Source organism: Pseudophryne corroboree, chromosome 6 (genome assembly GCF_028390025.1).
Source record: "Pseudophryne corroboree isolate aPseCor3 chromosome 6, aPseCor3.hap2, whole genome shotgun sequence".
NCBI lineage: Eukaryota > Metazoa > Chordata > Amphibia > Anura > Myobatrachidae > Pseudophryne > Pseudophryne corroboree.
This window is the reverse complement of record NC_086449.1, coordinates 325,453,289-325,597,467: the sequence shown is the minus strand read 5'-3', so window position 1 is coordinate 325,597,467 and position 144,179 is coordinate 325,453,289. Positions and strand designations below refer to the sequence as shown.

The window sequence follows — 144,179 nt, the reverse complement described above, 5'->3', positions numbered from 1 at the left end:
CGTCCTCTCCTCTCCACTCCACTCCACTGAAACTGCCCTCACGAAAGTCTACAATGACCTCCTTCCTGCTAAATCCAAGGGCCACTACTTTTGGCGTATTTTCCTTCACCTCTCTGCTGCTTTTGACACTGTGGACCATCCTTCTGCAAATCCCTCACGCCATTGATCTGTGTGATACTGCCCTCTCCTGGCTGCTCTCCTACCTCTCATGACTCCACCTCCCTTCCACTTCCACTAGTAGGTGTCCCCCAAGGTTCTGTTCTTGGTCCTATTTAGGTGAGCTTATTAGCTCTTTTTACTTAAAATAACATCTGTATGCTGATGATACTCAAATCTAACTTTCCTCCCCTGACCTCTCCCAGCTCTCCTTCATTCATATCTCCAACTGTCTCTTTGCTATCTTTTTTTAGATGTACCATCATCATCAACCATCATCATCACCTACCATTTCTTCCATGTTTAAGAATGTCAGGGAAACAATAATGGGGGTAATTCCAAGTTGATCGCAGCAGGATTTTTGTTAGCAATTGGGCAAAACCATGTGCACTGCAGGTGGGGCAGATATAACATGTGCAGAAAGAGTTAGATTTGGGTGGGGTGTGTTCAATCTGCAATCTAATTTGCAGTGTAAAAATAAAGCAGCCAGTATTTACCCTGTACAGAAATAAAATAACCCACCCAAATCTAACTCTTTCTGCACATGTTATATCTGCCTCCCCTGCAGTGCACATGGTTTTGCCCAATTGCTATCAAAAATCCTGCTGCGATCAACTTGGAATTACCCCCATTTTCTGAAATATATTCATCACTTAGAGCAGCAGTCCCCAAACAGGGTGCAGCAGAGCACCTGCAGGGGTGCCTGGGGTTGGTGGTCTAATGCCAAATAAAAAGATTTTTGGTCAATGACCAGCAAAACCAGTGATAGAGACTGGCAATCATAAAATATCTGGCCAAAGAGAAGCACAACCCGGTCCACTACCAGATAACTGACTTAAGGATGACCAGTAAACACAATTTACTACATTTAATCAATTTTGCTGAGTTTCTCAAAAAGAAACTTTTGGCCTAGAGGTGCTGTGTAAAAATTGTTGATATTCTAGAGTGCCGTGATTCAATTTTGGAAATGACTGACTGAGAGGATATGATCTATATAACTTGTGATATCTGTACAAGGTATGTTGTATATACTCTGTTTTAAATATTGCGATTTAGTTTATAACTTTATGATGGTTAGACTATGTCCTAAGAATAACTGATTAAATAGGCCAGGAAAACAGGACATCAGGACATCAATAATACACTCCATCTCATGATCCCTTTGCAAAAAATAAGTGAAAAAAAAAATAGGATTTTTTTCAGGTAATGGGTCAATAGGTCGACATGCACAAGGGAACAGGGTCAAAAGATCGATAAAGAAATGGTCAACAGATGAAAAGATCAACATGAGTTTTTCAGGTTGTTTGTGTCAAATTTTACCTTACAGCCCAAGTAACCCCAATTAGTGCACCGCTTCGCTCGCCATGCTTCGGGCAAGGTGCCTCACTCCATGAACGCTGCGCTTGGCACAGGTTACTATTCCCAATCGTAGTCCACGTGTTTGAAAAAGTTGAACCCCCCCAAAAAAACAACAACTAATGTCGACCATATGATGTGTCGACTATTTGAACCTGTTCACCTTTTGACCATATGCATGTCTACCATTTAGTGTCGACTTTTCAGTTGTAGGCCTATCATAAGGGTACCAGTTTTTCACTAGTCCAATTAACAAGGGATAGTATTGGTGATATACACTCATCAGCCATAACATTATACCACCTGGCTAATATTGTGTAGGTCCCCATTGTGCCACCAAAACAGTTCTGACCATCGAAGCATAGACTCCACAAGATCACTGTAGGTGCCCTGTGTTATCTAGCACCAATACGTTAGCAGCAGATGCTTTAAGTTGCGTGGTGGGACCTCCGTGGCTTGGGCTTGTTTTCCAGCATATCAAACAGAAGCTTGAGTAGATTGAGATCATTGCAATCTGGAGGACAAGTCAACACCTTGAACGCTTTGTCATGTTCCTTAAACCATTCCTAAACAATGTTTGCAGTGTGGCATGGCACATCATCCAGCAGAAAGAGGCCACTGCCATCAGAGAATACAATTGCCATGAATGGTTATACTTGGTCTGTAACAATGTTTAGGTAGGTGGTCAAAGTAAATGAATGCAATGGTGGGTCAAAGTAAATGAATGCAATGACCCAAGGTTTCCCAGCAGAACATTGCTCAGAGCATCACGCTTTCCTCCGCTGGCCTGCCATTTTCCCATAATGCATCCTGGTGCCATCTCTTCCCCAGGTAAACATAACACATGTACACGGATGTCTACATGATGTAAAAGAAAATGTGACTCATCAGACCAGGCCACCTTCTTCCACTACTCCATGGTCTGACACAAACATGCCCATTGTAGATGCTTTTGGCAGTGGACAGAGGTCAGCATGGGGACTGAGATTGGTCTGCGGCTATATGTAATATGTACTGTGTGTTCCGACACCTTACCATCATAACTTTTTCAGCAATTTGTGCTACAGTAGCTCTTCTGAGGGATAGGACGAAACAGGTTAGACTTCACTCCCAATGTGCAATATGAGCCATTGGTCCACATGTCCCTGTTGCCAGTTCACCGGTTGTCTTTCCTTGGATTCTTTTGGTAGGTAATAACCACTGCATGCTGTTTTGGAGATCCTCTGACCCATTCATCTAGCCATCACAATATGGCCCTAGTCATAGTCACTCAAATCCTTACGCTTGCCTATTTTTTTCTTCTTCCAACACACAAAACTGACTGGTTACGTACTGCCTAATATATCCGACCCCTTGGCAGGTACCATTGTAATAAGAGTTATTTACTTCACCTGTCAATGCTTTTAATTTATTGGCTGATGGGTGCATAAGCCTAGTTACACAGAGGATTTACAATGATCATTAATTATTTTGGAACACAGTGTAGCTAAAGCAATCACAATCTCTTCTACTTTGGACACTTACACCACCATCTATCTCCTCATTTCAGTTTTGGTTTGTCCAATTTGGAATATAGTAGGTGTAGATGACATTACGATACCTCAGTGCTTAACACGTAATCAGCCAATGTAAGTTTGCTGAGGTCTTTATATGGGGCCTAATTCAGATATGTTCGCTCGCTAACTATTTTTTGCTGCGCTGCGACCAGATAGACGCCGCCTATAGGGGAATGTATTTTAACTTTGCAAGTGTGCGAACGCGTGTGCAGCCGCCCTGTACAAAAACAGCTTGTGCAGTTTCTGAGTAGCTCTGACCTTACTCAGCCGCTACGATCACTTCAGCCTATTCGAGCCCGGAATTGACGTCAGACACCCACCCTGCAAACGCTTTAACACGCCTGCGTTTTTCCAGCCAGTCCCAGAAAACGGTCAGTTGCCACCCACAAACGCCCTCTTCCTGTCAATCTCCTTGCGAATGGCTGAGCGAATGGTTTTTTCACTAGAACCAGTACACAACAATGATCCGCTTTTTAACTGTACGGCACGCCTGCGCATTGCGGTGCATACGCATGCGCAGTAGTTACCTGATCGCTGTTAGTGACAAACGCTAGCGAGCAAACAGATCTGAATTAGGCCCATGGTACAGAGAGATCACTTGCTAGCGCATTGAAGTGGGAGATGTTTAATGTATCTATTAGGTTGCAGCGTTTGTATCAAATGCTCCACACCACAAAGTGAATCCGGCACCAATATTCTATAGTTCAATGATATGTTCTATTATAATCCTCTCTCTATGTGGATTCAGCATGATTTCCCAGTGCTTGGGATCCCGGCGATCAGAAGACAGATGCCGGGATCCCGAAGGGTGAAATGCTAACGGGTGAGTAGGGGGTGTTCTCACCTCTTTCCTACTCCCTAACCCTCGCTTCCCACAGCCTAACCCTAACTTCCCTGTGGTGGTGCCTAAACCTAACTACCCCCCGCAGCCAAAAACCCTGAGGCTAAAGTCACCCCCCAGCCCTAAACCTGACGCTGGCACTATAGTTTCAGTACATTCGGAAAGTATTCGCAGTGCTTCATTTTTTTCCACAATTTGTTATGTTACAGCCTTATTCCAAAATGGAATAAATTAATTTTTTCCCTCAAAATTCTACACACAATAACCCATAATGACAACGTGAAAAAAAGTTTGTTTGTTTTTTTTTTTAGAGATTTTTGCTAATTTATTAGAAATAAAAAATGAAGAAATCACAGGTACTTAAATATTCACAGCCTTTGCTCAATACTTTGTTTATGCACCTTTGGCAGCAATTACAGTCTCAAGTCTTTTTGAATATGATGCCATAAGCTTGGCACACCTATCTTTGGGCAGTTTCGCCCATTCCTCTTTGCAGCACCTCTAAAGCTCCATCAGGTTGGATGCGAAGCGTCGGTGCACAGCCATTTTCAGATCTCTCCAGAGATGTTCAATCAGAGTTAAGTCTAGGCTCTGGCTGGGCCACTCAAGGACATTCACAGAGTTGTCCTGAAGCCACTCCTTTCATATCTTGGCTGTGTGCTTAGGGTTGTTGTTCTGCTGAAAGATGAACCATCACCCCAGTCTGAGGTCAAGAGCGCTCTGGAGCAAGTTTTCATCCAGGATGTCTCTGTACATTGCTGTGTTCATCTTTCCCTCTATCCTGACTAGTCTCCCAGTTCCTGCCGCTGAAAAACATCCACACAGCATGATGCTGCCACCACCATGCTTCACTGTAGGGATGGTATTGGCCTGGTGATGAGCATTGCCTGGTTTCCTCCAAACACCTGGCATTCACGCCAAAGAGTTCAATCTTTGTCTCATCAAACCAGAGAATTTTATTTCTCATGGTCTAAGAGTCTTTCAGGTGCATTTTGGAAAAAAATGCCAGATGGGCTGCCGTGTGCTTTTTACTAAAGAGTGGCTCCGTCTGGCCACTCTACCATACAGGCCTGATTGGTGGATTGCTGCAGAGATGCTTGTCCTTCTGGAAGGTTCTCCTCTCTCCACAGAGGAATGGTGTAGCTCTGACAGAGTGACCATCGGGTTCTTGGTAACCTCCATGATTAGGGCCCTTCTCCCCCAATTGCTCAGTTTAGACGGCCGGCCAGCTCTAGGAAGAGTCCTGGTGGTTCCGAACTTCTTCCATTTACGGGTGATGGAGGCCACTGTGGTCATTGGGACCTTCAAAGCAGCAGACATTTTTCTGTACCCTTCCCCAGATTTGTGCCTCGAGACAATCCTGTCTCGGAGGTCTACAGACAATTCCTTTGACTTCATGCTTGGTTTGTGCTCAGAAATGCACTGTCAAGGTTGGGACCTTATATAGACAGGTGTGTGCCTTTCCAAATCATGTCCAATCAACTGAATTTACCACAGGTGAACTCCAATTAAGCTGTAGGAACACCTCAAGGATGATCAGTGGAAACAGGATGCACCCGAGTTCAATTTTGATCTTCATGGAAAAGGCTGTGAATACCTATGTACATGTGATTTATTAGTTTTTTTTATTTTTAATGAATTTGTAAAAATCTCAAAAAAACTTTTTTGACATTGTCATTATGGGGTATTGTGTGTAGAATTTTGATGGAAAAAATAGGATTTTAATACCTACCGGTAAATCCTTTTCTCTTAGTCCGTAGAGGATGCTGGGGACTCCAAAAGGACCATGGGGTCTATACCAAAGCTCCAGACCGGGCGGGAGAGTGCGGATGACTCTGCAGCACCGATAGAGCAAACATGAGGTCCTCATCAGCCAGGGTATCAAACTTGTAGAATTTTGCAAAAGTGTTCGAACCCGACCAAGTAGCTGCTCAGCAAAGCTGTAACGCCGAGACACCCCGGGCAGCCGCCCAAGACGAGCCCACCTTCCTAGTAAAATGGTCTTTTACCGATTTCGGTAACGGCAAACCAGTCGTAGAATGAGCATGCTGAATCGTATTACAAATCCAGTGTGCAATAGTCTGCTTAGAAGCAGGAGCCCCAATCTTGTTGGAAGCATACAGAACAAACAGCGCCTCAGTTTTCCTGATACGAGCCGTTCTGGCTACATAAATTTTCAAAGCTCTGACCACATCGAGAGACTTTGAATCACCCAAGGCTTCAGAAGCCACAGGAACTACAATAGGTTGGTACATGTCAAATGAAGAAACCACCTTTGGGAGGAATTGTTGACGAGTCCTCAACTCCGCTCTATCCACATGGAAAACCAAATAGGGGCTTTTGTGAGACAAAGCCACCAATTCCGACACCCGCCTCGCGGACGCCAAGGCCAATAGCATGACCACTTTCCAAGTGAGAAATTTCAGCTCAACCTTTTGTAAAGGTTCAAACCAATGTGACGTAAGGAACTGTAACACCACGTTAAGGTCCCATGGTGCCTTTGGGGGCACAAATGGAGGTTGGATGTGCAGCACGCCTTTCACGAAAGTCTGTACTTCTGGAAGCGAGGCCAATTCCTTTTGAAAGAAAATTGATAAGGCCGAAATCTGCACTTTAATAGATCCTAACTTTAGGCCCGCCTCCACACTAGCTTGCAAAAAATGGAGAAACCGACCCAGCTGAAATTCTTCCGTAAGGGCCTTCTTGGATTTGCACCAAGACACATATTTCCTCAAAATACGGTGGTAATGCTTCGCCGTTACCTCCTTTCTAGCTTTCAGTAGAGTGGGGATGACCTCTCCGGGAATACCCTTCCGAGCTAAGATTTGGCGTTCAACCGCCATGCCGTCAAACGCAACCACGGTAAGTCCTGGAACACGCACGGCCCCTGCTGTAACAGATCCTCTCTTAGAGGAAGAGGCCAGGGATCTCCTGTGAGTAATTCCTGAAGATCCGGATACCAGGCCCTCCGTGGCCAATCTGGAACAACGAGTATCGCCTGAACCCCTGTTCTTCTTATGATCCTTATCACCTTTGGGATGAGTGGAAATGGAGGGAACACATAGACTGACTGAAACACCCACGGTGTCACCAGTGCGTCCACTGCTATCGCTTGAGGGTCCTTTGACCTGGAACAATACGTCTGAAGCTTCTTGTTGAGGCGAGACGACATCATGTCTATTTGAGGAAGTCCCCAACGACTCGTCACTTCTGCAAAGACCTCTTGATGAAGACCCCACTCTCCTGGATGGAGGTCGTGTCTGCTGAGGAAGTGTGCTTCCCAGTTGTCCACGCCTGGAATGAAGACCGCTGACAGAGCGCTTGCATATTTTTCCGCCCAGCGAAGAATCCTTGTGGCCTCCGCCATCGCCGCTATGCTCCTTGTTCCGCCTTGGCGGTTTATGTGCGCCACTGCTGTTATGTTGTCCGACTGAATCAGGACGAGTAGGCCGCGAAGCAGATGTTCCGCTTGTACCAGGCCGTTGTAAATGGCCCTTAATTCCTGAATGTTTATGTGTAGACAAGCTTCTTGGCTCGACCATTTTCCCTGGAAATTTTCCCCCTGTGTGACCGCTCCCCAACCTCGGAGACTCGCATCCGTGGTCACCAGGATCCAATCTTGGATCCCGAACCTGCGACCCTCTAGGAGGTGAGAACTTTGGAGCCACCACAGGAGAGAAATCCTGGCTCTGGGAGATAGGCATATCTTCCGGTGCATGTGTAGATGGGACCCGGACCACTTGTCCAACAGGTCCCACTGAAAAACTCTGGCATGAAACCTGCTAAACGGGATGGCCTCGTAAGCCGCCACCATCTTCCCCAGCACTCGAGTGCATTGATGAATCGACACTCTTGCCGGTTTCAGAATTCCCTTGACCATGTTCTGGATTTCCAGAGCTTTTTCGAACAGGAAAAAAATTCTCTGTAGTTCCGTGTCCAGAATCATACCCAAGAACGACAGCTGTGTTGTCGGAATCAACTGTGCCATGTTGTTGCAGAAACGTCAGGGAGAGCGCAACGTTTTTCAGCAACTGCTCCTTTGATCTCACCTTTATCAGGAGATCGTCCAAGTACGGGATAATTGTGACCCCTTGCTTGCGCAGGAGCACCATCATTTCCGCCATTACTTTGGTGAAAATCCTCGGGCCGTGGAAAGACCAAACGGCAACATCGGAGACTGGTAATGACAATCCTGAACAGCGAACCTCAGGTACGCCTAATGAGGAGGATATATGGAGACATGCAGGTAAGCATCCTTTATGTCGACTGACACCATAAAATCCTCCGCTTCCAGACTGGAGATCACTGCTCGGAGAGATTCCATCTTGAAGTTGAACCTTTTTAAAAACAGATTGAGGGATTTTAAGTTCAGAATCGGTTGGACCGAGCCATCCGGCTTCGGGACCACGAACAGGCTTGAATAAAACCCTTTCCCCCGTTGTGACGGGGGTACTGCGACAATGACTTGCTGCTGACACAGCTTGTGTATTGCAGCACACACTACCTCCCTTTCCGGAAGAGAAGCTGGCAAGGCCGATTTGAAAAATCGGTGTGGGGGCACGTCTTGAAACTCCAGTTTGTATCCTTGGGTCACAATTTCCAGCACCCAAGGATCTAGGCCCGAGTGAACCCAGACCTGACTGAAGAGCTGAAGACGCGCCCCCACCGGTGCGGACTCCCGCATGGCAGCCCCAGCGTCATGCGGTGGACTTAGCAGAAGCCGGGAGGACTTCTGCTCCTAGGAGCTTGCCACAGCCGGCGACCTTTTTCCCCTCCCCTTGCCTCTAGCAGCAAGGAAGGAGGACCCTCGTCCTTTCTTGAATTTATTAGACCGAAAGGACTGCATCTGATAGTGAGGCGTTTTCTTCTGCTGTGTAGGGACAAAAGGCAGAAATTAAGACTTACCCGCGGTAGCTGTAGAAACCAGGTCCGCGAGGCCTTCACCAAACAAAACTCCACCTTTATAGGGCAGAGCCTCCATAGCCTTTTTAGAATTAGCATCACCATTCCATTGATGAGTCCACAACGCCCTCCTAGCCGAGATTGCTATGGCATTGGCCCTTGATCCCAAGAGGCCAATATCTCTCGCAGCCTCCCTTAGATAGACTGCAGCATCCTTGATATGACCCAGCGTCAAAAGCACGCTATCCCTATCCAGGGTGTCTATGTCAGATGACAAGTTATCTGCCCATTTTCCAATCGCGCTACTCACCCATGCCGATGCTACGACCGGCCTAAGCAGCATACCCGTAGTGACATAAATAGATTTCAAAGAAGTTTCCTGTTTACGATCTGCAGGATCTTTAAGGGCTGCTGTGTCAGGGGACGGTAGCGTCACCTTCTTGGACAATCGCGCTAGAGCTTTGTTCACCATGGGAGATGACTCCCACCCTAACCTATCCTCAGAGGGAATCGGGTATGCCATAGAAATTCTCCTGGGAATCAGCCACTTTTTATCAGGAGCTTCTCAAGCCTGTCAGAATTCGTTTGGATCTTCCAGTGTGAAAACATATTAGCAGGGACTGAGGTTCACGGAATAATAACTAGTTTATTAAAGCAACGTACAACTGTAAACAATAAATATAAAAGCAGGAATAACTAGAGAACACAAAGGGAAAACTGAGGGGACATGGGATGCCAGGAAACTGTGAGTACATGAGAATGATGTAGACTGTGGTAGAGTATGCACGTACCAGGGTTGCAGGATTGCACTGTAACTGGAACACAGGATGACACTGATGATTCGTAAACTTGTGAACGGTGACTAAAGGTGCTGATGAGTTAAGGAACTTGTAAATGATGATTGAAGACACTGGTGATTTGCAGACTTGTAAATGGTGACTGAAGATGCTGATGAGTTAAGGAACTTGTAAATGATGATTGAAGACACTGGTGATTTGCAGACTTGTAAATGGTGACTGAAGATGCTGATGAGTTAAGAAACTTAAGAATAATGGTTAAAGACACTGGTGGTTTACAGAGTAGTAAATGGTGACTGGAGACGCTGATGATTCCAGGAACTTGAGAATGATAACTAAAGACACTGGTGGTTTGCAGAGTAGTAAACGGTGACTGGAGACACTGATGATTCTAGGAACTTGAAAATAACAATTAAAGACACTGATGGTTTGCAGAGTAGTAAACGGTGACTGAAGACGCTGATGATTCCAGGAACTTTAAAATAACAATTAAAGACACTGGTGGTTTGCAGAGTAGTACACGGTGACTGGACACTGATGATTCTAGGAACTTGAAAATAACAATTAAAGACACTGATGGTTTGCAGAGTAGTACACGGTGACTGAAGACGCTGATGATTCCAGGAACTTGAAAATAACAATTAAAGTCCAGAAGCTGCTTGAGAATGCTGGAAGCTGTGCAGCAGTTAATGCTGGAAGCACCGGAGACACTGGGGTAGACTGCGGAGAAACTCGCCGGGAACAAGAGCACTGGCAGTTCTTTGGTCTATTTAGCAGCAGAGATCAGCATGACCAGGACCAGGAGCTGTAACAATCTTGACTTGATGAACTGGCACCAGGGAGCCTGTGTGGCTGGCCTAAGTAGTGAGTACAGGTGCTGCTCACAGCTGTGGTAGTAGCTACTAATCAAGATGCAGATACAGAGCAGAACTCTGAACACCAGAGCAGAGAGCGCCACCCCAGGCATGGAGTAGAAACTACATGGGATTGTGACAGTACCCCCTCCCTAAGGAGCGGATTCCAGACGCTCAACACATGTCAGAGTCTGAATCAAAAGGTAGAGGGCATATCACGGTATCCTCATGCTGCAAAGGAAGTCCAACAGAGGCTTTCAACTTAGATTTTCCCTTTTTCTTCTTTCTCCTTTTTGTGGATTTCCCAGTAGGAACAATAGACTGGAGCTGAAGAAAACCAACAGGTAAGCTGATTGCTGGAGTCTCAAAGCTGGCAACAGGATTCTCGGATGAATCAAGATAGATAGGAACCTTGGATGACCCCGGCTGGGCAGGAACCTCATTTGGGACTGAAGACTGGTAAGACCATGAATTGAATTTCTTAATTACCATTTCACTGAAGGCCACAAGATTAAGAAGAACTGGGTCATTGGTCTCAATTAGTGGACTAGCCCAAGCCGCGGCTTCTCCTCTGAAGGTCAGGAATAAAAGTTTAACTATGTTGGATGGAGTAATTCCGAGGGAAAGATCTGTCTCCATCATAGAAACATATCGATTAACTAGTGCGTAGTATTGCGTTAAATCTCCATCAAAGTAATCCAAAGATGGAGCGTTGGATGAATTCTGTGAAGTGGAAACTTGATTTTCCGGAAACACTGGAGATGGATCATCAGGACACTGATGAGGGGACAGACTTTCAGAAGACTGGTCAGAAATATATGATGATCCTAACTGAACTTGGATTAGAGGCTTGGATGGTACTTTTTGGATTTGGTCCTTCCTGGAAGTCCTGGGGGACTGGGCTGTACCCAAATCGTGAGCCAACAAGTTAGTAGTAGAATTGGAACCCAGGACTACAACAGTGCCTATGTGTCTAGATATATGGCCTGTGTTGTGAGAAACGAGAGTGCTAGATTCTTCTTCTGAAATTGACATAATGCTCAAAGCCCCCTCGTCACGGGGCTGAACTAAGGCAGAAGCCCCCTCGTCACGAGGCTGAACTACGGCAGAAGCCCCCTCTTCACGGGGCTGAACTGAGGCAGAAGCCCCCTCTTCACGGGGCTGAACTGAGGCAGGAGCCCCCTCTTCACGGGGCTGGGCTGAGGCAAGAGCCCCCTCTTCACGGGGCTGGGCTGAGGCAAGAGCCCCCTCTTCACGGGGCTGGGCTGAGGCAAGAGCCCCCTCTTCACGGGGCTGGGCTGAGGCAAGAGCCCCCTCTTCACGGGGCTGGGCTGAGGCAAGAGCCCCCTCTTCACGGGGCTGGGCTGAGGCAAGAGCCCCCTCTTCACGGGGCTGGGCTGAAGCAAGAGCCCCCTCTTCACGGGGCTGGGCTGAGGCAAGAGCCCCCTCTTCACGGGGCTGGGCAGCGCTCTGAAGGCTCTCTGGCTGGGCAGCGCTCTGAAGGCTCTCTGGCTGGGCAGCGCTCTGAAGGCTCTCTGGCTGGGCAGCGCTCTGAAGGCTCTCTGGCTGGGCAGCGCTCTGAAGGCTCTCTGGCTGGGCAGCGCTCTGAAGGCTCTCTGGCTGGGCAGCGCTCTGAAGGCTCTCTGGCTGGGCAGCGCTCTGAAGGCCCTCTGGCTGGGCAGCACTCTGTAGACCCTCTGGCTGGGCAGCACTCTGTAGACCCTCTGGCTGGGCAGCACTCTGTAGACCCTCTGGCTGGGCAGCACTCTGTAGACCCTCTGGCTGGGCAGCCCTCTGTAGACCCTCTGGCTGGGCAGCCCTCTGTAGACCCTCTGGCTCTGGACCCTCGGATCCCCTTCCTGGGGCTGGACCCTCTGAAGAACCCCCTCCTGGGGCTGGACCCTCTGAAGAACCCCCTCCTGGGGCTGGACGCGCTGAACCCTTCACTGGGGCTGGACGCTCTGAAGAACCCCCTCTTGGGGCTGGACATTCTGAAAAACCCCTCACTGGGGCTGGACGCTCTGAACCCCTCACTGGGGCTGGACGCTCTGAAGAACCCCCTCTTGGGGCTGGACGCTCTGAAGAACCCCCTCTTGGGGCTGGACGCTCTGAAGAACCCCCTCTTGGGGCTGGACGCTCTGAAGAACCCCCTCTTGGGGCTGGACACTCTGAAGAACCCCTTCTTGGGGCAAGATACTCTGAAGAACCCCTTCTTGGGGCAAGATGCTCTGAAGAACCCCTTCTTGGGGCTGGACACTCTGAAGAACCCCCTCCTGGGGCGACAGGCTTGGAAACTCTAGGTGGAAGACGAGTTTTGTGACAGATGGTATTTAAAGATTGGAGATACACTCTGCCCTCATTTCTTGGTTTTCGAATGGGACAGGTTAAAATAAAATGTCCTTGACCCCCACAATACAGGCAAAGTTTATAGTCTCTTCGATACTGGCGTTCTGTTTCAGAGAGGCTAGGTCGAGGGAAACTTTGGAACTTGCCTCTTGTCTGAGGAGGAGAGGTGCCCCTATCATGCCTAGTCCATGGGTCAGAAGAAAACTCCTTTTCTGGAGCTATTTTACTGGGGTCCACCAGTCTCCCCAGGAATTCAGGAAGAACGCATAGAATACCGGACACTAAAGTCTGTAGCTGGTCTAACTGCTCCTTTAAAACCCCCAGTTGTAACAAATCTAAAGAAGGTGATGTCACGGGAGCTGAGGGGTTAACGAGCTGTGAGAAAACTCCCTCAGGCAGACTGCAATTATTTCCCCTGTTGTTTGTTTTTGGCCAGTTCATACTGTCAGAATTCGTTTGGATCTTCCAGTGTGAAAACATATTAGCAGGGACTGAGGTTCACGGAATAATAACTAGTTTATTAAAGCAACGTACAACTGTAAACAATAAATATAAAGCAGGAATAACTAGAGAACACAAAGGGAAAACTGAGGGGACATGGGATGCCAGGAAACTGTGAGTACATGAGAATGATGTAGACTGTGGTAGAGTATGCACGTACCAGGGTTGCAGGATTGCACTGTAACTGGAACACAGGATGACACTGATGATTCGTAAACTTGTGAACGGTGACTAAAGGTGCTGATGAGTTAAGGAACTTGTGAATGATGATTTAAGACACTGGTGATTTGCAGACTTGTAAATGATGACTGAAGATGCTAATGAGTTAAGGAACTTGTAAATGATGATTGAAGACACTGGTGATTTGCAGACTTGTAAATGGTGACTGAAGATGCTGATGAGTTAAGGAACTTGTAAATGATGATTGAAGACACTGGTGATTTGCAGACTTGTAAATGGTGACTGAAGATGCTGATGAGTTAAGGAACTTGTAAATGATGATTGAAGACACTGGTGATTTGCAGACTTGTAAATGGTGACTGAAGATGCTGATGAGTTAAGAAACTTAAGAATAATGGTTAAAGACACTGGTGGTTTACAGAGTAGTAAATGGTGACTGGAGACGCTGATGATTCCAGGAACTTGAGAATGATAACTAAAGACACTGGTGATTTGCAAAGTAGTAAACGGTGACTGAGGACGCTGATGATTCCAGGAACTTGAGAATAATAATTAAAGACACTGGTGGTTTGCAGAGTAGTAAACGGTGACTGGAGACACTGATGATTCTAGGAACTTGAAAATAACAATTAAAGACACTGATGGTTTGCAGAGTAGTAAACGGTGACTGAAGACGCTGATGATTCCAGGAACTTGAAAATAACAATTAAAGACACTGATGGTTTGCAGAGTAGCAAACGGTGACTGGAGACACTGATGATTCTAGGAACTTGAGAATAACAATTAAAGACACTGATGGTTTGCAGAGTAGTACACGGTGACTGAAGACGCTGATGATTCCAGGAACTTTAAAATAACAATTAAAGACACTGGTGGTTTGCAGAGTAGTACACGGTGACTGGACACTGATGATTCTAGGAACTTGAAAATAACAATTAAAGACACTGATGGTTTGCAGAGTAGTACACGGTGACTGAAGACGCTGATGATTCCAGGAACTTGAAAATAACAATTAAAGTCCAGAAGCTGCTTGAGAATGCTGGAAGCTGTGCAGCAGTTAATGCTGGAAGCACCGGAGACACTGGGGTAGACTGCGGAGAAACTCGCCGGGAACAAGAGCACTGGCAGTTCTTTGGTCTATTTAGCAGCAGAGATCAGCATGACCAGGACCAGGAGCTGTAACAATCTTGACTCGATGAACTGGCACCAGGGAGCCTGTGTGGCTGGCCTAAGTAGTGAGTACAGGTGCTGCTCACAGCTGTGGTAGTAGCTACTAATCAAGATGCAGATACAGAGCAGAACTCTGAACACCAGAGCAGAGAGCGCCACCCCAGGCATGGAGTAGAAACTACATGGGATTGTGACAAAGCCTTTTCAAAAAGAGCGTTAAGTTCATGAGAGGGAGGAAACGTTACTTCAGGTTTCTTTCCTTTAAACATACAGACCCTCGTCTCAGGGACAGCGGGGTCCTCAGGGATATGTAACACATCCTTTATAGCCATAATCATGTACTGAATGCTCTTAGCCAGTTTGGGATTCAACTTGGCATCATTATAGTCGACACTGGAGTCCGAATCCGTGTCGGTATCTGTATCTGCTATCTGGGTAAACGTACGTTTCTGTGACCCTGAAGTCTGAGTTTGTGACCAAACATCTTCCATGGATTGTCTCCATGCTTGGTTCTGAGACTCAGATTTGTCTAATCTCTTATGCAACAAAGCCACACTTGCATTTAAAACATTACACATATCCACCCAATCAGCAGTCGGCGGTGCCGACGGAGTCACTCCCACATTCTGTTCTGCCCCCGCACCAGCCTCCTCCTGGGAAGAGCATCCAGCCTCAGACATGTCGACACACATGTACCGACACCCACAATCACACTGAGCTATAGGGGACAGACCCATGGTAAGGCCCTTCAGAGGGACAGAAAGGGATTTTGCCAGCTCACTTAGTGCCTCACCCGGTCTGAAAGAATTTACAAAACCCCAGACCTAGCAGCGCTTTTATATGTAAATCAATACAACACCAAATATGCTGCGCCCCCCCACCCCCCCCTGCTTTTGCACCCTGTCACCTGAGACAGAAGTGAAGGGCCAGGACCAGCGTCTCTGCAGCTTGCTGTGAAGAGAAAATGGCGCTGATTAGAGCTGGAGGACGAAGCCCTGCCCCCTACATGGCGCGCTTGTGTCCCGTTTTTATTTATACTGGCGGGGGTCTGTATACAGTGCCTATGCACTGTATACTGTCATGCCAGTGCCCAAAATGAGGTTTAGTTGCTGCCCAGGGCGCCCCCCCTGCGCCCTGCACCCTTATAGTGCCGTTGGTGTGTGGGAGCAATGGCGCGCAGCGCGACCGCTGCGTGGTACCTCCAGAAATCAGAAGTCTTCTGCCGCCTCTGAAGTCTTCTTGCTTCTGCTACTCACACGGCTTCTCTCTTCAGGCTCTGTGAGGGGGACGGTGGCGCAGCTCCGGGAACGAGCAGCTAGGCGCACCAAGTGATTAGACCCTCTGGAGCTAATGGTGTCCGGTAGCCTAAGAAGCAAAGCCTTTAAACTCACAGAAGTAGGTCTGCTTCTCTCCCCTCAGTCCCACGAAGCAGGGAGCCTGTTGCCAGCAGTGCTCCCTGAAAATAATAAACCTAACAAAGTCTTTTTTCTGAGAAACTCTGTAGAGCTCCTCAGTGTGTGACCAGTCTCTCTGGGCACAGAATCTGAGGCCTGGAGGAGGGGCATAGAGGGAGGAGCCAGTTCACACCCATTTAAAGTCTTAAAGTGCCCATGTCTCCTGCGGATCCCGTCTATACCCCATGGTCCTTTTGGAGTCCCCAGCATCCTCTAGGACGAATGAGAAAATGAATTTATTCCATTTTGGAATAAGGCTGTAACTTAACAAAACGTGGAAAAAGTGAAGCGCTGTGAATACTTTCCAGATGTACTGTACATAGGCCGGGCTGCAGACTGTCTGGATTCCCACATCAGTATCCTGACCAATTCGGGATTCCGGCGCTAGGATTGTGGCGAGATACCACCAGCGGGCAAATTAACCACATACCCTCTATGTCGCTTCTAATTTCTCACTGAGAGATACCCACATGGAAATTCATATAGCTGTTATGAGGTGCTACCCACTACTTAGGAACAATCAACATCACAATCTCAAGAAAGACTAAGTAGTTTCAAGGGTGCACTGGGACTAATAGTAAATATATTAAAAGAAAAACTTTATTTATATGCCGAAAATGTTTCACAATTTAATTATGTCTGTTAAAATGGTGAAATATAAAAGATAGTGAAATAAAGAGATAAAAATTTGTGTAATTTAAAATCTATCATACCGATGCCGGAATCCCAACACCCGGTGAAATGCTGGCGGTCGAAATCCTGACTACCACCCGGAATCTCCACTTGGGTGGTGGTCCATGCCACCACCCGAGGGGGTATAGATTAAAGTCGCCACCGACCCCAATGCGCGGTGAGCGCGAGCCCGCGAGGGGACACTCGCCAAGGTTATTCCAGCTGTCGGGATGCCAACAGCCAGGATGTCATACTGATTCCGTCAGTGCTATGGGATATTGAATTATATTAGTGCTTCCTATTACTGCACTTTATCTACAGGTTCCCTAGTAAAATTCTCTCCTTTCTAAAAAAAAAACCCCCAAACAAACAACAAAACACCCTATTTCACTATAATTACTATTATCAGAAAAAAAATCAAGCATCTACATGTGTGGGATAAAAATAAACTGCTCCAAGTCAGTTGGATATATATATAACATTTATTTTATATGGCATGCAGTTAATTTCCCAAAAGATGGGATCCCGGCGTTTGAAGTACCGACGCCGGAATCCCGATAGCAGGGAAAATGGCAGGGGTCAAAATCGCGACAGCCACCCAGTATGCCCTCTAGGGTGGTGGTCCATGCCATCAACCAAGGGAGAATATAATAGTGTGGCAAGCTAAGCTCGCTACCGAGTCCGAAGCGTGGAGAGCACAGCGAGCCCACGAGGGGACACACTGCGCTCGAGGTTGGGATTTCTACTGTCGGGATTTCATACTGAATCCTTTGATACATGGTATTGAATTAGATGGTTTAAGACAAATGGAACATCCCACACGAGAGAGGAAGCTCCAGGAGTGGACATTTGCAACAAAACAACGTACTGTATATGAATAAATGAGACATTGAGACAATATTTATCTAAATCATAAGAACGACACAAGACAACGATTGAATTTTGATAGAGTTTATAGTACACAAATTTTCATCTCTTTATTTCACTATTTTATATTTCACCATATTATGACATAATAAAATTGTGAAATATTTTAATGCATATCAATAAAGTATTACTTTTAACATATTTACTATTAGTCGCAGTGCGCCCTTAAAACTTTTTCTTAAGATTGTGATATGCAAGAGTACGTATATAAAATATAAAGCATGTATTGATTCAGTATACTGTATGTAATCACTGGAAAGCTGGCATGTCACAGACCCTGTAGATGTGCAAAATCTTGGACCTAATTATTTATGACTATTTCTTTAAAAAAAAATTATATATATATATATATATATACATACATACACACACACACACACACACACACACACATATATATACACACACACACACACACATATATATACATATGTACGTACGTACGTATGTACATACATACATACACACACAAACGTGTACACAAGAAAAAGCCAACTGCGCTTAAAAAAATTAATATACAATGTTGTTTAAAAATACAAATTTCAGATATTTAATAAATAAAAACATACAAAATAAATCAATAACAACATCCGTACGATAAATGAATGACTGAAAGACCCTTATAGCCAATCTCTAGACCACATTGTCTTTCTTAGGGCAAGTCTGTATGCAATTGCCGGCAACAGCAATATGTGCTGGTAGATATGAAAGTTCTCCCTGCAGGAAGATATTGTTATAACATCCAGTCTGGATATCGATAGTTACCAAATCCCTTGTGGTGTTAGCCGGGTATTCCACCTAGCGAGGGTCCAGAGTGTCCTCTTTATCCAACACAATGGTCATGGTGGTTCTCCCTTTATTAATGTCCACAGTGAAGGGGACTGGAATTTCCCAAGGTTTTGAACGACTGTAAAGTGTCCTGGATTATTTCAGCAATACCCTGGTCAGAGAATAGGCTCTGGCTCATGTGTGTAATGTTCTCTATTTCCTTATAATTTCCTGCCAGGCCATTTCCTGTAGACCACTGCTTCCACTCACAGCCATTAGACTGCGCCTCATATCAGTCATACTGTCCGAACATGTGGCAGAGCTGGCGGAAACCCGGTCACACATTGCGGTGCGTAGTGCAGATAGATTTCTGCGTCTAAAGGGCACATCAGCAGCTGAAGTTCATTGCCAACTTGTCGAGGTGTACGGTGATAACGTCATGTCACAGAAACAGATTTGGTGCACTGTTTTTGATTGAGTTGTTACGTCACTACCCTTGGGTCCACATCCTTCCTACAGCCCTGACTTGGCATAGAGTGATTTCCACATCTTTGGACCAGTGAAGAAGCACCGGGGTTGTAGGTGGTTCGCAACAGATGGTGAAGTTCAACAAGCGGTCATGTCCTGGCTTTAGGTGCTTGACACGGATTTCTTCTAGGTCAGGATAGATGCCTTGAAGCACCATTTTAACAAATGCTTAGACAAGTATGGGGGCAATATAGAAAAATAATCTGTACCAAGGCCAGACTACTGCTCATACGTATATGTATAAGTTGAATGAAATTCTGCAATAAGAAATTTACGTGTGTGTGTGTGTGTGTGTGTGTGTGTGTGTGTGTGTGTGTGTGTGTGTGTGTGTGTGTGTGTGTGTGTGTGTGTGTGTGTATTTATTTATTGGGCCCAAATCTTCCACAAATGCCCAATTTAGTTTTTCAAAGAGCAAAAAATTTAAAAAGTATGGTGGCACCTAGCAGAATGACAGGATCAGATTTGTCAAGAACATGTACCGATCTGCTATACCTACAAAGGGGTGCTTCCCCTGTTCTAGATGCATCTGTTGTAAGTTTATGGAATGTTAAACTTGATACAGGCTGATTATACAAATTGGGAAATTTGGTTAGCTGCAATACGGAAGATGCTATATACAGAATTACCTGTGGCTGTGGTCTATCATATATCGGGAAGACAAAAAGGCTAACAAAAATTAGAATCAAGGAACTCATGAGGAATGTAAAGAATAAACTACCCTCGCATAGCCTACTTAGACATTATGCTGATAAACATAATTCAACTATCCATCATTATTGAATATTGATACTAATATAAGAGAGAATGACAGTAGAAATAGAGATTTAAAGAGGAAGACTCTACAGGAATGAGACAATATCTATATCTTCATTCAAGCCCTTTGGGATCATAGTGTCTAAAGCAGGCATGTCCAAACTGCGGCCCTCCAGCTGTTGAGAAACTACACATCCCAGCATGCCCTGACACAGCTTTAGCATTCTCTGACAGCAAAACTGTCAGGGCATGCTGGGATATGTAGTTTCACAACAGCTGGAGGGCTGCAGTTTGGACATGCCTGGTCTAAAGTATATATCCAATAGGTCTCCCATTTGGACAGTTTGAGATCCCTACTACTCCCTCTGGGATCTATAGGTACATGTTCCAATATGGCGAATGAAAAGTTGTCTCTATTGATAATTGAATTATGTTTATCAGCATAATGTCTAAGTAGGCTATGCGAGGGTAGTTTATTCTTTACATTCTACTGTCATTCTCTCTTATATTAGTATCAATATTCAATAATGATGGATAGATATTGAATGTTTATATACAGAATGACACTTTAATTTATCCAAAATGTGGATTAGATCAATATTGGCTGGGAAGTTATATGTATCTAATTTGTATTACCATCTGTAAATAGGAGACCATGTTAATATGAAAATAGCGTTATTTTATAAGAAATCATATAAACTACAAGAGTAGAGAGCACAATAGAGTCACCTACTTATGGTGGGATTATATACACACAAATATATGTGAACCTATAATAGTATATTGGGTGTAGTTTGGTGAGTGTTAGTCTAAATAAGTGTACATATTGTTGTGCACATATATAGCGTTAGTATAGAAGTATAGACAACTTAGAGATATCTGTGTACATATTGTTGTGCGCACATATATAGCGTTAGTATAGAAGTATAGACAACTTAGATATATCTGTGTACATATTGTTGTGCGCACATATATAGCGTTAGTATAGAAGTATAGACAACTTAGAGATATATCTGTGTACATATTGTTGTGTGCACATTTATATAGTGGGAGAAGGTCAATTTGGTGCCGCACAGGACCTTTCTAAGGAATTTTTCTTTGTAATGGGCTCTTATGAAATTTGTCCCTTGTGAACCAACAGTGCATATACATAAGACATGCCTGTATCGGTCTTTAAGGAGTTACTGTTGTTGGTGGTGCACCCAGAGTCAATAGTACGTATCACAGTTACAAAGGAGAAAGAGAGACTCTGTGTTGGGGCACGCTTGAAAAACTAAAACTTAACTTTTAATTATAGTATGATAAAATTCTGGTACACAATTCAACACACATATAATATATAATATTCAAGGAGAAAGTCAATGATTCTTCACTTGCGAAGTAATAATTTTGGAGTGGCAGTTCTCCAAGTAATATTACTATTTAAGGTGACAGTGACACCTGAGATGAAAATATTAAGAATTTAATTTCAGTATAACAGAAAATTCTTCCAATACCTATTGTAATGGTATGTCCTGGTAACGATTAATCTGCTATTTCTAAATTTTCTGATCAATAAATGCAGTATGCAAAAGAGCTCTAGATGAGTATATGATCAGAAAGAAAGATTCAATGAGAAGAAGGGAATATAGATATGAAAATGGTAACAGTCAAAGGTTGCTCCAACACCTCTGCTTTTCACATGAATACAGAGGTATTTATTACTGCACCTAATATTCCCTGAAAGTCTCCCAACCAGGTACTAATCAGGCTATTCACTGCTTAGCTTCCAAGATCAGGCGAGATTGGGCGTAGCCAGTGAGATGTGGCAGTAATATCACATAGATTGTGAATGAGAGAGTGTATGGTTATTGGCATATACCAGATAGAGTACTTCTGCTGTCCATTATTGCGCACAGTTTCCCTGTTACTTTTAGCATTGCAGGGGAGTTATATGACTGGCGTCAGGATGAGAGAGTACTGAAAAAGTAAGATATAGGAAACGTATAGGTTCAGAGCCCGTCTTCTGCTGTTCGCTGTCATATAACTTAATATAGCGGACAGTGGATGAGAGAGGCGGGTTATCTGGGCCTATTGAGTAATGGTGTGAAATTACACAGATATCTTAAGGTTTTTGTTATGATAGTGCATAATTCAATTACATATTCTTAATCCTAATAGTAGTGGGCAAAGGGATTAATATTTCCGCTATGGCGATGCCCCTAGAGTACTACAAAAAAAGGCCGATGCCAGCTGTTGGGGATATCTCAAAGCCCACGTAATAGTATGAATTATATCTCACTAATTAGGGTATAGGAGTGAGAGAGAAAAGAGACATCAAAAAGCGTTGAATGTCTTAACACTGTAAATAGTGGGTAGCAGATTAAACAAAAAATATTAAACAATTAATGACAAAACCTTTACACTGTAAATAGTGGGTAGCAGATTAAACAAAAAATAATATTAAACAATTAATGACAAAACATTTTTTTGTCAAATATACGATACCAGGAGGTGAGTGGGCTGAACCGTGCACTGTTCAGCACCACTTGTCACAGACGGCTGTTTCACCTGAAGGTGGCTTGTTCACTGTGAGACTTTCAGGGAATATTAGGTGCAGTAATAAATACCTCTGTATTCATGTGAAAAGCAGAGGTATTGGAGCAACCTTTGACTGTTACCATTTTCATATCTATATTCCCTTCTTCTCATTGAATCTTTCTTTCTGATCATATACTCATCTAGAGCTCTTTTGCATACTGCATTTATTGATCAGAAAATTTAGAAATAGCAGATTAATCGTTACCAGGACATACCATTACAATAGGTATTGGAAGAATTTTCTGTTATACTGAAATTAAATTCTTAATATTTTCATCTCAGGTGTCACTGTCACCTTAAATAGTAATATTACTTGGAGAACTGCCACTCCAAAATTATTACTTCGCAAGTGAAGAATCATTGACTTTCTCCTTGAATATTATATATTATATGTGTGTTGAATTGTGTACCAGAATTTTATCATACCACATTTATATAGTGTTAGTATTGAAATAATACAAGTTTAGTCTAAAGATATGAATTATATCAAATTAATGTAGTTTGAGTATGGATTAATACACACATGAATAGATATAGTACTATGAATTATTATAAGGACTATAAATGAGTACACAAATAATAGGTCCCATATATGGTACCTTCGAATATTACCCTTGAATAGAGAAAGTTTCCCTTTTATATACAGAAACACACATAAGCACTCGTATTAAAATGATATTGATTAATTGTAAGTTAGTACAGGTTGAGTAGCCCATATCCAAATATTCCGAAATACGGAATATTCCGAAATACGGACTTTTTTGCGTGAGAGTGAGATAGTGAAACCTTTGTTTTCTGATGGCTCAATGTACACAAACTTTGTTTAATACAGTTATTAAAAATATTGTATTAAATGACCTTCAGGCTGTGTATATAAGGTGTATATGAAACATAAATGAATTGTGCAAATGTACACACACTTTGTTCAATGCACAAACTTACAAAAAATATTGGCTAAAATTACCTTCCGGCTGTGTGTATAAGGTGTATATGTAACATAAATGCATTCTGTGCTTAGATTTAGGTCCAATCACCATGATATCTCATTATGGTATGCAATTATTCCAAAATACGGAAAAATCCGATATCCAAAATACCTCTGGTCCCAAGCATTTTAAGGGATACTCAACCTGTACTATGTAATTATATATTAGGTCCCCAGGTTACATATAATTTTTGAGGGATCATTCCTGGTGATCTATGTAAATATCCCTCTCTGTAGGATACTACACATGATGACAGTAGCGCTAGTGTGGACCGCAACCGGAAATGCAGCTCGTGTAACACATGACGCACTTCCAGTAAAATACATCCGCCGGAAGTACAGAGCGTGGAACGCACGCCGCACATATGGTGGAACGCATAAGTGTTCTTATGATAAAAAAGCATGTCCTACGAGTGGTTTAAGGGATAGAGTATTTATTATATAATATATGAGCACTGAATTCATGTCTCTGTGGAAGCACACTAGCTGGAATGTATAGTAATAGAGTTTAAATTAGTTAATCAAAAAAAGTTTAGACAGGAAGTGATGTAATTCCCAGAGAGGTATTTATAGCCGTTCCCTCACATTCTCATTCATGGCTGTGAGGAGGATCCTGACATACTGAGAAGTAATTCTGTTATTAGCATGGTCTCTTATATTTAATTTGAGAATGTCCTATTGTAAAATTCCTTCATTATCCTTGTTTTGCTGTATTGTTTACAAAAACTTATGGTGATAAATTATGGTTTATTATATCATATCTTTGTTACTTATTTAACACCGGTGGGTAAAGACCATTATATACAACCCATTTGATTGATATTCTATATGGATACAATCTATACTGAAATTGGATAAACTTTCCCATTAAAAACTATAGATTTGGGTATAAATTATGAGTTAATTCTGGGGTGTAATTTTTGCTTCTACTGTATTTTTATTACTATAGACTGATTATAATGATATTATATCCCTCATTTTATAGGGACTGTCACAGCACTTCACTTTGTTCTATACAGTGATATTTTCTGGTGAAGCCAAATTGGTATGTACACCTGATTTGTTGATTTAACACCTTTTGTATATATCTGTTCCTCACTATAGGTGCCTACTAAAAGAGGCCTTTATTGTCATTAAACAATTCAGTTCATGATATTCTTGTTATGGCTTAGGATATAAATTGTATCTAATGGCTATATAATTTATGACCAAATGGTAGCCCTATGTAAATTTTGAGGTTTGTCCTCTCGTCTCTTCCGCCTCCTTTTATTTCTTATTTTTTATGTATATGTAAACGAATATACGATATGATGGTAATTTTCCAGATATCTATATTGTTGAACATTGATAATATTCTCCATATTGTCTGGATGTTACACACTGAAAATTTAAACCAGCGATGATCGCTCACGTTATGAAAATTGGGTATGTATGTCGGCAATCGACATTTGTAAGATCCTAAACTATCGGGTTTAAAAATGTACTTCTCTCTTCTAAAACCACCTAGATATTAACCCCTGATGAAGTCCTAAGGACGAAACGCATTGGGTTCCAATTACATTGCTCATCAGGACATACATCTGAACAACTCTGTTGAATATTGGATGTTCTATCTGTATAATAGACACCACCAGAGAAAAATTTGTCAGACGTTTTTAAAATTTACAATTGTTCGTGCAACTGATGTATGCGATCCTGTAACAGATCTTTTATGTATTAGCATTTTAGACGTATATAACAATGTTTAAAAACTCATTGTCTATATTATGATAATAAAATAATGTTTATATTTATTTGCGATAATTGATTAAGGTGGTATAGCTCCCTTGAGAACATATATATATATATATATATATATATATACACACACACACACACACATACAGATCCCTGCACTCTCACGCAGCTCTGCCAACAACATACATACATATATACATACATACATATACACACACGTACTGCATAATGCTTTATAAGCAGTGTACATAGCGCCTTATTCAGGTCTGTTAGCAAACCAAAAAAGTTTGCATTGTGCAAAATCATGCTGCACTGCAGGTGGGGCAGATGTAACGAGTAGAGTGTTAGATTTGGGTGGTATGTGTTCAAACTGAAATCTAACTTGCAGTGTAGAAATTAAGCAGCCAGTATTTACCAAGCACAGAAATAACATAACCCACCCAAATCTAAATCTCTCTACACTGCAACATGGTTTTGCCCAATTGCTAACTTTTTTGGTTTGCTAACAATCCTGAATAATCCCCATAATTATGACAATTACCATCCTATGTTAATTCCTGTGGAACTACAAATTAGGAGTAGTCCTCCAAGGATAACAAGTCTCAACACAGTGGAATGGTGATGTTATATGGCTGTATGCAGCTCCCAACATGCAGATGTCCTGGTACAACCAAAGCCGGCTGGCACACAGTATAATTCAGGTAAACTCTCAGATCTGCAGATCAATCCCTTATGGGTTGGCTGCGCAGATTAGACAACAATGAACTACTGCAGTATAGTGTTGTCTTCCCGATAGGCTGTTTCAGCTGGATGCCGCGCCCCCTGCTCAATTTAAAAACTACAAAATGTGCCCTGCCCTTATGCTGGAACAGCCTGCCCACTGCTGCGTACACCCCAACCGTAAAGTAGTAAGGACGTGTATGAGACCACACCCCATTTCCAGTTATGCATGCACATAAGTGCCCTATTTCACCTTCAGCACCATGTCCACTGTTCACTCGAGTGAACATTAGAAGTCGACTGATAGTTAATGTATTTAATTTTGAATAGGGACAACTTTCTCAAAAATCTTGAGACAGTTCTCCCATTTGGAGTTGTGTATACCATTGCAATGTGTAAGGCAATTCTGTTGTCATTTTGGCTTATATCTATTGTTCTGTCTAACACTTCCTGCACACAATGGACCAAAATCCAGATTTCATAAACTGGTTACATATCCATTATCTTCACCACTTTCCACCTTCTTCACCAAGGACTTCATTTGGATGTCAAACTTAACTGTGCTAACAAAGGTACTGCTCCATCAGATAGGTACCTAGAATACACCCGATTCAATCACACAAATACTCTGTTATGCAACCTATGTATTGCTTATAGGGAGCTGATAATATCCTCTCAATATATTGAGGACCTGGTTTTCTACAGTCAGGTTTACTGGATGTCTAATGTGGTTCTTCACCTTTTCCGTGTTGTAAACGGCTACTGTAACATGTGATTGGCTACTTTGTGTTGTCTTTTTTAACCATTGCTTTGGAGTGTAATTGTTGCTGTTTTTAAAGGCATTGTTTTAATTTTTATTAACGGTGTTTATACCATAATTCACATATAGTGGTTTACACAGTTACCCATTTAACCTATACAGTACTGACAGTTTTTTTCCGTCATTTTTTTATTTTTTTATTACTGTGACTATTTCTCTGCATTTCCGTTTTTGGTTCCTTCTTTGCAATTTTAACAATTCCAATATCCATGCAAGATAGCGAAAACTTGTAAAATATCTGAGCAGGAAAACATGTACTTGTGCCCATGCTTTTGCCATTTTAGAAAGTTGGACTTATACCAAGTCGTAATGTAATAGTTTGCAAACTCCAAGTTGTTTTTTTTTTTTTTTTATGATTGCTACTTTAAAACATCAGGCAGACTCACATGGAACCGGTCCATGTGTGCATACACTTACCCCAAACCATTCATGGTTAAGACTCTGTTTATACTCTTTTGCTTAAGCTTAACCAACCTCTTAGAGAGGCATGTGAACTGTGCTGGGAGATTCTTGAGCCTAGCACCATATTTGAAAAGTCGCCAAAATGTGCACACATATACACGGTTGAGTCACATTATTAAGACCACCTCTTACATTTGATGTTGGCAGCCCATGCAGTATTTCACGTCGTGTGCTGGCTTGGTGGGCACACATATCACTTGTCGCTGTCATGGGTAAAAGGGGCGATTTATCAGAGTTGCAAAAAGGGATGATTATCAGCTTTCGGCCCAAGGGTGGCAATATTTCTGAAAGAGCGCAGTTTGTGAACTGTTCGCATGCTGCTGTGGTGAAGATGTATTGTGACTGGACTAATGGCACCATTGCCAATAACAGACGTGGAAACTGCGGAGCACCACGGGTCATTGATGTGAGAGGTGAACATCGGGTACGAAGGTGCGTGAGAGCAGACAGACATGCTACAATGGAGCAGCTCACCATCAAAATGAACCTGGGGGCTACCAGACGTGTGTCTAAAATGACAGTTTATCCCACCTAGCTGCTGTTGGTGCTGCACACAGCGGTTACTCTGGTTATTAACTGGTGGTCATAATAATGTGCCTCGACTGTGTGTAGAAATATTCACATTTTTGTAACTTGGTATTGAATCAGCTTACATTCTTTATTTATGGCTCTGGTCAAAGGGAACAAATATGTTCCTTTAAATACTAATAATTTGCAGGGACAGAGTTCTATGACATTTCTCTGAAGATAAATGCAGTTTATGGGGGTTTTAGTATAAGATGTGTGAGTGGTGCCACTGCCCAGTTGCAACGCCAAGGGGGCAGCAGCATTGCCACCCTGCTGACATCTGTAGTTGGCTTGCAGGGTGCCTTTACCCAGCATCCTCTTGGTGATGTCACATGAGTGGTGGCAGAGAGCTGACGCAGACCGCATTATCGCACTGCTACACCGCTGGCATTCTATGCTAAAACTAGTTTTAAGACCTCTGTTTACCATGTGACAAAATTGAAAAAAGAAACAAAGGTTCAATGGTTTTAGTGCGGTTTCTGGTGGTGAGCTTGTTGGGTGGGCATGAGGAGCAGATTGGTAAACTTGGCCATAATGTGGAGTACATAGATTTGCAAGGCCAATTCTGAAACACCTAGCCATTACCTCTGGCCAGATCATCTGTATCTCACAGGTTTACATCAGCAGCATCAGATGCAGTCTCAGGCTGAAGCTGCCTTCTGTCTTATTTGACATCTGCTGTTGGAATGTGTGTAGATCAGATTTGGGGAGTGTTTTGTTCTAAGCATGGAATACATTTGCAGCATGTAAATGTATTCCATGCTTAGAACTGTTATTGTATATAACTACATTAATATAGTTTATTCTCCACGTGACACTTTTACCTATAATAGGTTTTTACATAAATGCCCACGAGGGTGTACAATTCTAGAAATGTTTCCAATGTCTATAGAATCTTTATGAAAACTACTAGTCCGGCAGTTTGCATATGGCACAGACGTGAGGCATGAGTAGCTGCCACTTCTCCCCTGCACTAGTTATAAAAATGTACAACAACTTTCTTCATATCTACTTCCAAGTGAAATATTATAATTTCCCCTTTTAATCATGATCCCCACAGCACTGCGTAGTATGTTCATACATATAAATAAAAGCTAATGATAAAGTTTCATAAAACAATGGTATGCAATAATGAGCATGAACACAGCTGCATTTATGTTTTAACTGTTTTGGTTGATGGACACTGCATGATGATATAATACAACCTCAGACTTGTTAAGAAAGGTGGGCTGCACGAGTCTGCCAGTATAGCAGCCATACAAATAACTTGTGTTCATTGTAAGAAAGACTGCAATGAAGAATTCTCTGAAATATGAGTAAAGCAAACTTAAAGTTTACTGTTAATATTAGGAGGTCTAATGACCAAAGTCAAATTAAGGTGGGGTTATAGAGGGACAGCAGTTAGGTGACCTAGGTCTAGATTGCCTAGTGGATGATGTCGCACATCCCCATGCACAAAATAAAGCAGATTTGTGCCCCATTTTCTGCACTGACCAACCACTCCTCCTGACACATCAGAGGATCCCATTTCAATTACACTAGTGCTGCGGGGAATCGGCAAGTGGCGAGTGGAACTGAAGCACTATAGCAGACCTGGCCAACCTGTGGCTCTCCAGCTGTTGTGAAACTACAAGTCCCAGCATGCCATGCCACAGTTTTGCTATTAGGGAATACTAAAAATGTGGCAGGGTATGCTGGGACTTGTAGTTTCACAACAGCTGGAGAGCCACAGGTTAGCCAGGCCTGCACTATAGTTTAGGTAAGTTAATGCTAAAATTAGAATACGTGCCAAGAATAATTGTGTTCATGAGGGTGAAGAGGTCAATGCTTTTAATTGGGCTAATTAAAATGAAACTGTTCTTTTCAGGAAATTGAGGACAATAATTAGAGGTTTAATGTATAGGAATGCAATTGTATGATGAGAGTTAAGTAACAGTGGGGATGAGTTAATGATTGTAAATGGCTTAATTATGTTGAATGGGATGGTTTTGATGACCTTACCCAGTAAATTATTTAAGAAGGGGTTTTAAGATGAGGGGATAATTTTTATGTGGTGGTCACAAAAATGCTATATTATGGTAATCACTGATGTTTAATGTATTATATGCCAGTTAGTGATATGTTCTGTGCATTGTATGCTCTCTATAGTTGTCATATGTGATAACAGTGCTCTCTGTAGTATAGTGCAGTCACTAGTATGCCATTAAGAAAAGGAAAGGTTAATGCTCTGTGTTTTGCAGATATTAATATGCTGTACTATATGGCCATCACTAAGATGCTCTCTGTCCTGTATAGTGCTCTCTGAACTGCATGGCAGTCATGAAGATGCTATTTGTATTGTATTTTGGTACATGCAAATATTACTTTTATGATACAACTAACCTTACTGCCTTTTTACACTTGCAGACAAACAGTGGCAGTTGCTCAATGCCTTTTTACACTTACTAGCTACTTTTACAGCTCCCTCTCCTTTTGCATGATGAGACTATTCTCTTAATCTTAGACCTTAGGGCAGTTGTTACCAAACTCAATCCTCAAGGCACCCTAACAGTCCAAGTTTTAAGGATATCCACGCTTCAGCACAGGTGGATTAATTAGTACCTCAATCAATTTGATTTAACCATCTGTGCTCAAGCATGGATATCCTTACAAGCTGGACTGTTAGTGTGCCTTGACGATCACGTTTTGGAACCACCGCTTTAGTGAACATGGCTTCCTGTAATGTTAATACAGCTCTGCCCATGCCTGTACATAAGGTTATACCAGTGTCACATAGTAGATCATTTTCCAGAGGTGCATTTACTATTTAACATGTTACGTGAAAGTAGTATTCTTTTAGACCAAGACTTTAAATTTGAATAGGTATTTAACATATTGTGAAGTTCTGAATATAAGATGTGCAACATAGTGGTAAGAATGCCAAGGTCCAGGGCAGCATTGCAAAATAGGAGGCTAGTACTACAATATTAAGATCATTTGCAATGTCCCCTAATTGGTAACATTTACACACTTTAGTAGTAGAACACAGGAGATCCCCTTCTTTTGGAAGCATTCAGTGTTTCACTGGGACAGGTGATGGGATAGGCAGGCAGAGCAGCAGCCTATGAGAGATGCACCAAAGTGTCACACTATATGCATAACTAAACCATGTGTGCATAATGCATGTAACTTGTGCAGAGTAACTTCCACAGAAATATTGCTGTAATAGCATACCTAAAAGCTCATCCAACGCATCACCCAAGTTTTACTGCTTTAAGGTATCCCTGGGACAAATACACTAGTGTCATCCCATCACCACTGTAAGGTCACAACCTAGAATTACCATGCTGGTTTTTTTTCCCCTTATGCTCAGAATTTTTAAGGCCCCATACAATGTGCATGCAATAGAAAGAAGTGACACAACAACCGTTTGGCATTTAAGATAACTATTTTCTCTTATGCAGCTTCAACTACATTCTGAATATATGGTTGTGATCACAGACTGCAAGTGCTTAAAGTTGCTGCTTTTGCACAAAATTGCAGAGATAGTCAAACAACAAATCAGATTCATAAAACTGAAAAAAAGGCCAAAAACATCAGTCCATCGCATGATCATGCGTGCTTGTCCTCCCATGCCCAGGAAAAAGTGCAAGAATTCCCAACAGCTACTCTGACACAAACAAAAAGGAAAAAGAAAAAAAGCTAAAAAGTAACTACACGTCCTGTCTAAATCATTCCTCATCTGAAGAACTCTGGTCAAGTGTGTACACCATGAAGAGAACTTCGGGTCGTGCCGGTACACAAGGGTGCCCAGGACGTACAATCTCAAATCCCAGGAAGCTGAACGTCTTGAGAAGTGGACCTATAAAAAAAAGGAGAAGGAACAGAGAAACGTAAGAAATACAATTTCTATTTTAAGCACAATAATCCTAACTCTTGCCATGCAAATATCTATACAATTGGTAATGAATAGGATTGCATTAAAATAGTTTTTATTGAAACCCCCCCAAAACGGATTTATTTGATTTAAATCGGTTTTTATTGATTTAAATCAGATTTTTTTGTGATGTAAATTGTCCTTTTTTATTTTTATTTTTTAAAGTAAACGGTTTAATTTTAGATGTCCTTGCCTTAGTAATACATTAACAATTTTTGAACTGAGAACAGTAACGAAATAAACACAGTAATAGAATAAATACACACTTAACAGTTGCATCAAGTAGTACAATTAGGCTCTGTTTTTCACTCAATCAGTAGTTTGAGTCTAAGTTAAACATGTACATTCTTTGTCCACGTCCAACAGAAAAGGCTCTGTGGCATACAACCAGCTTAGCTGCTTTTTCATTTCCCAATCTGTTGTGTGTTTTGGATTGTACAAAATCGTACACTGAAAAAATCCTTTCAATTCTTGCACTTGATGAAACTGCGGTGAACATCTGCTTCAGAAGATTTAATACAGAAGTGTCTAACTGAAGTTGAGCTGTGTAGGACATCCACCAGGCTAGAGATACTTGGTGTTAAGTGTCCACTTCAAATATGTATGGTGCAAATGGTTTTATGGATGCGCGAAAATTGATGATGACCGGCATAATTTGACAATTATTGACATGATCAAACTCAAGCAGTCTCAATTTCTGCAGGACTAAGCTTTCTTCCTCCTGTACCTAGGACCAAGTAGATTAGCCAGCAAGTGGGCGTCTGTGAGTGCAATTTTAGCTCTTGCCTTTGCTATCTTTATTACAATGATGTGGTGTCCAATCTCTTCAAGATCATCTAACAGCTTCTTCCACACTTGTACGACCTCACTGACTGTGCAGTTGGGTCTTTGCACGATCCAGGACTACAGCACCAGAATTTGGTCAAGCCAAATAATCTTCAGCACTCAGCTTAATACCAAAGTTATTTACTTTGTTAATAATGTCTTGTGGGATATCATCTATGTTTTCATCACATACTCTAACAAGAATGGGACAGTTTTTCAGAAAGGACTGAAAAACTGGCCCATAGTATTCCAGCGTACGTCACTTAGTAGTATATACACTTGATAGAATCTCCTATACACCATCCATTATTCTCCCCAACTGAGCTAAACAAAAAAAACAAAAAACAAAAAAAAAGACTGCCCCCACCTACACGTCTATGGGGTATATGCAATAGCGGGCGAATTCGCGGCAATTATCGCCGTTTTTTCAATTCGACCAAATTCGCCAGGTGAATTCCGGAATTCACCATATGCAATGAAAAACGGATTCGCCAGAGTCGCGGGCGAAAATCGGCCGATTTGGCGGATTTTGCCGCGATTTTAAAAAAAACACGGGAAAAAACCCGAAAAAAAAATGGCGTGGGGTCCCCCCTCCAAAGCATAACCAGCCTCGGGCTCATCGAGCTGGTCCTGGTTCTAAAAATGCAGGGGAAAAATCGGCCAGGGATCCCCCGTATTTTTAAAACCAGCACCGGGCTCTGCGCCTGATGCTGGTGCCAAAAATACGGGGGACAAAAAGAGTAGGGGTCCCCCGTATTTTTAACACCAGCATCGGGCTCCACTAGCTGGACAGATAATGCCACAGCCGGGGGTCACTTTTATGCCGTGCCCTGCGGCCGTGGCATCAAATATCCAACTAGTCACCCCTGGCCGGGGTACCCTGGGGGAGTGGGGACCCCTTCAATCAAGGGGTCCCCCCCCCCCCCCCCCAGCCACCCAAGGGCCAGGGGTGAAGCCCGAGGCTGTCCCCCCCCCATCCAAATGGGCTGCGGATGGGGGGGCTGATAGCCTTTGTGATAAAAAAAAAAGATATTGTTTTTTCCATTAGTACTACAAGTCCCAGCAAGCCTCCCCCGCAAGCTGGTACTTGGAGAACCACAAGTACCAGCATGCGGGAGAAAAACGGGCCCGCTGGTACCTGTAGTACTACTGGGAAAAAAATACCCAAATAAAAACAGGACACACACACCTTGATAGTAAAACTTTATTTCATACGCCAACACACACATACTTACCTGTGTTGACACGCCGACTGCAACGATCTCCGACGATCCGAGGGTACCTGTCAAAAAATTATACTCACCTTCCAGCGTCCAGAGGTCCAGGTCCAGAGGTAAATCCACGTACTTTGTAAAAAAACAAACCGAACACGATCCACCGGACTAATGAAAGGGGTCCAATGTTTTCACATTAGACTCCTTTCCCCGAATGCCGGGACATCACGTGACTCCTGTCACTGATGTCCCTTCAGCCAATCAGGAAGCGCTACTGCCGTGGCGCTCACCTGATTGGCTGGACGCCGTCTGTACTCTGACAGCGCCTCGCAAAGCCGCTCCATTACTTTCAATGGTGGGAACTTTGCGGCTAGCGGTGGGGTCACCCGCCGGTCAGCCGCTGACCGGCGGGTGACCTCACCGCTAGCCGCTAAGTTCCCACCATTGAATATAATGGAGGGAGCTGTGCGATGCGCTGTCACAGCGATCAGCCAATCAGGTGAGCGCAACGAAGTTGCGCTTCCTGATTGGCTTAGAGACCTGTCAGTGACAGCTGTCACTGACAGGTCTCAATCGTGGAAAGGTGTCCCATGTGTCAGCATGGGACCCCTTTCAGTCCGTTCTGGAGCGGGTATTTGCGTTTTCTTTTTTTGCCAAGTACGTGGATTTATCTCTGGACCCTGAGGTGAGTATATTGAACTTTGCTTTTCAGGTATCCGTGGATTCTACATGGAGAAGAGGACCGATGTCGGCGTGTGAACATAGGTAAGTATGTGTGTGTCGGTAGTGTGAAATAAAGTTTTACTGTCGACGGTGTGTGTCCTGTTTTTATTTGGGTATTTTTTCCCAGTAGTACTACAGGTACCAGCGGGCCCGCTTTTCTCCCGCATGCTGGTACTTGTGGTTCTCCAAGTACCAGCTTGCGGGGGAGGCTTGCTGGGACTTTTAGTACTAATGGAAAAAACAATATCTTTTTTTTTATCACAAAGGCTATCAGCCCCCCCATCCGCAGCCCATTGGATGGGGGGGGACAGCCTTGGGCTTCACCCCTGGCCCTTGGGTGGCTGGGGGGGGGGGACCCCTTGATTGAAGGGGTCCCCACTCCCCCAGGGTACCCCGGCCAGGGGTGACTAGTTGGATATTTGATGCCACGGCCGCAGGGCACGGCATAAAAGTGACCCCCGGCTGTGGCATTATCTGTCCAGCTAGTGGAGCCCGATGCTGGTGTTAAAAATACGGGGGACCCCTACTCTTTTTGTCCCCCGTATTTTTGGCACCAGCACCAGGCGCAGAGCCCGGTGCTGGTTTTAAAAATACGGGGGATCCCCTGTCAATTTTTTCCCCGCATTTTTAGAACCAGGACCAGCTCAATGAGCCCGAGGCTGGTTATGCTTTGGAGGGGGGACCCCACGCCATTTTTTTTTCTGATTTTACCGTTCCAGCAATAAAAAAAAATAAAAAAAATAATAATAATATTTTAAAAAATATATAAATAATATTTGTGCCTCCCCCCCAAAAAAAAAAAGTACCTAATCCCTTCTAATATAGATAGATCTGCTATTCCCCAAAAAAAAAAACACCAAAAAAAACATGTTTAAAATTTTTTTATTTGTTTTCACCCTCCAAAGTGTGGCGGATTGAAAATGACGAATTTGCGGTCTAAAAGCACTGCTGTCGAATTTCCAAACTTGAATTGAATATGCTTTGGTCGAATTGCAGCACTTGTATCATTGCAGAAAAGTCGAATTTGCAAAAAGTCGAATTTCAAAAAGTCGAATTTTGAAAGTCCGTTTTTTGGTCGGAAAGCACTGCATTGCATAGGCGAATTTTTTTTTTTGGTCGAAAATGACCCGAAATTCGCCAATTTCGGGAATTCGACCACAATTGCATATACCCCTATCTCTTTCTAAGCAAAAGTTGCAGTTTAACATTTTGAATTAATTTGTGATTTAATGATTTGGATTTAAATCGTGCAACCCTGATGAAGAGGGCTATAGGCCAAATGTAATAGCCTGGTGATGCCTTTAGCAACAACAACAAAAAAATGATGCTTTCAAACTTGCTCATTATGCACTTGCCACAACTTGCAGGTTATTACATTTGGCTCTATGCTCATCCTACAATTTGTTAGCACAAAACATTAGGTTCTTTTATTAATAATTCCAGTTATGTACGGTCACTGTAGAGCAATGCACTGGGATGCTATGCTGGAAACCATGGTAATGTCAAACAACTTAATGTGTCCCAAGTCACCATGTATTAAAAGTCAACCTTTAATGGTACAATGAAACTAAACATTAAGTTACCTTATGATGACTTTATTGTGCATAAATGTGCACTGCCATTTTATACTGGTGATATTTACATGTATGAAAAAATTTAACTGGTAACACCTAATGACATTAAGGCTCAGATACACAGCATCATATGAAAGCGTTCCTCGGTCATCAGTGATGATGCAGATTTCTGAGCACAATGGCAGGTTTTGACCCCTAAATGACCAGATAAACCAAGCTTATGCGTCGTGTGTTTAATTACACGTGAGATTTACTTTCAGAGGTAAGCCACCAATCCTGTGGTTATTTATAAAGCCTGTGTCAATTATTTGCTATGCCCGTATCCAGGTTATGCCATGCAAAGGGATTGGCAGATTACCGAGGTTTACATAGATCTAGTCAATTTTAGGCAGCAAATTAAGTATAACAGTCACTGAAAAACAACATTTGCATATAACTTTCAAAATACATTTGGAAGGTCTGCTTATAACTAGATTATTTTAAATATGCAACAATATGCAAGACTTTTGATTTCCCAAGAGAAACAGAATGTGTGCTTTCTGATCTACAGTGCAAAGTTGTTCTCAGTCTGTGCTCTGATCCTACCATAAGTAAATGTATTAAGCAGTAAGAACAGAGTTGTGCTAACCAAGCTCCTTACTCATAAACTGGCCCCAGGTTTTCTGCTGCTACTGTGCATCGGTCTATTAATCCGACCACTACTGCACCAGTGGCCCCAGGACAAGCCCAGAATGTAATGTCTAATTATCCATTATCAGATATCCTGGTAAATGTAGACTAAAGTTTACCACTGTAAGTCTGGGCACATAGGGGGTCATTCTGACTTGATAGCTTGCTACAGTTTTTCGCAGCGCAGCAATCAGGTCAGACCTGCGCATGCGCTGCAGTGCGCCGGCGCATGGTTGACAGCCGACAGCTGTCGTTGCCTAGCGATCACCTCTGCCTGATTGACAGGCAGAGGCGGTCACTGGGCGGGAGGGGGTGGCACGGCAGCGTTTGGCTGCCGTTTTGTGGGTGCGGTCCGGCCAACGCAGGCGTGGCCGGACCGTGCGAGGGGTGGGCCGCAGCGACTGCATGAAGACACACGCAGCCACTGCGACCGTGGCAGTGACGAGTAGCTCCTGGCCAGCACACAAAAGCTGCGCTGGCCGGGAGCTACTCCTGACGTGCAAAAGCATTGCCGCTGTGAAATGCTTTTGCACTTCTGCGACAGGGCAGGGACTGATATGCAGGACGGGCTAGCCCTGTGCTGGGCGTCCCCCCAGCATGTCTGTGTTCCTGATCGTAGCTGTGCTAAATTTAGCACAGCTACGATCAAGTCGGAATCACCCCCATAGTCATCTTGTGACCACAATAACATACTCCATTAATCCCTGAAGTAATCCAGTCTCTTCCATTTTAGCCAAAAATATGGGCAGGAGGATAGCAGAGTATGTGGCCAATAATACACAGCACAAAACCACAAGAGGGACAGCATAACATACAATATTAACTCATCACTTAGCAGGTCCCAAATCTAAAATTGAAGACTTTCATAAAACAGTTGTTTATTTTGTTTTTTTACCAGAGGGAATGACCTACAGATGATAGGAGAATGGGTGCACTGAAGACATTTTACATGCCAAGAGAATCTGGCATCTGTTATTCCCACTAATCTGTAACCAAAGGGAGCTCACCAGCCAGCATTCCGTTTTCCTTCTACAAGTGAAAGTCCAGCGGTGACCACATTTGTTAAAGTGGTAATTGGGGTTAACAGTTTGTAAAGCACAAAGATTCTGTGCCAATTTTACTGTGGGGGAAGAAAATGATTAGACATTTGAAAATGAATGCTGGAACTGTGCAGAGCAAGTATTATTCCAATCATGAATGATTAACCGACAATATGTTTAGATGTGTCTGAAGATTTTGCACAATGAAAAAGGACAATGAAGACTTCCAACTTTACCTCTTTGTATGTTCAATAAAATGGATTTTATATTACGCTTCAGCTACAAAAAGAGAACTCCCTTCACTTATCAAAGTACATATGACCTGTTAGAGATATTCAATTCAAGTTTGCCGCTCCTTTATTACTTTCCCAAACTGGACAGCAGCTCCCTTACGGGGCCACCAATTAAACATACAGGCTAATGCAGAGTTGAATGCAAGTTGGCCACATGTAGAGTTGTAAGACCGCACTGTCCCCACTCATTCACTTGCTGAAACAGCTGTCATCGCTATCAGAGCACATTAGCAAAAGCTCTATCCCTAGTGGAAGCTCAATCTGAAATCATTAGATCTCTGCATATACACAAGTCGGCACAGGCCGCAATTCTGCCAACAATATACCCTTACTCAACTTAGCTCAGTTGAGTAAGGGTATATTGAATACACGCGTCATCACAGAGATTCCAGCAGGCCTGGTTGTTGGGGAAGAGGAGGCGGCTACACCCACTCATTCAGTATGCAACTATGGTGTGCATAATTGAGTGTACGATCACATACAGAGACCCTGGCTGGGTAATCCATATACTCTCCCTTCCTCTCGGCACCTACGTGTACACAGCTAATCTCTGCATGTTTATTTTATGCACGCGGCTCAATTCCAGGTTTAGCCACTTGTGGTAGAAAGTGAATCACATATTGGTAGGTAAATATTTGTGTGTTTGATCATTTAGACTATAAGGTCCACAGATTATTCTATAAAGAGCACTGTTACTGTACAGCACTTTCCACTGTTCTAATAAAAGAAAGTGTAAGTCTACACCACATACCTCTGTCTTCCCGACTCTTTCTGAAGCAGATAAAGACATATCTCACTTTCATCTTTTCTTCTGCAAACTCAAGTAGAGACAGCAACCTGCGGACAACAGATATTCTTCAGATATGGATCAACTATATTTCTTAATACAAGATAAATTAAAGGGCCAAGATGGAGAAATTGACTACTGCCCATTTATAACTCCTGTATTACATGTAAATGTAATTAGTGGTTCAGTTTTAAAACTGCATAATGTGCTTGGTACCTCATCCACTTCGTAACTGGTATGTAACATGCTCCATAACAAATAAAAAAATAATGTCTTTATTTTGTCAGTAACGAAGTAGCATTTACAAACATGAGAAATAAACAATAACAACAAGAGAAAGCAAGAACCAAAAATGATACAAATAAACGGTGTTGAATCTTATATGTAACAGCATCACTTTAATAGTACATTGTGTGTGCAATATCTAATTTTTATAGCGTTATGGCAATGACTAGCCACATACCCCTCTTTGCTCCCATCAGCTAAGATGCCCTCGGGAATTTCCACGAAGAGGCTCTGGTTTGACAGCATAGCCTTCCATGAGGACTGTTTCACCTCGGTAACCTTATACTGGAAGTAGACGAGGTGGGGCTTCCCATCATTCCTCGGGAGATCCTGAGAAACTGTAAGCTTCTCGTCCTACATTGGGGTGAAACAATATAGATGAAAAAAATAAGGAGCAGTAATAGTGCAGGAAAATGTGTTTTAAATAAAGACCCACACGCCCCTTCGACAACTGTTATGACAAATCCCAAATGGTTTAGTAAATGTACATTTCAATATCTAAGAGTACCAAGTTTAAAGAACATATCACAAACTTTCTGTGAAACCTTTTAAATGCATTTTATTTTCTTATTCTCCTGGAATGTCTTGGGGACTCACAAATTTCAGGGAGTTAACCATGGAAAGCAAGGAACCCTCCTTGGATCTCACCCAGTTCCCTAGGAACGTGGGTTTGATGACTAAGAGGTGTATTCAATAAGTGTCGGATCCATTCCGACATGCATTTGTCGGAATGGATCAGACAAGGGCTATTTAATGGACGGCCAAATCAGACTGTCGGATTTGGCCGTACCCGGGGTCCTGTCCTGCCACTGCTGTCAGCGGCTGCCGGGTGCGCTGAAAGCGGCGACGGGGGGGGGGGGGGGGGGGAGCAGACAGCGGAGGCCGGAGGCGACAGCTGCGGGGGGAGCTGGATGGCGGCGGGAGAGCTGCCAGCGTGTGCAGCAGCGGGGGTGATTGCTGCAGCGGCGCTGCAGGGAGAGAGGTGCCTGGCCGGGGGATGGCCAGGCAAGGTACCTCTCATCCCCGTAGCCCGCCGCACCACTCCCCATCTCATCACCTCAATCAGACTTGTTTTCAAAGTTGGATTGAGTTTGTTGGAAAGGGGTCCAAAACCTGTCGGATTTGGCCCCATTTCCGTCAGAAGCACACGGATCGGTGGCTATTTCGCCGATCCACGCGTTTTCCGACAAGTCGGGAGCGCCTGACTTGTCGGGGGGGAAATAAATGCACATTTTGAATAGGTCGGAACCCCTTCCGACCGAAATCTGTCGGAAGCTGATGTCTTTCCAACAAGAAGGCAGCTTCCCACAGCTATTGAATACACCGCAAAGTATTACTAATCCACAAAAGGCTGTGAAAGGACACTAACCAGAAAAAACAATGTGTCCCATAACACAGTTGGGACATGAGAGAATAGGGAATGAACCACTTAACTGGCATGGTCAGATCTCATGCGACTGCGCCATCCCACCCTGTCCCCCCGTTTTTGAAGAGATCCATTCTGCAGATGTGCATAATATAATGTTTCAATATTTTAAAAAATACTTTTTAAACTTTATTAAATAAAATAAATTTTAAAAAACAAATGTTATTAACAGGTTTTGAAGGGAAAAATCATCAGTTAAGTAATTAAGGAAGGAGAAAAAAAAAATAGTATACATTCAAAATCCAATCGACTTATATTAAAAAAGAGCCATGAGGGAAGAAACTCCTATGTGCCAGTGACTGTACCTCTGTGTGTGGCCGATTGACTGCCAAAATGTGTGTCCCCTCAGGGGTATTATACTTGGCCCGCCTAAACAAACATTCTGCCCTATATGGCTGCAACATTTCATACAGCTTTGGCGTGGATCTCCAAAAGCAAAGTCAGTCTATGTAATAACCAAATACTGGTATAAATATATTCCAGATTTCTATCAGACAGTCAGGTAAAACAATACAAGATCATTAATGAAACAAACAATAAAAATTTCATAAAAGTTGGTAAATTTATTCATATTTTGTTATTTTACAGGGGGTGATTCAATTAAGTTACAAGAAAGTTGCTCCCAGAAGCTATTCAATTACTTCCCGTGAAAATGTCCAGGGTTACCAGTGTTGAACTGCAGCTCCCCGACATAAGTGCCGTGCATGATGCAGCTCTCAAGTCGTGACTAGCTCCGAAACCCTACTTAACGCAGATTTCTGCTCGCTCCTCAGTGCTTTCAGAAATGAATGATAAGCGCAGCCTCTGGGTTGGAATTGCTACTTCCTGTTACCGACAGCCACATACTGCATATTGCCGGCCATAAAGAAGGCAATGTATGGCTACTCTACCTGAAGAGGGCAGACCCTGCCCACAACACCAACCGGGTGAACTGTGCTTTTGGACAGCGTTTCCTGGTGTCCTATGCAGCAGTGGACACAATGAGAAAAGTGTATTAACTCCACCTGCTGCTCAATCTGACAGCAGCATAAAGACTCTTACAATGCAACAGGAGCCACCAGCAGGTGTTTCCATTCACCTGGATGACTGAACTGGGATCAGATCATCTCCTCCTTTCCTTCTGTCAACAGACATAGGTTTGCTCTTTATGTTCTCTCCCTCTACCTCCGTCTCCCCATTTCTGCCCCCCCACCTTTTCCATCATTACTTTGCATGTTTGTATATATACAGTATGCACAGTTCTCTTCTCTTTTGTATGTCTCTCAATGCTCTTTCATTCATGCCTGCCCCCCACCCGTCTTCAATTTATGCATTTGTTTCTTTTTTATTCCCACTGTGTGTATATTTGTCATCTATCCTTCTCTCGGCCCATCTGTATCACAGGGACTCTCCCAGCACTACCATAATGCTCTCCTGATATCAGGCACTGCGATAGTGCCAGATCATTTTAACAACAACCCCCCCCTCCCCCCCTCCAGAAATCCTGCGTTTGCCCCTAAATACAATCTTGAGATTAAACATTTCTACTTCAAGAGAACGGTTGAGTGGACAATCTACATACTAAAGTATAACATATACACCTCATGGTTGGATGGAATGACTGAATTGTAACCTGTGTGACCGAATTAAGAATAAAGAAAAATAAAATAAATAAAAAGGATCACAGCCACTGCACCTTTGTGCACAGTTATGGAATCATTACAAAGGTTTGTTTATGTATGAACAAATATTTATTTGATCATTTGAAATCAATACTCTGTTACAAATAACCTGCAGTAACGGGTAGGAAAGCAGAAGTAATTATAGAACACAAGTATCAGTAATCAAATATCATTACTATTTTTAATAATTGAGAGACACAAGGCTAAATTTAACCCAGAAATACTAGAATCCTAATGTGCACGGCATGTAAACCTGAGAAGGGATAAACAGGAAATATCAGCAGTGAGTAATGTAACTATCAAGGGCTTACAAGCAAAACTAAAACTACTCATTAATAAAAACCAGCGTTAGATTACCGACCAAACAAGTAGAGAATATTATAAACCTATATGTAAAAACATTTATAGTTAAAAAGGTGGAAAAAATTAAAGATTGAACAGAAGCATAGAATATAGCCTTAATTCGCTCCTTTATCCCTCTCAATTCTACAAAAATACTTGTTCATTCCCTCATCATCATCTTTCTCCTTGATTACTGCAACATTCTTCTCTGACCGTCGCCTTAACCCCCTCTCTCTTCTCCAATTTCTTCTTAATGCTGCTGTTAGACTGACCTGCCACTCCGACTCTGCCTTCCCTCTATGCCAATCCCTTCCACTGGTTCCCTATCCCCTATGGCAGGGCTGGCCAAACCAGTCCTCGAGATCTACCAACACTTCACATTTTCCAGACCACCTAGCTGGTGCACAGGTGCAGTCATTACTAATTAGGATGTGCTGCATTCATTCCTAACTGACAATTCTACAGATCTCCAAGAGGCCTGGAAAACATGTACTGTTGGTAGATCTCGAGGACCGGTTTGGCCAGCCCTGCCCTATGGGATCCATTTAACCCACAACCTACAAAGCTCTTTCACTTGCCTCTCTGAGGTTGGAGATATAAGGGAGAGAAACCTCCTCCCTTTCTTATCAGCCAACAACCACCACCTCTCCCCTACTACCCTCACTCAGGCCTTCAAGATTTCTCTTGTACTGTACCTACCTTATGGCACACTCTCACATTCTGTTAAGGGCCCCATACACTAGGACCGATATATAAGATGAAATTGCGCATTTTGGAGGCGTTTCCGATCCGCGTTCCCGTGAGCATCGGATCCTCCAGATTGACTGTGCTGCACATTCAATCTGGTCCGACCCCGCAGGCATGGCTGGGATCGGCCAGGATCGCCGAAGATACATATTTACCCTGTCTGTATCTTTCTATATAAACTGTGCTGCAGAAATTTGTAGTGCCTTATAAATAAATGTGAATAGTAACAACAATTTTGGTGGCCTGCTATCCATCATGTTGTGCTACATGCTTATATACTTTTTTGTATTTAAATCCCTTTTGTGAACTTCTTAAACTTTTAAAATAGGATTTTAATACCTACTGGTAAATCCTTTTCTCCTAGTCCGTAGAGGATGCTGGGGACTCCGTAAGGACCATGGGGTATAGACGGGATCCACAGGAGACATGGGCACACTAAGACTTTGAATGGGTGTGAGCTGGCTCCTCCCTCTATGCCCCTCCTCCAGACCTCAGTTATAGGAACTGTGCCAAGGGAGACGGACATTTCGCGGAAAAGGATTTTTGTTAAACTAAGGGTGAGACACATACCAGCTCACACCACAACACACCGTACAACTGGATTACCAGGAATACAAGATAACAGTATGAACGAAAGACAGCAACAAGCTGAACATAACCGACACACAACCTTCATGTAACCGAAAACAACAACTAACAATACAACTGCAAGTAACAGTCCGCACTGGGATGGGCGCCCAGCATTCTCTACGGACTAGGAGAAAAGGATTTACCGGTAGGTATTAAAATCCTATTTTCTCTTACGTTTTAGAGGATGCTGGGGACTCCAAAAGGACCATGGGGTCTATACCAAAGCTCCAGACTGGGCGGGAGAGTGCGGACGACTCTGCAGCACCGATTGAGCAAACATGAGGTCCTCATCAGCCAGGGTATCAAACTTGTAGAACTTAGCAAAAGTGTTTGAACCCGACCACGTAGCTGCTCGGCAAAGTTGAAGTGCCGAGACCCCTCGGGCAGCCGCCCAAGATGAGCCCACCTTCCTGGTAGAATGGGCCTTCACTGACTTCGGCAACGGCAATCCAGCCGTAGAATGAGCGTGCTGAATCGTATTACAAATCCAGCGTGCAATAGTCTGCTTGGAAGCAGGATTTCCAATCTTGTTGGAAGCATACAGGACAAACAGTGCCTCCGTTTTCCTAACAAGAGCTGTTCTGGTGACAAATTTTCAAAGCTCTTACGACATCGAGAGATTTTGGCACCGTCACGGCATCCGTAGCCACTGGCACCACAATAGATTGATTTATGTGAAACGAAGAAACCACCTTCGGCAGAAATTGTTGACGAGTCCTCAATTCCACTCTATCCACATGGAAAATCAAATATGGGCTCTTGTGAGACAAAGCCGCCAATTCAGACACCCGTCTGGTGGACGCCAAGGCCAAAAGCATGACCACTTTCCAAGTGAGAAATTTCAACTCAACCTTTCGCAAAGGTTCAAACCAGTGAGACATAAGAAATTGTAACCCACGTCAAGATCCCACAGTGCCACGGGTGGCACAAAGGGAGGATGGATATGCAGCACTCCCTTCACGAAAGTCTGAACTTCAGGAAGGGCGGCCAATTCTTTTTGAAAGAAAATAGATAAAGCCGAAATCTGCACTTTGATGGAACCCAATTTCAGGCCTGCATCCACGCCTGACTGCAAAAAATGGAGGAAACGACCCAGCTGAAACTCCTCCGTAGGAGCTTTCTTGGCTTCACACCACGACACATTTTCTCCAAATACGGTGATAATGCTTCGCCGTGACCTCCTTTCTAGCCTTAAGGAGAGTGGGGATGACTTCCCCGGGAATACCCTTTCGAGCTAGGATTTGGCGTTCAACCTCCACGCCGTCAAACGCTGCCGCAGTAAGTCTTGAAATACGCATGGCCCCTTCAGTAACAGGTCCTCTCTGAGAGGAATCGGCCAAGGATCTTCTACAAGCAATTCCTGAAGATCCGGATACCAGGCCCTCCGTGGCCAATCTGGAACGACGAGTACTGCCGGAACCCTTGTTCGTCTTATGATCCTCAACACTTTTGGAATGAGAGGAAGTGGAGGGAACACATATACCGACTGAAACACCCACGGAGTTACCAGGGCGTCCACTGCACTGGCTTGGGGGTCCCTTGACCTGGAACAATACCTCGGAAGCTTCTTGTTGAGGCGAGACGCCATCATGTCTATTTCAGGAATTCCCCAACGCCTTGTCACTTCTGCAAATACCTCTTGATGAAGAGCCCACTCTCCTGGATGGAGATAGCGTCTGCTGAGGAAGTCTGCTTCCCAGTTGTCCACGCCTGGAAAGGAAGACTGCTGACAGAGCGATCACGTGCTTTTCCGCCCAGCGGAGAACTCGTGGCCTCCGCCATCGCCGCTCTTTGTTCCGCCCTGGCGGTTTACATACGCCACCGCTGTTACGTTGTCCGACTGAATCAGGACAGGTAGACTTCGAAGAAGGCGTTCAGCTTGCAGAAGGCCGTTGTAAATGGCTCTTAACTACAGAACGTTTATGTGGAGACAAGTTTCCTGGCTTGATCATTTTCCCTGGAAACTTCTTCCTTGTGTGACTGCTCCCCAGCCTCGGAGACTTGCATCCGTGGTCAGCAGGACCCAATCCTGGATCCCGAACTTGCATCCCTCTAGAAGGTGAGGACTTTGCAGCCACCACAGGAGAGAAATTCTGGTCCTGGAAGATAGATACTTATTTTCCGGTGCATGAGCAGGTGAGACCCGGACCATATGTCCAGCAGGTCCCACTGAAATACCCAGGCATAAAACCTGCCAAACGGAATGGCTTCGTAAGCCGCAACCAACTTCCCTAGCACTCGAGTGCATTGACGAATCGACACTCTTGCCGGTTTCAGAATCTCCTTGACCATGCATTGGATTTCCAGAGCTTTTTCCGCTGGAAGAAACACTCTGCAGTTCCGTGTCCAGGATCATGCCCAAGAAAGGCAGCCGAGTTGTCGGAATCAACTGAGACTTTGGCAAATTTAGAATCCAACCATGATGTTGCAGAACAGTCAGGGAGAGTTCCATATTTCTTAGCAACTGCTCCTTCGATCTCGCCTTTATCAGGAGATCGTCCAAGTACGGGATAATTGTGACACCCTGCTTGCGTAGGAGTACCATCATTTCCGCTATCACTTTGGGCTTTCACGGCCCCGAGGGTCTTCACCAAATGGCAACGTCTGAAATTGGTAATGATAATCCTGCACCGCAAATCTCAGGAAAGCTGGATGTGGAGGATATATCGGGACGTGTAAGTAGGCATCTTTTATGTCGACTGACGCAATAAAATCACCCCCTTCTAGACTGGAGATCACTGCTCGAAGAGATTCCATCTTGAACTTGAAAGTTTTCAAATACAGATTGAGGGATTTTAGGTTCAGGATCGGTCTGACCGAGCCGTCCGGCTTTGGTACGACAAAGAGGCTCGAATAAAACCCTTCTCCCCGTTGGGACGGGGGTACCGGGACAATGACACTCTGTTGACACAGCTTTTGTATCGCAGCACTCACTACTTCCCTTTCGGGGATAGAAACTGGCAAGGCTGATTCGAAAAACCAGTGGGGGTGGGGGGGTGCACCTCCTGAAACACCAGTTTGTACCCTTGGGACACTATGTCTAACACCCAAGGATCTAGGCCCGAGTGAAACCAGACCTGACTGAAGAGTCAGAGACGCGCCCCCACCGGCATGGACTCCCGTAGGGAAGACCCAGCGTCATGCGATGGACTTGGCAGAGGCCGGGGAGGACTTTTGGTCCTGGGAGCCTGACACAGGCGATCTTTTTCCCCTTCCTCTACCTTTTGAAGCGAGGAAGGACGAGCCTCTTCCTTTTTTGTATTTATTAGGCCGAAAGGACTGCATCTGATAATGGGGTGCCTTTTTCTGTTGTGCTGGAACATAAGGAAGAAAAGATGACTTACCCCGCAGTAGCGGTAGACACCAGGTCAGCGAGGCAGTCACCAAACAAGAGACTACCTTTATATGAAAGAGCTACCATAGCTTTCTTGGAGTCGGCATCAGCATTCCATTGATGAATCCACAGCGCTCTCCTGGCCGAGACTGCCATGGCATTGGCCCTTGATCCCAAGAGGCCAATATCCCTCACCACATCCTTTAGGTAAGCTGCAGCGTCCCTGATATAACCGAGAGTCAAAAGAATGTTATCCCTATCCAGGGTATCCATGTCCGATGCCAAATTATCAGCCCACTTAGCATTAGCACTACTCACCCATGCCGACGCCACGGCAGGTCTGAGGAGTGCACCCGTAGTGACATAAATGGCCTTTAATGTCGTTTCCTGCTTCCGATCCGCAGGATCCTTGAGGGCAGCAGTGTCGGGAGACGGAAGCTTCACCTTCTTGGACAGCCGTGACAGAGCTTTGTCCACATTGGGAGATGACTCCCACTTTTCCCTGTCGTCAGAGGGGAAAGGATATGCCATAAAAATTCTCTTGGGAATCTGCCACCTTTTATCAGGCGATTCCCAAGCCTTTTCACAAAGAGCGTTCAGTTCATGAGAGGGGGGAAACGTCACCTCAGGCTTCTTCCCTTATACAAACAAACCCTTGTATCAGGAACAGCAGGCACTTCAGAAATATGTAAAACATCTTTAATAGCCACAATCATGTACTGAATGCTCTTAACCAATTTTGGATGTAAACTGGCCTCACTATAGTCGACACTGGAGTCAGAGTCTGTGTCGGTATCCGTATCAGCTATTTGGGTAAATGAACGCTTTTGTGACCCTGAGGGGACCTGTACCTGGGACAAGGCATCCTCCATGGATTTTCTCCATGTTTGTGTCTGAGAATCAGATTTATCCAGCCTTTTAGACAATAACGCCACATTTGCATTTAATGTAGTCAACATATTCACTCAATCAGCAGTCGGCGGTGCCGACAGAGTCACTCCCAAATCCTTCTCTGCGCCCCCAGTAACTTCCTCCGGGGAGGAGCACTCAGCCTCAGACATGTCGACACACCGTACCGACACGCGCACACTCACACTGGCTATAGGGGACAGACCCACAGGGAAGCCTGTTAGAGAAACAGAGGGAGTTACCAGCTCACACCCCAGCGCCCATATAATACTGAGAAAGAATATATGATGTCCGCCTGTTATAATAGCACCAAATTACTGTGCCCCCCCCATTTTGCTCCCTTTACTTGATCAGGAGAGTGGAGGTCCGGGCCAGCGTCTCTGCAAGTCTGTGAAGAGAGAAAATGGCGCTGGTAAGCTGTGAGGGCTAAGCCACGCCCCCTCCCGGCACGCTGTAGTCCCACTCTATTTTGAATATTTATACTGGCGTGGGCTCATATTTTGTGCCTAGGCACTTATAATATAACTTTTTTAGCCAGTCTGACCTTCAGTAACATGCTGCCCAGGGCGCCCCCCCTGCGCCCTGCACTCTGTAAGTGCCGTTGGAAGTATGTGTAGGAGCATGGCGCGCAGCGCGACCGCTGCGCTGTACCTCGTTACTGAAGTCTTCTGCCGTCACTGAAGTCTTCTGTTCTTCTATATACTCACCCGGCTTCTTTCTTCTGGCTGCTGTGAGGGGGTTGACGGCGCGGCTTCGGGAACAAGCAGCTAGGCGGACCAAGTGATCGAACCCTCTGGAGCTAATGGTGTCCAGTATCCTAAGAAGCAGAGCCTTTAACTCAGAAGAAGTAGGTCTGACTTCTCTCCCCTCACTCCCACGAAGCAGGGAGCCTGTAGCCAGCAGGTCTCCCTGAAAATAAAAAACCTAACAAAGTCTTTTCAGAGAAACTCAGGAGAGCTCCCCTAGTGTGTGTCCAGTCTCTCTGGGCACAGAATCTAACGGAGGTCTGGAGGAGGGGCATAGAGGGAGGAGCCAGTTCACACCCATTCAAAGTCTTATAGTGTGCCCATGTCTCCTGCGGATCCCGTCTATACCCCATGGTCCTTTTGGAGTCCCCAGCATCCTCTAGGAGTAAGAGAAAAAGGCACTAATAATGGGAACAGACATTGTGAACTACAGCGTAAAATTAAAAAAATTCCAGTTTATTTCTGAAACAGCCTGAAGTCAGGAAGTGTGCATGGACAAGAAGGCAACTGTAATGTCAGAAACATGTTTATCTCTGGGGCTTGTTGTGTAACATTCCAACTGAAGAAGCTATATTAAAAACAAGGTCTATATCTATTTCCAGACCTGCAGGGAGGCAAGTTAAAGCAGGCTTACGCAACCTTTATCTCTGCGGCCTATAGGGACACTACAAGCTACAGCCAAAGGAAAGGTTTTTGCTGGTGTCCTACAAGTGACTCACAATAGGAGATGCATATTACTGTTCCAATAACAGATTTACTAATCACGGGGAAATTGAGGGCAGAGAAATCAGTATAGTGCATGGTATTACATCGCAGCACATTTTCCCAAACTGATTACTATACATTTCAGGTTAGCAGAAAAGGAAAGAAAAAGTTCCTTTTTTTTTTGTTTGTTGGGGGCATGCTTGAAAATATGGCTCAAAATTACTTTAGCTATTAGTAATGGTTCACAGTACACAGTAAAGTTCTTTCCTTTTCTACTCTCAGGGGTGCACCTCCACTACATACAATTCTATCTCTCGGCAGAGGTTATATCATTTAAATTGTAGATTGTATTTACTGATTACTATACTAAATTTTGGATATCCTATACTTACCATGCATGGGTTTCTCCGCACTGTCCCCCTTCTTCCCCCTGTATTTTCCATTTCTTTTTCAAAGACATAGTCATAATATTTTAAATTTTGGGTTACAGGTTACACAAAAGCTCAAAGGTGAGTCTCAAACTGGAGTAGAACAATGAAGCAATACATTTTTAAGAACTTTCCTCTTCCAGTCTCATAGCATAATTTTCAGCTAATGGACAATATGTAACAGAAGTCTTGTTAAGGTGTAATATAAAAAGCAAAGCGTTTGGTCACATTTCAGTAAAGGATGCTCTTAGTTTCATTTTGGCATTTATTTCAACCTTATATTGCTATTGTGCTAGATATAATAAGAATTTACTTACCGATAATTCTATTTCTCGGAGTCCGTAGTGGATGCTGGGGTTCCTGAAAGGACCATGGGGAATAGCGGCTCCGCAGGAGACAGGGCACAAAAAGTAAAGCTTTAGGATCAGGTGGTGTGCACTGGCTCCTCCCCCTATGACCCTCCTCCAAGCCCCAGTTAGGATACTGTGCCCGGACGAGCGTACACAATAAGGAAGGATTTATGAATCCCGGGTAAGACTCATACCAGCCACACCAATCACACTGTACAACCTGTGATCTGAACCCAGTTAACAGTATGATAACAGCGGAGCCTCTGAAAGATGGCTCACAACAATAATAACCCGATTTTTGTAACTATGTACAAGTATTGCAGATAATCCGCACTTGGGATGGGCGCCCAGCATCCACTACGGACTCCGAGAAATAGAATTATCGGTAAGTAAATTCTTATTTTCTCTATCGTCCTAGTGGATGCTGGGGTTCCTGAAAGGACCATGAGGATTATACCAAAGCTCCCAAACGGGCGGGAGAGTGCGGATGACTCTGCAGCACCGAATGAGAGAACTCCAGGTCCTCCTTAGCCAGGTTATCAAATTTGTAGGATTTTACAAACGTGTTTGTCCCTGACTAAATAGCCGCTCGGCAAAGTTGTAAAGCCGAGACCCCTCGGGCAGCCGCCCAAGATGAGCCCACCTTCCTTGTGGAATGGGCATTTACATATTTTGGCTGTGGCAGGCCTGCCACAGAATGTGCAAGCTGAATTGTATTACACATCCCACTAGCAAAAGTCTGCTTAGAAGCAAGAGCACCCAGTTTGTTGGGTGCATACAGGATAACAGCAAGTCAGTTTTCCTGACTCCAGCCGTCCTGGAACCTATATTTTCAGGGCCCTGACCACATCTAGCAACTTGGAGTCCTCCAAGTCCCTAGTAGGCGCAAGACACCACAATAAGCTGGTTCAGGTGAAACACTGACACCACCTTAGGGGGAGAACTGGGGACGAGTCCGCAGCTCTGCCCTGTCCGAATGGACAAACAGATATGGGCTTTTTTGAGAAAAAAACCACCAATTTGACACTCGCCTGGTCCAGGCCAGGTCCAAGAGCATGTTCACTTTTCATGTGAGATGCTTCAAATCCACAGATTTGACTGGTTTTAAACCAATGTGTTTTGAGGAATCCCAGAACTACGTTGAGAATCCCACAGTGCCACTGGAGGCACAAAAGGGGGTTGTATATGCAATACTCCCTTGACAAACTTCTGGACTACAGGAACTGAAGCCAATTCTTTCTGGAAGAAAAATCGACAGGGCCGAAATTTGAACCTTAATGGACCCCAATTTGAGGCCCATAGACACTCCTGTTTGCAGGAAATGCAGGAATCGACCGAGTTGAAATTTCTTCGTGGGGCCTTCCTGGCCTCACACCACGCAACATATTTTCGCCACATGTGGTGATAATGTTGTGCGGTCACCTCCTTTCTGGCTTTGACCAGGGTAGGAATGACCTCTTCCTGAATGCCTTTTCCCTTAGGATCCGGCGTTCCACCGCCATGCCGTCAAACGCAGCTGCGGTAAGTCTTGGAACAGACCTGGTACTTGCTGAAACAAGTCCCTTCTTAGCGGCAGAGGCCATAAGTCCTCTGTGAGCATCTCTTGAAGTTCCGGGTACCAAGTCCTTCTTGGCCAATCCGGAGCCATGAGTATAGTTCTTACTCCTCTACGTCTTATAATTCTCAGTACCTTAGGTATGAAAAGCAGAGGATGGAACACATACACCGACTGGTACACCCACGGTGTTACCAGAACGTCCACAGCTATTGCCTGAGGGTCTCTTAACCTGGCGCAATACCTGTCCCGTTTTTTGTTCAGACGGGACGCCATCATGTCCACCTTTGGTAATTCCCAACGGTTTACAATCATGTGGAAAACTTCCCCATGAAGTTCCCACTCTGCCGGGTGGAGGTCGTGCCTACTGAGGAAGTCTGCTTCCCAGTTTCCATTCCCGGAATGAAACACTGCTGACAGTGCTATCACATGATTTTCCGCCCAGCGAAAAGTCCTTGCAGTTTTTGCCACTGCCCTCCTGCTTCTTGTGCCGCCCTGTCTATTTACGTGGGCGACTGCCGTGATGTTTTATCCCACTGGATCAATACCGGCTGACCTTGAAGCAGAGGTCTTGCTAAGCTTAGAGCATTATAAATTTACCCTTAGCTATATTTATGTGGAGAAAAGTCTCCAGACTTGATCACACTCCCTGGAAATTTTTTCCTTGTGTGACTGCTCCCCAGCCTCTCGGGCTGGCCTCCGTGGTCACCAACATCCAAAACTGAATGCCGAATCTGCGGCCCTCTAGAAGATGAGCACTCTGTAACCACCACAGGAGAGACACCCTTGTCCTTGGATATAGGGTTATCCGCTGATGCATCTGAAAATGCGATCCGGACCATTTGTCCAGCAGATCCCACTGAAAAGTTCTTGCATGAAATCTGCCGACTGGAATTGCTTCGAAGGAAGTCACCATTTTTTTACCATGGCCCTTGTGCAATGATGCACTGATTTTAGGAGGTTCCTGACTAGCTCAGATAACTCCCTGGCTTTCTCTTCCGGGAGAAACACCTTTTTCTGGACTGTGTCCAGAATCATCCCTAAGCACAGGAGACTTGTTGTCGGGATCAGCTGCGATTTTGGAATATTTAGAATCCACCCCTGCTGTTGTAACAGTATCCGAGATAGTGCTACTCCGACCTCCAACTGTTCCCTGGACTTTGCCCTTATCAGGAGATCGTCCAAGTAAGGGATAATTAAGACGCCTTTTCTTCGAAGAAGAACCATCATTTCGGCCATTACCTTGGTAAAGACCCGGGGTGCCGTGGACAATCCAAACGGCAGCGTCTGAAACTGATAGTGACAGTTCTGTACCACGAACCTGAGGTACCCTTAGTGATAAGGGCAAATTTTGGACATGGAGGTAAGCATCCCTGATGTCTCGGGACACCATATAGTCCCCTTCTTCCCGGTTCGTTATCACTGCTCTGAGTGACTCCATCTTGATTTGAACTTTTGTAAGTGTTCAAATTTTTTTAGATTTAGAATAGGTCTCACCTAGCCTTCTGGCTTCAGTACCACAATATAGTGTGGAATAATACCCCTTTTCTTGTTGTAGGAGGGGTAATTTAATTATCACCTGCTGGGAATACAGCTCGTGAATTGTTTCCCATACTGCCTCCTTGTCGGAGGGAGACCTTGGTAAAGCAGACTTCAGGAGCCTGCGCAGGGGAAACGTCTCGACATTCCAATCTGTACCCCTGGGATACTACTTGTAGGATCCAGGGGTCCTGTACGGTCTCAGCGTCATGCTGAGAGCTTGTCAGAAGCGGTGGAACGCTTCTGTTCCTGGGAATGGGCTGCCTGCTGCAGTCTTCTTCCCTTTCCTCTATCCCTGGGCAGATATGACTCTTATAGGGACGAAAGGACTGAAGCTGAAAAGACGGTGTCTTTTTCTGCAGAGATGTGACTTAGGGTAAAAACGGTGGATTTTCCAGCAGTTGCCGTGGCCACCAGGTCCGATGGACCGACCCCAAATAACTCCTCTTCCTTTATACGGCAATACACCTTTGTGCCGTTTGGAATCTGCATCACCTGACCACTGTCGTGTCCATAAACATCTTCTGGCAGATATGGACATCGCACTTACTCTTGATGCCAGAGTGCAAATATCCCTCTGTGCATCTCGCATATATAGAAATGCATCCTTTAAATGCTCTATAGTCAATAAAACACTGTCCCTGTCAAGGGTATCAATATTTTTAGTCAGGGAATCCGACCAAGCCACCCCAGCTCTGCACATCCAGGCTGAGGCGATCGCTGGTCGCAGTATAACACCAGTATGTGTGTATATACTTTTTATGATATTTTCCAGCCTCCTGTCAGCTGGCTCCTTGAGGACGGCCCTATCTATAGACGGTACCGCCACTTGTTCTGATAAGCGTGTGAGCGCCTTATCCACCCTAAGGGGTGTTTCCCAACGCGCCCTAACTTCTGGCGGGAAAGGGTATACCGCCCATATTTTCTATCGGGGGGAACCCACGCATCATCACACACTTCATTTAATTTATCCGATTCAGGAAAAACTACGGTAGTTTTTTCACATCCCACATAATACCCTCTTTTGTGGTACTTGTAGTATCAGAAATATGTAACACCTCCTTCATTGCCCTTAACGTGTGGCCCTAATAAGGAATACGTTTGTTTATTCACCGTCGACACTGGATTCAGTGTCCCTGTCTGTGTCTGTGTCGACCGACTAAAGTAAACGGGCGTTTTAAAACCCCTGACGGTGTTTTTGAGACGTCTGGACCGGTACTAATTGTTTGTCGGCCGTCTCATGTCGTCAACCGACCTTGCCGCGTGTTGACATTATCACGTAATTCCCCAAATAAGCCATCCATTCCGGTGTCGACTCCCTAGAGAGTGACATCACCATTACAGGCAATTGCTCCGCCTCCTCACCAACATCGTCCTCATACATGTCGACACACACGTACCGACACACAGCACACACACAGGGAATGCTCTGATAGAGGACAGGACCTACTAGCCCTTTGGAGAGACAGAGGGAGAGTTTGCCAGCACACACCAAAAACGCTATAATTATATAGGGACAACCTTATATAAGTGTTTTCCCTTATAGCATCTTTTTTATATATTTCTAACGCCAAATTAGTGCCCCCCCTCTCTGTTTTAACCCTGTTTCTGTAGTGCAGTGCAGGGGAGAGCCTGGGAGCCTTCCCTCCAGCCTTTCTGTGAGGGAAAATGGCGCTGTGTGCTGAGGAGATAGGCCCCGCCCCTTTTTCGGCGGCCTCGTCTCCCGCTCTTAACGGATTCTGGCAGGGGTTAAATATCTCCATATAGCCCCCGGAGGCTATATGTGAGGTATTTTTAGCCAAAAATAGGTTTTCATTGCCTCCCAGGGCGCCCCCCCTTCCAGCGCCCTGCACCCTCAGTGACTGCCGTGTGAAGTGTGCTGAGAGGAAATGGCGCACAGCTGCAGTGCTGTGCGCTACCTTAAGAAGACTGAGGAGTCTTCATGCCGCCGATTCTGGACCTTCTTCTTGTTTCAGCATCTGCAAGGGGGCCGGCGGCGAGGCTCCGGTGACCATCCAGGCTGTACCTGTGATCGTCCCTCTGGAGCTAATGTCCAGTAGCCAAAGAAGCCAATCCATCCTGCACGCAGGTGAGTTCACTTCTTCTCCCCTAAGTCCCTCGTTGCAGTGATCCTGTTGCCAGCAGGACTCACTGTAAAATAAAAAACCTAAGCTAAACTTTTCTAAGCAGCTCTTTAGGAGAGCCACCTAGATTGCACCCTTCTCGGCCGGGCACAAAAATCTAACTGGGGCTTGGAGGAGGGTCATAGGGGGAGGAGCCAGTGCACACCACCTGATCCTAAAGCTTTACTTTTTGTGCCCTGTCTCCTGCGGAGCCGCTATTCCCCATGGTCCTTTCAGGAACCCCAGCATCCACTAGGACGATAGAGAAATTCAGATACCTATAACAAGTATAAGCACTAACAGCAACTGAACTTTGTTGTTGTTGACTGGTCTATTTTTAAACTTTTACCACTGCCACATATTTCGGGTGCATTTCAACACAGGGGGCTCACGTGCACCTCCTGGTGGGCCCCCTCCTCTGTACAGCGCTGTAGACTCCAGCATTGTGCTCCGGAAACATTGCGCCACCATGATCTGGAGTCCAATTTGGCTACCGCACATGTGCGGTGGCCATTTTGGCTGCGATTTCTGCCGCAATCGCAGCGTCCGACACTGGACTCCGGAAGGGTAAGTATTATAATGGGTGCAATATGCGCGGTGTGGGACCCCCCTGGACCCAGGGGCCCGTGTACACCGCACACATTGCACCCATTATAGAAATGCCAATGCACATATTATACATTTGTTTTCCTTCTCCATAACAGTCCTTACAATTGTTTAGCTCTTTACTATTTAGGTAGAGCAAGGTAGCTTAAAAGAAAAAACCTCCTTGGATAGTGTATTAAAGGAGCACCTCCACTTCCCTGGGTCAAGTGTTAGTTTCAAAACGGAGTGGCTGAGGGGCACTTAGAGGGTGCCATGTGTTGGTGGTGCAGGACCAGATTAAAATAATGTTAATGTGATTGGCAGCCCTGTCCAGCATCATATAACTGGATCTAAGCATCATGGGTAAGTGCAATTTACTTAATTTAATATTGTTTTCTTCATTTCTGAATAAGAAATATTGGCCTGGGGGTGCTGTGAGAACAATGCTGATAATCTAGGGATGCAGGGATTCAAAAAAAAAGTTTGGGAACCACTAAAATATAGTATAGAAAACACCTAAGTGGGAAACGTAATGTTTTACTTCAGTAATCCATGGCAGCCCTTATAAAGAGATGTTAACAGGCAATACAGAAAACCCCAAAACTAAGACACACATACAGATGTGTCTACACTTGTCCTTAAGTATCGCTTAATTACATCTGTTGCAGACGTTTGAGCTGTTTATGGCCACTGGCCAAGTGGCTTTTAGAATCTGATACTTTAGATACATTTTTCCTGCATCCTTATGAGATTACCCATTTTAAAATTTCTGTTTAGAAGGACCATGACATTTCAGAGATCCTACAATTATTCTACATTAAGAGTTCTCAGCCTTAGATAACTACATGTGATGGCCATCACAAGATGTGATTGCAGCAGCTTTTCTCCTTTTCATTCACTGGCAGTATGTAAAAGATTACCAAAAACTAGTATCCTGATTGATAGGAATAGATGATACAACCTTTGGCGGGGAAGCAAATATTGGCTTTCAGGACCAATTCATCTTTAAATATTTTTCAAAATGTTAAGCAGCGTAGTAACTAGCTCTCTAAGCTTCCTGGCAGAGGTAACTGCTACTATGAAAACTACTTCTAATGCAGTCCATCTCAGAAGAACTATTCGTGCCTGAAGCAGCAGCAGCGATACCACCTCCTACCACTGAATCTGGTCCCATGTCACTTGTTACACATTCCACTAAAGGTACCATTTCAAATGATTCGTTCTGCATGTGATTAAACTATTTTTCATCCTGCAGGTTAACAATTTTCTTTTGATACCATACAGTTAGTGCAGACACTTGTACCTTCAAGGAAGACACACGTAGATGTGTCTACTTGTGTTTATCCATTTATCCATTCCTGCCTGAAGGAATGCTAGAACTCTTGGAACTCTGAAAAACCTTGGGTCATAATTTCTGGTAGTGCACCATTGAATATAAGCATGCCATATCCGGTAATAAATGGTTTGCTTTGAAGCAGGTGCACCAAGCTTGTTGGAAGCATACAGGATAAACAAAGAGTCTGTTTTCCTGACTCTAGCCGTTCTGGCTACATAAACCTTCAAAGCTCTGACCACATCAAGCAACTCGGAATCCTCCAAGTCAGTAGTAGCCACAGGCACCACAATAGGTTGGTTTATATGAAAAGATGAAACCACTTTTGGCAGGAATTGTGGACGACTCCGCAACTCTGCTCTATCCGCATGGAAAACCAGATAGGGGCTTTTATGTGACAAAGCCGCTAATTCTGACACACGCCTAGCCGAAGCCAATGCTAGTAGCATGACCACCTTCCACGTGAGATATTTCAATTCCACCGTTTTGAGTGGTTCAAACCAGTGGGATTTTAGGAAACTCAACACCACGTTAAGATCCCAAGGTGCCACCGGGGGCACAAAAGGGGGATGAATATGCAGCACTCCCTTCACAAACGTCTGAACTTCAGGTAGAGAAGCCAGCTCTTTTTGAAAGAAAATGGATAGGGCCGAAATCTGGACCTTAATGGAACCCAATTTTAGGCCCAAAGTCACTCCTGACTGTAGGAAGTGAAGGAAACGGCCCAGCTGGAATTCCTCCGTAGGGGCATTCCTGGCCTCACACAAAGCAACATATTTTCGCCATATACGGTGATAATGTTGAGCTGTCACGTCCTTCCTAGCCTTTATCAGCGTAGGAATGACCTCATCCGGAATGCTTTTTTCCGCTAGGATCCGGCGTTCAACCGCCATGCCGTCAAACGCAGCCGCGGTAAGTCTTGGAACAGACAGGGCCCTTGTTGCAACAAGTCCTGTCTTAGAGGAAGAGGCCACGGGTCCCCTGTGAGCATTTCTTGCAGATCTGGATACCAAGTCCTTCTTGGTCAATCCGGAACAATGAGTATTGTGCTCACTCCTCTTTTTCTTATGATTCTCAACACCTTGGGTATGAGAGGAAGAGGAGGAAATACATAGACCGATTGGAACACCCACGGTGTCACCAGGGCGTCTACAGCTATCGCCTGAGGGTCTCTTGACCTGGCGCAATACCTCTGTAGTTTCTTTTTTGTATATTCTGTTTTTATTCAAGAAAATTAAAAAATTACATCACGTTTAAGTTCAGAAAGCTGTTATAAATGTGGTTAGGATTAAGTACATTCCAATCTTATGGCATCAAAAATAAGATTTTACTTACCGATAAATCTATTTCTCGTAGTCCGTAGTGGATGCTGGGACTCCGTCAGGACCATGGGGATTAGCGGCTCCGCAGGAGACAGGGCACAAAAATAAAAGCTTTAGGACTAGGTGGTGTGCACTGGCTCCTCCCCCTATGACCCTCCTCCAAGCCTCAGTTAGGATACTGTGCCCGGACGAGCGTACACAATAAGGAAGGATTTTGAATCCCGGGTAAGACTCATACCAGCCACACCAATCACACCGTACAACCTGTGATCTGAACCCAGTTAACAGTATGACAAACGTAGGAGCCTCTGAACAGACGGCTCACAACAATAACAACCCGATTTTTTTGTAACAATAACTATGTACAAGTATTGCAGACAATCCGCACTTGGGATGGGCGCCCAGCATCCACTACGGACTACGAGAAATAGATTTATCGGTAAGTAAAATCTTATTTTCTCTGACGTCCTAGTGGATGCTGGGACTCCGTCAGGACCATGGGGATTATACCAAAGCTCCCAAACGGGCGGGAGAGTGCGGATGACTCTGCAGCACCGAATGAGAGAACTCCAGGTCCTCTTTAGCCAGGGTATCAAATTTGTAGAATTTTACAAACGTGTTCTCCCCCGACCACGTAGCTGCTCGGCAGAGTTGTAATGCCGAGACCCCTCGGGCAGCCGCCCAAGATGAGCCCACCTTCCTTGTGGAATGGGCCTTGATAGATTTAGGCTGTGGCAGGCCTGCCACAGAATGTGCAAGTTGAATTGTGCTACAAATCCAACGAGCAATCGTCTGCTTAGAAGCAGGAGCACCCAGCTTGTTGGGTGCATACAGTATAAACAGCGAGTCAGATTTTCTGACTCCAGCCGTCCTTGAAATATATATTTTCAATGCCCTGACAACGTCCAGCAACTTGGAATCCTCCAAATCGCTAGTAGCCGCAGGCACCACAATAGGCTGGTTCAGGTGAAACGCTGAAACCACCTTAGGCAGAAACTGAGGACGCGTCCGCAGTTCTGCCCTGTCCGAATGGAAAATCAGATATGGGCTTTTATACGATAAAGCCGCCAATTCTGACACTCTCCTGGCTGAAGCCAGGGCCAGTAGCATGGTTACTTTCCATGTAAGATATTTCAAATCCACCGATTTGAGTGGCTCAAACCAATGGGATTTGAGAAAATCCAAAACTACATTAAGATCCCACGGAGCCACTGGGGGCACAACCGGGGGCTGTATATGTAGTACTCCTTTTACAAAAGTCTGGACTTCAGGAACTGAAGCCAATTCTTTCTGGAAGAAAATCGACAGGGCCGAAATTTGAACCTTAATGGACCCTAATTTGAGGCCCATAGACAATCCTGTTTGCAGGAAATGTAGGAATCGACCCAGTTGAAATTCCTCCGTCGGGGCCTTCCTGGCCTCACACCACGCAACATATTTTCTCCAAATGCGGTGATAATGTTGTGCAGTCACCTCCTTCCTGGCTTTTACCAGGGTAGGGATGACCTCTTCCGGAATGCCTTTTTCCCTTAGAATTCGGCGTTCAACCGCCATGCCGTCAAACGCAGCCGCGGTAAGTCTTGGAATAGACACGGTCCCTGCTGAAGCAGGTCCCGTCTTAGAGGTAGAGGCCACGGATCTTCCGTGAGCATCTCCTGAAGTTCCGGGTACCAAGTTCTTCTTGGCCAATCCGGAGCCACGAGTATCGTTCTTACTCCCCTTTGCCGTATAATTCTCAGTACTTTTGGTATGAGAGGCAGAGGAGGAAACACATACACTGACTGGAACACCCACGGTGTTACCAGAGCGTCCACAGCTATTGCCTGAGGGTCTCTTGACCTGGCGCAATACCTGTCCAGTTTTTTGTTGAGGCGGGACGCCATCATATCCACCTTTGGTTTTTCCCAACGGTTCACAATCATGTGGAAGACTTCTGGATGAAGTCCCCACTCTCCCGGGTGTAGATCGTGTCTGCTGAGGAAGTCCGCTTCCCAGTTGTCCACTCCCGGAATGAACACTGCTGACAGTGCTATCACATGATCTTCCGCCCAGCGAAGAATCCTTGCAGCTTCTGCCATTGCCCTCCTGCTTCTTGTGCCGCCCTGTCTGTTTACGTGGGCGACTGCCGTGATGTTGTCCGACTGGATCAACACCGGCTGACCCTGAAGCAGGGGTTTTGCCAGGCTTAGAGCATTGTAAATCGCTCTTAGCTCCAGTATATTTATGTGAAGAGACATCTCCAGGCTTGACCACACTCCCTGGAAGTTTCTTCCCTGTGTGACCGCTCCCCAGCCTCTCAGACTGGCATCCGTGGTCACCAGGACCCAGTCCTGTATGCCGAATCTGCGGCCCTCTAACAGATGAGCACTCTGCAACCACCACAGAAGAGACACCCTTGTCCGTGGAGACAAAGTTATCCGCTGATGCATCTGCAGATGCGATCCGGACCATTTGTCCAGCAGATCCCACTGAAAAGTTCATGCGTGGAATCTGCCGAATGGAATCGCTTCGTAAGAAGCCACCATTTTTCCCAGGACTCTTGTGCATTGATGCACAGACACTTTTCCTGGTTTTAGGAGGTTCCTGACAAGTTCGGATAACTCCCTGGCTTTCTCCTCCGGAAGAAACACCTTTTTCTGAACCGTGTCCAGAATCATTCCCAGGAACAGCAGACGTGTCGTCGGGGTCAATTGAGATTTTGGAAAATTCAGAATCCACCCGTGCTGTTGCAGCACTACTTGGGTTAGTGCTACTACGTCCTCCAGCTGTTCTCTGGACCTTGCCCTTATCAGGAGATCGTCCAAGTAAGGGATAATTAATACGCCTTTTCTTCGCAGAAGAAACATCATTTCGGCCATTACCTTGGTAAAGACCCGAGGTGCCGTGGACAATCCAAACGGCAGCGTCTGAAACTGATAATGACAGTTTTGCACCACGAACCTGAGGTACCCTTGATGTGAAGGGCAAATTGGGACATGCAGGTAAGCATCCTTGATGTCCAGGGACACCATAAAGTCCCCTTCTTCCAGATTCGCTATCACTGCTCTGAGTGACTCCATCTTGAACTTGAATTTTTGTATGTACAGGTTCAAAGATTTCAGATTTAGAATAGGTCTTACCGAGCCGTCCGGCTTCGGTACCACAAATAGTGTGGAATAATACCCCTTTCCCTGTTGTAGGAGGGGTACCTTGACTATCACCTGCTGAGAATACAGCTTGTGAATGGCTTCCAATACCGTCGCCCTGTCTGAGGGAGACGTTGGCAGAGCAGACTTTAGGAACAGGCGAGGGGGAGACTTCTCGAATTCCAACCTGTAACCCTGAGATACTACCTGCAGGATCCAGGGGTCCACCTGTGAGTGAGCCCACTGTGCGCTGAAATTCTTGAGTCGACCCCCCACCGCCCCCGAGTCCGCTTGTAAAGCCCCAATGTCATGCTGAGGGCTTTGCAGAAGCCGGGGAGGGCTTCTGCTCCTGGGAGGGAGCTGCTTGGTGCACTCTCTTACCCTTTCCTTTGCCTCGGGGCAGATATGACTGTCCTTTTGCCCGCTTGTTCTTATAGGAACGAAAGGACTGCGGCTGAAAAGACGGTGTCTTTTTCTGTTGGGAGGGGACCTGAGGTAAAAAGGTGGATTTCCCAGCTGTTGCCGTGGCCACCAAATCCGATAGACCGACCCCAAATAATTCCTCCCCTTTATACGGCAATACTTCCATATGCCGTTTGGAATCCGCATCACCTGACCACTGTCGCGTCCATAAACTTCTTCTGGCAGATATGGACATCGCACTTACTCTCGATGCCAGAGTGCAAATATCCCTCTGAGCATCTCGCATATAAAGAAAAGCATCCTTTAATTGCTCTATAGTCAATAAAATACTGTCCCTATCCAGGGTATCAATATTTTCAGTCAGGGAATCCGACCAAACCACCCCAGCACTGCACATCCATGCTGAGGCGATGGCTGGTCGCAGTATAACACCAGTATGAGTGTATATACTTTTCAGGGTAGTTTCCAGCCTCCTATCAGCTGGATCCTTGAGGGCGGCCGTTTCAGGAGACGGTAACGCCACTTGTTTTGATAAGCGTGTGAGTGCCTTATCCACCCTAGGGGGTGTTTCCCAGCGCGCCCTAACCTCTGGCGGGAAAGGATATAATGCCAATAACTTCTTTGAAATTAGCAGTTTTCTATCGGGGTTAACCCACGCTTCATCACACACTTCATTCAATTCCTCTGATTCAGGAAAAACTACAGGTAGTTTTTTCAGACCCCACATAATACCCCTTTTTGTGGTACTTGCAGTATCAGAGATATGCAAAGCCTCCTTCATTGCCGTGATCATATAACGTGTGGCCCTACTGGAAAATAATTGTTTCTTCACCGTCGACACTAGATTCGGTGTCCGTGTCTGGGTCTGTGTCGACCGACTGAGGTAAAGGGCGTTTTACAGCCCCTGACGGTGTCTGAGACGCCTGGACAGGTACTAACTGGTTTGCCGGCCGTCTCATGTCGTCAACTGATTTTTGTAACGTGCTGACATTATCACGTAATTCCATAAACAAAGCCATCCATTCCGGTGTCGACTCCCTAGGGGGTGACATCACCATTACCGGCAATTGCTCCGCCTCCACACCAACATCGTCCTCATACATGTCGACACACACGTACCGACACACAGCAGACACACAGGGAATGCTCTTATCGAAGACAGGACCCCACTAGCCCTTTGGGGAGACAGAGGGAGAGTTTGCCAGCACACACCCAAGCGCTATAAATATATAGGAACAACCCTACAGAAGTGTTGTTTCCTTTATAGCAGCTTAATATATCAATATCGCCAAAAAAGTGCCCCCCCTCTCTGTTTTTTTACCCTGTTTCTGTAGTGCAGTGCAGGGGAGAGTCCTGGGAGCCTTCCTCGCAGCGGAGCTGTGCAGGAAAATGGCGCTGTGTGCTGAGGAGATAGGCCCCGCCCCCTATTTCGGCGGGCTCTTCTCCCGGTGTTTGTGAGACCTGGCAGGGGTTAAATACATCCATATAGCCCCAGGGGCTATATGTGATGTATTTTTAGCCAGAACAAGGTATTATCATTGCTGCCCAGGGCGCCCCCCCCCCAGCGCCCTGCACCCTCAGTGACCGCTGGTGTGAAGTGTGCTGACAACAATGGCGCACAGCTGCAGTGCTGTGCGCTACCTCATGAAGACTGAAAAGTCTTCTGCCGCCGGTTTCTGGACCTTCACTTTTCGGCATCTGCAAGGGGGTCGGCGGCGCGGCTCCGGGACCGGACTCCATGGCTGGGCCTGTGTTCGATCCCTCTGGAGCTAATGGTGTCCAGTAGCCTAAGAAGCCAATCCATCCTGCACGCAGGTGAGTTCACTTCTTCTCCCCTAAGTCCCTCGTTGCAGTGAGCCTGTTGCCAGCAGGACTCACTGAAAATAAAAAACCTAATAACTTTTTCTAAGCAGCTCTTTAGGAGAGCCACCTAGATTGCACCCTGCTCGGACGGGCACAAAAACCTAACTGAGGCTTGGAGGAGGGTCATAGGGGGAGGAGCCAGTGCACACCACCTAGTCCTAAAGCTTTTATTTTTGTGCCCTGTCTCCTGCGGAGCCGCTAATCCCCATGGTCCTGACGGAGTCCCAGCATCCACTAGGACGTCAGAGAAATAGTAAGATGTCACAGGTTCCGAAGGTCATTACAAGTAAAGTCGTTGGTATATCATCCTGTAACATTTAGTACATTATCCATTTGCCTTCTGTTTATACAAATAAGTCTAATCATAACATCGAGATAGTAATAGTAAGGTAATTAGAGGATGGGGGGTTGGGCAAGGTAAGGAATGGAGGGAGGGGGAGGGTCAGGGATCGGGGTTGACCAATACCAGGGGACTCGTGAATTGTGAGGAGGGTGTAATGCCTCCAGTATGGGAAACTGGTTACATTGCTAGTTCACTTGGTTGCATAGAGGTAATCTTTGTACTCTTTGGAAGATGTATATTCTATCCATGGCAGCCACATGGCCATGAATTCCGAGAGTTTATCTCTAGATGTCAAGAGAATGTTTTCCATGTTCATGTAGTAGTTAATCCTCTCAAACCATAGTTTTCTCGTGGGTGGATTTGGGGACCTCCATAGTGTGGGGATGATTGCCCGCGCTGCGTTGGATAGGTGTCGGAGCAGTGACGTTTTGTGTTGTGCCAGTGGGATAGGGGAGTGGGAAAGCAACCAGAAGGCCGGGTCAGTATGGACAGGTGTGTGGAGTATTTCTTGAGAGATAGAAATGACTTCTGCCCAGAAAGGGCGTATTAAGGGGCAAGTCCACCAAATATGCATTAGGGAGCCTGTTGCACCAAGGCATCTCCAGCATTTGTCCGTCACTCCCGGGTACATGTGGTGAAGGAGGGAGGGGTGTCTGTACCACCTCATTATCAGTTTGTATTGGGTTTCCCTAACTTGTATGCACACTGAGCTTTTATGGGTTTTGAGGAATATCGTTCGCCACTCTTTGTCCGTCAATCGAATTTCCAGGTCCCTCTCCCATGCCTTTTGAAAGGATGTGTGTGTTTGGGCTGCATTGTCTTGCATTAGTTTGTAGAGTGTAGAGACTGTATGTTTGGGGGTGCATCTGGAAACACACAACCTCTCAAACTGTGTTAGTTCCCTTGAAGCTTGGGGGTGTCTATGTCCGGAGTGTATGTAGTGCCTAAGTTGTAGGTATTTCCAAAAATCTTGTTGTGGGATGTCCCACTTTAGTCGCACTTCTGAGAACTGCTTGACCCCCGTGGAGGTTGTTAATTGGCCTACCCTAAAGAGACCCGCGAGAGCCCAGTTACCAAAGTGGGATGGCGTTAGGCCGGGTTGAAAGTCGGGGTTGGCGAGAAAAGAAGTCATTGGGCCAAAAGCGGATGAAATGTTTGGCCAGTTGCGTGCTTTTTTCCAGAAGGAGAGGGTTGCGTTGATAGTTGGGTGGGTGGTAGGGGTTTTAGGCAGGGAGGGAAGCCACGGGAAGATCTCTGGGAATTGCTGCATGTAGAGTCCCTCTAATGCCACCCATTGTTTAGTGTCCCGACTCCTCGTCCAGTCCAAAACTCTATTGAGCAATATTGCCCAGTAATAGCCTCTGATATCTGGTAATTGAAAGCCACCGCTCCGAGTGGGGCGGATCATTGTGGATCTGCTAATTCTAGGTCTTCTCCTAGACCATATGAATTGCTGTGTCAGGAGATGTATGGACCTGAACCAGGAGTCTGGGATTTGTATTGGGAGAGTTTGCAATTTGTACAGTAATTTAGGGAGTGTATTCATTTTTACAACGTTTACTCTCCCCAACCATGAGAGTGGTTTAAGATACCATCTGCTATAATCAGCTCTGATCATCCGGAGTAGGGGAGTGAAGTTCAGGTTAAACAAACGGGATAAGTCTTTCGGCAGCAGTATACCCAGATGGAACACCTCACACCTGCCCTAAGTAAAAGGGAAGGATCGTTTAAGAATATTCACGGTGTCGGGGGGCGAGGATATGTTCAGGGCACAGGATTTAGACATGTTTATCTTAAAGTTGGAAAGTTGTCCAAAGTGAGTCAGTTCCTGCATGAAATGGGAAAGGGAGGTGGTCGGGTACGTTATTGTGGCCAGGAGATCATCAGCAAATAGGGAGAGTTTATGTTCTGTATCCCCTACTATCAAGCCTGTGATGTGGGTATTAGCCCTAATGGCCCTTGCAAAGGCCTCAATGCATAGGATAAAAAGTAGAGGTGATAAAGGGCATCCCTGTCGTGTCCCGTTGTTTATACAGAAGGGTTCGGACAGTGTCCCATTGATTAGGACCCGGGCTGTGGGTGATCTATAGAGTCCCATGATTCTGCCAAGTGCCAGGGGACCCAGTCCTATGTGCCCCAGGACAGACCTCATAAAGCCCCAGCTGACTCTGTCGAAGGCCTTCTCAGCGTCAGTAGACAGTAGTACAGTAGGAGGGCCTCCCTGGGATGCTATATGGATTAGGCTTAGGACCTTAGTGGTATTGTCTTTGGCTTCGCGGTTCAAGACAAAGCCCACCTGGTCATTATGGATCAGGGATGGTAGTAGGACGTTTAGTCTGTTTGCCATTAATTTTGCAAACAGCTTGGCGTCAATGTTTAGAAGGGATATGGGCCTGTAGCTGGAGCACACCGAGGGGTCCTTACCGGGCTTAGGCAGTACCGATATGTGGGCTTCCAAGGATTGGGTCGAGAAATGGGTGTCTGCAGAGATTGAGTTGAAGGCCTGGAGAAGGTAGGGGGAGAGTAGGTATTTGAATTGTTTGTAGTATGTAAGTGTGAAGCCATCTGGCCCCGGACTTTTACCAATGGGAGTCGAGGCTAGGGCATTTTCCAATTCTAACTGGGTGAAGGGTTGTTCTAGTGTTTCTCTATCTGCTAGGGTTAGAACAGGGTAGGATACTTTTTCTAAGTATGCTTTTGCCTGTAAGAAGTTGTAGGCGGTGGATGTATTTTCGTCTCGGTTCTCTAGGTTGTATAGGAGGGAGTAATATTGTTTAAAGCACGCGGCTATTTCAGGGGTCTTGAATCGGGGGGTTCCGTCTCTGTCTTTTATGCTATTGATGTACAGGGATGAGCGTTGCGCTTTGAGGGCTTGGGCCAGGAGGCGGCCAGGTTTGTTACCCCACTGGTAGTATTTGGAGTTACATTTACGGACAGAGAGCTGGATACTATCTGTGAGAGCTTTTTTCAATTGGGCACGAGTATCTATCAGGTCTAAGTAGTCAGGTTCTGAAAGGGACATTTTGTGTGAGGACTCGAGGCGGTGGAGATGTTCTAGTAATTTAGTGATATGAGCTGACCTCTGTTTTTTCATGAAAGTCCCCAGCTGTATGAGTTTGCCTCTTATGGTGCATTTATGTGCTTCCCACAGAGTGACCTTGGAGACCTCGTCAATGTCGTTAAAGGAAAAATATTCTGTCAGGGCCTTTTCTAGTTCGCCTTTGCAGTATTGGTCTTGCAAAAGGAACTCGTTGAGGCGCCAGGTCCATTGGCCCGGGGCGGATTGGGGGGTTAAAAGGGTCATATGTATTGGGGCATGGTCCGACCAGGTTATCGAGCCTATGGAGGAGTCTATTAATTGAGGGAGGTGTCTGTGGCTCAAAAATATATAATCAAGACGTGAGTAAGCATTGTGTGGGTTCGAATAAAAAGAGTAGTCTGTCAGAGGGGTGGAGTATTCTCCAGGAGTCTACCAACTGTAAATCGTGGAATAGTCGCTTAGCCTGTCGGTGTTGACGTTGGGATGTTCGGGGTGGGCCAGAGGATAAGTCTAAGGATGGGTCCATTGTCCAGTTCAGGTCTCCCCCCATAACCACAACCCCCGAGAGTAGGGGCTCAATCAGGGATAGGGCCGAGCGGAAAAAAGGGATCTGGTCCTTGTTTGGGGCATACAGAGCCACAAATGTGTACGGACACATACATAGTTTGCAATTGACTACCAAGAGGCGTCCTGGGATCGGTTTGTGGACTGCTATATCTGATAGTTGGAGAGTCCTAGAGAATATTATCGCTACTCCCTTAGACTTGGTGTCTGGGTTGTTGCTGTAGTAGGCCTGTGGGAAGCGAAAGTTAGTCAAGGGTGGGTTTTTAGCGGAGATTTTGAAATGTGACTCTTGGATTAGTGCGACATCTACTCTGTCAGCCCATAGGGACCGCAGTAGAGATGTTCTTTTCTCTGGGACATTAAGGCCTTTCGCATTAATTGATGTTATTTTAATTCTTCCGGGGGGGGGTCATGGTGGGTATGAGTCATGAAGGGGGGTTGCACGTCTGGAATGGTCAAGGAGGGGGGAGGGCGGGGATGTGGGGAAGGCGTGAGAAGGGTAAAACATGGGAAAAAGGTAAACAACATTAACATTTAGATAACCCGCATTGAGGACACCAAGCCAACTAAGGGTTGGTGACCTAAGAGGCATTTCTGCCAAGGGCGGGTGAAGGGCGGATAAGGGAGCTTCCGCCAAGGGCATCTTGTTAATAATCAGAAGTTGAGCTAAAGTAAACAAACATACACAATGTTAGATAATTGTAAACTGTTAAGTATAATCTATAAATTGTAAACTGTAAACCTCGTTAAACTGTAGGTTGCACCGAGTGGTTGGTTGCAATAAGTCTCATGTTCATTGAGCTTCGTTTTGCAGTCCGTACCTCAAAGTGAGTAAGGGGTCAAGACCCCGCAACGGCTAAATGTCGAATAAAGGTCCACCAGAGGTATAAGGTAATCCCACGCTGTGTACAGGAAGCCGTGACCCTCCTTTATTGTTCCATCAGGTGGCTCGTGAATCCTCACCTAGGGGGGGATCCTTTGGAGTTTCTTTTGCTGCAAGGGATCTCATGATCAAAAAGTACGATTTTGCAATCGATGACTCGTGACATAATAGGGGAGGGGGACATGGTCCCAGCGACAGCGAGATGTCGGTTTAGGGGCCATCAGTGATGTGAAATGATATCACGCTATGATCTAGGAGACTTTGTCCATTCGCCACTTTTCTGTCAGGTATCGCGTAGGTCCCTGTCGGGGGGGGGGGGGGGGGGGGTCCGTTGGAGTTCCTTTTCCCAGCTCTCCGCACCTCTGTCCAGGGTGCCCCAGTGCGCAAGGGTTGAAAAGATGGCAGCTCTGGGGTGGGAAAGTCCCAATCACGTAGATCTGGTTTCGGAATGCCCAGTCCTGTACAGAATTCCGGGAAATCCGAAAATGAGTTAAGGGTGTGGGTTTTCCCCGATTGGGAGACTTGGAGATTGAAGGGAAAGCCCCATCGATATTTCAACTGGCGTTTACGGAGTTCATCCGTTAGGGGCTTTAGGGCCTTCCGCTGTTGGAGTGTGTGCCAGGACAAATCTTGGAATATCTGGATCATTGAACCGTTGAAATCAACTCCGTCGAGTTGGCGGACTTTGCGCATGATGTCATCCTTTTGAGAAAAATAGTGTAATCTGCAGATCACATCCCGTGGTCTGTCCGCAGAGAGACCTCTTGGTTTTAGGGCTCTGTGAGCTCTATCGAAAGTAATGGTATCGTTGGGATCATTGCCTAGGATCTCGTTAAAATTTTTTGTGAGGGCGTCAATCAAGCCCGTTTGAGGGACATCTTCCGGCAAGCCCCGTATACGGATATTGTTTCTCCTCCCTCTGCTATCCAAATCTGTTAAACGAGTTTGGAGTGAGCGAATCTCTGAGGACTGAGCATCAATGATGGTAGTCAGCGACTTTAAAAAATGTGTCGGAGGAGTACTGATGGTCCTCTAGGCTCGTCACCCGGTCCGAAATATGGGAGATATCTTGTCTCACGGCCGCCAGCTCACGCCTCACTGTATCTTGTAGATCTTGCTTGGTGGGTAGGTTCTTCATGTAAGCTAAGATGTCTTGTAAGTCCCTGTTTCCTGGGGAGCCGGTGCGTGACGCTTCCTCGCCTAGAGGAGGTGGGTGGGGGGTCTGTGGGGGTGCGAGGGCGTTTGCAGCAGGTGAGCTACCAGCCAAGGCGGGTGGGGTGGGTTGTAGAAAGGATCTCATAGCGGATTGTGATATGTTTCCTCGCGGAGTTGATGTTTCGGCCTTTTTGGAGGGCCTTTTGTTCCTGGTCATCACTCAATCAGCAGTGGAGGGGTTAGTTTCTCTAAATGCAAGTCAACGAGGTTAGATTTGTTTACATAGCTCACATAAGAATGCCTTCAGTGGAGCGGCTCCCTGTGGGTTGGCATCAGCAGGGCATTACGGTGGTCGCGACAACGACATCCAAGTGTGGTATACGTCTGGAGGCGTCATTCACTCAGGATTCTGGAGGAACATTCAAATGATTAAGTGTGTTTAACTGTATTTCTTCGGTGAATTATCTTAAGGTAGCCACCAGGGGGAGCTTTCACTGTGGGTAATGGATCAGGGTCTATGCAAGTGTCTGTCTCAGAGTCTCTCAGGTGCATAGAATAATTGAGTCCCCGGCTCCTGAAGAGTAGTTAGGCCGTGACCTGCAGTGGGGGTTTTAAGGCCTCTCTCGGCTCCGTAAAATCCAGTTTCTGTGGTTCTAGTGGTGCCACTGAACAGGTAGGATTTGAGTGGGTATTGGGTTAGTTATAGTGGGCCTCAGTGGAGGTATTATTAATTATATTGGGGCAGCAGCCTTTTGTATCAGAGGATGGGGCCTCTCAATATGGCAAATCAGGGGGTATAGTGTGGGCTGTAGTGCCCGCAGGACGGAGGGAGCACGGGCGGACACAGCCGTCGGCGGTAGTGCCAGGCAGTCCGGGCAGCCGGACGTGTCGTGCTGCAGGGCCGTGCGTGCGTCAGCGGTGTCGCGGGAGCCGCGGCCGCCTGGGGCCAGATCAACAGCGGTGGCTCGGGCTCCGTACGTGGAGCGGACTCACCAAATGATGCAGGGTCGCCCGTCCGCTGTCCCACCGAGGTCCAGGGGTATCAGGTGAGACGTGTAGGGCCGCCAGGCGCCGTCGGGCTGCGAGGTCCACCTCCGGATATAGCGGCCCGGGCTCTTCTCCAAATCCAGGCCCCGGCTTCTGTCCGTGGAGAAGGCCGCAGTCCGCAGAAGCGCTTATAAGCGCTCCCCGACTCCGCGGGTCTCCCCAGGCTGTAGTGGTGAGATAGGAGGCACTGCTGTGATATCTCCTGACTGTGTGGTGGTTGATGAAAGGGGTTTACAGGCTTTAGTGGCGTGTTCACTTGGGGAGCTGGGGTGAAACACAGCCACCTTCCCTGCCAGCCAAGCCACGCCCCTCCCTCTGTAGTTTCTTGTTGAGGCAGGATGCCATCATGTCCACCTGTGGCAGTTCCCACAGACTTTCAACCTGTGCGAAGACTTCTTGATGAAGTCCCCACTCCCCCGGGTGGAGGTCGTGCCTGCTGAGGAAGTCTACTTCCCAGTTGTCTACCCCCGGGATGAACACTGCTGACAGTGCGCTTACATGATTCTCCGCCCAGCGAAGAATTCTGGTGGCTTCCGCCATCGCCACCCTGCTCCTTGTGCCGCCTTGTCGGTTTACATGAGCCACAGCGGTGATGTTGTCTGACTGAATCAGAACTGGTTGACCGCGAAGCAGGGTCTCTGCTTGACGTAGGGCGTTGTAAATGGCCCTTAGTTCCAGGATGTTGATGTGAAGGCAAGTCTCCTGACTTGACCACAGACCTTGGAAATTTCTTCCCTGTGTGACTGCTCCCCACCCTCGGAGGCTTGCATCCGTGGTCACCAGGACCCAGTCCTGAATGCCGAATCTGCGGCCCTCGAGAAGGTGAGCACTCCGCAGCCACCACAGGAGAGACACCCTGGCCCTGGGGGATAGGGTGATTAACCGATGCATCTGAAGATGTGATCCGGACCATTTGTCCAGTAAGTACCATTGAAAGGTCCTCGCATGGAACCTGCCGAAGGGAATGGCCTCGTATGATGCCACCATCTTTCCCAGGACTCGAGTGCAGTGATGCACTGACACCTGTTTTGGTTTTAATAGGTCCCTGACCAGTGTCATGAGTTCCTGAACCTTCTCTATCGGGAGATAAACCCTTTTCTGGTCTGTGTCCAGAATCATGCCCAGGAAAGGCAGACGAGTCGTAGGAACCAACTGCGACTTCGGAATATTTAGAATCCAGCCGTGTTGCCGTAACACTTCCAGAGAACGTGCTACGCTGATCAGCAACTGCTCTTTTGACCTCGCTTTTCTGAGGAGATCGTCCAAATATGGGATAATTGTGACCCGTTGCTTCCGCAGGAGTACCATCATTTCCGCCATTACCTTGGTAAATATTCTCGGAGCCATGGAGAGACCAAACGGCAACGTCTGAAATTGGTAATGACAATCCTGTACCACAAATCTGAAGTACGCCTGATGAGGTGGATAAATGGGGACATGAAGGTATGCATCCTTTATGTCCAGAGACACCATAAAATCCCCCCCTTCCAGGCTTGCAATGACCGCTCTCAGCGATTCCATCTTGAACCGGAACCTTTTTAGGTACATGTTCAGGGATTTTAAATTCAATATGGGTCTGATCGAACCGTCCGGTTTCGGTACCACAAACATGGTCGAATAATAACCCTTTCCTTGTTGAAGGAGGGGAACCTTGACCACCACCTGTTGAAGATACAATTTGTGAATTGCAGTTAACACTATTTCCCTCTCTAAGGGGGAAGCTGGCAGGGCCGATTTGAGGTATCGGTGAGGGGGCATCTCTTCGAATTCCAGCTTGTATCCCTGAGACACAATATCTATTGCCCAGGGATCCAACTGGGAGTGAACCCACTTGTGGCTGAAATTTCGGAGACGCGCCCCCACCGGGCCTAGCTCCGCCTGTGGAGCCCCAGCGTCATGCGGTGGATTTTGTGGAAGCCGGGGAGGACTTCTGTTCCTGGGAACTAGCTGTGTTGTGCAGCTTCTTTCCTCTGCCCCTGCCAAGAAAGGACGCACCTCAGACTTTCTTGTTTTTCTGTGATCGAAAGGACTGCATTTGGTAATACGGTGCTTTCTTAGGCTGTGAGGAAACATATGGCAAAAAATGTTGACTTTTCAGCCGTAGCTGTGGAGACCAGGTCCGAGAGACCCTCCCCAAACAATTCCTCACCCTTGTAAGGTAAAACCTCCATGTGCCTTTTTGAGTCGGCATCACCTGTCCATTGCCGAGTCCACAGGACCCTTCTGGCAGAAATCGACATAGCATTTATTCTAGAACCTAGTAGGCTAATGTCTCTCTGAGCATCTCTCATATAAAGGACAGCGTCTTTAATATGCCCCAGGGTCATTAATATAGTATCCTTGTCTAAGGTATCAAGTTCCTCAGATAAGGTATCCGTCCATGCTGCTACAGCACTACACACCTAAGCCAACGCGATTGCCGGCCTCAGTAAGGTACCTGAATGTGTATAAATGGACTTTAGGGTAACCTCCTGTTTTGCGATCCGCAGCATCTTTGAGGGTAGCCGTATCCTGTGACGGCAGGGCTACCTTCTTGGATAAGCGTGTCAAAGCTTTGTCCACCCTAGGGGAAGATTCCCAGCGTAACCTGTCCGTTGGCGGGAAAGGATACGCCATAAGAATCATTTTGGAAATCTGCAGTTTTTTATCCGGAGATTCCCAAGCCTTTTCACATAACTCATTGAGCTCGTGTGAGGGGGGAAAAGTTACCTGCGGCTTCTTTTCCCCATACATATGAACCCTCCTGTCAGGGACTGGGGTTTCCTCTGTGATGTGCAACACATCCTTAATAGCTATAATCATATAACGGATGGATTTAGCCAATTTTGCCTGTAACTTTGCATCATCGTAATCGACACTGAAGTCAGAATCCATGTCGGTATCCGTGTCAATAATTTGGGATAGTGGGCGCTTCTGAGACCCTGTCGGCCTCTGCGACATAGGATCAGGCATGGGTTGGGACCCTGACTGTCCTGAGGCTTCAGCTTTTTCCAACCTTTTATGTAAGGAATTAACATTATCATTTAAAACCTTCCACATATCCATCCAATCAGGTGTCGGTGCCGTCGGCAGAGACACCACATTCATTTGCTCCCACTCTGCTTCCACATAGCCTTCCTCATCAGTCATGTCGACACAAGCGTACCGACACACCACACACACAGGGAATGCCCTTTTTGAAGACAGTTCCCCCACAAGGCCCTTTGGTGAGACAGAGAGAAAGTATGCCAGCACACACCCCAGCGCTATATAACCCAGGAATAACACAGTAACTTAATGTTAACCCAGTAGCTGCTGTATATTGTGTTTTTAGCGCCTAATTATGTGCCCCCCCTCTCCTTTTACCCTTTTCTACCGTGATCTGCAGAGGAGAGCCTGGGGAGCTTCTTCTCAGCGGAGCTGTGTAGAAAAAATGGCGCTGGTGAGTGCTGAGGCAGAAGCCCGCCCCCTCGACGGCGGGCTTCTGTCCCGCTAAAATACATATCTTTTTGGCGGGGGCTCATACATACATACATACAGTGCCCAACTGTATATATGAATACTTTTGCCAACAGAGGTCCATATGCTGCCCAGGGCGCCCCCCCCCTGCGCCCTGCACCCTTACAGTGACCGGCGTATGTGAGGTGTGTTTGGAGCAATGGCGCACAGCTGCAGTGCTGTGCGTTACCTCATGTGAAGAACGGAGTCTTCTGCCGCCGATTTCGAAGTCTTCTTGCTTCTCATACTCACCCGGCTTCTGTCTTCCGGCTCTGCGAGGGGGACGGCGGCGTGGCTCTGGGATCGGACGACGAGGGTGAGATCCTGTGTACGATCCCTCTGGAGCTAATGGTGTCCAGTAGCCTAAGAAGCAGGACCTAGCTTCAGAGAGTAGGGCTGCTTCTCTCCCCTCTGTCCCACGATGCAGGGAGTCTGTTGCCAGCAGAGCTCCCTGAAAATAAAAAACCTAACAAAATACTTTCTTACAGCAAGCTCAGGAGAGCTCACTGAACAGCATCCAGCTCGTCCGGGCACAGATTCAAACTGAGGTCTGGAGGAGGGACATAGAGGGAGGAGCCAGAGCACACCAGAATCGAAATTCTTTCTTAAAGTGCCCATGTCTCCTGCGGAGCCCGTCTATTCCCCATGGTCCTTACGGAGTCCGCAGCATCCACTAGGAAGTTAGAGAAATTGGGTTGCGCTGATAAGTAATAACAAGAAATGTATTAAGAGGGTAGCAGATAGGCAGCTATAAGCTCTGGGATGCGAAGGGTAAACAAAAAACAACAACTGTATTATACACTTTCACCTGAAATTATGAAGCTTCCATCAAATTATCAGTGGTGCTTTCAACCAATAGAACAGCCATGATTTTGTGGACTTCCTAGTGAAATCAATTATTCAGCTGGGTGAATCACGATAGCGTTCTTAATTATTAAATCCCACATGTTGTGTTGTCTGAAGTCATACTGGTCACTGAAACTATTTATAAGTAACAATAGCAGTTTCACTATTGAAACCACTGTTTAGTGCCTATAGTATTCAGTAGGCTGGCTGCCAATTGAAAGGCAGTTCTCTTGCTCCAGCAATGCTAACCCCGGAACTGACAATTTGCCTATTTACAGGGGTGTGTAGTATCAGGACCAGGCTTGCTGACACTGATCATTCGTATCGGTGATCCAGCTCTAGTATTTCTACACTGTCCACAGCTAGTGCCTGCACACTGAGCAGGAAACAAGTTGTCAACTGAACAATATGTTCCAAATTGCTAATGTAGAGCCAAAATCTGGCCTTGCAGAGGAGCAAGTGCCACAGCAGAAATCAGACTTGTCTAATTGCTCAAGAAATGCATACACAGCAAAAGGTGTACAGCATGTGGCATTACCAATCCTGAAATTTATCCTGACTTTAGATAACTGCATACGTATGATTTAAAAAAAAAAAAAACATACTGATTACAGATTATACCATTTTAATTCAAGGCATGTAGACTTAATTCACTAAAACTGGTTTAACGGAAGATTAATACAGTGTTAAAGCATTAAAGCAGAGTTTGTTTACAAAACAGATTAAATGAAGAAAAAAAAAAAAAAAGTCCTACCAGTAGATTAGAATATGAATACCGATTTAATTCACACAACTGGAATTTCTGCCTTTAAAAAAAGTACTCAGACCATTCTAAAGGGGTATACACACTTGGCGATATAGTAAACTATATTGCTCATTTCCCCCCTCCTGAGTGATAGTTTAATATAATCGCCCGGTGTGTATGCAGCCGCCGCCGACCGATGCAGGTCGTTAATGACCCTCGGTCTCGGCATGCATGCAGCTCAATTTGGACTCATCGTCCTGCTCCGGCCGGGCGCGGTATCACGTCACTATGTGATATCGCTAGTCTGTGTATCACAGTGTGTATGCCTGCCATCGGGCGGCCCGGGAAACACTAGGTGATGACGCTCACCGAGCACATCGCCTAGTGTGTACCCACCTTGAGGTGCGTTGAAGCGGAATTCTGAATAAAAGGTAAACAAATGGACACACTTTCAGGCAAGCACTTGTCACACACGTAATTTTGATAGGGAAAGTATAAAATAAACTCGATTTAAATATAAGGGACACAATCAAAAAATAAGAATTTACTTACCGATAATTCTATTTCTCGGAGTCCGTAGTGGATGCTGGGGTTCCTGAAAGGACCATGGGGAATAGCGGCTCCGCAGGAGACAGGGCACAAAAAAGTAAAGCTTTACTAGGTCAGGTGGTGTGCACTGGCTCCTCCCCCTATGACCCTCCTCCAGACTCCAGTTAGGTACTGTGCCCGGACGAGCATACACAATAAGGGAGGCATTTTGAATCCCGGGTAAGACTCATACCAGCCACACCAATCACACCGTACAACTTGTGATCTAAACCCAGTTAACAGTATGACAACAGAAAGGGCCTCTTAAAGATGGCTCCTTAACAATAACCCGAATTAGTTAACAATAACTATGTACAAGTATTGCAGATAATCCGCACTTGGGATGGGCGCCCAGCATCCACTACGGACTCCGAGAAATAGAATTATCGGTAAGTAAATTCTTATTTTCTCTATCGTCCTAAGTGGATGCTGGGGTTCCTGAAAGGACCATGGGGATTATACCAAAGCTCCCAAACGGGCGGGAGAGTGCGGATGACTCTGCAGCACCGAATGAGAGAACTCCAGGTCCTCCTTTGCCAGGGTATCAAATTTGTAAAATTTTACAAACGTGTTCTCCCCCGACCACGTAGCTGCTCGGCAGAGTTGTAATGCCGAGACCCCTCGGGCAGCCGCCCAAGATGAGCCCACCTTCCTTGTGGAGTGGGCTTTTACAGTTTTAGGCTGTGGCAGGCCTGCCACAGAATGTGCAAGTTGAATTGTGTTACAAATCCAACGAGCAATCGACTGCTTAGAAGCAGGTGCGCCCAACTTGTTGGGTGCATACAATATAAACAGCGAGTCAGATTTTCTGACTCCAGCCGTCCTTGCAATGTATATTTTTAAGGCTCTGACAACGTCCAACAACTTGGAGTCCTCCAAGTCGCTAGTGGCCGCAGGCACCACAATAGGTTGGTTCAGATGAAATGCTGATACCACTTTAGGGAGAAAATGCGGACGAGTCCGCAGTTCTGCCCTATCCGAATGGAAGATTAGATAAGGACTTTTATAAGATAAAGCCGCCAATTCAGATACTCTCCTGGCAGAGGCCAGGGCTAGTAACATAGTCACTTTCAATGTGAGATATTTCAAATCCACCTTTTTCAATGGTTCAAACCAATGGGATTTGAGGAAATCTAAAACTACATTTAGATCCCACGGTGCCACCGGAGGCACCACAGGAGGCTGTATATGCAGTACTCCCTTGACAAAAGTCTGGACCTCAGGGACAGAGGCCAATTCTTTTTGGAAGAATATTGACAGGGCCGAAATTTGAACCTTAATGGATCCCAATTTGAGACCCATAGATAATCCTGATTGCAGGAAATGTAGGAAACGACCCAGTTGGAATTCCTCCGTCGGAACCCTCCGATCCTCGCACCACGCTACATATTTTCGCCAAATGCGGTGATAATGTTTCACGGTGACTTCCTTCCGTGCCTTAATCAAGGTAGGAATGACTTCTTCTGGAATGCCTTTCCCTTTTAGGATCTGGCGTTCAACCGCCATGCCGTCAAACGCAGCCGCGGTAAGTCTTGAAAAAGACAGGGACCCTGCTGTAGCAGGTCCCTTCTCAGAGGTAGAGGCCACGGTTCGTCCGTGAGCATCTCTTGAAGTTCCGGATACCAAGTCCTTCTCGGCCAATCCGGAACCACTAGTATTGTTCTTACTCTTCTTTGCCGTATGATCTTCAATACCTTTGGTATGAGCGGCAGAGGAGGAAACACATACACTGACTGGTACACCCAAGGAGTTACCAGTGCGTCCACAGCTATTGCCTGTGGATCTCTTGACCTGGCGCAATATTTGTCCAGTTTCTTGTTGAGGCGAGACGCCATCATGTCTACAATTGGTCTTTCCCAACGGTCTATTAACATGTTGAAGACTTCTGGATGTAGACCCCACTCTCCCGGATGAAGATCGTGTCTGCTGAGGAAGTCTGCTTCCCAGTTGTCCACGCCCGGGATGAACACTGCTGACAGTGCTATCACGTGATTCTCCGCCCAGCGAAGAATCTTGGCAGCTTCTGCCATTGCACTCCTGCTTCTTGTGCCGCCCTGCCTGTTTACATGGGCGACCGCCGTGATGTTGTCCGACTGAATCAACACCGGCTTTCCTTGCAGGAGAAGTTCCGCCTGGCTTAGAGCATTGTAGATTGCTCTTAGTTCCAGAATGTTTATGTGAAGAGACTTTTCCAGACTCGTCCATACTCCCTGGAAGTTTCTTCCTTGTGTGACTGCTCCCCAGCCTCTCAGGCTGGCGTCCGTGGTCACCAGGATCCAATCCTGAATGCCGAATCTGCGGCCTTCTAATAGGTGAGCCTTCTGCAACCACCACAGAAGTGACACCCTTGTCTTTGGTGACAGGGTTATTCGCAGGTGCATCTGCAGATGCGACCCTGACCATTTGTCCAACAGATCCCTTTGGAATATTCTTGCATGGAATCTGCCGAATGGAATTGCTTCGTAAGAAGCCACCATTTTTCCCAGGACTCTTGTGCATTGATGTACTGACACTTTTCCTGGTTTTAGGAGGTTCCTGACCAGATCGGATAACTCCTTGGCTTTTTCCTCTGGAAGGAAAACCTTTTTCTGAACCGTGTCCAGAATCATTCCTAGGAACAGCAGACGAGTTGTCGGGATTAAATGGGATTTTGGAATATTCAGAATCCACCCGTGTTGTCTTAGCACCTCTTGAGATAGTGCTAAAGCTGTCTCCAGCTGTTCTCTGGACCTTGCCCTTATTAGGAGATCGTCCAAGTATGGGATAACTAATACGCCTTTTCTTCGAAGAAGAATCATCATCTCGGCCATTACCTTGGTAAAGACCCGAGGCGCCGTGGACAATCCGAACGGCAGCGTCTGAAACTGATAGTGACAGTTTTGAACAATGAACCTGAGGTACCCCTGGTGTGCGGGGTAAATCGGAACGTGTAGATACGCATCCTTGATGTCCAAGGATACCATAAAGTCCCCTTCTTCCAGGTTCGCTATCACTGCTCTGAGTGACTCCATCTTGAACTTGAACTTTTTTATGTAGAGGTTCAAGGACTTCAGATTTAGAATAGGCCTTACCGAGCCATCCGGCTTCGGTACCACAAATAGAGTGGAATAATACCCCTTTCCTTGTTGTAATAGGGGTACTTTGACTATCACCTGCTGAGCGTACAGCTTGTGAATGGCTTCCAACACCCTCTCCCTTTCGGAAGAGACGGTTGGTAAGGCAGACTTCAGGAAACGATGAGGAGGATCCGTCTCTAATTCTAACCTGTACCCCTGAGATATTATCTGCAGGATCCAGGGGTCTACCTGCGAGTGAGCCCACTGCGCGCTGTAATTTTTGAGACGGCCCCCCACTGTCCCCGAGTCCGCTTGAGAGGCCCCAGCGTCATGCTGAGGTTTTTGCAGGAGCCGGGGAGGGCTTCTGTTCCTGGGAAGGAGCTGCCTGTTGGTGTCTCTTCCCTCTTCCTCTGCCTCGTGGCAGGTACGACAAGCCCTTTGCTCTCTTATTTTTGTAGGAGCGAAAAGGCTGCGGTTGAAAGGTCGGTGCCTTTCTCTGTTGGGGAGTGACTTGAGGTAAAAAAGTGGATTTCCCGGCAGTAGCCGTGGCCACCAAGTCTGATAGACCAACTCCAAATAACTCCTCCCCTTTATACGGCAAAACCTCCATGTGACGTTTTGAATCCGCATCGCCTGTCCACTGTCGTGTCCATAAGGCTCTTCTGGCTGAAATGGACATAGCACTCATCCGAGATGCCAGTGTGCAAATATCCCTCTGTGCATCACGCATATAGATAAATGCATCCTTTATTTGTTCTAACGACAGTAAAACATTGTCCCTATCTAGGGTATCAATATTTTCAATCAGGGATTCTGACCAAACTACTCCAGCACTGCACATCCAGGCAGTTGCTATAGCTGGTCGTAGTATAACACCTGCATGTGTGTATATATTCTTTTGAATAACTTCCATCTTTCTATCTGATGGATCCTTAAGTGCGGCCGTCTCAGGAGAGGGTAACGCCACTTGTTTGGATAAGCGTGTGAGCGCCTTGTCCACCTTAGGGGGTGTTTCCCAGCGCGCCCTAACCTCTGGCGGGAAAGGGTATAATGCCAATAACTTTTTTGAAATTATCAACTTTTTATCAGGAGCAACCCACGCTTCATCACACACGTCATTTAATTCTTCTGATTCAGGAAAAACTGTTTGTAGTTTTTTCACACCATACATAATACCCTGTTTTACGGTATCTGTAGTATCAGCTAAATGTAACGTCTCCTTCATTGCCAAAATCATATAACGTGTGGCCCTACTGGAAAATACGTTTGAATTTCTACCGTCGTCACTGGAATCAGTGCCCGTGTCTGGGTCTGTGTCGACCGACTGAGGCAAAGGGCGTTTTACAGCCCCTGACGGTGTTTGAGGCGCCTGTACAGGCATTAATTGATTGTCCGGCCGCCTCATGTCCTCAACTGACTGTTTAAGGGAAGATAAACCATCACGTAATTCCACAAATAAAGGCATCCATTCTGGTGTCGACCCCCTGGGGGGTGACATCTGCATATTTGGCAATTGCTCCGCCTCCACACCAATATCGTCCTCATACATGTCGACACCACGTACCGACACACACCGCAAACTCACAGGGAATGCTCTAATGAAGACAGGACCCACTAGCCCTTTTGGGGAGACAGAGGGAGAGTCTGCCAGCACACACCACAAAGCGCTATATATACAAGGGATATCCTTATATTAAGTGCTCCCTTATAGCTGCTTTAATATATATATATATATATAGCCATTAATGTGCCCCCCCTCTCTGTTTTACCCTGTTTCTGTAGTGCAGTGCAGGGGAGAGACCTGGGAGCCGTTCTGACCAGCGGAGCTGTGACAGAAAATGGCGCCGTGTGCTGAGGAGATAGGCCCCGCCCCTTTTTCGGCGGGTTCTTCTCCCGCTATTTTTCCAGTCAGGCAGGGGTTAAATATCTCCATATAGCCCCTATGGGCTATATGTGAGGTATTTTTAGCCTTGTATAAGGTTTATATTTGCCTCTCAGAGCGCCCCCCCCCAGCGCTCTGCACCCTCAGTGACTGCCCAGTGAAGTGTGCTGAGAGGAAAATGGCGCACAGCTGCAGTGCTGTGCGCTACCTTATGAAGACTGAGGAGTCTTCAGCCGCCGGTTTCCGGACCTCTTCACGCTTCAGCATCTGCAAGGGGGTCGGCGGCGCGGCTCCGGGACCGGACTCCACGGCTGGGCCTGTGTTCGATCCCTCTGGAGCTAATGGTGTCCAGTAGCCAAGCAGCAAATCCACTCTGCATGCAGGTGAGTTTACTACTTTCCCCCTAAGTCCCACGTTGCAGTGATCCTGTTGCCAGCAGGACTCACTGTAAAGAAAAAAAAACCTAAACTAAACTTTCTCTAAGCAGCTCTTTAGGAGAGCCACCTAGATTGCACCCTTCTCGTTCGGGCACAAAATCTAACTGGAGTCTGGAGGAGGGTCATAGGGGGAGGAGCCAGTGCACACCACCTGACCTAGTAAAGCTTTACTTTTTTGTGCCCTGTCTCCTGCGGAGCCGCTATTCCCCATGGTCCTTTCAGGAACCCCAGCATCCACTTAGGACGATAGAGAAAAGATTAAGATGAACTATTCTACTTTAAAGCTGAAATTATCAATACAATCATCTAAACTGGTGCAAACTTCCACCAGGTCCACAACCCCATGCATACAGGACACAATGCTTTACTTCTGAACTTTTCATTTTAGTTGCATGATCAAGATTAATAAACAATGCCATGATTATAGCAAAACCAGTACTTAATAATATCCAGATATGTCCTCATTCACCGTTGTCTAAGTCATGCCAAACAGCCCTTCTTGAGACTGCTTGCACTGTGCATCTTTTTCTCCCAAATTTGTATCTTCGTCTCAGTGCGATGCAACAAAACCGCTTCACGACACTGCACTGGTTAATTTGAAGTACGACGCAGCAGCAGCCGCTGCTTCTTTCACGCCAAGTTCTATCATGCTTTGTATACAGATTTAGACTCGCACACAGATTTACATGTGTCACATATCTCATTAATCAGTGCAGTCTCGAGAAGTGGTTTTGTCACATCGCAATGAAGGCGCAAATTAGGACAAAAAAGATGACTGGCGCAAGCTAAGTCGCATTGGACCTGGCGGCTCACTCGCAACTCATTTTGAGATATTCATCCTTAGAAACGTTGGGGAATTCGCCGACATTTATAAGGATGAATATCTCAAGAGGAGTACAACAGCCAATCTTTATTTAATACGATTTTATTCACATGTTGAACCACTATTTTAAAAAGGTACACATTATAAGTTATATTTGAAATAATACATTATTTAATTGATATATAAGAGTGACCCACAAAGAATTATTGTCTTCTGTGTCTATGCATTCTAGTAACTTATGACATTTAAATACCTTGATTCAGATGGCTACTGATTTCATAACTATGTTTCATAGTTATCAGTCTATAAAATAAGAATTTATTCACCGGTAATTCTATTTCTCGTAGTCCGTAGTGGATGCTGGGAACTCCGTAAGGACCATGGGGAATAGCGGGCTCCGAAGGAGGCTGGGCACTCTAGAAAGATCTTAGACTACCTGGTGTGCACTGGCTCCTCCCACTATGACCCTCCTCCAAGCCTCAGTTAGGACACCGTGCCCGGACGAGCGTACACAATAAGGAAGGATTTTGAATCCCGGGTAAGACTCATACCAGCCACACCATTCACACCGTATAACTCGTGATATGAAACCCAGTTAACAGTATGAAACAACTGAGCCTCTCAACAGACGGCTCAACAATAACCCGATTTAGTTAACAATAACTATGTACAAGTATTGCAGATACACCGCACTTGGGACGGGCGCCCAGCATCCACTACGGACTACGAGAAATAGAATTACCGGTTGCTAAATTCTTATTTTCTCTGACGTCCTAGTAGATGCTGGGAACTCCGTAAGGACCATGGGGATTATACCAAAGCTCCCAAACGGGCGGGAGAGTGCGGATGACTCTGCAACACCGAATGAGAGAACTCCAGGTCCTCCTCAGCCAGGGTATCAAATTTATAGAATTTTGCAAACGTGTTTGCCCCTGACCAAGTAGCAGCTCGGCAAAGTTGTAAAGCCGAGACCCCTCGGGCAGCCGCCCAAGATGAGCCCACCTTCCTTGTGGAATGGGCATTGACAGATTTTGGCTGTGGCAGGCCTGCCACAGAATGTGCAAGCTGAATTGTACAAATCCAACGAGCAATAGTCTGCTTAGAAGCAGGAGCACCCAGCTTGTTGGGTGCATATAGGATAAACAGCGAGTCAGATTTTCTGACTCCAGCCGTCCTGGAAACATATATTTTCAGGGCCCTGACCACGTCTAACAACTTGGAGTCCTCCAAGTCCCTAGTAGCCGCAGGCACCACAATAGGCTGGTTCAGGTGAAACGCTGACACCACCTTAGGGAGAAACTGGGAACAAGTCCTCAATTCTGCCCTATCCATATGGAAAATCAGATAAGGGCTTTTACAGGACAAAGCCGCCAATCTGATACTCGCCTGGCCGAAGCCAAGGCCAACAACACGACCACCTTCCACGTGAGATATTTCAGATCTACGGATTTAGTGGTTCAAACCAATGTGATTTTAAGAAACTCAACACCACGTTGAGATCCCAAGGTGCCACAGGGGGCACAAACGGGGGCTGAATATGCAGCACTCCCTTTACAAATGTCTGAACTTCAGGTACTGAAGCTAGTTCTTTTTGAAAGAAAATCGACAGAGCCGAGATCTGTACCTTAATGGAGCCCAGTTTTAGGCCCATATTCACTCCTGCTTGCAGGAAATGCAGAAATCGACCTAGTTGAAATTCCTCTGTTGGGGCCTTTTCGGCCTCACACCATGCAACATACTTCCGCCATATGCGGTGATAATGATTTGCTGTAACCTCTTTCCTAGCTTTAATAAGCGTAGGAATGACTTCCTCCGGAATGCCCTTTTCCTTCAGGATCCGGCGCTCAACCGCCATGCCGTCAAACACAGCCGCGGTAAGTCTTGGAACAGACAGGGCCCCTGCTGCCGCAGGTCCTGTCTGAGCGGCAGAGGCCATGGGTCCTCTGATATAATTTCTTGAAGTTCTGGGTACCAAGCTCTTCTTGGCCAATCCGGAACCACGAGTATCGTTCTTACTCCTCGCCTTCTTCTTATTATTCTCAATACCTTTGGTATGAGGGGCAGAGGAGGGAACACATAAACCGACTGGTACACCCACGGTGTTACCAGAGCGTCCACAACTATCGCCTGAGGGTCCCTTGACCTGGCGCAATATCTTTTAAAGCTTTTTGTTGATGCGGGACGCCATCATGTCCACCTGTGGCCCTTCCCAAAGGTGTACAATCCTTTGGAAGACTTCTGGATGAAGTCCCCACTCTCCCGGGTGGAGGTCGTGTCTGCTGAGAAAATCTGCTTCCCAGTTGTCCACTCCGGGAATGAACACTGCTGACAGTGCTAACACCTGATTTTCCGCCCATCGGAGAATCCTTGTGGCTTCTGCCATCGCCATCCTGCTTCTTGTGTCGCCCTGTTGGCTTACATGGGCGACCGCCGTGATGTTGTCTGATTGGATCAGTACCGGCTGGTTTTGAAGCAGAGGCCTTGCCTGACCCAGGGCATTGTAACTGGCCCTCAGTTCCAGAATATTTTGTGTAGAGAAGTCACCTGACTTGACCAAAGTCCTTGGAAGTTTCTTCCCTGTGTGACTGCCCCCAGCCTCAAAGGCTGGCCTCCATGGTCACTAGGACCTAGTCCAGTATGTCGAACCTGCGGCCCTCCTTAAGATGGGCACTCTGCAGCCACCATTTTAGAGATACCCTGGTCCTTGGAGACAGGGTTATCAGCCGATGCATTTGAAGATGCGATCCGGACCACATGTCCAACAGGTCCCACTGAAAAGTTCTTGCATGGAACCTGCCGAATGGGGTTGCTTCGTAGAAAGCTACCATTTTTCCCAGGATTCGCGTGCAATGATGCACCGATACCTGTTTTGGCTTCAGGAGGTCTCTGACTAGAGATGACAGCTCCTTGGCTTTCTCCTCCCGGAGAAACACCTATTTCTGGTTCAGAACCATCCCCAGGAACAGTAGACGTGTCATAGGAACCAGCTGTGACTTTGGACTATTTAGAATCCAACCCTGCTGTTGTAGCACTTTCCAAAATAGTGCTACCCCGACTAGCAACTGCTCCTTGGACCTCGCCCTTATAAGGAGATTGTCCAAGTACGGGATAATTAAAACTCCCTTTTTTCGAAGGAGTATCATCATTTCGGCCATTACCCCGGTAAACACCCTCGGTGCCTTGTATAGTCCTGTCTGGACTTGGTAATGGTAATCCTGTACCACAAATCTGAGGTACTCCTGGCGAGGATGGTAAATGGGGACATGCAGGTAAGCATCCTTGATGTCCCGGGATACCATGTAATCCCCCTCGTCCAGGCTTGCAATAACCGCCCCGAGCGATTCCATCTTGAACTTGAATTTTTTTATGTATGTGTTCAAGGATTTTAATATAAATGGGTCACACCGAACCATGCGGTTTCGGTACCCCAACCCGTGTAGAATAGTAACCCCGTCCTTGTTGAAGTAGGGGCACTTGAGTATTACCTTTGGGAATACTGCTTATTAATTGCCTCTAGTACAGCCTCCCTGCCTGAGGGAGTAGTCGGCAAGCCATAATCTAGGAAACGGCTGGGGGGAGATATCTCGAATTCCAGCTTGTACCCCCCCTGACATACTATTTGAAAGAAACAGGGATCCACCTGTGAGCGAGCCCACTGATCGCTGAAGTTTTGGAGACGGCCCCCCACCGTACCTGGCTACACCTGTGGAGCCCCCGCGTCATGCTGTGGGCTCAGAGGAAGCGAGAGAAGAATGTTGATTCTGGGAGCAGGCTGACAGGTGCAGCTTTTTCCCTCTTCCCTTGTCTCTGTACAGAAGGGAAACGCCTTTGACCCGCTTGCTTTTCTGAAACCGAAAGGACTGTACCTGATAATACAGTGCTTTCTGAGTCCGTGAGGAAACCTGAGGTAAAAATATTTCTTCCCAGCTGTGGCTGTGGATACGAGGTCCCAGAGACCATCCCCAAATAATTCCTCACCCTTATAAGGCAGAATCTTTTTAAAGTCAGCATCACCTGTCCCGTGACAGGTCTCTAATACCCTCCTGACAGAATGGACATTACATTCATTTTGGATGCCAGCCGGCAAAATATCCCTCTGTGCATCCCTCATATATAAGACGACGTCTTTAATATGTTCTCATGTTTGACAGGGTCACCGACCACGCTGCAGCAGCACGATCTGCAGGTCTCCGTCTAGTACCTGAGTGTGTAAATACAGACTTCAGGATAGCCTCCTGCTTTTTATCAACAGGTACCTTCAAAGTGGCCGTTCCTAAAACGGCAGTGTCACCTTTTTTGACAACCGTGTAAGCGCCTTATCCACCCTAGGGGATATCTCCCAGCGTAACTTATCCTCCTGGCGGGAAAGGGTACGCCATCAGTAACTCTTTAGAAATTACCAGTTTCTAAACGGGGGAACCCACGCTTTTCACACACTTCATTTATTCATCTGATGGGGGAACAAAACACTGTCTGTTTTTTCTCCCCAACCTAAAAACCCATTTTTAGAGGTGCTTGGGTTAATGTCAGAAATGTGTAACACATTTTTTATTGCCGGGATCAAGTCACGGATGTTCCTAGTGGATTGTGTATATGTCTCAACCTTGTCGACACTGGAGTCAGACTCCGTGTCGACATCTGTGTCTGCCATCTGAGAGAGCGGGCGTTTTTGAGCCCCTGATGGCCTTTGAGACGCCTGGGCAGGCGCGGGCTGAGAAGCCGGCTGTCCCACAGCTGTTACGTCATCCACCCTTTTATGTAAGGAGTTGACACTGTCGGTTAATACCTTTCACCTATCCATCCACTCTGGTGTCGGCCCCACAGGGGGCTACATCACATATATCGGCCTCTGCTCCGTCACCATATAAGCCTCCTCATTCAACATGTCGACACAGCCGTACCGACACACCGCAGACACACAGGGAATGCTCTAAACGAGGACAGGACCCACAAAAGCCCTTTGGGGGGACAGAGTGAGAGTATGCCAGCACACACCAGAGCGCTATATATATATATTATATATATACACACACACACACACACACACACACACACACACAGGGACTAACTGAGTTATGTCCCTAATAGCTGCTTTTCATATAATATATATACTGCCATATTTAATGCCCCCCCTCTCTTTTCCCTCTTACTGTACTGTAGATTGCAGGGAAGAGCCAGGGAGCTTCCTTCCAGACGAGCTGTGAGGGAAAATGGCGCCAGTGTGCTGAGGAGATAGGCTCCGCCGCTTTTTCGCGGCCTATTATCCCGGTTTTTATGGAATTCTGGCAGGGGTATTTTCCTCATATATAGCCCCTGGGGCTATATATTGAGGTATTTTAGCCAGCCAAGGTGTTTTTATTGCTGCCTCAGGGCGCCCCCCCCAGCGCCCTGCACCCTCAGTGACCGGAGTGTGAAGTGTGTGAGAGGAGCAATGGCGCACAGCTGCAGTGCTGTGCGCTACCTTGGTGAAGACAGAGTCTTCATGCCGCCGATTTTCCGGACCATCTTCTTGCTTCTGGCTCTGTAAGGGGGACGGTGGCGCGGCTCCGGGACCGAACACCAAGGACTGGGCCTGCGGTCGATCCCTCTGGAGCTAATGGTGTCCAGTAGCCTAAGAAGCCCAATCCGGCTGCAAGCAGGCGAGTTCGCTTCTTCTCCCCTTAGTCCCTCGCTGCAGTGAGCCTGTTGCCAGCAGGTCTCACTGAAAATAAAAAACCTAAGTCTATTCTTTCTAAGAGCTCAGGAGAGCCCCTAGTGTGCATCCAACCTCGGCCGGGCACGAATTCTAACTGAGGCTTGGAGGAGGGTCATAGTGGGAGGAGCCAGTGCACACCAGGTAGTCTAAGATCTTTCTAGAGTGCCCAGCCTCCTTCGGAGCCCGCTATTCCCCATGGTCCTTACGGAGTTCCCAGCATCCACTAGGACGTCAGAGAAATTATTATTGTTCATTTGACTGATTAGAATTCTATCATAAATTTCATTTATAGAATCCCTGACTATGTGATGGAACAAAAGCATTGCTAAAACCAATGGCATAAACACTGACCTTCTTTTACTGATTTAACAGTAAAAAGAGGTTGGTGGGCAGCAGTGAATCTATAAAGCACAGGTTCTCAAACGCGGCCCTAACAGTCCAGGTTTTAGGTATATCCATGGCTCAGATGATTAAATCAAATTGACTGAGATGCTTAAGTCACCTGTGACCAAACATGGACAAACTTAAAAGCTGGACCGTTGGATGCTTTGAGGACCATGTTTGAGAACCTCTGGTATAAATGGTAAATGTTCTGTCTTTGTGCTCATAAATTACACGCAAGTTAACCTTGATAGTTTTTTTTTAATAAAACACAACATTTAAGGCAGATAACTGGGTTACAGTAACTCAGACTACCTTGTTAATGTATTTTGAGTTAGGTTATGGAGAAACTAAAGAAAAAGTGAATCAAATCCTAGGGAGGAATAAAATTAGCTGTAGAATTTACCATGGGATTTTATATCTTGGATTAAGTTCCTGGAGATATTAAATTATTTCCCACAGTAAGCCTGCGACTAGACCAAAAAGCACTATTTAAGACATATCTGATCACACCTCAGGCAAGGAAGAGCAGATATCTATGTTAAGTGCATTCTAGGCTCTAGTTGTGGGCTTACTGCAGGCAGTAACTGAATAGCTCTGGGTATTTAACACAAACTAAAACCCACAGTAAGTTCCACCGCTAAATGAATTCAACTCTAGCGGTGGCAGAGCTGGGTAGGTAATAGTCCGTGAGAGTAAATTAATAAAAAAAGAAATCAATTGTAAATCTAAATTGTTATATTTCTTCCAGTCTACAGTAGTCCACTGGCTATATTAGTTTTTTCTCTCACTCGCCATTGGACTACTGGAGAATGGAAGAAGGTCATATGGAGTGATTCATCAAAATTTTAAATGTTTGGTTGATCACACAGGGTCTTTGTATGCCATTGATGAGGTGACAGGATGATTCTGGGGCACTTTTGCTACCACAATATTGTGCACCGCCTTGCAATACACTGTAGTCTAAACGTAGTTGGTTAAGTGTTCATCATACAAAAAGATTATATTCTAACAAGCTTCTAGAATATATTACATTAATTTGTGGATATTACTAGTAACTTATTGTAGGTGACGTGTACTGGATATTCTGTGATCCTTCTAAGGACTTCAAGCTTGTTAAGATATTTACAGCTTTAAACATCCCTTACATGCCCCCCACCTTAACCCCCACCCCCTCTCACACCTATATCTGGAAAATACAGTCCTCTTTTAGCTTACGCATGAGCTGCCAGTGGGTCAGATTGCCATGGGTTTAAACATTTCCAGGAACATGATGATTCTGTGTATGTAATTAAACCCAGAGGCTAACAACGGATCTTAATGAAGGAGCATTAATTCCAAAAATTCAATTTGAGATAAAACAAACCAGAAGCAATCACACATATTCAGTATAAAGTATACCCTCCCTGGGAGTCGGTAAACATAATAAAATATACTGTAATAAATTATACCAAACAATAGTCAAAGCTATTTACACAAAGACAGCAATGGTGTCCAAATAGTGACAGTAATTAATTACATTTTGTCAGAATCCATATCAAACTGCAAGAGAGGCAAAACAAGTTTAGATTTTTGTATTTCCCTTTGCAAAGTTTGGATGAATAAGTACTCTGGTTTCTGATAGGATGAAGTGGCTTCTGACAAAACCCTAGTGTTTGTGTGAACATGGGGTAGGGAATAGAGGGTTCTATTTATGAAGCCTTGGCGAGAGATAAAGTACTAGCCAGTCAGCTTCTAACTGCCATGGAACAGGCTGTGCTTGAAATATGATGGCCAGGAACTGGTTGGTTAGTACTTTATCTCTTTCCAAGGCTTAGTACATTTGGTAAGACCCCGTTGATTGTAAGCGCCACTGGTGCCGGGACTAATATGACTAAATATTCCCTGTAAAGCGCTGTTAATATGAATGCGCTATATTTATAAATAAGAGCATAATAACAAAAATACAGATGAGGATCCCATCTTCTCTACCAAAGTCATCTGAATACTACTGGTTTGGTAGCACTGAATTAAAGTAGTTTATTGATCAATCAGATATTTTACCTAAAATGCTTAGGTTTTCAGCAAAGAAAACATGGAAGCTTCACGAATCATACCATTCCATGGTGCATATTGGGTTTCGATAGCTCCAATTTTGCTTTCAATTTATTTTCTGTCCCACTTAAAACAAAACCACCATTTATTTTTGCCAACATTCAAGTTTGCGCAGTGTATTCAAAAACCAGTTTACTCAACTGGTTTTCAAGGCCTGAATACAAGGCGAGATAAGCAATCCATCACTATCCCAAGCAGCAATGCATATATCTGCCTGTCATGACAAGGACAAAAAACTTAAAGAAAGAGTAGAAATACTGCAATAGTTTCTCTGTGCTATCCGAATACCTCTAACATGGTAGGGCTGGGAACCTTTATACTAAATCCGCAAAATGTCATTAAAAACCACTTACATCATCTGGGTCAACTAGCACCTGGCCATAGCAAACTGGCAATAATATATTACCTTAGCAATAATTGGACAGTGCTGTCTAACTGCTCACGTTTAAGTGCCTTATTTTATGGTTTAGAGATCGTCCTCAACATCGGCATTATGATCAGTAAAACCTTATCTGTATTTAATAAACAATACTGGGAAGCATTTACCATCCACTGCTGCAGAGTCAATTGTATAGGGCAGGGCGCCGGACTACGGGGGCATGTGTGTGCGCGCGGCTTCGAAATAGGGGCATGGCCATGCAACAACATTTAAGTGGGCAGTGCGGCCCACAGATGTTGCTATAGGGGGGCGTGGGAGGCCAGCAGCATCACTATTGGGGGTGTGCCCAGCATGCTTCCCCCAAGCTCTCTCCCACAGTGTGAATAAATGCCATGCGCACGGCATCTTTACACGCTGGGTAGGTAGGAAGCGGGCGGCTGGTTTAGCAGGGCACCGCAGAAAGGGCAGGGCAGATTTTGCCCTTAATAAAAAAATAACAATAATATTATTATTATTATTATTACAGTGATCGCAAAAACGCGCTATGGCGCATATTTTACCCAATTATTGATGGTGGGGACTCAAAATTAAAAAACCGCAGGGTCCCTCAGTACGCGCTCTGACCAGCAGCGCTGTCCTGCAGTGTCAGTGAATTTTCGTCTCCAGGGCAGCAGAGGGAGGAACTTGGAAGGGGAGGAGATCGAGTGTGTTCACTCCCGCCTCCCCTCACTGTTTGCTCTGCGCGCACACCGCCCCCTCTCATGCCGGCGCCTCCCACTTAGCCTCGCCGGCACCACCCCCTTCTGTCTGTACCATGTCTGTGTGCAGCGGCGGCGGGACATTTCCATGGTAACCAGCAGTGGCAGCTATCAGCGCTCCTCCTGTTGCAGCCCGGCCTGAGCACCAGCGGGTCCCAGTGTGAGCAGCGTACACCAAGTACGCAAGGGGATGGAAAGAAGAAGGTCTGCTGAAGGTAAGAGAACACAGCGCGGGGTCAGCACCGACCAGCGGGAGGCGGCACAGCAGGGTAGTCTCAGGCCTCTCCCGTAAACCCGCTCCTCTGCGAGACCCAGGCATCGCCTGGCCCGGTCCTGCACTACAGGTGCTATTAGGCCCAAGCTAAAATCCGGAGGCTGATGTCCTGTAATGCAGGGACGGCCGAGCCTCTGCCTGCCCACAGGTCCCCTCTCTCAGTGCCTTCCTCCAAAGTTTGTGTGCAGGATCCCTGGAGGTGGCTGCACCGTTCATAGCATCCTCCTGGGTGTGCGACTGCTGTGACTGACTGTGGTCATGGACTCCTCCTTGTTATGTGGCCTTAGCTAAAGTTGTTCTGAGGGAGCAGAGTACTTGTGTGACAAATGAAATCCCGAAGTTGTTTTTTTGTTGTTATTTTAGTCATACTGTATTGAATGATGGCATTAGCATATTATCAATGTACATTACTACCTCCTGAAAGATGGATTATTTTGTATAAGTGCTCTACCTGGCGCAATGTGTGGAACGTGCTCTACCTGGCGCAATGTGTGGAACGTGCTCTACCTGGCGCAATGTGTGGAACGTGCTCTACCTGGCGCAATGTGTGGAACGTGCTCTACCTGGCGCAATGTGTGGAACGTGCTCTACCTGGCGCAATGTGTGGAACGTGCTCTACCTGGCGCAATGGAGAGCACGGCGCAATGTGTGTAACGTGCTCTACCTGGCGCCATGTGTGTAACGTGCTCTACCTGGCGCCATGTGTGTAACGTGCTCTACCTGGCGCCATGTGTGTAACGTGCTCTACCTGGCGCCATGTGTGTAACGTGCTCTACCTGGCGCCATGTGTGGAACGTGCTCTACCTGGCGCAATGTGTGGAACGTGCTCTACCTGGCGCAATGTGTGGAACGTGCTCTACCTGGCGCAATGGAGAGCACGGCGCAATGTGTGTAACGTGCTCTACCTGGCGCCATGTGTGTAACGTGCTCTACCTGGCGCCATGTGTGTAACGTGCTCTACCTGGCGCCATGTGTGTAACGTGCTCTACCTGGCGCCATGTGTGTAACGTGCTCTACCTGGCGCCATGTGTGGAACGTGCTCTACCTGGCGCCATGTGTGGAACGTGCTCTACCTGGCGCAATGTGTGGAACGTGCTCTACCTGGCGCAATGTGTGGAACGTGCTCTACCTGGCGCAATGTGTGGAACGTGCTCTACCTGGCGCAATGTGTGGAACGTGCTCTACCTGGCGCAATGGAGAGCACGGCGCAATGTGTGTAACGTGCTCTACCTGGCGCCATGTGTGTAACGTGCTCTACCTGGCGCCATGTGTGTAACGTGCTCTACCTGGCGCCATGTGTGTAACGTGCTCTACCTGGCGCAATGTGTGGAACGTGCTCTACCTGGCGCAATGTGTGGAACGTGCTCTACCTGGCGCAATGTGTGGAACGTGCTCTACCTGGCGCAATGTGTGGAACGTGCTCTACCTGGCGCAATGTGTGGAACGTGCTCTACCTGGCGCAATGGAGAGCACGGCGCAATGTGTGTAACGTGCTCTACCTGGCGCCATGTGTGTAACGTGCTCTACCTGGCGCCATGTGTGTAACGTGCTCTACCTGGCGCCATGTGTGTAACGTGCTCTACCTGGCGCCATGTGTGTAACGTGCTCTACCTGGCGCCATGTGTGTAACGTGCTCTACCTGGCGCCATGTGTGTAACGTGCTCTACCTGGCGCCATGTGTGTAACGTGCTCTACCTGGCGCCATGTGTATAACATGTATAGGAGGTCCTACCTGGTGCAGTGTGTACAAGCGGCACTACTATGATGTGGCCATGCCCCTTCTCCACGAAAATTCGCTTTGTAAGAGGGGGAGAACCAATTCAGTTTCTGCGAAAGGGCACCAAAATGTCTAGTTACAGCCCTGTTGCAGAGTGTCCTGTATACTACACAGCCCAGCAGCACTGTCACCCCTCACACACCCCTCCCTTGCAGCACTTTTGTAGTGTCAAAATCAAGTCTGTTTTTATATTTGAATCATTAATAAGATTAATAAGAACCTTTATTCCGATGGAACCCAAAAAAGGACAGGCAGGACCCCAATTTTTAAAAGTGAGGGGTCCCTGGGACCCACTTTTTTTGGGGCTTAGCGCGATCACTGTTATTATTAATTCGGGCAGAGCGCGGCGCCCTGCTAAAACAGCCTAGCGTGAACACTTCCATCATATACAGTGTGAGGAGGCTGAGAATTTGTATCCATTATCAGCAATGCATAAGGCTAAAACAAAGGTAAATAATTCTCCTTACCTTATAGATCACAGCTGGGAGTGCAGGATCCCTGCTATCCCCTCGCCCACCGGGGATCTTCGACAGTGGGTGAGGGGCATCAGGAGCACCACAGAGGCCCGGGAATGAGGTGCCTGCAGCACTGGAGCTGGGGACTGCTAATCAAAGGTAAAAGACTACTGCAAAAAGACAAAAAGGGAAGATGGTCATTGCACATGAATAAAATGGAGCTTATGGCTCAAACTGTTGAACATTATGAAAAACTGTAATTCAAGCTAAAGATTTTATTACATAAAATCAGACTAATACAGAGATGATGAAGGTATCGGTCTGCACCAGAATATACTGTCTTCAGTGACTTTATAGTTGTACAAAGATGTATTATTGAGCAGGTAGAAACACAAGGAAGTAACTATGTCTTGCAGCACTAATGATGTATGTATGGGTGAGTTGGAGCTTGTCCTTCCTACTTAATATTCATAGCACATGGCAATTTACACACGCACTGTATTATATATCTATATGCAATGGTATAGTATCAGTTTAACGTGTTCCAAATCATGGAAATCAATCACATTCTGCTATGGAAGTGCACTGGGGATGCGGTCAAGATCCCGCCGGACGGAATCCCGGAGGTTGGAATATCGACAACGTAATCCTGACTTGCACAATCCCGCCAAATTCTCGCTCTGTGGGTGTCCACGACACCCATAGAGGGAGAATAAATTAGTGTGCCAAGTGTAGCAAGGCACCGTGCCCGCAGTTTGGCGAGCACAGTGAGCCCGCAAGGTGCTGTGTTGCGCACGCCCCCCTGCCGGGATTGTGCCGGTCGGGATTCCGGCGTCGGTATTCCGTCCGGCGGGATCTCGTACTGATCCAGTGCACTGAACATGCAGAGCTTTAACCCCATAGTAAGCACATTATTACTACATGCCAAGTGTTTATTGGATTAGGGATTATTAATACATAAAGTCACCATTGTACTCCCTAACAAATCTGCAAATAAATCAGTTGCATGAACCATACCTGGCATCCTTTATCATACTTGTGCTAGCAGAGTTAATAATGGACAATGGCTTAAGGAATCAAGTAATCAATTATGAGGCTATATAATATCTAAATTATAAATAAGACACATTGGGGCCGATTCAATTTACACCCCACGGCTACCAGTAGGGGGCACAAAACGGACCAATTCAATTGCTGCTCCGTTTAGACGCCCAGTAGCCATGGGGATGACATTTCTTCTCGCAGTCTCCTGAGACATAGTCACTTCTGATGTTCTGCACGTCAGGTGTGACAACCTGGCATGCTCCTTAATGCGGCCACTGAATGTTATAACGCGCTCTATCATTCTGTGTGTACGAGCGACCGATGTACCTTTACATGGACGTTCAGTCAGCCGTGATTCAGGGCGTTATAATTTATACCCGGCCTTAGGAGGAATATTTTCTGGCTGAATGTGCACAGAAAACCACCCTTCATCTTTGCTGACTTGCCACTTTCTATTCATCCTGTTATGACTGGCTCATATGTTTTCATTTTATCCTAAAGCTCTCCCAGCTTTAACAACAATACCGGGCTACATGAATTTAAGTTTAACATAAACAATAGAGTAACTATTAGTGCAAGATTTATATCCCCTCCCCCAAAATACCAACATAGAAAAACAAGGTAACGCAGAAGAAGAAGGCGCTTCTGATAACTGTAATGTTGACACTAGTAACATAAATGGAAGCTTTTCGTACCTTAACCATCTAATAAATTCACGGAGATTGTTTGAGATCTTCAGAATTAAAGCTGGGTACACACTAGATGAGAGGTCGTCTAATCCGACGGATCAGACTGACATATCAGGCACATTGTCTAGTGCAGGGGTGGAGAACCTATGGCCCTCCAGCTATTGAACTACACATACCATCATGTCTGGCTAGTTTTGCCATTTGGCAATGCTAAAAAACTATAGCAGGGTATGCTGGGATGCGCAGATCAACAACAGCTGGAGTGTCGCAGACTACCCACACCTGGTCAAATGTGTACCCGCTATGTTGCCAACAGTGTGAGCTCCCATGGGTAATCAGCGACATCCTCTGTTGGTCCTAAATGCGGGGGCAACGGAAGACACTGCTAACAAGGGCAGCATGGCTACCACCTGCAGCAAGTGTGTATGCACTTTGCCGATGCCGGCTGCCTCACTGGGTCCTGTTGTGTGTGATGTCGCTGGGTACACACATCATCTAGTGCAGGGGTTCTCAAACTCGGTCCTCAGGACCCCACACAGTGCATGTTTTGCAGGTAACCCAGCAGGTGCACAGGTGTATTAATTACTCACTGACACATTTTAAAAGGTCCACAGGTGGAGCTAATTATTTCACTTGCGATTCTGTGGGGACACCTGCAAAACATGCACCGTGTGGGGTCCTGAGGACCGAGTTTGAGAACCTGTGATCTAGTGTATACCTATCTTAACTCTCATGCTCTATTTTTTTTCTCCAAATGCAAAAGCAGCCAGTATTTACCCTGCATGCAAAAAAGTTAAATAAATGTGCCTGCTCCCCTTGCATTGCAACATTGTCTGTTCCAGACACACACTCATTAGCTTTTTTTACTTTGCTCCCATCTCCAAATCAGCCCCTATGTGTATTGTTGTATTGTGTGTTGTCATAATAGGTCAGGTATGTAGTGTGTTGTGATCATCATGTTTATTATTTAGATGCCCTACACACACACACACACACACACACACTTGTAATAGTTAATACGGAATTTACAAACAGGAACTTTAGACATTGAAATGAAATAGAAAGGAGGTCTCTTCTGCAAATTCTACATTTTCATTTGTATGCAGCACTCCATAGAAGATCTTTCAAATGTTAATACTGACAATCTGCGCCCACTTTCTTGCAATGAACTATTCATAATTTGGGAAGAAACATAGAATTTGTCGGCAGATAAGAACCACTTGGCCCATCTAGTCTGCCCCTTTTTTTTTTTTTAATATTATTTTTATCTCTAACCTTATTTGATCCTTATTTCTTTGTAAGGATATCCTTATGTCTATCCCATGCATGTTTAAATTGCTCTACTGTCTTAGCCTCTACCACCTCTGATGGGAGGCTATTCCACTTGTCCACTACCCTTTCTGTGAAATAATTTTTCCGCAAATTTCCCTGAACCTCCCCCCCTCCAGTCTCAGTGCATGTCCTCGTGTCCTATTGCTTCTCTTCATTTGGAGAATGTTTCCCTCCTTGACTTTGTTAAAACCCTTGATATATTTGAAAGTTTCTATCATGTCCCCCCTTTCCCTTCTCTGCTCCAAACTATACATATTGAGATTTCTTAGACTTTCTGGGTATGTTTTGTGATGTAGCATGCACCATTTTAGTTGCCCTCCTTTGTACAGTTTCTAATGTATTAATATCCTTTTGAAGATATGGCCTCCAGAACTGAATACAGTATTCTAGATGAGGCCGTACCAATGACCTATACAGTGGCATTATTACTTCTTTCTTTCTGCTGCTGATTCCTCTCCCAATGCAGCCAAGCATCTGACTAGCCTTCCTCATTGCCTTGTTACATTGCTTACCTGCCTTTAAGTCATCTGAAATAGTGACTCCTAGATCCCTTTCCTCCTCAGTAGTTTCCAGTATAGTGCCATTAATACTGTATTTAGCTTTAGGATTTTTGAGACCCAAGTGCATGATTTTGCATTTTTTGGCATTCAACTGTAATTGCCAGACTCTTGACCATTCCTCTAATCTACCTAGATCCTCAATCATTTGTTTTACCCCACCTGGTGTGTCTACCCTGTTGCATACCTTTGTGTCATCTGCAAGAAGTATCTGTCACTGGATGCCTGTCTGCCATTTCATCTTGGATGTTATCTCGCCACCTCAAACTCGACATTTCCAAAACATAATTAATTATATTTCCACCAGCCAAGAGTAGTTACCAACCTGATATCTCCATTACTGTTTACAATGCGACTATCCACTCTACCCCACAAGCTCGCTGCCTTGTTGTCACCCTTGACTCTGAACTGTCCTTTGTTCCCCACATTCAATCGGTCTCTAAATCTTGTTACATGCACCTAAAAAAACATATCCAAAATAAATCCTTATCTTACACAAGGCACTGTAAATACTCTAATCCATGCACTCATCATCTCCCGCATTGATTATTGCAATAGTTTTCTTACTGGTCTTCCCAAACATAGGCTCTCACCACTACAATCCATTTTAAATGCAGCTGAGAGGCTAATCTTCCTTGCTAAACGTTCATCGTCTGTTGATCCACTCTGTCAGTCCCTCCATTGGTTACCAGTATTCTACCGCGTTAAATATAAAATACTTTTACCTACTTACACAGTTATTAACCAAACTGCACCATCATACATCTCTTCAGTCATCTCAATATATCTCCCTACCAGATCTCTCCACTCTACACACGATCTCAGTCTCTCATCCACACGTATTACCTGTTCCCACTCAAAATTACAGGACTTTATCCGGGTTTCCCCCACTCTGTGGAATGCCCTCCCACGCACAATAAGACTCACCTCTAGTCTCCAAACATTTAAACGTTTCCCGAAACCTCTTCCGACAAGCCTATCAAATTCCAGACCCACCCACATAACCTTCAATGCTTCCCTATCTAATTACATCCTCTCTATACATTCCACATAACCTCACATATTTTGTCGTCCAACATTGCTGGGTGATCATATCATACAACCCATTAAGCAACTAGCAATCTGGCTGACCATTATTCAATAGGTAGCATCTATCCTTGTGTATTAATGCCTATTTCCCTACAGATTGTAAGCTTGCGAGCAGGGCCTTCCTACCTCTATGTCCGTTTGTTTTTCCCAGTTTTGTTCTATTACTGTTGTTCTAATTATAAAGCGCAACGGAATATGCTGCGCTATATAAGAAACTGTTAATAATAAAAAATATTTTCCAGCTCTACACTAAAACATACTTCGCTAATTATCTTTCCAAACAATAAAAAAATAAAATAAAAAAAATATTTACACCTAATTCTCTGTTATTACCTATTAATTGACAGTACTGTGCTATATTTCACTGTCTCTTTTCATTGGGGTCGATTCAATTCGTCAACTTATGAATAGCGCCGGGAATTAGCTCCCGACGCTATTCAATTCAGCGCCAGTTAAGTCGGCGATGGCCCGTTCTCGCCGACTAAACAGGTTGAATTTGTCGGGAGAATGGTCATTCTCGGACTTAACTCCCCGGCGCGAGGCTGATTCCCGACAGAATCAGCCTCGCGCCGGCCGCTAGGCAGCACTTTTGTCGGGTTTCTTCTCTCATCCCCCGGGGATGAGAGAAGAATTCCCGACAAATGCAGGTAACTAGCAGCTGAATTGAATAGCGTCGGGAGCTAATTCCCGGCGCTATTCATAAGTTGCCGAATTGAATCGACCCCATTGTGTCTTTACATTTTTTTTTCTTCAATTGGATAATACAGCTTTGATTGGTTGTCTGTTCCCTGTAATGTGCATAAAGCCTAAACAATAGACAAAGGGAAATGCCTCAACTAAGGAAGAGGCTGCATTTTTGGTATATGTAAACCCACATTACATGGGAAACATTATATTTCTCAGATGCAAGTTATAACAATTGCCAGGATTTTATGGGATGCACTGAATCCACATTTACCAATCCCCTTGCAAAGAAAAAGCATGTGATCATTTCATGAGAATGAAACCAGGGCATCCAGAAGGCTTTTTAAAGAAGCATAGCTACAGAGGCCTCTAAGATCTGAAACAGTATACAGGTCAATGTACTAAAGGAAATGTGTTAAGTAGAAAGTGATATTGGAAAATAAAGGGTCAGGTTTACAATCTATAAATTACACCTCTGATGGACTTACGGATTTTCTGTCATTGTATCACTGGGTGTCCCCTTTCACTAAATGCAGTAGCTAAGGTATCTAACAATCACTTTAGGGGCTGTATAAGAGTTGCAATTCTCAAACACTGATGAATGGTTTACGATCTAAACACAGCAGAGCCAATGTTTAGACGAACGCAAGTAGGCCTCAACTACTCCCACACTACATGCAGAGAACTATGGCCCAAATGTATTAAACCTTAACAAGAGATAAAGTGGAGACAGATAAAAGGGGGGTATTCAATTGTTTGAAAAGTCAGTTTGGTGCCTGGTTTTTTTCTATCTAAAGGCCCATATAGACGGGCCGATGTGGGAGAGATGTGTGCTGAGCGAACCGCTCAGCACACATCTCCCCCCGCACAGCGCGACGCGTGCTGAGCGTGCGGGGGCGCTCATTTCACCCAGGCCAATCTAGCACCAGCGATAGCGATGCACGGGGCTGCGCATCGCTATGAGGGGGCTACACACGGAGCGATAATGCTTAAATTCTAAGCAATCTAGTCATATTGCTTAGAATATCGCTCCGTGATACCCCCCTTAATAGACAGGAAAAAAACAGACACCCAACAGACTTTTCAAACATTTGAATACCCCCCAAAGACTGATAAATGACCAGCCAATCAGTTTCCTAACTGACTTGTCACAGGTTGTTCAAAAAATGACAGTTATTAGCTGATTGGGTGGTCATATATCTCTCTCTTTATCCCTTTTTAAGGCTTAATACATTTGGGCCTATATGCCTAATTTCACCTGTACAGTTCTACATATTTCTGTGGCCAGACCGTCCCCATCAATAAACTTGTTTAAAACAGACATTATCCACGTGCATATGCACCGGCCTTATCCCTGATGCAAAAGATCTGTCTGAAAATATACAATTCTGCAAAGCCCACAATTCTGTTGATACACCCTCACTAAACCATGTCTACATGAGAACCCACTGTTACAGCACAGTTGGTCCTGCTCAATCACAAATTTAGATGAGCCTGAGATGCAAATGAGACTGCATTGCCCATATGTGCAAGAACAGTGAGAAAACATGCAACATACACTAAACAAACAGGCTTGCGCTCAACTCTGAATCTATCGTCTGCACCATGGTCGGGCTGAAAATTACTTGCGTTAGGTATTACAGGTTGAGTATTCCTTATCCAAAATGCTCGGAACCGGAGGTATTTTGGATATCGGATTTTTCCGTATTTTGGAATAATTGCATACCATAATGAGATATCATGGCGATGGGACACAAGTCTAAGCACAGAATGCATTTATGTTACATATACACCTTATACACAGCCTGGAGCTCATTTTAGCCAATATTTTTAATAACTTTGTGCATTAAACAAAGTGTGTCTACATTCACACAATTCATTTATGTTTCATATACACCTTATACACACAGCCTGAAGGTCATTTAATACAATATTTTTAATAACTTTGTGAATTAAACAAAGTTTGTGTACATTGAGCCATCAGAAAACAAAGGTCCCATTATCTCACTCTCCCTGAAAAAATGACGTATTTCGGAATATTCCGTATTTTGGAATATTTGGATATGGGATACTCAACCTGTACTTGCAAATACACTCAAAAACAGACATCTGAAGCATAAAACACTATCAAGGCATACAACTGATTTTCATCTGCAGTGTGAAACAGCAAAGCACAGTGACATGTTTCCTGCCCTTCCAGTACAAACACTGACCACTTCCCTTTGACAAGTATTATTTATTTCTTAAGGCATACCTTGTCCTTGTGTACAGAGCAATTCTCTTTCCATTGTATTGGAAAGGTCACTCAGGATCCAGCTTCTGCACAGCCTCAGGCTGGAGAATAAACCCTCTTTCTGATAAAGTAACATTGAAGTGGCGTAATAACCATTAAAAGTATGATTTTTGACTTATCAGAAAAGACAGCCTCTAGCACAATACGGACCACACAAATAGGGCACAATGAACTGGTGTAGCCTGTACAGTACTACCAATAGGAAAATAGTAAACTGTCTGAGCAATGGTATATGTGATGAGCGAGGTTCGGTTTTACTCGGTTCTCAAAACGGCATCTTATTGGCTATCCAAAACACGTGACATCCGTGAGCCAATAAGATGCCGTTTTGAGAACCGAGTAAAACCGAGTAAAACCGAGTAAAACCGAATCCGCTCATCACTAGTGGGGTGGGGTTTTTTTTGTAGATAACTTATTAGTAGACCTCTACAGACCTTTAACTTGTCCTTGCAGAATGGATCAAGTCACTATCAGGGGGTTCTAGTAATCGGTCATCTAGTAAATACCAACGCCATGTGTGATGGGATATAAGATATATTGCAGAACATTCATGCTACACTGCATTGAAAGTCAAAGAAATGTGTTTTTTTGTTGGGAAAGAACCCCAATGCGGACATAAACTACACTACCACAAAATACAAACATTAATCAGTGTAAAGTTGTTTCTTTCTTAAAAAAAATGGAAACATGAAAAAATAAGAATTTACTCACCGGTAATTCTATTTCTCGTAGTCCATAGTGGATGCTGGGGACTCCGTAAGGACCATGGGGAATAGCGGGCTCTGCAGGAGACTGGGCACTCTAAAGAAAGATTTAGTACTATCTGGTGTGCACTGGCTCCTCCCTCTATGCCCCTCCTCCAGACCTCAGTTAAGGAAACTGTGCCCGGAAGAGCTGACATTACAAGGAAAGGATTTTGGAATCCAGGGTAAGACTCATACCAGCCACACCAATCACACCGTATAACTTGTGATAAACATACCCAGTTAACAGTATGAACAAACAATAGAGCATCAACGAATGGATGCCAACATAACATAACCCTTTATTAAGCAATAACTATATACACGTATTGCAGAAAGTCCGCACTAGGGACGGGCGCCCAGCATCCACTACGGACTACAAGAAATAGAATTACCGGTGAGTAAATTCTTATTTTCTCTAACGTCCTAGTGGATGCTGGGGACTCCGTAAGGACCATGGGGATTATACCAAAGCTCCCAAACGGGCGGGAGAGTGCGGATGACTCTGCAGCACCGAATGGGCAAATACCAGGTCCTCCTCAGCCAGGGTATCAAACTTGTAGAACTTTGCAAATGTGTTTGAACCCGACCAAGTAGCAGCTCGGCAAAGCTGTAATGCCGAGACCCCTCGGGCAGCCGCCCAAGAAGAGCCAACCTTCCTTGTGAAATGGGCTTTTACTGATTTTGGATGCGGCAATCCAGCCGCAGAATGAGCCTGCTGAATCGTGTTACAGATCCAGCGAGCAATGGTTTGCTTTGAAGCAGGAGCACCCAGCTTGTTGGATGCATACAGGATAAACAGCGAGTCAGTCTTCCCGACTCCAGCCGTCCTGGCAACATAGATCTTCAAAGCCCTGACTACATCAAGCAACTTGGAATCCTCCAAGTCACGAGTAGCCGCAGGCACCACAATGGGTTGGTTCAGATGAAAAGATGACACCACCTTTGGCAGAAACTGCGGACGAGTTCGCAATTCTGCCCTGTCCATATGGAAAACCAGATAGGGGCTTTTACACGACAAAGCCGCCAATTCTAACACACACCTAGCTGAGGCTAGGGCCAACAGCATGACCACTTTCCACGTGAGATACTTTAGCTCCACCGTCTTAAGTGGCTCAAACCAATGGGATTTCAGGAAAGCCAAAACCACGTTAAGATCCCAAGGTGCCACTGGTGGCACAAAAGGAGGCTGAATATGCAGCACTCCCTTAACAAACGTCTGAACCTCAGGCAGTGAAGCCAGTTCTTTTTGAAAGAAAATGGATAGGGCCGAAATCTGGACCTTTATGGACCCTAATTTCAGGCCCATAGTCACACCCGACTGTAGGAAGTGCAGGAATCGACCCAGTTGGAATTCCTCTGTAGGGGCCTTCCTGGCCTCACACCAAGCAACATATTTTCGCCAGGATAAATAGTGCAACACCGTTTGATAAAAGAGTATCCCAATTTTTTTTTAATATTCCACTCACATGAAGGAAATATAATATTGCATATATAGAATTCCACAATGTGGCCACGGCAATACTCCTTTCCCGTTGTTCTTTGGATCAATACCTCGGAAGAAATTTATTTAGTGCAACACTGAGATTTTTGACACAGTTTAATTTTTAAAAATTACACTCACATTCAATAAAAAGAATTATAGATGCTTCTGAGGAAGGACCATAACTTTGGAGGTCCGAAACGCGTTAAGCAAGGTGCCCTCTTATCGTGGACATTTTTGAGGGGTGGAACTGGAACCTGACCATCTGTGTGGACTGCCAGGACTTCCTTCGGAACTCATTTCCACTGTGTGTGAGGACCAAAAATCCCCATGTTTTAATGCTATAATTCTTTTTATTGAATGTGAGTGTAATTTTTAAAAATTAAACTGTCAAAAATCTCAGTGTTGCACTAAATAAATTTCTTCCGAGGTATTGATCCAAAGAACAACGGGAAAGGAGTATTGCCGTGGCCACATTGTGGAATTCTATATATGCAATATTATATTTCCTTCATGTGAGTGGAATATTAATAAAAATTGGGATACTCTTTTATCAAACGGTGTTGCACTATTTATCCTTTTCTTTTGAGGTCAATATCTGGAATGGACTTAATACCAATAAGGAAGCAACACTAACACCCATCAAGAAGTGAATCAGGTCGTGGTGTTGCCATTATATGCATGTTATTTCTCTGTTTTGCGCCATTGGTTTTATTCAGTTTGTATTGTGCACTTGTTTCGGGTTTTGGTGAATCCCTTGTCTAAAACTTGGCTGCACTCGGAGTGTTAATTGCGCAGAAATTGGTGTTCTCTCTTTTCCATAACATATTTTCGCCATATACGGTGATAATGTTTCGCTGTCACGTCCTTCCTAGCCTTTATCAGCGTAGGAATAACTGCTTCCGGAATGCCTTTTTCTGCTAGGATCCGGTGTTCAACCGCCATGCCGTCAAACGCAGCCGCGGTAAGTCTTGGTACAGACAGGGCCCCTGTTGTAACAGGTCCTGTCTGAGAGGCAGAGGCCATGGGTCCTCTGTGAGCATTTCTTGCAATTCCGGGTACCAAGTCCTTCTTGGCCAATGCGGAACAATGAGTATAGTTCTCACTCCTCTTTTTCTTACAATTCTCAGCACCTTTGGTATGAGAGGAAGAGGAGGAAACACATAGACCGACTGGAACACCCACGGTGTTACCAGTGCGTCCACAGCTATCGCCTGAGGGTCCCTGGACCTGGCGCAATATCTTTTTAGCTTTTTGTTGAGACGGGACGCCATCATGTCCACCTGTGGCAGTTCCCATCGATTTGCAATCTGCATGAAGACTTCTTGATGAAGTCCCCACTCTCCCGGGTGGAGGTTGTGTCTGCTGAGGAAGTCTGCTTCCCAGTTGTCCACTCCCGGAATGAACATTGCTGACAGTGCTAGTACGTGATTCTCCGCCCACCGAAGAATCCTGGTGGTTTCTGCCATTGCCACCCTGCTTCTTGTGCCGCCCTGGTGGTTTACATGGGCCACTGCTGTGATGTTGTCTGACTGAATCAGCACTGGTTGGTTTCGAAGCAGAGGCTCCGCTTGACTCAGGGCGTTGTATATGGCCCTTAGCTCCAGGATATTGATGTGCAGACAAGTCTCCTGACTTGCCCACAACCCTTGGAAGTTTCTTCCTTGAGTGACTGCCCCCCCACCCTCGGAGGCTTGCATCCGTGGTCACCAGGACCCAGTCCTGTATGCCGAATCTGCGGCCCTCGAGGAGGTGAGCACCTTGTAGCCACCACAGAAGAGACACACTGGCCCTGGGGGACAGGGTGTTTTTTAGAGTCGGTATCCCCTGTCCATTGCAGAGTCCATAAGACCCTTCTGGCAGAAATAGACATAGCGTTAACTCTAGAGCCCAGCAGGCAAATGTCCCTCTGGGCATCCCGCATATATAGGACCGCGTATTTGATATGTGCCAGGGTCAGTAGAACAGTGTCCCTGTCCAGGGTATCTAACTCCTCAGACAGAGAATCCGTCCATGCAGCTACCGCACTACACATCCAGGCCGAAGCAATTGCTGGCCTCAGCAGTGTGCCAGAATGTGTATAAACTGACTTCAGGATAGCTTCCTGCTTTCTATCCGCAGGATCCTTTAGGGCGGCCGTATCCGGAGACGGCTGAGCCACCTTCTTAGACAAGCGTGTCAACGCCTTGTCTACCCTAGGGGAGGATTCCCAGCGTAACCTGTCCGTTGGCGGGAAAGGATACGCCATAAGTAATCTCTTGGAAACTATCACCTTCCTGTCAGGGGAATCCCACGCTTTTTCACATAATTCATTTAATTCATGTGAAGGGGGAAAAGTCACTTCATGCTTTTTCTCCCCATACATATAAATCCTCTTGTCAGGGACAGGATTATCCTCAGAAATGTGTAATACATCCTTCATAGCTACAATCATGTAGCGGATGGCTTTAGTCATTTTAGGCTGCAACTTTGCCTCATCGTCATCGACACTGGAGTCAGATTCCGTGTCGACATATGTGTCAACTATCTGGGATAGTGTGCGCTTTTGGAACCCTGGCGGCCTCTGCGCTGTAGGATCAGGCATGGGTTGAGACCCTGCCTGTCCCCCCGGTTACAGTTTTGTCCAATCTGTTATGCAAGGAGTTTACATTATCATTTAACACCTTCCACATATCCATCCAATCAGGTGTCGGCACCGTCGGCGGCGACACCACACTCAGCTGCACTTGTTCTGCCTCCACGTATCCTTCCTCATCAAACATGTCGACACAGGCGTACCGACACACACAGGGAATGCTCTGACTGAGGACAGGACCCCACAAAGGCTTTTGGGGAGACAGAGAGAGAGTATGCCAGCACACACCCCAGCGCTATATAACCCAGGGATTACACTGTACCTTAGTGTTTACCCTGTAGCTGCTGATAAATTTAGGCGCAGTATATATATATATATATATATATATATATATATATACACGCCATCAAAACGGGTGGCACTCCAAGAGGACTTGTCTTAAGGAAATAAAACTCAGAGACTGCGCTCTAGTAACGGTAACGTTTCAGTTGTATTTAACTTTCGTCAGACCTGGTCTGACGAAAGTTAAATACAACTGAAACGTTACCGTTACTAGAGCGCAGTCTCTGAGTTTTATTTCCTTAAGACAAGTCCTCTTGGAGTGCCACCCGTTTTGATGGAGTATCATTGCATATAGCAAGGGACGGCACCGGGGCAGCTGTGAAATTAACGTGAGTGCCGGTTACATGGTGAAAAAAAAAAAAAAATATATATATTATATATATATATATATATATATATATATATATATATATATATATATATATATATATATATATATATATATATATATATATATATATATATATATATAGCGCCTAAATTTATGTGCCCCCCCCCCCCCTCTCTTTTTTACCCTCTATTGCACCTGTATAGAGCCTGGGGAGCGTCTTTCCAGCGGAGCTGTGAAGAGAAAATGGCGCTGGTGTGCTGAGGAAGAAGGCCCCGCCCCCTCAGCGGCGGGCTTCTGTCCCGCTTTAATGTGTAAAAAATGGCGGGGGCTCGGGCATATATACAGTCCCAGAGTGAGAGAGAGTGTGTGTGTGTGTGTATGTGTATGTGTATGTGTATGTGTGTGTGTGTGTGTGTATGTGTGTATGTGTATGTGTATGTGTATGTGTATGTGTATGTGTATGTGTATGTGTATGTGTATGTGTATGTGTATGTGTATGTGTATGTGTATGTGTATGTGTATGTGTATATATATATATATATATATATATATATATATATATATATATATATATATATATATATATATATATATATATATATATATATATAATAAGAATTTACTTACCGATAATTCTATTTCTCGGAGTCCGTAGTGGATGCTGGGGTTCCTGAAAGGACCATGGGGAATAGCGGCTCCGCAGGAGACAGGGCACAAAAAAGTAAAGCTTTTACCAGATCAGGTGGTGTGCACTGGCTCCTCCCCCTATGACCCTCCTCCAGACTCCAGTTAGGTACTGTGCCCGGACGAGCGTACACAATAAGGGAGGCAATTTGAATCCCGGGTAAGACTCATACCAGCCACACCAATCACACCGTACAACTTGTGATCTAAACCCAGTTAACAGTATGATAACAGAAAGAGCCTCTTAAAGATGGCTCCTTAACAATATAACCCGAATTTGTTAACAATAACTATGTACAGTATTGCAGATAATCCGCACTTGGGATGGGCGCCCAGCATCCACTACGGACTCCGAGAAATAGAATTATCGGTAAGTAAATTCTTATTTTCTCTATCGTCCTAAGTGGATGCTGGGGTTCCTGAAAGGACCATGGGGATTATACCAAAGTTTCCAAACGGGCGGGAGAGTGCGGATGACTCTGCAGCACCGAATGAGAGAATTCCAAGTCCTCTTTTGCCAGGGTATCAAATTTGTAGAATTTTACAAACGTGTTTTCCCCCGACCACGTAGCTGCTCGACAGAATTGTAATGCCGAGACCCCTCGGGCAGCCGCCCAAGATGAGCCCACCTTCCTTGTGGAATGGGCCTTAACAGATTTAGGCTGTGGCAGGCCTGCCACAGAATGAGCAAGTTGAATTGTGTTACAAATCCAACGAGCAATCGTCTGCTTAGAAGCAGGGGCACCCAACTTGTTGGGTGCATATAGTATCAACAGCGAGTCAGATTTTCTGACTTCAGCCGTCCTTGAAATGTATATTTTTAAGGCTCTGACAACGTCCAACAACTTGGAGTCCTCCAAGTCGCCAGTGGCCGCAGGCACCACAATAGGTTGGTTCAGGTGAAACGCTGATACCACCTTAGGGAGAAAATGCGGACGAGTCCTCAGTTCTGCCCTATCCGAATGGAAGATTAGATAAGGGCTTTTATAAGATAAAGCCGCCAATTTAGATACTCTCCTGGCGGAAGCCAGGGCCAGTAACATAGTCACTTTCCATGTGAGATATTTAAAATCCACCTTTTTCAATGGTTCAAACCAATGGGATTTGAGGAAATCTAAAACTACATTTAGATCCCACGGTGCCACCGGAGGCACCACAGGAGGCTGTATATGCAGTACTCCTTTAACAAAAGTCTGTACCTCAGGAACTGAGGCCAATTCTTTTTGGAAGAATATTGACAGGGCCGAAATTTGAACCTTAATAGATCTCAATTTGAGACCCATAGACAATCCTGATTGTAGGAAATGTAGGAAACGACCCAGTTGAAATTCCTCCGTCGGAACACTCCGATCCTCGCACCACGCGACATATTTTCGCCAAATGCGGTGATAATGTTTCGCGGTGACTTCCTTCCTTGCCTTAATCAAGGTAGGAATGACTTCTTCTGGAATGCCTTTCCCTTTTAGGATCTGGCGTTCAACCGCCATGCCGTCAAACGCAGCCGCGGTAAGTCTTGAAAGAGACAGGGACCCTGTTGTAGCAGGTCCCTTCTCAGAAGTAGAGGGCACGGGTCGTCCGTGACCAACTCTTGAAGTTCCGGGTACCAAGTCCTTCTTGGCCAATCCGGAGCCACTAGTATTGTTCTTACTCCTCCTCACCGTATAATCTTCAATACCTTTGGTATGAGAGGCAGAGGAGGAAACACATATACTGATTTGTACACCCAAGGTGTTACCAGTGCGTCCACAGCTATTGCCTGTGGATCTCTTGACCTGGCGCAATACTTGTCCAGTTTCTTGTTGAGGCGAGACGCCATCATGTCTACCATTGGTCTTTCCCAACAGTTTATTAGCATGTGGAAGACTTCTGGATGAAGACCCCCCTCTCCCGGGTGAATATCGTGTCTGCTGAGGAAGTCTGCTTCCCAGTTGTCCACGCCCGGGAAGAACACTGCTGACAGTGCTATTACGTGATTCTCCGCCCAGCGAAGAATCTTGGCAGCTTCTGCCATTGCACTCCTGCTTCTTGTGCCGCCCTGTCTGTTTACATGGGCGACCGCCGTGATGTTGTCCGACTGAATCAACACCGGTTTTCCTTGCAGGAGTGGTTCCGCCTGGCTTAGAGCATTTTAGATTGCTCTTAGTACCAGAATGTTTATGTGAAGAGACTTTTCCAGGTTCGTCCATACCCCCTGGAAGTTTCTTCCTTGTGTGACTGCTCCCCAACCTCTCAGGCTGGCGTCCGTGGTCACCAGGATCAAATCCTGTATGCCGAATCTGCGGCCCTCCAATAGATGAGCCTTTTGCAACCACCACAGAAGATATACCCTTGTCCTTGGCGACAGGGTTATTCGCAGGTGCATCTGAGGATGCGACCCTGACCATTTGTCCAACAGATCCCTTTGGAAAATTCTTGCATGGAATCTGCCGAATGGAATTGCTTCGTAAAAAGCCACCATTTTTCCCAGGACTCTTGTGCATTGATGTACAGACACCTTTCCTGGTTTTAGGAGGTTCCTGACAGGTCGGATAACTCCTTGGCTTTTTCCTCGGGAAGAAAAACCTTTTTCTGAACCGTGTCCAGAATCATCCCTAGGAACAGCAGACGTATCGTCGGAAAACAGCTGCGATTCTTGGAATATTTAGAATCCAGTCGTGCCGTCGAAGAACTACTTTAGATAGTGCTCTTCCGACCTCCAACTGTTCTCTGGAACTTGCCCTTTTTAGGTCGTGCAAGTAAGGGATAATTTAGATGCCTTTTTTCTTTGAAGAAACATCTTTTCGGCCATTACCTTGGTAAAAAGGCCCGGGGTGCCGTGGATAATTCAAACGGCATCGTCTGAAACTGATATTGACAGTTCTGTACCACGAACCAGAGGTACCCTTGATGAGAAGGACAAAATTTGGACATGGAGGTAATCCTTGATGTCCAGGGACACCATATAGTCCCCTTTTTTCCGGTTCGCTATCACTGCTCTGAGTGACTTTATCTCGATTTGAACCTTTTATGTAAGTGTTCAAAACATTTTAGATTTAGACTATGTGTCACCAAGCCGTCTGGCTTCAGTACCACAATATAGTGTGGAAAAATAATACCCTTTTCCTTGTCGTAGGAGGGGTACTTTGATTATCACCTGCTGGATATACAGCTTGTGAATTGTTTCCAATGCTGCCTCCCTGTCGGAGGGAGCCGTTGGTAAAGCAGACTTCAGGAACCTGCGAGGAGAAGATGTCTCGACTCTCCAATCTTTACCCCTGGGATAATACTCGTACGATCTAGGGGTCAACTTGCGAGTGATCCCACTGCGCCCTGAGACTCTTGAGACTACCCCCCCACCTTGAGTCCGCTTGCACGGCCCCAGCGTCATGCTGAGGACTTGGCAGACGCGGTGGAGGGCTTCTTTTCCTGGGAAAGGGCTGCCTGCTGCAGTCTACTTCCCTTACCTCTATGTCTGGGCAGATATGACTGGCCTTTTGCCTGCATGCCCTCATGGGAAAGGAAAGATTGAGGCTGAAAAGACGGTGTCTTTTTTAGCTGAGATGTAACTTGGGGTAAAAAAGGTTGGATTTCCCAGCTGTTGCTGTGGTCCCCAGGTCCGATGGACCGACCCCCAAATAACTCCTTCCCTTTATACAGCAATACTTCCATCTGCCGTATGGGATCTGTATCACCTGACCACTGTCGTGTCCCTGACATCTTCTGGGAGATATGGACAACGCACTTATCTTGATGCCAGAGAGCAAATATCCCTCTGTGCATCTCACATACATATATATAGAATGCATCCTATTAAATGCTCTACATGAATAAAATATTTTCAGTCAGGGAATCCGACCAAGCCAACCCAGCACTGCATCTCCAGGCTGATGGCGATCGCTGGTCGCAGTATAACCACCGTATGTGTGTATATACTTTTTAGGATATTTTTCCAGCTTCCTATCAGCTGGCTCCTTGAGGGCGGCCGTATCTGGAGACGGTAACGCCACTTGATAAGCGTGTGAGCGCCTTATCACCCTAAGGGGTGTTTCCCAACGTACCCTAATTTCTGGCGGGAAAGGGTATAACGCCAATATTTGCTATCGGGGTAACCCTACGCATCATCACACACTTCATTTTATTTTATCTGATTCAGGAAAAACTACAGGTAGTTTTTTCCACTCCCACATAATACCCTTTCTTGTGGTACTTGTAGTATCAGAAACACGTAACACCTCCTTCATTGCCCTTAACGTGTGGCCCTAATGAGAAATACGTTTGTTTATTCACCGTCGACACTGTATTCAGTGTCCGTGTCTGTGTCTGTGTCGACCGACTGAGGTAAATGGGCGTTTTTAAAACCCCTGACGGTGTTTCTGAGACGCCTGGACCGGTCCTAATAGATTGTCGGCCGTCTCATGTCGTCAACCGACCTTGCAGCGTGTTGACATTCTCACGTAATTCTCTAAATAAGCCATCCATTCCGGTGTCGACTCCCTAGAGAGTGACATCACCATTACAGGCAATTTCTCCGCCTCCTCACCAACATCGTCCTCATACATGTCGACACACACGTGCCGACACACAGCACACACACCGGGAATGCTCTGACAGAGGACAGGACCCACTAGCCCTTTGGGGAGACAGAGGGAGAGTCTGCCAGCACACACCAAAAACGCTATAATTATATAGGGACAACCTTATATAAGTGTTTCTCCCTTATAGCATCTTTTATATATATACAATATCGCCAAAATCAGTGCCCCCCCTCTCTGTTTTAACCCTGTTTCTGTAGTGCAGTGCAGGGGAGAGCCTGGGAGCCTTCTCTCCAGCTTTTCTGTGAGAGAAAATGGCGCTGTGTGCTGAGGAGATAGGCCCCGCCCCTTTTACGGCGGGCTCGTCTCCCGCTATTTTTGAAGTTAGGCAGGGGTTAAATATCTCCATATAGCCTCTGTGGGCTATATGTGAGGTATTTTTTGCCTCTAATAAGGTTTTTATTTGCCTCTCAGAGCGCCCCCCCCAGCGCTCTGCACCCTCAGTGACTGTTGTGTGAAGTGTGCTGAGAGGAAAATGGCGCACAGCTGCAGTGCTGTGCGCTACCTTTATGAAGACTCAGGAGTCTTCAGCCGCCGATTTTGGACCTCTTCTCTCTTCAGCGTCTGCAAGGGGGCCGGCGGCGCGGCTCCGGTGACCATCCAGGCTGTACCTGTGATCGTCCCTCTGGAGCTAGTGTCCAGTAGCCAAGCAGCAAATCCACTCTGCACGCAGGTGAGTTCACTACTTCTCCCCTAAGTCCCTCGTTGCAGTGATCCTGTTGCCAGCAGGACTCACTGTAAAGTAAAAAACCTAAGCTAAACTTTCTCTAAGCAGCTCTTTAGGAGAGCCACCTAGATTGCACCCTTCTCGTTCGGGCACAAAATCTAACTGGAGTCTGGAGGAGGGTCATAGGGGGAGGAGCCAGTGCACACCACCTGATCTGGTAAAAGCTTTACTTTTTTGTGCCCTGTCTCCTGCGGAGCCGCTATTCCCCATGGTCCTTTCAGGAACCCCAGCATCCACTTAGGACGATAGAGAATATATATATATATATATATATATATATGTCTCTTTTTGCCAAAAAAGGTACTTAATTGCTGCCCAGGGCGCCCCCCCCCCTGCACCCTACAGTGACCGGAGTGTGCGGTGTGCTGTGGGAGCAATGGCGCACAGCTGCAGTGCTGTGCGCTACCTTAAGTGAAGACAGGAGTCTTCAGCCGCCGATTTCGATGTCTTCATGCTTCTGCTGCTTCTGTTCTTCTGGCTCTGCGAGGGGGACGGCGGCGCGGCTCCGGGAACGGGCGATCAAGGTTAGGTACCTGTGTTCGATCCCTCTGGAGCTAATGGTGTCCAGTAGCCTAAGAAGCGCTACCTAGCTGCCGTGAGTAGGTTTGCTTCTCTCCCCTCAGTCCCTCGTAGCAGAGAGTCTGTTGCCAGCAGAAGCTCTCTGAAAACAAAAAACCTAACAAAATACTTTCTTTTCTAGCAAGCTCAGGAGAGCCCACTAGGTGCACCCAGCTCGGCCGGGCACAGATTCTAACTGAGGTCTGGAGGAGGGGCATAGAGGGAGGAGCCAGTGCACACCAGATAGTACTAAATCTTTCTTTAGAGTGCCCAGTCTCCTGCGGAGCCCGCTATTCCCCATGGTCTTTACGGAGTCCCCAGCATCCACTAGGACGTTAGAGAAATTACAATATTCATCACTGGTGTAATGGAATGTTACATGAAACACAAATAGGTGCCATGATGCTATTGGGGGACAATGGGAGTGTTGGAAGGACAAAACTCCTAGGCAAAAATAAGAACTTTAGTACTTTGCATTATCTTCTACAGAGAAAGAGAGACTTCACAATTTTTACAAAAACAAGATGCATGGTTCTACAAACCTCTGGGCACAGATCTCCTTTATTCTGAAAGAATTCTATTTAGACTACAGTTTACCTAGACTTGTCATTGAGAATGCAGAATAGATTATATAAAGTGCTTTGATGCTCACATGGAAAGCATATGTTGCACACTGATCAGAACCATAAAAACAATCACATCAGTCACATGCTATTGCACAATTTAATGTCAGATGTATGTCATGTAACCAATGACTATATGGAATTAAGGTACACTTTTAAAGCCTCATACCTAAGCATCAGGTTTTAAACTGGTATGTGAGCAAAACAAATTCTGCAGACTACTCTAGGGCAACACACCCTATAACGCACATATCCACCATGCGATCAGATTGCACTTTTGTACTCCTGCCAACACACAAGTCTGTCCCTAATGTTTACTTGTCCTCCTCAGAGGCAGGATGACTTGTTTATGCAATATTTTGCTACATGATTAAACCATCATCTTAATTAGGGCTACCCTGCAACTTTTTGGAAAATGATTTATGCTAAAACGGGCAGTCCTGTGCCTCCTCCCCAGCTAGGTGTAACAATTCAGTGGTTATCTGTGGAACATTGCTTACACCTACATTATTAACGGTAATAAACCATACAGCTAGCCCGTAGTGTATGACAATGTATGTGACACAGGCCTCACACTCTGGCCATGGCTTGGAAAACACACCCTCACAAATGCCAGCTGAGGGCTGCTGGCAGCAGAAAGCCATGTCACACCTAATGAAGGTTACCGCTAGCTGATGCACTGGGCCTTGCTAATGCAGTTTCACATGTAATGCAAAATCGCTCACCGGCAAGTTGGCTGGACTCAAAAGCTTGCACTCAGTGGCACAGAGGCCTCTATAATTAGCTCTTGCCTGAGCTCAGCCATATAGCATCTGCTAACACATCGCGCTCCGTACCTGTCCTGCGGGTCTATCATTCTCCCCGCGCCGTGTCCTGCACTCTGTGGGTCGCACTCTGTGTCTGGGCCCTGACTCTCTCTTCTTTCCGTTTGCCCGTCCTGAACTCAGCTACCAGCGCAGCCAGGCGAGGATCTGCCGAACAAATGCGCGTTTTCTCTGCTTCCCTAGTCACACAGAGCAACCGCATCCGGCCCCTCGGTGTCTCCCGGTGCTAAGTCCCCGACAGTCGCCGCGCTCCGAGTCCTCACTCTCCTCGCAACTCCGCTCTCTCGGTGACTGAGCTAACTCCGCCCCCTCCGCACTCCAGAACCTTCCCAAGTCACGCCCACCTATATGCCGTCAGACAGCCTGTCATTCCTGATTGGACTTTGTATCAATCCCGTCCACGCCCACTCTCGTGTTGCTATGGGTGTCAGCCTCGCTCTGACGCTACGCTTCCGCCCTTTTGTTGTTGTTTTACGTTCCGTCTCTCCGATGCCCCGCCCACTTGCTGGCACATAAACACACAGAGGGGGGTGGTCAATGGGGAGACAGCTGTGTCGTCACTCAGAAATGACAGGGTCGTTGTCGTGTTATTGTGCTGAGGAGGTTGAGTGCAGTGCAGGCATGGTGACGTGAACCATAGCCTGCACATGTCAGCCTGTAACATATGTCTCATCTGCGTATGGAAACTTGTTTTACAAGGGTTCTCAGTGCCCGGCAGATGTTTCTCTTTGACCATTACGGCCATAAGGTACTGTAGGCAGCCTTGTGGCCTGAATCGTGCAGTACTGTTGTGGCAAAACTAAGAATTAGAAATGAAAATTAAAGTGCACCCTTTACAGCACAGTGCGTCTGTGTATCGAAGACTTCTTTATGCTTGACGCACTTGATAGGATTGAAAAATAAAAAATATATAGACTAGTGCAGTGGTTCCCAAACGCGGTCCGGAAGGAACCCTAACAGTCCAGGTTTTAAGGATTTTCTTGATTCAGTTTGATTATATCTGTGCACAAACATGAACAGGGGCGGATTGGGAACAAAAAGCGGCCCTGGAAAAATTTGTACTAGTGGCCCCACATGGGCAGCACCAGAGGTGTAAGGTCTAGCCATGGGCCATGGCAGCAGCACCCTCCCCCCAAGACTTTCCAGATAGTGGGCATGTCCAGCATCAAGGGGGAAGTTAAAAATAAATAAAATTAAATATTATGAGCACATTATATGATACACCTTCAGAATTTAGGAAACTATATAATTCTTTAGAAAGATATTTTCTTGCTTATTACACCAACCGTATCCAAATCACTATTCACTCAATCTTATATATCAGCTAAGCAGGCAGGCAGTGCATACACTAGATCAGTGGTTCTCAAACTTGGTCCTCAGGACCCCACACAGTGCATGTTTTGCAGGTAACCCAGCAGGTGCACAGGTGTATTAATTACTCACTGACACATTTTAAAAGGTCCACAGGTGGAGCTAATTATTTCACTCGTGATTCTGTGAGGAGACCTGCAAAACATGCACTGTGTGGGGTCCTGAGGACCGAGTTTGAGAACCTGTGCACTAGATCATCTGCAATCACAGGCTAAGTGGCAAAGTAATTTTCATATATGCAAATTATTTTGCATCTTATTCATTATGTCTATAAAAAGGACCATATGTCCTCAAACAAAACAGGCCCCACAGGTGCGTCGGCCCACCGGGAATCTTCCCTGTGGACCCTATGGCCAATCCGCCTCTGAACATGAATATCTTTAAAACCTGGACTTGGATATCCTTAAAACCTGGTGCCTTGAGGGCCAAGTTGGGGAAACCCTGCAATAGTGCATTTCCCTTAAATGAAATATCACATACAACATGTGGATGTAAAATAAACATGTAAGATTGTGTAGATTCAAGGGTAATACACTATTGTATAGTTTGTTTTTTATCATTAAGTGCATTAAATGTAGATTTTGATACACAGATGCGCATTTTCATTTGTATTGTCACTTGAAGTGTTCAAAGTATCAATTGTAAATCCTACTCTTCAACTGCAGTGTTTATCACTGCGCCAATGTTTAGTTCTTTAAAGAAAAATAAGAATTAGTAATATGCAGAGAGTACTAACTTAAGCTGGGCAGGGCACACTAGACGATGTTTTGAACAATTGGACGATTTCCGACGGATCAGAACAACAAATTGTCCACTTCGTCCAGTGGTGGTCATTCCGAGTTGTTCGCTCTGTAATTTTCTTCGCATCGCAGCGAATTTCCGCTAATTGCGCATGCGCAATGTTCGCACTGCGACTGCGCCTAGTAAATTTGCTATGCAGTTAGGAATTTTACTCACGGCATTACAAGGTTTTTTCTTCGTTCTGGTGATCGTAATGTGATTGACAGGAAGTGGGTGTTTCTGGGCGGAAACTGGCCGTTTTATGGGTGTGTGTGAAAAAACGCTGCCGTTTCTGGGAAAAACGCGGGAGTGTCTGAAGAAATGGGGGAGTGTTTGGGCGAACGCTGGGAGTGTTTGTGACGTCAAACCAGGAACGAAACTGACTGAACTGATCGCAGTTGCCGAGTAAGTGTGGAGCTACTCAGAAACTGCTAAGAAGTGTCTATTCGCAATTCTGCTAATCTTTCGTTCGCAATTTTACTATGCTAAGATTCACTCCCAGTAGGCGGCGGCTTAGCGTGTGCAAAGCTGCTAAAAGCAGCTAGCGAGCGAACAACTCGGAATGAGGGCCAGTGTGTATGCACTAGTACGCACTTCTGTGAGTCATTCATTGCATCTTCAGATTGGTCGTGCATGCAGGTCAATCTGAAGATATCGTTTGCAGTGCCATGCAGTGAAGGACAGAACAAGGGATTGTTCCGTCATTCATTTCATCGGCTAGTGTGTACTGGCTATCTTATCTGGTCCAGGGTAAGGATAAAATCACCGCGACCATTGGCAATATTGCAGGTCTACTAGTGTGTACACAGTTTAAGGTTGTGAGGCTAAAACACTTCTCGTAAAGATAAATTGAAGGTATAACAAACAATATGTTGTTTTGTAAGCTACTTGGTGCTTATAGCGTTTATTCTGGGAAATCCTATGTAGTCTATGGTTTACGTATGATCGCAATAGCCTATAAAAAGCATAAGGATATATATAATAGTGATGCCATATTTGGCACAACAGGCATTGGCATAGAAATCTAACCTTGAACATGAAACAAATCTTGCTCAGTACCATGAACATAAAAACACGGTTAGCTGTCAGGTGATTGTGTTCAATATCAAGGCTAATGTTAGATGTATGTCATATATAAAATGCCAGTGGTCATGTAATAATACCTTTTTGGATTTTAACACTCTTTTGAATTAAGATACACTATTACAAAATGAATAAATAAGCATCAGGTTTAAAACTCTGGTATGTAGTGAAAAAAAATCTGCAGTCTCCTCTAGAGCAACACACCCAGTAATACAGAAATCAGACAAGTGATCAGATCGCACTTTTGTGCTTCTGCCAACATGAAAGTCTGTCCCTAATGCTTTCCTTAGAGGCCTAATTATTTACTTGCGCAATATTCTGATACACAATTAAACTATTATTTTAAATAGCAGTAGGCAACATTTTATCTTCAGGTGTCAGACGTTTAATATCACAAGCAAAAAAATGTCTCCGGAGTGCCACCATCATTATAATAAAACAAACTAAGATGACTGACGTTAGTAAATGTTGTAATATCACATGGCAGATCCACATTAAAAACTAAACACAGATCACACTTATATCACACATCTGAAACACACTAATCACTATACACCGTTCACCCCCAGGACCATCTTAACAAATAGACACACTGAGCCAGGGCCATCTTAACATATAGACACACCGGGTAGCTGCAGAGGGCCCCACAGTTCTAGGGGCCTTTAATCAGTGTGGGTAGTGGTTACACAATCAGAGCAGTAAAGCTTTCTCTTCCTGCCTCCCAGCCTGTAGTCAGACAGTGATTGGCTGTCAGCTTGCTGATTGGTAGATGGCTGGAGCTAACCACCAATCAGAGTTCTGACAGCCATTCACTGTATGAAGCATGTGGAGTGATGGCATTGGACCATACATACCGACATCCTGGCTGCTCTCTCCGGGAGAGAGCAGCCAGGTCGGCTCAGCAAGGGAGCGGGGCAGGGCTGTGACGTGAATAGGGGCTGGGGCGGGGCGGGCAGGGGGTTATCACAGCATGTCATTTAAGCCATGCCCCCTGCACTGTAATGCCGCAATTACCGACATTATACAGCAGGGGGCGTGGCTATGATGACACAATTCAGCAAGAATCGCGTCATCGACTGCCCGAACCGCCCACTTTACTCACTGAGTGAGCGGCCAGGCAGAGGGGGACCTAAAAATCGGGAGACTTGCCTGCTCTTCCGGGGGGCCGGGAGGGTCACCCGTTTTTCGGGAGCCTCCCGCCCGTTCCAGGAGAGTAGGCAAATATGCATTGGACCACAGGTTGTGCATGCTATGATTTTTTAAACTGGTTCCCGTGAATGGGTGTGTAGGGTTCCCAGTGCATTGCTATTCCCAGGGCCTACAATGCTGTCAAGACGGCCCTGGTCACACCACTTTCTTATACATAGATTACCACAGCTGGCCCTAGGCATAGGCAATTTAGGCAAATGCCTAGGGCATTTGGAATGCCTAGGGGCACAACCAGCTTCTGCTGATTAAAATTATATACAGCATGCCTATATTCTGTGCGTGACTGCGGCTCTTTCTGCATACGAAATGAATTACTAATGTGCGGCATATGTGTAAGGGACATTATGTGTATAAGGGCATTAATAATGTGTGTCATATGTGTAAGGGACATTGCTGTGTGGTATTAGGTGTATTATGTGTATAAAGGCATTATAAATATGTGGCATTATGTGTATAAGGTGTACTACTTTGTGGCGTAACATATAAAAAGGGCACTTCTGTGTGGTCTAATGTGAATAAAGATCAATATGGTGTGGTCAGTAGCGGATCTTGCCACGGGCAAGCAGGACTTTTGCCCGGGGCGCCGCCTTCCGGAGGGCGCCGGCGCCATCTGGAGGGCGCCGCACCAGGGCAAGATCCGCTGCTGCTGTGCCCCCCGCTGCCGCTGGCCGCTGTGAAGGGAAACTAGAGTTTCCCTTCGTGGAGAGGTCCTTTACTGTGCGGTGCGCGATGACGTCATCGCGCACCGTACATTAAAGGACCTCTCCACGAAGGGCTTCACAGCGGCCAGCGGCAGCGGGGGGCACATTTCAGAGCGCTACAGTAGTCTGTACAGGGGGCGTAAATGACCACACTCCCTGTACGAAGCCACGCCCCCCATTGCCGCCTGGGGCGCGCAAAGCCCCAGAACCGGCCCTGGGTGTGGTGTAATGTGAATAAGGGGCACTACTGTGAGGAGTAACGTGGTACTACTGTGTGATGTACCATGAATAAGAGACACTATTGCATGATATAATTTGAATAAAGTTGCAGTACTGTTTGGGCGTAATTTCAACTGTGGCTATTATTGTGTGGCCATGCCCCTTCCCAGCAAGAACACGCCCTGTTTTGAGCTGCGCACCGAATGTGTACACTGTTCATATTTTAAATATAGGAGGTAGGAGCACCAAAATGAGGACTGCTATGGGTGAGGGGTGATTGTTCTGGGAAAGGAGTGCAGGGTCAGAGGCGGAACAAGTGTCTGTGCTAGGGAGCACCAGACAAAATCTTGCCTAGGGCATCATACTGGTTAGGGCCGGCTCTGTAGATTACTATACAGAAGTCACACTGAATGACTAGTGATGAATGGTGATGAATAAAGATAGCCCCCTATCTTGTCAGAATCCTGGTCATCACTAATATCTATGCACAACATATATCTGCAATTCCTTATTTTCTCCGGGATGTGGTCCTGACACACAGGGCCGTCTTAACAGCAGTGTAGGCCCCTGGGCACAGCAATGCACTGGGGCCCCCTACCCATCCTCCAGCGGTAGGGGTGGGGGATGCTATCAGCAGCAGCTTTGCTGTCCAGCGGGCAGTAGGGGGTGTTCTGTCTTCCGCTCCGTATGTAGGACCTGGAGCAGTAATTTCTGCTAATTACTCCTCTACTGCACAGACAGTGGGAGATGGGGTGGGAGGGAGAACACTAAACTGTAGAAGAGGCATCGGGCTGAATGAAGGGGCTCTAGTACATAACTTCCAGAGTGGTAGGGGGGGTGTAATACGCAGGGGAGGGGTGGATAGTGGAGTGGGCTTAATATTCATAATTTTCCGGTGGGAGGTCAGCTTGCTTGACTGCAGATATCTCCAGTTCCTGGAAATAGATTTCTTAGCTTTGAATGCGATAAAAAAATGAGAGAGTTCCACCTTTCAGGAGGTACTGGGGACTTGGGGATCAGAGTTCAGGAGCCAGAGCAATCCACCGGCAAATTTATAAAACTGCAAACCAGATGTGTGGAGCTGGAGCAGGGACCAGCTGCTTGAAGGCTTATATCTCTGGTTCTGGGCATAGCAGAGACAAGCTGCCAGTGTCCACTGAAAGAGGAGAGTCTCTTCATTCGGAGAATACCCTCAGGAAAACTCTAAGTCAGACAGAACCCGAGATATCTGGCTGGGAAGAGCAATTAACATTCTTGGATGGGGACCACTGCTTCGAAGTCAGATATCTCCGGTTCCCCAGGGCCGATTTTCAAAAATCTGGTACCCCTGGAAAGAGGGGACCCTCAGCTATCAGCCTAGGGCCCTTAGACTCCTGGGGCCCTTGGGCAAGAGCCCATTGAGCCCATACGAAAAGACGGCCCTGCTGACACATGGACAAAATGCTGGTGCCAGAACTTCAGCAGCACTTGGAATGCCGACGCCCGCATCCCGACCATCGTCATCCCGAATTTAAGTATGCCAGGGTCTCCAAAGTTTTGCCAGAGCGGCTTGTAGGTGGGGTTAGGTTTTGGCTGGAGGGGGAGGGTTAGGGTTAGGAAAATGGGACTGTCCTGCTGAATGCAGGACAGTTGAGAGGTATGGGATTGTCACCAGCCCATGAAGGTGCATCGTTAGCATGTAACAAGCTATAGTCTCCCCCAAAGTGCAGTGTATGTAATACAGTACTTCAGATATATGCATCATAATGATCACGGTAAGCAACTTACCAGATTCTCTCTCTGGTGTGCTGACTGAGTACTCAGATACACAGACACACAGAGCAGACTTGGTAGGAAACTGTGCATGTGCAGCAGCTCCATTCCACCTTTTTATACTGCATGTAGTGGGCGCTGGTCAGACTGTGGTGAAGGGTGATTTCCAGGCACCCCTGAAGTGTTCACTCTAGCTATTTGCCACCATCCTCTTTTTTATAATCTGTACCACTGTCACAGACTCTGCACCCCTCCATAAACAAAAAGCACAGCGTCAGGCACCATCACCCCCCCCCCCCTGCACCCGCACTTGCACTCATACTGTTATCAAACAACTGCTGCAGTTACCTGCACAGTGATCACCTGTCCAGTATATTTTTTATAGACTGCCAGGTTTGCACCACCCCCCTGCCCCCAGCCACCCTGATATGTGACACACACATGGCAGAAAGTCAGTGGGAGTGGAGACAGTTACCCTGCGTTTCACCTCTCATAGCCACACGTGAAAATTGCCTGAGAGGAGCTGCGTCCCCTACGTGCAGCTGCTACAGCCGCGCCATTACAGATACTGCCAGAGCTCCTCTGTATACAAATAAATATAATGAAGAAAAAAAGAAGAAGCGGTAAGCAGCGCGATAGATCATGGTACTCGGAATGCATGCAAATATGACACTGATAAGCAGAGCTAGAATTGTAACCTGAAACTCAGCATTAGCCCCACTACCAGATACCCAGAACTTAAGGCCAGTACTCACTGGCCGATGGCAGAGAGATGTGTGCTGAGCGAACCGCTCAGCACACATCTCTCCCGGCGCTCAGCACAGCGCGATCTGTGCTGAGCGTGCGGGGGGAGACGGGGGGGCCGCTCACTTCACCCAGCGGGTGAAGTGAGCGACCCGCTAGATTGGCCTGCATGCAGGCCAATCTAGCAGCAGCGATAGCGATGCGCGGGGCTGCGCATCGCTATCGCTGAGGGGGCTACACACGGAGCGATCGTGCTTAAAATCTAAGCAATCTAGTCAGATTGCTTAGATTTTAAGCAGCGATCGCTCCGTGAGTACCCCCCTTTAGAGACCAGACACCTACTGATGGTATGCTAACAGCAGATTTGATTAGTCTACACCGGCTGAGAAAAGGTATTGATAGTAATGCAGAATAATTGCTGGAGGGGTGGTATTCAGTATACCGGTTGTTGGGATCCCGGTGCACAGTATACTTGCCACAGAATCCCGACAACCGGCATACCAACACCTTTTCTCCCTCTTGGGGGTCCACGCCCCCCCGTGGAGGGAGAAGAGATAGCGTGGTGCGCGTAGCTCGCCACCATGCCCTCAGTGTGGCGAGCCCGCAAGGGGCTCATTTGCGCTCACCCCGCCGTCGGCAAGCCGGCGGTCGGGATCCCGGCGCCGGTATGCTGGCCGCCGGGTACCCGGCCACCGGCAACTCATACCACACCCAGCTGGAGTGTACCAGAGTGCTTAGCTGAGAATCAGACACTTGCAGAGTCACTGCTTATTGATGGACACTAAGTGTAGCAGTACACTTACAGGAGAACAGGTGAACCGAGTAGCCGATCAAGGTTAGTGTACACAATTACCAATCTGCAGATATATCGGCCATCGGCTGTGCTGCACAGCTGATAAGATATGTCTGTGAACAACATCATTCACATACATAGGGGTGTGTTCAATAACTGTCGGATTTGATCTGACTGTCGGAAACCTGGGCTTTTCTGACCAAGTTTGTCGGATTCCGACTGTCGGATTGAATCCGACTATTCAAAACCCGGTTTCCGACAGCAAACTTATCGGAATGGTTCCTTTCCAACTGTCGGATTGCTGTAATGTGTAGTAAATGGCAATCTGACAGCTTTCCGACAGAACTCTATTCAATAGAAGATTGTCGGAAACCTTTCAGTGGTATTGTGTGTGGAATCCGACAGTCTGCTTCCGACTATTTTTTTAAGTGGAAACTTTAAAAAAAATATTTTTGTTTTATTTTGGGCTCCTCATATATATATATATACTGGTTGAGTATCCTATATCCAAATATTCTGAAATATGTAATATTCCGAAATACGACTTTTTTGAGTGAGAGTGAGATAGTGAACTTTTGTTTTGGCTCAATGTATACAAACTTTGTTTAATACACAAAGTTATTAAAAATATTGTATTAAATGACCTTCAGGCTGTGTGTATAAGGTGTATATGAAACATAAATTAATTGTGTGAATGTACACACACTTTGTTTAATGCACAAAGTTATAAAAAATATTGGATAAAATGACCTTCAGGCTGTGTGTGTATAAGGTGTATATGAAACATAAATGCATTCTGTGCTTAGACTTAGGTCCTATCACCATGATATCTCATTATGGTATGCAATTATTCCAAAATACGGAAAAACCTGATATCCAAAATACCTCTGGTCCCAAGCATTTTGGATAAGGGATACTCAACCTGTATATATAGAGCTCTATACTGTTTGGTGTACATACACCTAGGAGGGCACCAGGGCAAGGTGACATTTCATTTGAGAGTGCCGACCATTACCACACACACACATATATATATATATATATATATAGGAAAGCAAAAGTCTTCCGGCACTCCTGACCACTAGTTACTGGCTCCGGTGCCTTCCTCTGGGGTAAGCACCCCAAATATGCAGAAACACCAGGTGCTAGGCGGCACTCAGAGACTCCTTAGATGATCAGTAAAAGTGCATAAAAGCCCCGAGGGGCGTGCTTTATTCGTAACGTTTCGGGGGTAACTTCCCCTTCTTCAGACCCCTCTGGGCTTTTATGCACCTTTACTGATCGCCTAAGGAGTCTATATATATATATATATATAGTTTCTGTAAACGGATCGGCACTCACCTACCAGATGGTAATATGCTCCGGTGCCATCTGAAAAATCATTTACACCGACAATTCTGCTACATACAGCGGCACTCGGAGACTTGGTAAAGTGGCAAAAAGGTATTTTTACTAAATCATAATGACAATTTGCATTCCAACGTTTCGGGGTGCGGCCCACCCCTTTGTCAAGGTGCTCACCTTGACAAAGGGGTGGTCCGCACCCCAAAACGTTGGAATGCAAATTGTCATTATGATTTAGTAAAAGCACCTTTTTGCCACTTTACCAAGTCTCCGAGTGCCGCTGTATGTAGCAGAATTGTCGGTATATATATATATAGATATATAAAAAATTTAAAGAGCCACTACAATTTTTTCTTTTTGAAATAGAAAATTTTTTACTTTTTTTTTTTTAACCTATGTTGAAAACACTGAACCCTTCTTATGTGGCTCTGACCCCCCTTTTCTACCATGATGGCCTACTTGTTATGTGGACTCCCCCTACTGTGGTGTGACCAGGAGAACCCTTCAGGTGAGACCCTGCACCCCATACTTGAAATGTTGTGACACTTGTGTTTTATTTTATTTTTACCAATGTTGCGTACTGTTTTACATTTTAATTAAACCTACTTTTCCGCAGGTTTCCCCTGGATGGTCTTCGGAACCCTGAACCCCTCTAGATTGTAAAGTGACGCTGACAAACCCCTTCTACCATGACTTGTGTTGTGGACCCCCCACTGCGGTGTGAACAGGAGTACCCTTCAGGTGAGACGCTGCACCCCAAACTTGAAATGTGACACTTGTGTTTGTTTGTTTTTTAACCAATGTTGCATACTGTTTTAACTTTTAATTAAACCTTCTTTTCCGCAGGTTTCCCCTGGACGGTCTTCTAAATCCCATTGAGAAGTGGCACTGACACCCCCCTTTTCTACCATGACGGCCTAATTGCTATGTGTCTCCCCCCTTCCCACTGCAGTGTGACCAGGAGAACCCTTCAGGTGAGATGCTGCACCCCAAACTTGAAATGTTGTGACACTCATGTTTTTCTATTACTAACAATGTTGCGTACCTGGGCCCCACGTTAGCTGTTCGATAGAAAACACACTGTAATACCTTTATTAAATACTCTTTTCCGCAAGTTTCTCTGGAATGTTCTTGAAGTCCTGGAACACGTCTCCAGCTGAATGTGGTGCTGACTGTCCCCCGTCCCCCCCTTCTTCCCTGGTAGCCTACTGAAGATGTGCCCCTACACACACACACACACACACACACACACACACACACACACACACACACACACACTGTGGTGTGACCATGAGTACCCTTCAGGTGAGATGCTGGACCCTAACCCACCAATGATGTGACACGTGTGTTTGGACCAATGCTCTGTACCAGGGCACCTGTATTGCTGCAGGATAGAAGACACTCTGTTATACCTTTTCACTAAAAACACTTTTCTCTTCCGCAGGTTTCTCTTGGATGTTCTGGAAGTCCTGGGACACCTCTACAGCTGAATGTAGCGCTGATAGCAATATTCATAACTTTATTCCCATGGGCAGTAAACGCAGGAGTATTAAACTCAAACCGATGTGGCTTAACAAGGAGGTTAAGGCAGAAATGGATAAAAAAAAAACGGGCTTTCAAAGCATTTAAATCTAATAGAAAGGAGGAGTCTTTCAAGTATTACAAGTAGTGTAATAAGAAATGCAAAAAAGCAATAAGAGCAGCTAAAATGGAAAATGAAAAGCAAATCGCTTTAGAGAGTAAAACCAATCCTAAAAATTTTTTTAAATTCATAAACGGTAAAAGGTTAAAAAAGGAGAATATAGGTCCATTAAAAGATGAATTAGGAGAATTGATAAATGATGACAAAATAAAAGCGGAAATACTGAACAAATTCTTTTCATCAGTATTAACCGGTGAAGAACTGATGGTGGGAGTAGAGCATAACAATTGTGACAGTAATGATTCATGGTTAGATACTTGTTTAAGCGAAGAAGTAGTCCGGCAGAGACTACGCAAAATTAAGATTAATAAATCACCTGGTCCTGATGAACTTCACCCGAGGGTTCTTATGGAGATTAGTTCACAACTAGCACGACCCCTATACTTGATTTTCAATAGTTCATTTAGATCAGGCATGGTACCGAAGGATTGGCGTATAGCTGAGGTAGTGCCATTATTTAAAAAGGGATCCAAAAATCTTCCGGGAAACTACAGACCAGTTAGTTTAACATCTATAGTGGGGAAAATATTTGAGGGAATTCTAAGGGACGTCATACAGGAGTATCTAAAGTCTGCTAAGATTATTAGCAAGAACCAGCATGAGTTTGTGAGGGACAGGTCATATCAGACTAACTTAATTAGCTTCTATGAGGAAGTGAGCAATAATCTTGATCAAGGAAAAGCAGTGGATGTGGCCTTCCTAGATTTTGCAAAAGCCTTCGATACAGTTCCTCACAGGAGACTGATGATCAAATTAAAGGAGATTGGCCTAGGAAAAACTATTTGCACATGGATTAGCAGCTGGTTGGATAGCAGGGTACAGAGAGTAGTGGTCAACGGGAAGTCCTCAACCTGGTCCCCAGTAGTCAGCGGAATACCACAGGGGTCCGTACTCGGACCACTACTGTTCAACATATTTATCAATGACCTAGAAATAGGCCTGGAAAGCACAGTGTCAATCTTTGCAGATGATACTAAACTGTGTAAGGTAATTAATTCAGAATTGGATGTGGAGTCCTTGCAGAATGATCTATCTAAACTTGAACTCTGGGCGTCTAAATGGAAAATGAGGTTCAATACAGACAAATGCAAGGTTATGCATTTTGGGACTAAAAACAAACTTGCATCCTACATAGTAAATGGGGAACGCCTAGGGGAAACAGAGTTGGAAAAAGACTTGGGGGTATTCATTGATAATAGGCTTAATAACCGTACACAATGTCAAAACGCAGTAAAGAAGGCAAGTAAGGTGCTAGCGTGCATAAAAAGGGGAATTGAGACAAGGGACTCGAATGTAATCATGCCGCTGTATAAGGCATTGGTACGTCCGCACCTGGAATATTGTGTTCAGTTTTGGGCACCATTGTATAAAAAAGACATCAGTGAACTCAAAAGTGTTCAAAGGCGAGCTACTAAATTGATTAAAGGCCTAGAAGGACTGGACTATAAGGAAAGACTTACTAGGCTGAATATGTATAAACTAGAAAAGAGGCGCCTAAGAGGAGATATTATTAATATCTTCAAATATGTAAAGGGACATCACAAAGAGTTATCAGTAGAGATGAGCGCCTGAAATTTTTCGGGTTTTGTGTTTTGGTTTTGGGTTCGGTTCCGCGGCCGTGTTTTGGGTTCGACCGCGTTTTGGCAAAACCTCACCGAATTTTTTTTGTCGGATTCGGGTGTGTTTTGGATTCGGGTGTTTTTTTCAAAAAACCCTAAAAAACAGCTTAAATCATAGAATTTGGGGGTCATTTTGATCCCATATTATTATTAACCTCAAAAACCATAATTTCCACTCATTTTCAGTCTATTCTGAATACCTCACACCTCACAATATTATTTTTAGTCCTAAAATTTGCACCGAGGTCGCTGGATGACTAAGCTAAGCGACCCTAGTGGCCGACACAAACACCTGGCCCATCTAGGAGTGGCACTGCAGTGTCACGCAGGATGTCCCTTCCAAAAAACCCTCCCCAAACAGCACATGACGCAAAGAAAAAAAGAGGCGCAATGAGGTAGCTGACTGTGTGAGTAAGATAAGCGACCCTAGTGGCCGACACAAACACCGGGCCCATCTAGGAGTGGCACTGCAGTGTCACGCAGGATGGCCCTTCCAAAAAACCCTCCCCAAACAGCACATGACGCAAAGAAAAAAAGAGGCGCAATGAGGTAGCTGACTGTGTGAGTAAGATAAGCGACCCTAGTGGCCGACACAAACACCGGGCCCATTTAGGAGTGTCACTGCAGTGTCACGCAGGATGTCCCTTCCAAAAAACCCTCCCCAAACAGCACATGACGCAAAGAAAATAAGAGGCGCAATGAGGTAGCTGTGTGAGTAAGATTAGCGACCCTAGTGGCCGACACAAACACCGGGCCCATCTAGGAGTGGCACTGCAGTGTCACGCAGGATGTCCCTTCCAAAAAACCCTCCCCAAACAGCACATGACGCAAAGAAAAAAAGAGGCGCAATGAGGTAGCTGTGTGAGTAAGATTAGCGACCCTAGTGGCCGACACAAACACCGGGCCCATTTAGGAGTGTCACTGCAGTGTCACGCAGGATGTCCCTTCCAAAAAACCCTCCCCAAACAGCACATGACGCAAAGAAAATAAGAGGCGCAATGAGGTAGCTGTGTGAGTAAGATTAGCGACCCTAGTGGCCGACACAAACACCGGGCCCATTTAGGAGTGTCACTGCAGTGTCACGCAGGATGTCCCTTCCAAAAAACCCTCCCCAAACAGCACATGACGCAAAGAAAATAAGAGGCGCAATGAGGTAGCTGACTGTGTGAGTAAGATAAGCGACCCTAGTGGCCGACACAAACACCGGGCCCATCTAGGAGTGGCACTGCAGTGTCACGCAGGATGGCCCTTCCAAAAAACCCTCCCCAAACAGCACATGACGCAAAGAAAAAAAGAGGCGCAATGAGGTAGCTGACTGTGTGAGTAAGATAAGCGACCCTAGTGGCCGACACAAACACCGGGCCCATTTAGGAGTGTCACTGCAGTGTCACGCAGGATGTCCCTTCCAAAAAACCCTCCCCAAACAGCACATGACGCAAAGAAAATAAGAGGCGCAATGAGGTAGCTGTGTGAGTAAGATTAGCGACCCTAGTGGCCGACACAAACACCGGGCCCATCTAGGAGTGGCACTGCAGTGTCACGCAGGATGTCCCTTCCAAAAAACCCTCCCCAAACAGCACATGACGCAAAGAAAATAAGAGGCGCAATGAGGTAGCTGTGTGAGTAAGATTAGCGACCCTAGTGGCCGACACAAACACCGGGCCCATCTAGGAGTGGCACTGCAGTGTCACGCAGGATGGCCCTTCCAAAAAACCCTCCCCAAACAGCACATGACGCAAAGAAAAAAAGAGGCGCAATGAGGTAGCTGACTGTGTGAGTAAGATAAGCGACCCTAGTGGCCGACACAAACACCGGGCCCATTTAGGAGTGGCACTGCAGTGTCACGCAGGATGTCCCTTCCAAAAAACCCTCCCCAAACAGCACATGACGCAAAGAAAAATAAAAGAAAAAAGAGGTGCAAGATGGAATTGTCCTTGGGCCCTCCCACCCACCCTTATGTTGTATAAACAAAACAGGACATGCACACTTTAACCAACCCATCATTTCAGTGACAGGGTCTGCCACACGACTGTGACTGATATGACGGGTTGGTTTGGACCCCCCCCAAAAAAGAAGCAATTAATCTCTCCTTGCACAAACTGGCTCTACAGAGGCAAGATGTCCACCTCATCATCATCCTCCGATATATCACCGTGTACATCCCCCTCCTCACAGATTATCAATTCGTCCCCACTGGAATCCACCATCTCAGCTCCCTGTGTACTTTGTGGAGGCAATTGCTGCTGGTCAATGTCTCCGCGGAGGAATTGATTATAATTCATTTTAATGAACATCATCTTCTCCACATTTTCTGGATGTAACCTCGTACGCCGATTGCTGACAAGGTGAGCGGCGGCACTAAACACTCTTTCGGAGTACACACTTGTGGGAGGGCAACTTAGGTAGAATAAAGCCAGTTTGTGCAATGGCCTCCAAATTGCCTCTTTTTCCTGCCAGTATAAGTATGGACTGTGTGACGTGCCTACTTGGATGCGGTCACTCATATAATCCTCCACCATTCTTTCAATGGTGAGAGAATCATATGCAGTGACAGTAGACGACATGTCCGTAATCGTTGTCAGGTCCTTCAGTCCGGACCAGATGTCAGCATCAGCAGTCGCTCCAGACTGCCCTGCATCACCGCCAGCGGGTGGGCTCGGAATTCTGAGCCTTTTCCTCGCACCCCCAGTTGCGGGAGAATGTGAAGGAGGAGATGTTGACAGGTCGCGTTCCGCTTGACTTGACAATTTTCTCACCAGCAGGTCTTTCAACCCCAGCAGACTTGTGTCTGCCGGAAAGAGAGATCCAAGGTAGGCTTTAAATCTAGGATCGAGCACGGTGGCCAAAATGTAGTGCTCTGATTTCAACAGATTGACCACCCGTGAATCCTTGTTAAGCGAATTAAGGGCTCCATCCACAAGTCCCACATGCCTAGCGGAATCGCTCTGTGTTAGCTCCTCCTTCAATGTCTCCAGCTTCTTCTGCAAAAGCCTGATGAGGGGAATGACCTGACTCAGGCTGGCAGTGTCTGAACTGACTTCACGTGTGGCAAGTTCAAAGGGCAGCAGAACCTTGCACAACGTTGAAATCATTCTCCACTGCGCTTGAGACAGGTGCATTCCACCTCCTATATCGTGCTCAATTGTATAGGCTTGAATGGCCTTTTGCTGCTCCTCCAACCTCTGAAGCATATAGAGGGTTGAATTCCACCTCGTTACCACTTCTTGCTTCAGATGATGGCAGGGCAGGTTCAGTAGTTTTTGGTGGTGCTCCAGTCTTCTGTACGTGGTGCCTGTACGCCGAAAGTGTCCCGCAATTCTTCTGGCCACCGACAGCATCTCTTGCACGCCCCTGTCGTTTTTTAAATAATTCTGCACCACCAAATTCAAGGTATGTGCAAAACATGGGACGTGCTGGAATTTGCCCATATTTAATGCACACACAATATTGCTGGCGTTGTCCGATGCCACAAATCCACAGGAGAGTCCAATTGGGGTAAGCCATTCCGCGATAATCTTCCTCAGTTGCCGTAAGAGGTTTTCAGCTGTGTGCGTATTCTGGAAAGCGGTGATACAAAGCGTAGCCTGCCTAGGAAAGAGTTGGCGTTTGCGAGATGCTGCTACTGGTGCCGCCGCTGCTGTTCTTGCGGCGGGAGTCCATACATCTACCCAGTGGGCTGTCACAGTCATATAGTCCTGACCCTGCCCTGCTCCACTTGTCCACATGTCCGTGGTTAAGTGGACATTGGGTACAGCTGCATTTTTTAGGACACTGGTGACTCTTTTTCTGAGGTCTGTGTAAATTTTCGGTATCGCCTGCCTAGAGAAATGGAACCTAGATGGTATTTGGTACCGGGGACACAGTACCTCCAACAAGTCTCTAGTTGGCTCTGCAGTAATGATGGATACCGGAACCACGGTTCTCACCACCCAGGATGCCAAGGCCTCAGTTATCCGCTTTGCAGTAGGATGACTGCTGTGATATTTCATCTTCCTCGCAAAGGACTGTTGGACAGTCAATTGCTTGGTGGAAGTAGTAAAAGTGGTCTTACGACTTCCCCTCTGGGATGACCATCGACTCCCAGCAGCAACAACAGCAGCGCCAGCAGCAGTAGGCGTTACACGCAAGGATGCATCGGAGGAATCCCAGGCAGGAGAGGACTCGTCAGAATTGCCAGTGACATGGCCTGCAGGACTATTGGCATTCCTGGGGAAGGAGGAAATTGACACTGAGGGAGTTGGTGGGGTGGTTTGCGTGAGCTTGGTTACAAGAGGAAGGGATTTACTGGTCAGTGGACTGCTTCCGCTGTCACCCAAAGTTTTTGAACTTGTCACTGACTTATTATGAATGCGCTGCAGGTGACGTATAAGGGAGGATGTTCCGAGGTGGTTAACGTCCTTACCCCTACTTATTACAGCTTGACAAAGGGAACACACGGCTTGACACCTGTTGTCCGCATTTCTGTTGAAATAGTTCCACACCGAAGAGCTGATTTTTTTGGTATTTTCACCAGGCATGTCAACGGCCATATTCCTCCCACGAACAACAGGTGTCTCCCCGGGTGCCTGACTTAAACAAACCACCTCACCATCAGAATCCTCCTGGTCAATTTCCTCCCCAGCGCCAGCAACACCCATATCCTCCTCATCCTGGTGTACTTCAACACTGACATCTTCAATCTGACTATCAGGAACTGGACTGCGGGTGCTCCTTCCAGCACTTGCAGGGGGCGTGCAAATGGTGGAAGGTGCATGCTCTTCACGTCCAGTGTTGGGAAGGTCAGGCATCGCAACCGACACAATTGGACTCTCCTTGTGGATTTGGGATTTCGAAGAACGCACAGTTCTTTGCGGTGCTACTGCTTTTGCCAGCTTGAGTCTTTTCATTTTTCTAGCGAGAGGCTGAGTGCCTCCATCCTCATGTGAAGCTGAACCACTAGCCATGAACATAGGCCAGGGCCTCAGCCGTTCCTTGCCACTCCGTGTGGTAAATGGCATATTGGCAAGTTTACGCTTCTCCTCCGACAATTTTATTTTAGGTTTTGGAGTCCTTTTTTTACTGATATTTGGTGTTTTGGATTTGACATGCTCTGTACTATGACATTGGGCATCGGCCTTGGCAGACGACGTTGCTGGCATTTCATCGTCTCGGCCATGACTAGTGGCACCAGCTTCAGCACGAGGTGGAAGTGGATCTTGATCTTTCCCTAATTTTGGAACCTCAACATTTTTGTTCTCCATATTTTAATAGGCACAACTAAAAGGCACCTCAGGTAAACAATGGAGATGGATGGATACTAGTATACAATTATGGACGGACTGCCGAGTGCCGACACAGAGGTAGCTACAGCCGTGAACTACCGTACTGTACTGTGTCTGCTGCTAATATAGACTGGTTGATAAAGAGATGTAGTAGTATGTATGTATAAAGAAGAAAGAAAAAAAAACCTCGGGTAGGTGGTATACAATTATGGACGGACTGCCGAGTGCCGACACAGAGGTAGCTACAGCCGTGGACTACCGTACTGTACTGTGTCTGCTGCTAATATAGACTGGTTGATAAAGAGATGTAGTAGTATGTATGTATAAAGAAGAAAGAAAAAAAAAACACGGGTAGGTGGTATACAATTATGGACGGACTGCCGAGTGCCGACACAGAGGTAGCTACAGCCGTGAACTACCGTACTGTGTCTGCTGCTAATATAGACTGGTTGATAAAGAGATGTAGTAGTATGTATGTATAAAGAAGAAAGAAAAAAAAACCACGGGTAGGTGGTATACAATTATGGACGGACTGCCGAGTGCCGACACAGAGGTAGCTACAGCCGTGAACTACCGTACTGTGTCTGCTGCTAATATAGACTGGTTGATAAAGAGATGTAGTAGTATGTATGTATAAAGAAGAAAGAAAAAAAAACCACGGGTAGGTGGTATACAATTATGGACGGACTGCCGAGTGCCGACACAGAGGTAGCTACAGCCGTGAACTACCGTACTGTACTGTGTCTGCTGCTAATATAGACTGGTTGATAAAGAGATGTAGTAGTATGTATGTATAAAGAAGAAAGAAAAAAAACCACGGGTAGGTGGTATACAATTATGGACGGACTGCCGAGTGCCGACACAGAGGTAGCTACAGCCGTGAACTACCGTACTGTGTCTGCTGCTAATATAGACTGGTTGATAAAGAGATGTAGTAGTATGTATGTATAAAGAAGAAAGAAAAAAAAACCACGGGTAGGTGGTATACAATTATGGACGGACTGCCGAGTGCCGACACAGAGGTAGCTACAGCCGTGAACTACCGTACTGTACTGTGTCTGCTGCTAATATAGACTGGTTGATAAAGAGATGTAGTAGTATGTATGTATAAAGAAGAAAGAAAAAAAAACCACGGGTAGGTGGTATACAATTATGGACGGACTGCCGAGTGCCGACACAGAGGTAGCTACAGCCGTGAACTACCGTACTGTGTCTGCTGCTAATATAGACTGGTTGATAAAGAGATGTAGTAGTATGTATGTATAAAGAAGAAAGAAAAAAAAACCACGGGTAGGTGGTATACAATTATGGACGGACTGCCGAGTGCCGACACAGAGGTAGCTACAGCCGTGAACTACCGTACTGTGTCTGCTGCGACTGGATGATAAATAATGATATAAAAAATATATATATATCACTACTGCAGCCGGACAGGTATATATATTATATAATGACGGACCTGCTGGACACTGTCTGTCAGCAGAATGAGTTTTTTATAGAATAAAAAAAAAAACACCACACAAGTGAAGTCACACGACGAGTGTTTAACTTTTTCAGGCAATCACACAATATAGTATACTACTAACTATACTGGTGGTCAGTGTGGTCAGGTCACTGGTCAGTCACACTGGCAGTGGCACTCCTGCAGCAAAAGTGTGCACTGTTTAATTTTAATATAATATGTACTCCTGGCTCCTGCTATAACCTATAACTATTAACTGGCACTGCAGTGCTCCCCAGTCTCCCCCACAATTATAAGCTGTGTGAGCTGAGCACAGTCAGATATATATACATAGATGATGCAGCACACTGGGCTGAGCAGTGCACACAGATATGGTATGTGACTGAGTCACTGTGTGTATCGTTTTTTTCAGGCAGAGAACGGATATATTAAATAAAACTGCACTGTCTGGTGGTCACTGTGGTCAGTCACTAGTAAACTCTGCACTCTCTACACTTCTACAGTACTCCTAAGCTCCAGTAAATCAGGTCAATCTCTCTCTCTCTCTCTTCTAATCTAAATGGAGAGGACGCCAGCCACGTCCTCTCCCTATCAATCTCAATGCACGTGTGAAAATGGCGGTGACGCGCGGCTCCTTATATAGAATTCGAGTCTCGCGAGAATCCGACAGCGTCATGATGACGTTCGGGCGCGCTCGGGTTAACCGAGCAAGGCGGGAAGATCCGAGTCGCTCGGACCCGTGAAAAAAAACATGAAGTTCGTGCGGGTTCGGATTCAGAGAAACCGAACCCGCTCATCTCTAGTTATCAGAGGAATTATTTATTAAAAGAACACAGTTTAGGACACGTGGGCACTTGCTGCGACTGGAGGAGAGAAAGTTCAGAACGCAACGGAGGAAAGGGTTCTTCACTGTTAGGGCAATCAGGATGTGGAATTCCCTGCCAGGGAAGGTGGTAATGGCAGACTCTGTAATTGGATTTAAAAAAGGAATGGATAAATTTCTGAATGAAAAAGCTATCCAAGGTTATAATACTTAAAATATCAACGTGGTTAATCCGGGGGTAACATGAGTTATAGTAGCTAGCTAGTCAGAAAACATTATTTAGCAAGTATGTAGAATCATCACAACTTAATACAGGTTGAACACGATGGGCAATTTGCCTCTATTCAACCTCAATTACTATGTTACTATGACTCTCCCACCTTCTACCCTTACGGCCTGCTTGTGATGTGGTCCACCCCCCACTGCGTTGTGATTAGGGAGGCCAATCCCGGGATCGGCGGGATCCCGGGATTTGGGCCCAAAAATGCCGGGATTTGAATCCCGGGATTGGAGTATCCAATCCCGGGATTATACTGCGCATGCGCGGCGGCGGGAGGGTGGGTGTGTAAGTAATAGTACTTACTCATTTAGGTGGGCAGCAGCCATGAACAAGTTGAACGCGCGCGGCACTTCACATGTAGCGCCGGCCGCCAGCCAATCAGAGCTGGCAGGCCGGCAGCCAATCAGGGAAGCTGCAGCGGCAGCCAATCAGGAGCGACTGCTGCGGCCGCTTCCCTGATTGGCTGCTGGTCCGCCACCTCTGGTTGGCTGGCGGCCGGCGCTTCATTTGAAATGCCGCCGCGTTCAGTGTGTTAATGGTTGCCGCCCGTCTAATAGTAAGTACTATTACTTACACACATGATCCTCTCTCCCTCCGTGCAGCCTTCCTCCCTCCCTGCCGCGACCTACACCCTCTGTCCTAAGTCCCGCACCGCTACCTACACCCTCCCTACCTCCCACACCACTACCTACACACTCCCTACCTCCCGCACCGCTACCTACACACTCCCTACCTCCCACACCGCTACCTACACCCTCCCTCCAGCGCTGCTCCCTACAATTTTCTCTAATCCCTACTGCAATCCCGGGATCCCGGGATTGACCGTTTTTCAATCCCGAATCCCGGGATTGAAAAAACGGCCCGGGATTGGCCTCCCTAGTTGTGATCAGGAGTATTCCTCAGGTGAGATGATGTACACAAACTTGAAATGTTGTGACACTTTTGTTTTGCACCTGGGACCTTCTATTGTTGCTGGATAGAAAACACAGATACCTTTTTATGAAAAACTTTTTTCTCTTCCGCAGGTTTCTCTTGGAAGTTCACTAACTCCTGGGACACCTCTACAGCTGATTGTGGTGTTGACTCTCCCCCCCCCCCTCCACCATGACGGCCTACTTGTGATGTGGACCCCAACTGCGGTGTGACCAGGAGTACCCCTCAGGTGAGATGTACCCCAAACTTGAAATGTTGTGACTTTTGTTTTGCACCTGGGTCCCTCTTTGGAAACTGGAATGAAACACATTGTTATACCTTGTCATTAAACCTTTTTCTCTTCTGCAGGTTTCCCTTGGATGTACTTGAAATCCCTGAACCCCTCTACAGTGAAAGTAGCGCTGACACCCCCCTTTTACCATAACTGCCTACTTGCAATGTGGCCCTCCGTGTCGTGATGTGTTGCCCACTATTGTTTCCTGTCCCTACTATTAACGGGTGTGGATCATCAAATCGACAGTGTCTAGGTCGACAATGTTTAGGTCAACCAGTATAGGTCGACAGTCACTAGGTTTGAAAGGGTTGGAAGGTCGACAGGGTTTCTAGGTCGACATGTGCTAGGTCGACAGATCAAAAGGTCGACATGAGGTGTTTTTTTTGGTTGTCATTTTCTCCGTACAGTGACTGGGAAGCCGAATTAGTGCACCGTGTCCCCTCACATGGCTCGATTTGCTCGCCATGCTTCGGGCAGATTACCGTTCCAATCGTAGTCCACGTGGATCGTTAAATATGAAAAAGTAAAAAAAAAAGAAAAAAGGTGAAAAACTCATGTCGACCTTTTGTCCTGTCGACCTAGAAACCCTGTCGACCTTCCAACCCTGTTGACCTAGTGACTGTCGACCTATAGTGGTCGACCTAAACATTGTCGACCCAGACAGTGTCGATCTTCAGACCAGATCCCCTTTTAACACTGTCTTTCCCAAATTAAATTTACATTAACAGTTAAAGGAAACACTATTTGATTTCAAAATTTTATTGATTAAAAAAAAAGTTAGAATATCTTTATTGTATTCAAAAATACAAATTATAAACGCAAGTCTTTGTTTTTCTTGATCTTGAAATTCCATTAGGTTTTTCTTTGTAGAATACCTGAAACAAATTGAAAAATCCACACAGGTTACGCCATCCTGAGATGGCAAATTTGAACTTCATGGAAAACGGAAAGCAGAGCTTTTCATTTCTTCATGAATCACACTCACCATACACAAGTATGGTGATGCGATTTAGGTATGGACACATGGTGGGGGATGCTTCTGGAGAAGTCAGGAACTTCTCCACAGTAACCCCCACTCTGTGAATAGCCCAAAGCAGTGAAAATCCCTGTTTCCAGCAAAACAGGGTTTTTTTCTGCTTTACGAATACACACCTATGTAAGAAGCTGTATGATTCAGCATCTTATATATTATTATTATTATTATTATTTTTTAACAGTTTCTTATATAGCGCAGCATACTCTGTTGCGCTTTACAATTGTAACAATAGTAATAGACCAGAACTGGGTAAAAACAGACAGACATAGAGGTAGGAAGGCGTTGCTCGCAATCTATAGGGAAATAGGCATTAATACACAAGGATATATGCTACCTATTGCATAATGGTCCAGCCAGATTGCAATTGTAGATCACTGTAATCTGTAATAAATGGCTTTCATGACTACTGTGTGGTGGTCACCTGTCCTTGAAACAAAGTGATTTCTGCATACAAAGCTACAAACATTGTATTACACACATCTTTATATGTAACAGTGTATTTTCCCTTTAATAATGCCCAGAGTAGGATGCTTGCTGTGTTCAGCATCCTGGCGTTCTATTTTTATGCTTCAGGAAGGCAGATATGAGATTCCCACGCTGTGCAGGGCACTTGCTCAGGCTGTTTGTTGATGCGGATGTTTTCTTGGGGATACAGTTTTGTTTTTAGTAGGATTCTCATGGGAAAGTTCCTATAGTCATTCAATTTAAAGGTAGAACCACCCACATTGACTACTTGTATGTTTGTTAATTATTACTTATTATATTTTACATATTTCACGCAGTTTGAAATGAGACAATGGGGGGATTTATGAAAGAGGAATAAAGAAACACAGTAGCCGTTTTAATCTCCTCATCCTAGAAACGAACAATGATTCATAAATTGAAACAAGAAGAGATCCAGCCCTTGCCATAACAATAAAATATATGGTACACATATTTTTGGTTCCCCTGCTGAGATAATGACACATATATATGTATATTATATTATATATCTATATAATATATCTATATATACTAGAGATGAGCGGGTTCGGTTCCTCTGAATCCGAACCCGCCCGAACTTCAGGTTTTTTACACGGGTCCGAGCAGGCTCGGATCTTCCCGCCTTGCTCGGCTAACCCGAGCGCGCCCGAACGTCATCATCACGCTGTCGGATTCTCGCGAGGCTCGGATTCTATCGCGAGACTCAGATTCTATATAAGGAGCCGCGCGTCGCCGCCATTTTCACACGTGCATTGAGAGTCATAGGGAGAGGACGTGGCTGGCGTCCTATCCGTTTAGAGAAGAGAGAGACACAGTATTTTGGGGAGCATTATTAGGAGGAGTACTACTATACTGTATACTACTATACTACTTGCTGAAGTGATATTTATAGATTAGATAATAGATAGTGTGACTGTAAGTGTATTATCTGACTTGTGGGGGAGACACTGACAGTGGGGAGCAGTTAGAGTCTGAGAGCAGGACTCAGGAGTACATATAACGTACAGTGCACACTTTTGCTGCCAGAGTCAGTGCCACACTGCCATTGTTGTGACCACACTGACCACAAGTATAATAATATATTTTGTGATTGTCTGCTTAGGCCTCGGAGTACTAGTTGCAAGTTGCAACGTGACCTGAAGTGACCACCAGTTTAATAATCAATCACCACCAGTTTAATATATATATATATATATATATATATATATATATATAATTGTATATAATATATATATATATATATAATATTGTATACCACCTACCCGTGTTTTTTTTTTTTTCCATTCTTCTTTATACATACTACTATAGTAGCTTACTGTAGCAGTCTGCGGTGCTGTGCTGACCTGACAGTGTCCAGCAGGTCCGTCATCAGTCATTACATAATAAATATATATAGTACCTGTCCGGCTGCAGTACTAGTGATATTATATTGATTTAATCTCATTATCAATAATTTATCATCCAGTCTAGACTCTATATTAGCAGCAGACACAGTACGTTAGTCCACGGCTGTAGCTACCTCTGTGTCGGCACTCGGCAGTCCATCCATAATTGTATACCACCTACCCGTGGTTTTTTTTTTTCTTTCTTCTTTGTACATACTACTATAGAGTATAGTAGCTTACTGTAGCAGTCTGCGGTGCTGCTGAGCTGACAGTGTCCAGCAGGTTCGTCATCAGTCATCATTACCTAATAAATATATTATCTACCTGTCCGGCTGCAGTACTAGTGATATTATATATACATACATATATATATTGATTTCATCTCATTATCAATCATCCAGTCTATATTAGCAGCAGACACAGTACGTTAGTCCACGGCTGTAGCTACCTCTGTGTCGGCACTCGGCAGTCCATCCATAATTGTATACCACCTACCCGTGGTTTTTTTTTTTCTTTCTTCTTTGTACATACTACTATAGTATAGTAGCTTACTGTAGCAGTCTGCGGTGCTGCTGAGCTGACAGTGTCCAGCAGGTCCGTCATCAGTCATCATTACCTAATAAATATATTATCTACCTGTCCGGCTGCAGTACTAGTGATATTATATATACATACATACATATATATATATTGATTTCATCTCATTATCAATCATCCAGTCTATATTAGCAGCAGACACAGTACGTTAGTCCACGGCTGTAGCTACCTCTGTGTCGGCACTCGGCAGTCCATCCATAATTGTATACCACCTACCCGTGTTTTTTTTTCTTTCTTTCTTCTTTGTACATACTACTATAGAGTATAGTAGCTTACTGTAGCAGTCTGCGGTGCTGCTGAGCTGACAGTGTCCAGCAGGTCCGTCATCAGTCATCATTACCTAATAAATATATTATCTACCTGTCCGGCTGCAGTACTAGTGATATTATATATACATACATATATATATTGATTTCATCTCATTATCAATCATCCAGTCTATATTAGCAGCAGACACAGTACGTTAGTCCACGGCTGTAGCTACCTCTGTGTCGGCACTCGGCAGTCCATCCATAATTGTATACCACCTACCCGTGTTTTTTTCTTTTCTTTCTTCTTTGTACATGCTACTATAGTATAGTAGCTTACTGTAGCAGTCTGCGGTGCTGCTGAGCTGACAGTGTCCAGCAGGTCCGTCATCAGTCATCATTACCTAATAAATATATTATCTACCTGTCCGGCTGCAGTACTAGTGATATTATATATACATACATATATATATTGATTTCATCTCATTATCAATCATCCAGTCTATATTAGCAGCAGACACAGTACGGTAGTCCACGGCTGTAGCTACCTCTGTGTCGGCACTCGGCAGTCCATCCATAAGTATACTAGTATCCATCCATCTCCATTGTTTACCTGAGGTGCCTTTTAGTTGTGCCTATTAAAATATGGAGAACAAAAATGTTGAGGTTCCAAAATTAGGGAAAGATCAAGATCCACTTCCACCTCGTGCTGAAGCTGCTGCCACTAGTCATGGCCGAGACGATGAAATGCCAGCAACGTCGTCTGCCAAGGCCGATGTCCAATGTCATAGTACAGAGCATGTCAAATCCAAAACACCAAATATCAGTAAAAAAAGGACTCCAAAACCTAAAATAAAATTGTCGGAGGAGAAGCGTAAACTTGCCAATATGCCATTTACCACACGGAGTGGCAAGGAACGGCTGAGGCCCTGGCCTATGTTCATGGCTAGTGGTTCAGCTTCACATGAGGATGGAAGCACTCAGCCTCTCGCTAGAAAACTGAAAAGACTCAAGCTGGCAAAAGCACCGCAAAGAACTGTGCGTTCTTCGAAATCCCAAATCCACAAGGAGAGTCCAATTGTGTCGGTTGCGATGCCTGACCTTCCCAACACTGGACATGAAGAGCATGCGCCTTCCACCATTTGCACGCCCCCTGCAAGTGCTGGAAGGAGCACCCGCAGTCCAGTTCCTGATAGTCAGATTGAAGATGTCAGTGTTGAAGTACACCAGGATGAGGAGGATATGGGTGTTGCTGGCGCTGGGGAGGAAATTGACCAGGAGGATTCTGATGGTGAGGTGGTTTGTTTAAGTCAGGCACCCGGGGAGACACCTGTTGTCCGTGGGAGGAATATGGCCGTTGACATGCCTGGTGAAAATACCAAAAAAATCAGCTCTTCAGTGTGGAGGTATTTCAACAGAAAAGCGGACAACAGGTGTCAAGCCGTGTGTTGCCTTTGTCAAGCTGTAATAAGTAGGGGTAAGGACGTTAACCACCTCGGAACATCCTCCCTTATACGTCACCTGCAGCGCATTCATAATAAGTCAGTGACAAGTTCAAAAACTTTGGGTGACAGCGGAAGCAGTCCACTGACCAGTAAATCCCTTCCTCTTGTAACCAAGCTCACGCAAACCACCCCACCAACTCCCTCAGTGTCAATTTCCTCCTTCCCCAGGAATGCCAATAGTCCTGCAGGCCATGTCACTGGCAATTCTGAAGATTCCTCTCCTGCCTGGGGTTCCTCCGATGCATCCTTGCGTGTAACGCCTACTGCTGCTGGCGCTGCTGTTGTTGCTGCTGGGAGTCGATGGTCATCCCAGAGGGGAAGTCGGAAGACCACTTGTACTACTTCCAGTAAGCAATTGACTGTCCAACAGTCCTTTGCGAGGAAGATGAAATATCACAGCAGTCATCCTGCTGCAAAGCGGATAACTGAGGCCTTGACAACTATGTTGGTGTTAGACGTGCGTCCGGTATCCGCCGTTAGTTCACAGGGAACTACACAATTTCTTGAGGTAGTGTGCCCCCGTTACCAAATACCATCTAGGTTCCACTTCTCTAGGCAGGCGATACCGAAAATGTACACAGACCTCAGAAAAAGACTCACCAGTGTCCTAAAAAATGCAGCTG

At 45.7% G+C, this 144,179-nt stretch overlaps 1 protein-coding gene and 1 pseudogene across 1 annotated transcript; both read right to left on the bottom strand.

Moving 5' to 3' along the window:
- Positions 1 to 21,458: 21,458 nt before the first annotated feature.
- LOC134937010 (5S ribosomal RNA) lies at positions 21,459 to 21,577 on the bottom strand (annotated as a pseudogene).
- A 9,463-nt stretch (positions 21,578 to 31,040) lies between these two features.
- OAZ2 (ornithine decarboxylase antizyme 2) lies at positions 31,041 to 116,285 on the bottom strand. The gene is made up of 5 exons (XM_063926330.1): positions 115,965 to 116,285; positions 94,816 to 94,973; positions 39,137 to 39,312; positions 38,638 to 38,723; positions 31,041 to 31,473 (listed from the first exon to the last, which is right to left on the bottom strand). The coding sequence occupies exons 3-5, from the start codon at positions 39,202 to 39,204 to the stop codon at positions 31,343 to 31,345; spliced, it is 285 nt and encodes a 94-aa protein (XP_063782400.1). The 5' UTR covers positions 39,205 to 39,312; positions 94,816 to 94,973; positions 115,965 to 116,285; the 3' UTR covers positions 31,041 to 31,342.
- Between the last annotated feature and the right edge of the window lie 27,894 nt (positions 116,286 to 144,179).

Coding starts and splice junctions, on each gene's coding strand:
- OAZ2 (XM_063926330.1), bottom strand. CDS start 39,204: ATGCTGTCAAACCAGAGCCTCTTCGTGGAAATTCCCGAGGGCATCTTA. Junction 38,724..39,136: donor GCTGATGGGAGCAAAGAGGG/GTATGTGGCTAG, acceptor TGTTGTCCGCAG/GTTGCTGTCTCTACTTGAGT. Junction 31,474..38,637: donor AAAGAGTCGGGAAGACAGAG/GTATGTGGTGTA, acceptor TTTTTTTTATAG/GTCCACTTCTCAAGACGTTC.